The sequence below is a fragment of the Myxocyprinus asiaticus genome, chromosome 40 (genome assembly GCF_019703515.2).
Source record: "Myxocyprinus asiaticus isolate MX2 ecotype Aquarium Trade chromosome 40, UBuf_Myxa_2, whole genome shotgun sequence".
Lineage (NCBI taxonomy): Eukaryota > Metazoa > Chordata > Actinopteri > Cypriniformes > Catostomidae > Myxocyprinus > Myxocyprinus asiaticus.
Genome location: NC_059383.1, coordinates 3,813,167 through 3,931,054, shown reverse-complemented (window position 1 = coordinate 3,931,054; position 117,888 = coordinate 3,813,167). Strand labels below are relative to the sequence as shown.

The 117,888-nt window shown below is 37.4% G+C and overlaps 1 protein-coding gene across 6 annotated transcripts; it reads right to left on the bottom strand.

The window, feature by feature from the left end:
- Window positions 1-6,818: 6,818 nt before the first annotated feature.
- Window positions 6,819-97,214, bottom strand: tcf7 (transcription factor 7). Of its 6 annotated transcripts, none has more exons than XM_051680622.1 (12): window positions 96,874-97,214; window positions 96,711-96,777; window positions 95,585-95,688; window positions 44,541-44,655; window positions 35,617-35,695; window positions 30,031-30,117; window positions 27,017-27,133; window positions 26,464-26,626; window positions 25,808-25,915; window positions 20,492-20,557; window positions 19,430-19,478; window positions 6,819-8,234 (listed from the first exon to the last, which is right to left on the bottom strand). In XM_051680622.1, exons 1-12 carry the CDS (start codon window positions 97,054-97,056, stop codon window positions 8,212-8,214), a joined length of 1,161 nt encoding a protein of 386 aa, XP_051536582.1. In that variant the 5' UTR covers window positions 97,057-97,214; the 3' UTR covers window positions 6,819-8,211. The 6 variants fall into 6 exon arrangements, with proteins under 6 accessions (XP_051536582.1, XP_051536581.1, XP_051536585.1 ...); XM_051680621.1 differs by having other exon boundaries at window positions 6,819-8,211; XM_051680625.1 differs by lacking the exon at window positions 20,492-20,557.
- Between the last annotated feature and the right edge of the window lie 20,674 nt (window positions 97,215-117,888).

Genomic DNA, 117,888 nt, shown 5'->3' with positions numbered 1-117,888 from the left:
TCCATTCAAAAAGTGAAACTTGTATATTATATTCATTCATTACACACAGACTGATATATTTCAAATGTTTATTTCTTTTAATTTTGATGATTATAACTGACAACTAAGGAAAATCCCAAATTCAGTATCTCAGAAAATTAGAATATTGTGAAAAGGTTCAATATTGAAGACACCTGGTGCCACACTCTAATCAGCTAATTAACTCAAAACACCTGCAAAGGCCTTTAAATGGTCTCTCAGTCTAGTTCTGTACGCTACACAATCATGGGGAAGACTGCTGACTTGACAGTTGTCCAAAAGACGACCATTGACACGTTGCACAAGGAGGGCAAGACACAAAAGGTCATTGCAAAAGAGGCTGGCTGTTCACAGAGCTCTGTGTCCAAGCACATTAATAGAGAGGCGAAGGGAAGGAAAAGATGTGGTAGAAAAAAGTGTACAAGCAATAGGGATAACCGCACCCTGGAGAGGATTGTGAAACAAAACCCATTCAAAAATGTGGGGAGATTCACAAAGAGTGGACTGCAGCTGGAGTCAGTGCTTCAAGAACCACTACGCACAGACGTATGCAAGACATGGGTTTCAGCTGTCGCATTCCTTGTGTCAAGCCACTCTTGAACAACAGACAGCGTCTGAAGCGTCTCGCCTGGGCTAAAGACAAAAAGGACTGGACTGCTGCTGAGTGGTCCAAAGTTATGTTCTCTGATGAAAGTAAATTTTGCATTTCCTTTGGAAATCAGGGTCCCAGAGTCTGGAGGAAGAGAGGAGAGGCACACAATCCACATTGCTTGAGGTCCAGTGTAAAGTTTCCACAGTCAGTGATGGTTTGGGGTGCCATGTCATCTGCTGGTGTTGGTCCACTGTGTTTTCTGAGGTCAAAGGTCAACGCAGCCGTATACCAGGAAGTTTTAGAGCACTTCATGCTTCCTGCTGCTGACCAACTTTATGGAGATGCAGATTTCATTTTCCAACAGGACTTGGCACCTGCACACAGTGCCAAAGCAACCAGTATCTGGTTTAAGGACCATGGTATCCCTGTTCTTAATTGGCCAGCAAACTCGCCTGACCTTAACCCCATAGAAAATCTATGGGGTATTGTGAAGAGGAAGATGCGATATGCCAGACCCAACAATGCAGAAGAGCTGAAGGCCACTAGCAGAGCAACCTGGGCTCTCATAACGCCTGAGCAGTGCCACAGACTGATCGACTCCATGCCACGCCGCATTGCTGCAGTAATTCAGGCAAAAGGAGCCCCAACTAAGTATTGAGTGCTGTACATGCTCATACTTTTCATGTTCATACTTTTCAGTTGGCCAAGATTTCTAAAAATCCTTTCTTTGTATTGGTCTTAAGTAATATTCTAATTTTCTGAGATACTGAATTTGGGATTTTCCTTAGTTGTCAGTTATAATCATCAAAATTAAAAGAAATAAACATTTGAATTATATCAGTCTGTGTGTAATGAATGAATATAATATACAAGTTTCACTTTTTGAATGGAATTAGTGAAATAAATCAACTTTTTGATGATATTCTAATTATATGACCAGCACCTGTGTGTGTATATATATATAATTTGTGTCGGATTCCAAATTTAGAATTTTGTTCCCCCTGCTGGAACACAGTATTGTGTATCATGACGAATTTATATAGTGTGTGTGTGTGTGTGTGTGTAGGTGTGTCCAAAACCTCTTTAAAAAAAAAAACATTGAGAAAATAAAAATATTCATCGTACCTTTCACAATTACGAGGTTAACCTTGCTCTGATATCCTTGCAAGAAATTGTCTTGTGAACACGACTGGTTTGTTGCTCTAGTCCCCACTTGTGTTAGAAATTAGTGGATCAGCTGCTTTAAATTACTTCATGAGCATAAATCCCTTCCCTGTCTATAAGATCAAACTGTTTGGTTGAATTATCCTTTGAACAAACAAAAATGAAGACAAAAGAGCATTCAAAACAAGTGAGAGGTATAATTGTGGAGAAGCACAAATCTTGGGAAGGATACAACGGCGTTTCAAAAGCAGTGAACACCTCAGAGCTCAGTGCAGTTCATCATACAGAAGTGGAAGAAATATTGAACTAAAGCCACTCTGCCTAGGCCAAACTTAAGTCAGCAAACAAGAATGGCACTTGTCAGAGAAGCGACTGCAAAACCAACCATCACTCTGAACTACAGAAGTCAGTTGCTGCGGCTGAAAATATCCATCCATATGTCCATGGCTCAGCCATCTCAAAACTGTTGCACAAAAAGGGGCTGCACGGGAGAGCGGCTAGGAAGAAGCCTTTGATGAGCACATGCTTGCCGTAAAGACTTTGCAATACGTCACTTGGAAGATACTGCAAAGATCTGGCAGAGTGACTTATGGTCTGATGAGACTAAAGTGGAAGAAGTGTGTGTTTCAGCTGGACAATGAGCCAAAGCACGAAGGCAGAGCAACATTGGAGTGGCTTAAAATGTACAAAAAAAATTCCTGAGTCCTGAGCTCAACCTTACTGAACATCCGTGGAGAGACCTCGAAACTGCTATCCTTCACCGATCCCCAACTAACTTAGTACAGCTTGAGCAATTTTGCAAGGAGGAATATTGCTTCATCATGTTGTGCAAAGTTGATAGAGACTTATCCAAAAAGGCTGATTGCTGTAATGCAGATGTGCTCAAAAGTTTGCATACTCTTGGAGAATTGGTAATATATGTACCATTTTTAAAGAAAACATGAGTGAGCAGGCAAAACACATTTCTTTTATTTCTTATGGGATTCATATTCAACTGTAGGTTATAACAGAATGGCACAATCATAAAAAAAACATGGTAACAAAGAAAAAAATGAAATGACCCCTGTTCAAAAGTCTGCATACCCTTAGTTCTTAATACTGTGTATTGCCCCCTTTAGCATCAATCACAGCGTGCAGTCTTTTGTAATAGTTGTCTATGAGGCCCCAGATTCATACAGGTGGTATAGCTGCCCATTCATCTTGGCAAAATGCCTCCAGGTCATGCAAAGTCTTTGGTCGTCTTGCATGAACTGCATGTTTGAGATCTCCCCAGAATGGCTCGATGATATTAAGGTCAGGAGACTGTGATGGCCACTCCAGAACCTTCACCTTTTTCTGCTGTAACCACTGGAGGGTCAACTTGGCCTTGTGCTTAGGGTCATTGTCATGCTGGAAAGTCCAAGAGCGTTCCATGCGCAGCTTTCGTGCAGAAGAATGCAAATTGTCTGCCAGTATTTTCTGATAACATGCTGCATTCATCTTGCCATAAATTTTCACAAGATTCCCCAGGCCTCTCCAAACATAACACTTATGGTTGTGACCATAAAGCTCTATTTTGGTCTCGTCACTCCAAATTACAGTGTGCCAGAAGCTGTGAGGCATGTCAAGGTGTTGTCGGGCATATTGTAACTGGGCTTTTTTGCGGCATTGGCGCAGTAAAGGCTTCTTTCTGGCAACTCGACCATGCAGCTCATTTTTGTGCAAGTATCATCGTATTGTGCTCCTTGAAACAACCACACCGTCTTTTTCCAGAGCAGCCTGTATTTCTCCTGAGGTTACCTGTGGGTTTTTCTTTGTATCCCGAACAATTCTTCTGGCAGTTGTGGCTGAAATCTTTCTTGGTCTACCTGACCTTGGCTTGGTTTCAAGAGATCCCCGAATTTTCCACTTATTAATAAGTGATTGAACAGTACTGACTGGCATTTTCAAGGCTTTGGATATCTTTTTATATCTTTTTCCATCTTTATAAAGTTCCATTACCTTGTTATGTAGGTCTTTTGGCAGTTCTTTTCTGCTCCCCATGGCTCAGTATCTAGCCTGCTCAGTGCATCCATGTGAGAGCTAAAAAACTCATTGACTATTTATTCACAGACACTAATTGCAATTTACAAAGCCACAGGTGTGGGAAATTAACCTTTAATTGCTATTTAAACCTGTGTGTGTCACCTTGTGTGTCTGTAACAAGGCCAAACATTCAAGGGTATGTAAACTTTTGATCAGGGCCATTTGGGTGATTTCTGTTACCATTATGATTTAAAAAGGAGCCAAACAACTATGTGATAATAAATGGCTTCATATGATGACTATCCTTAAATAAAAGACAAGATCAGTCATATTTTCAAAATCAATGCCAAAATGTCACAGTTTCTGCCAGGGTATGCAAACTTTTGAGCACAACTGTAGCTGCAAAAGGTGGTTCAACCAAGTATTACAGTTTTTGACAAGTGCTTACACATGATTTCTGAAACTATGGCTCCTTTTCTCTAAACTCTACACTCAAAACCCCCAAAACACACACACAACATGCAAAACCTCACACATCTCTTGCAAAAGCAAACACTTCACTCAAAACTATTTTAACTCTTCTCAAAATGGTGTTTTTACATCAAAACCCTACACACAAACCATCAAATGATTAGCTCTTATACGCCAACTACACATATGTGACAAATGTAAAACAACTATCGTGTCTTTTATACGTTCAGTGGAGTGCACAGCAGTTTGTCATAGCACTCACATGCACATGTATGTGTGCAAATATATACAGGTGTAGGTAATTGGTAAATGAGTGTAATTGCTAAATTTTCCAAATGAAACACAAGAGCTGTTAGTTTTGAATAAAGTGTTTAATTAGTGTTTTGCAAAAAGTGTGTTTTATGATTGCAAACTGAATGTAAAGCAGATAATGTGCTTGCAGTTTTGCAGACTTGATCTGAAGATTAGGTGCATGAGTTAATGGTTTCACTGAGCGTGTGTAAGAGATTGTAAAAAACATTTTTTTACATATATTACCATTTAATGGTAAATATTAGGTTTTTTTTTTTGTTTTTTTTTTCTTTGGCTGCGCTGTTGCAGAGTTCAGTGATTAACAAAAAAAAAAAAAAAAAAAAAAAATCAGTTGAATTAATCTCAGGTTGTTCAAATCATTTGTGTGAAATAATAATAACTGAAGAAGTGTCCAGTGCACATGGGAACTTATTAAATATATATTTTTAGAAGCATCTCAGGCTGTGCACCTCATGAAGTTGGCTGAGAGAATGGTCAGAGTGTGCACAGCTGGAATCTAGACAAAGAGTGTCTTTCTTTGCAGAAATGTAAATATAAAATAAATAAATAAATAAAATAAAAAAAATAAAGTTGACTACATACAGTAATTCCTATACATCCATAGTTTTGATTACTTTAGTATTGGTAGAGTAATTATAAGGAACGAGTGTGACTTTTGATTGTCCTCTGATCTTCTATTCCATCTGATCACCAAACCACTTCCTAAGGAAAATATAGTAATATCAAAGTTCAGCAATGGATATGAAAGGTGTGTTCTGAGGATGTTTAGAATTGAATACTAGTTTTTAACTCACTGTACTGTAAAGTCTGTACTGTATACTATCCATTTTTAATAGTCTGTACAACACATCATGCAATGAAATTAGTTTTTCTTTTTTGCTGTCCAATCAACTAAGTCAAGAAGGAATTATTTTTATTATTATTTATTTTTTATTTTATCCCCTTTTCTCCCAATTTGGAATGCCCAATTCCCACTACTTAGTAGTTCCTCGTGGTGGCGTGGTTACTCACCTCAATCTGGGTGGTGAAAGACAAGTCTCAGTTGCCTCCGCTTCTGAGACAGTCAATCCGCACATCTTATCACGTGGCTCGTTGTGCATGACACCGCGGAGACTCACAGCATGTGGAGGCTCATGCTATTCTCCACGATCCACACACAACTTACCACACACCTCATTGAGAGCGAGAACCACTAATCACGACCACGAGGAGCTGGCTGGAGTCACTCAGCACACCCTGGATTTGAACTCGTGACTCCAGGGGTGGTAGTCAGCATCAATACTCACTGAGCTACCCAGACCCCCAAGAAGGAATTGTTAAAAAAATATGTCTGTAAGGATAGTGGTGGTTCAACCATCACACTGGAAATGGACGGTAAAGTGGTAAAGTGTGCACAGTGGGATGGAAATCGTAAAGAATGTAATGACTCCGGTTCCAATTCCTCTTAACGATTCTGGTTCCTTAAAGGTTCTATTAATGATTATTTTAGTACTTTTGAGGTAGAATTATTTGGAAATAAAAAATTTCCAAATAATTCCACAGAAGTCTGTTGCCAAATGATGAGATCGTTTCAGATTTTAACAGAACATTTGTAACAAATCAGAAATAAATGTAACACATTTCTTGTAAAAGGCGTATTTAGAATTCAATAATTGATACTAATACATCCTAATACATTAAACAGAAATTCTAAAACATTTATTCTTTTATAAAATTCCAGCGATTTAAAAAAAACAAACAAAAGATTTCATATGAATAACCAGTCCGTAACTGCACTGCCTGACTGAAGTCTCACAACATTTCATAGCACAGTTCTTATATCGAGTTGGACTTGACGAATGCCGTTCCTTGTGCATCAGTTTTGTGTGTGTTTTTGATTCACTAAGAAGAGCCAGCTCATGAGAGTAATTAGTTCAGGAACCGCACTACAATGGTAGTGATTCACTAAAAAGAACCGGCTCATTTTGATTCAGGAAACTGACCACACGAGTCAAAGCACTGGGCGTTTCATGCTGTAGATTCACAACATGACTGTGCAGTGTGCCCTGATATACACTGCACATCTAGTCAAATTTAGTAGGCCATGCTGGTATTTCAGCCATACAGAAAGTAAAGCAGTGTACGGTAGTTTGTTATTCCAAACCTACAGTAGCCTCAGACACTCAGTTGTGCTGTTCAAGAAAAGACTACAACACCCCTGAAAGAACTTTGTATACTTTAAACAGATTTTAAAAATACTTTAATAAATCTAAAGGAGTATTGTTACATCAAAAGCAAAAAGACATATGAAAAGGGCAGGAGATTGATATTTGTGAATACTGTTGATGAAACAGCTCCGTCTGCTGGAAGTTTGACTTCACAGGCTGTTTTCTGACGCAGAAATGATTGAAGCCTCAGAACAGACCTGAGTGAATACTGAATGGCTGCTAGATAACGAATAGAGCAGTTTCTGAAACAAACAAAATACATGCACATACTTCACTTTATACAGCTGTTTGGATGAATGACAGGCACAGCACCCTACATAAAATCTACACATGAAAAACAATAAAAATGGCATGTGAATGAACAAAAATGTTTTTTTTTTTTTCTTGTTTTTTTTTTTCTTTTACATAAAAACATATAAAAGTTGAGTTATTTATGGACTTTCATATCTATAAAAAACAAAGCTTTACAACACTTATTCATTTGATTGTAAAAGGGTGATTGTGAGAACTGGCACTGTTTTCAGTGATAAAAAAAAGACGTGGAATTTAATGATGAATGATCCTCATATTCCTAATGAGAACCTGGAAGTATGTAAGCTACACCTTACCAACAATCACCAACAGAATCTATTGGGTGAATCTCACAAAGAACATGTGCGGGTCATATTTTACAACAAAATCAATATATATACATATATATTACATTAAGAAAAATTCCATGAATATGTTTGCATTATGCCATTAATTGCATGTCAAACAATTATTATTATTATTATTATTATTATTATTATTATTATTATTATTTTGTAATTGCTATACACTATGGTGATTCTAATTACTGTAATATAGTGATTGTTTTAGTAAATCATCATAAATTAAAGGCAGAAATACAAGTACTACCATGATGTATAAATACAATTTAAATATTGCCAAAAAAATACAAATAAATACAAAATTCTTAGGGGTCTTTAAAATAGGCTTCATTTTCTTTATGCAAAACATACTGAAATATGACCTGCACATTTCTTCATGAAATTCCCCCTTTAGGAAATCTCTAGTGCCATTACTTTGTGAAAGGTGAGAAGAAGCCCCATCTGAGGATACTGAAGCGTGGAGAACTTTAGGAATTTATGTGGACTGTACGCAGGAAATGAGTCTTCAGATTGAAGGCTCCTGATGTGATCTGATCGGTTATTGTGACTGGTGTATCGTGTTCTCTGTTTTAACTCGGCTGAAGTCGAGTGACAGTCTGGGTGGGTGGGCGGGGCGATTGCTGCTGTGTGGGCGGGGGCTGCTGATGGGGGAGTCGGGGGAAGAGAAGGAGCAGCGTGTGGGAGAGGCGGGGTTTGGCAGGTGATAGGGGAGTCTATAGCACTTCCATCGGAAGAATGGGGGCTGGCGCAGTGTCCTCTTTGAAGGTAGCGAATGCACTTCTTTTTCCTCCTAGGAACAGTCAAGAGAGTTATCTGTGAATAAAGCGTGAATGTGAAACGTCACAAACATGAACTCTGCACTGTTCACAACAATGACACAAAAGGAAACGTGGATACTTTATGGGTGAATCTCACGAAAAAAATAGGAAGAAAAGCCTATTTATTATTTTCATGACAATTAAGCGTATTTACACCCTAAATTATCATTACCAGAATGTGTACAGAGCCGCTTTATTTTCTGAAATAGTTGGGTGTTCCTTCAAAATACCTTTATCAATATCTTCAGCAATATCTTACGGAAATTAACCATGGTTGTACTACAGTGACTATAGTTGAACTTTAGTACTTGTGGTAAAAAAAAAAACAACTGAATTTTGTAACCATATTTTAACCATGATATTCATAGTAAACAACAAGTATGGTTAACAAGAATGGTTTTCAAAAGCATAGTTTCCACCAAAAAACATGCCCTCGTGAATATGTACCATGGTTTCACGATAGTAAACCTGCAGTAACCATGCAACCATTTTTGTGGTAAGAATATGGTTTTAAAAATCATGATACATGTACTACAAATTAACTATCTTAAAACTAATCATGATTTTTATGACCATAGTTTTGGTTTTCCTGTATGATTACAACCACAAATATCATGGTTAATATATGTTTTCTGTAGTAAAACCATGGTACATTTTGTGGTTACTATGATTTTATTACAAATACCACAGTTCAACTATGGTTACTACAGTAAAACATGGTTATTTTTAAGGGATGTATAAATTCCCTACCTGTCCTCTGAGGCATTTTACTTATTTCTTTTTATTTTATTTCATTTATTTATTTATTTATTTTTGTAATTCCCATTTTTAGTGGTGATTTTAATTAGATTCTCAATTCTGAAACACACTTTTCTTTCTTTCTTTCTTTTACTTTATTGCAATAAAAAACAATAACTGTTCTATTGTAATTCTTTTTTAAATGAGCAAAAATTAAAGTCAGTACAACAAATACTACCATGATGTACAGTATAAATAGCACTTTATAATTTAAATACTATATAATTAATTATTTGCATTAAGGTGACTTAATTGTCATGAAAATAATGGTACAATAATAAAAATCATAATTGTCATAAAATAGACTTCATGAAGCAAAATATGATTTCTTATATTTTCAAAAGTTTCTTTTAGGGTGAAATATCACCCAGACATGTTTTTAACAGAATTTGTGCCGTTCACCCGTATGTCCCGATCAGTTATGATAGAATAACAACAATATGAAGTTAATGAAAGCAGGGTTGATTTGACTGTTTTTGGCAGCCATGCAGAAATACAGCAAATACTTTCTTTTCTAGAAAGTATTTGCAAAAAGTGAAAATCAAAAATGCAATATGAATTTGAATCTCATGTTTTCACTATGATTTTTTTTTCTAATATGCTTTATATATTTTCTGAGAAAATGTTGATTTTTTCTTTGTCCCTGAACTCTGTTCAGCCCTGTTATGCTGAAACATTTCCCCCTCGGTGACATTTAAAACAGAGATAAGTTCCTCTAACAATGTTTATCAGTATTTTATGAGGTGTCAAAGCACCAAAAGTGCTGGAACCCTATTGTATTTGTAATGACTTTCTTCTTCTTCAAGTCATTTTTATTCGTATAGCACTTTTCACAACACACATCGTGCCCATAGGGGACCTACAACTAAAACAACTCTGCAACCGTTCCATCTTTTTTGGTTCAAGTGCTAACATATACTTAAAATATAAACTCAACAAAAATGGCCACCAGTAGCCAATAAAATTTCAACAGCTAATAAGTTATGAATGGCCGATCATTATATAATTTGGCATCGACTTAGAGGTTGCCAAAATTAGGTTGTATACCAGATTTTGTGATAATCTGCCACAAGGTGGCCCTATAATAAGATAATTAATATTTTTGCTAATAACTTCAGTACTGTTAAATGCTCCTGCAAAAGTTTGGGTGTCCCATAATGACTAATTGACAACTGACTAATATCCTGTGAGCACAATATCCAAAATAAAACACATGGACAACAGGACGAGCCAAATTTCTTAAGCTAGGGGGCGCTATAACTTAAGAAAAAAAAATCCTAATTGTGCAACTGTGATCAAAACAGTTACAATTTGACACCAAATTGTTTTGGTCATCTTCTCGTCAATGTGCTTAGACCCCGATAGTTGCCACTTGTGGCTATATAAATATATTTTTGTGTGTAAAGATTTTACATTTTTACAGAAATGTTTTAAATGTTAAGGCACACCAAAACTGAGTTATACTACCAGAATATGATGTCATTGATTCCAATTATAAGTATATTAATAATTATGCTAAGGGGTTAATAATGATAAATGACTATTGTTAACTTTGCAAATCTGTAACCCCATATTATGGATAACCCTATGGTGGACCTCCAATGTCTATGGTGGTTACGGCCCAGGTACTTTGAGCCTGTGGTGGAAAATTATGATTTCTTGAAAGTTCAGCTTTAAACTTTTCATATGAAATAATATTAAAAAAATAAAAAAATAAAAAAATGTTTTATCCCTTTCTGATACCTATATATGGTGTGATCTTTAAATATGATCCAAGAACACCTTAATGTTGTTCCTTATTAACCTGTGGTTTAAGTGATGGTTATGTGTACCTATTTATGTGTTAAGTTCAAAAGTGTAAGTGCATGTAGGGCATATTGTCTTGAAACCGCACTGCTACCAAACCACAGTGGCACCCTAGTGCAAGTCAGGAGAGTATGGAAATGAAGACACAGCCTCTCTGATCCTCCACCGTCACGTCACACACACAAATCAAAGTAACACATACTCTCTCGCCCACATCAAAGTCAGAGAGGAACGACACCGCAGAATGGGTGGGCCTGGCAAACGGTGCTGCTTGAAAATGTCAGGGTTTGCGATCAAGCGCAGCTTGAGCTGACCGCAACGTGCGCGAGAGAGGCAGAGATAGACAGATGTGTGGGTGTGATTGGCATCAGTTAGCAGTGCTTTAGGTACACTTCAACTACAAGAGGGATTGCTAAAGCTCTTGAAACCACAGTCAGTTCACTTTGTTCTTCCTGCGTGTGAGTGATAGCAATGTGTTTGGGATGTTTCCATAACATGATGATGCACAAAGGTGTCCCATCTCTTACGTAACTGATGTTTAAGGAACAGTTCACCAAAAATGTAAAATTCTGTTGTTGTCTACCCGAATGTTCATGCTGCTCTTTTAATAAAAGTGAATGGGGATTGACACTGTCAAGCTCCAAAAAGGACAAAAAGGCACCATCAAGAGAACAATAAAAGTAGTCCATTTGACTCATGCGCTATGTTCCAAGCCTTCTGAAGTCATAGCTCATATGATAGTTTGGAGAACAGACCAAAATTGGAAGAAGTTGTTGTTCACAGAGAAATTGTACCCTCTGCTGTAGCTCTCCAATCTCAATTGCATATATTCAAATATGGCACATCGAGATATGCCATGCCAGCTTTGATGCCAATGATGATTACGAAACACATGAGAACCAATGAGATTTGACGTCATTGACAACTAAACTGTATCGTCATCTTGACAAGGCTTAAATTTTGGTCTGTTCCTCACAAAAAGCTATCAAATGACTTGGAATATACTGCACAAGTCTTATGGACTATTTTTCTGGGCAGGATTGCACCAGATGTGCGTAAGACCGTAAAGTTCAAACTAAGTGCTTGGTAACTACTAGTTACAGTGGCGTAACTTGGATCTTGTGGGCCCCAGTACAAAGAAACTGTCAGGGGCCTTGGTCATTTTTCCTCACCTCTCGAGCCTGCGGTAATTTTTATGTTTTTTTTGCTCGGCCGTAGCGGGCTTCCTCTCACCCCGGGCTCAAGGGTGGCTGCCTACCCTGCCCTCCCTCTAGTTATACCCCTGACTAGTTAGTTCGTAAATAAGCCAGTGCTTAATTTACACTGAAATTTTTAGTATTGCATAAATTGTAACAGTGCCTGTTTATGCTCTAACTAATTTAAGTTGTAACTTATGCATGGTGCAACGGGCCCCTGTTGCTGTTTTGTTTTTTTCTGGGCTTGGCTGCATCAGTCCCCATTCAATTTCATTGTATTGAAAAGATCAGCGTGAACTTTCTGCAACATTTCTTATTTGGGTTTGGAATGAAATGGGTGAACTGTTCCTGTAAAGGTCATCAGATCGGCAGGACTTAGATCAAGACGTCTGCAGCAAGACTTCAAAACAGTATGAACAGAGATTCTCCATTGAAAATCAAGTGAAATGTGGTAAAGGCATTTTAGAGTGCATATGTTTAAAGTGTAGTGGTTTTGTAAGCACTTGTGTTAGTGATAGATTCATGCAGAGCATGGGCGGCACGGACAGAGGAAGTACACACCTGCAGGGACCACACCAGTCCGTTTGTTGGTTGAGGCCAAAGCGAGCGCGGCATTTCTTTGGCGAGCCGAGGTCTGAGCGATAGGCAGCATGCGTGCATACAGGGAAAGAAAGAGACAGGACCGGAGATAGATGAGCAAGCCAAGAAAAGACAGCAAAAGCAGAGAGGTTAGCCATCGACAGACGAGGTGAAAAAGAAAAGCAATCAAATTCAAGACAATCAGAGGTAATAAACGATTGTATATTAGACAGTGATCGTATTTCCATGCACATCATCATCCGATTAAGGTCCAAATTATTCCAAAAAAGACTTGCTTCACAGCTATTGGAATATTCCAGTATAAATGTAATCAGAATATTCCAAATAAACTAAGACATACGCATTTTCATCCTGATGACAAGAATAATACAGTCATTTGCCTGCTCTTTCTCAGATTTCTAGAAACCAGAATATTGGCTTGATTCGGTTAAGGCAAACAGATTAAATAGTTTACATGATATTTGGAATATGACCAAATTCTGATTAATATCAGTATGTTCTTGTGCAGTCATCGAGTTCACGAGAAGTCTTACTTTTAGAAACATCCAGTTCAAAACACACCTCCATATCAACATATATACACAGAAGAGTTTTCATTGCAAATAGAACTACTTGCTGTGTTTGAAAATACATGATATGATATCATAATATGTAGTACCATGGCATTTTGTGAGGTAACGTGTTACTACATATTATGATAGTATGTATTTTCAAACACAGCAAGTAGTTCTATTTGCAATACCTCTTGGTACCTCGTGGTCCTGCCACAGTACTTTTTGTAGGGGATCTAAATGATTGAGGCTGTCAATGCCATATGACCTATATCTGCAATTGCCCTGTCAATCTGTAATGGAGGTTTATAGTTGGATTCATTCTTGTACAAGAAACAAGAATACAAGCTCTGTAGAGACAATACTAGTGATTCTGGGTATCAAATGAGTGCTGGAAATATGCCCTGAATGTATATTAAATTCAGAATTTCTTATGATCTCTTATGATTCTTTATGTTATGTCACTACTGAGTCAATAATCAATATCGTTATCTATAACAGGGGTTTTCAAACTGGGGTCAAACCCAGGGGGAAGTGAGGGGGTGCTAGGGGGTCTGTGGAACATTTCAGAGAAAGAAAAGGGTTCATAATTGAAATGTAAAAAGTAAATTATATATATATATATATATATATATATACAGGTGCATCTCAATAAATTAGAATGTCGTGGAAAAGTTCATTTATTTCAGTAATTCAACTCAAATTGTGAAACTCGTGTATTAAATAAATTCAGTGCACACAGACTGAAGTAGTTTAAGTCTTTGGTTCTTTTAATTGTGATGATTTTGGCTCACATTTAACAAAAACCCACCAATTCACTATCTCAAAAAATTAGAATACATCATAAAGACCAATAAAAAAACATTTTTAGTGAATTGTTGGCCTTCTGGAAAGTATGTTCATTTACTGTATATGTACTCAATACTTGGTAGGGGCTCCTTTTGCTTTAATTACTGCCTCAATTCGGCGTGGCATGGAGGTGATCAGTTTGTGGCACTGCTGTGGTGGTATGGAAGCCCAGGTTTCTTTGACAGTGGCCTTCAGCTCATCTGCATTTTTTGGTCTCTTGTTTCTCATCTTCCTCTTGACAATACCCCATAGATTCTCTATGGGGTTCAGGTCTGGTGAGTTTGCTGGCCAGTCAAGCACACCAACACCATGGTCATTTAACCAACTTTTGGTGCTTTTGGCAGTGTGGGCAGGTGCCAAATCCTGCTGGAAAATGAAATCAGCATCTTTAAAAAGCTGGTCAGCAGAAGGAAGCATGAAGTGCTCCAAAATGTCTTGGTAAACGGGTGCAGTGACTTTGGTTTTCAAAAAACACAATGGACCAACACCAGCAGATGACATTGCACCCCAAATCATCACAGACTGTAGAAACTTAACACTGGACTTCAAGCAACTTGGGCTATGAGCTTCTCCACCCTTCCTCCAGACTCTAGGACCTTGGTTTCCAAATGAAATACAAAACTTGCTCTCATCTGAAAAAAGGACTTTGGACCACTGGGCAACAGTCCAGTTCTTCTTCTCCTTAGCCCAGGTAAGACGCCTCTGACGTTGTCAGTGGTTCAGGAGTGGCTTAACAAGAGGAATACGACAACTGTAGCCAAATTCCTTGACATGTCTGTGTGTGGTGGCTCTTGATGCCTTGACCCCAGCCTCAGTCCATTCCTTGTGAAGTTCACCCAAATTCTCGAATCGATTTTGCTGGACAATCATAAGGCTGCGGTTCTCTCGGTTGGTTGTGCATCTTTTTCTTCCACACTTTTTCCTTCCACTCAACTTTCTGTTAACATGCTTGGATACAGCACTCTGTGAACAGCCAGCTTCTTTGGCAATGAATGTTTGTGGCTTACCCTCCTTGTGAAGGGTGTCAATGATTGTCTTCTGGACAACTGTCAGATCAGCAGTCTTCCCCATGATTGTGTAGCCTAGTGAACCAAACTGACAGACCATTTTGAAGGCTCAGGAAACCTTTGCAGGTGTTTTGAGTTGATTAGCTGAATGGCATGTCACCATATTCTAATTTTTTGAGATAGTGAATTGGTGGGTTTTTGTTAAATGTGAGCCAAAATCATCACAATTAAAAGAACCAAAGACTTAAACTACTTCAGTCTGTGTGCATTGAATTTATTTAATACACGAGTTTCACAATTTGAGTTGAATTACTGAAATAAATGAACTTTTCCACGACATTCTAATTTATTGAGATGCACCTGTATATATGTTAGTTGTTTGGCTCCTTTTTAAATCATAATGATAACAGAAATCACCCAAATAGCCCTGATCAAAAGTTTACACACCCTTGAATGTTTGGCCTTGTTACAGACACACAAGGTGACACACACAGGTTTAAAATGGCAGTTAAAGTTTAATTTCCCACACCTGTGGCTTTTTACCAAGCCAAGGTCAGGTAGACCAAGAAAGATTTCAGCCACAACTGCCAGAAGAATTGTTCGGGATACAAAGAAAATCCCACAGATAACCTCAGGAGAAATATAGGCTGCTCTGGAAAAAGATGGTGTGGTTGTTTCAAGGAGCACAATACTTGTTGACCCCTCTCCAAACATAACACTTATGGTTGTGACCATAAAGCTCTATTTTGGTCTCGTCACTCCAAATTACAGTGTGCCAGAAGCTGTGAGGCGTATCAAGGTGTTGTCGGGCATATCGTAATCAGGATTTTTTGTGGCATTGGCGCAGTAAAGGCTTCTTTCTGGCAACTTGAACATGCAGCTCATTTTTGTTCAAGTATCATCGTATTGTGCTCCTTGAAACAACCACACCGTCTTTTTCCAGAGCAGCCTGTATTTCTCCTGAGGTTACCTGTGGGTTTTTCTTTGTATCCCGAACAATTCTTCTGGCAGTTGTGGCTGAAATCTTTCTTGGTCTACCTGACCTTGGCTTGGTATCAAGAGATCCCCAAATTTTCCACTTCTTAATAAGTGATTGAACAGTACTGACTGGCATTTTCAAGGCTTTGGACATCTTTTTATATCCTTTTCCATCTTTATAAAGTTCCATTACCTTGTTACGCAGGTCTTTTTACAGTTCTTTTCTGCTCCTCATGGCTCAGTATCTAGCCTGCTCAGTGCATCCACATGAGAGCTAACAAACTCATTGACTATTTATACACAGACACTAATTGCAATTTAAAAAGACACAGGTGTGGGAAATTAACCTTTAATTGCCATTTAAACCTGTGTGTCACCTTTTGTGCAAAACACTTAGATTTGTGAACAAAAGGATGAAGATTGTTCAATGCTGCCATAGACGAGTCTAAATGTTTCTCTTCAAGTTTATATATTTAACATCACTCAGTTATTGGGTATGTACAAAACTGTAGGATAAATGTTTTTGAGATAACTAGGGATGCACCGAAATGAACATTTGTGGCCGATTTGATACCAATTTGAACAAATACCACTATTTTTCCACTTACCTTATTTTGTCAGGAGCTCACTGTTTTGCTCAGGAATTATGCTTTAAAAATTTAAAAAGTGGTAAAAAAAAAAAAAAAAAAAAAAGCAATTTTATTGTTCTAGCAATAAATAATTTCAATTGGTGGAAGAAATTGGATTGGATCTTTTGAACACATGACAGTCCAAAATTTAAGAGAGTCATAATAAAAGATAAATACAAACAACAACAAAAAAAAGATTTAAAAAAAAGAAAAATATATTTATTAATCTTTTTTTTATCTTGAATGTATATTTCATAGTTCCTTCATATATATATATATATATATATATATATATATATATATATATATATATATAAATAAACCATAGTGTTTTTCATATCAGCGGTTTCATGCTTATACGATCTTAAGCATGAAAAAGCAGATATGAATAAACGATGGTTGATATAAGCAGTTTACATCAATGGTTATGGCTGCTGGTTTTAATTTGGTTACTATTTGGCATACACATCAGTGCATCCCTACAGATATGGCACAATAACAATATAAAAGCAGATTATTTAAATTGTCTTTATAATTTCACACTTAAAATTTCACTGAATTTTTCTCTGGTCTTTACACACAAAAATATATAGTGTCCTTTATATATTTAAAGTGGGTCCCTCGCAAGGTGATTGTCACATTTGGAGGTTCTTGGCATCAAAAAGATTGAAAACCCCTGATCTAGAATAAAGTAACAAGCCGCTGGAGACCAGGGCTGTGCACCATTCAGAACTGTTCAGAATTTCAGTTCAACTCCTGAATATGGATTGAAATCGAATTGTGGTAGCAAAAAGGATTTAGAATTGCAATTCGATTTTGAATTTAAGTAAGTAGAATTAAAACTGAATGAAATTCAAAGAAATTCTTTTTTTTTATTTTTATAATACATTTGATTCGTCAATATAACATGAAACATGTTTTTTATATAATCATCTGCATAATAAATGGGGTATTTCCAGAAACATTACACTGTAAAAAAATGTTCTTAAATCAAGCAAACAATGCAGAAAACACACTGAAAGATTTACTTGATTATTGTAGTGTTTCGGCAACTCAATGTAGCTTTTTTATTACAACATACTTAGATTCTTTTTAAGTAGAACCAACAAGCGCAACAGGGATTTGGAATAACGCATTTATTTGAGTTCAAATTGGCCTAGACAAAACGTTTATGTGGTTCAGTCCCATTCAACCTCTTCCCAGCATGCACTTGGGCATGGATAATATGGTTGCATTGTTTTTCCATTTGCATAGTTTTATTAACATAGTTTCTATTTTTATAGAAATGTACATGAGATTCTCAGAATATTGAACAGTTTAATAATCCTGTAAATAAAGGAAACATTTGTCACAGGACTAAGTTGACAGAGTTTAAGAAATCTTTTTAAAGGTACTTAATTTAAATATGTCAAATTAATCTGTAACATGAACAGCTAACATGGTCATGGCAAGAGGACATTTTAAGTTAATTTCCTTAAAATTAAGTAGTTTAATTCAACTTTAAAAAGCAATGCAAATGTAATATCTTTATGTTCTACAAACACATCACTTTTCACAGTATTAATAATCATTACTAAATATAATAAAAATGTAATAATATTTACAGTGGCACATAGAGAAATATCTATTTAGTTTATTTCACTATATTAAAACATTTTCATTTTATGGCCCATGGTGGAAGAATGCTCTAATTTGCTCAATATATTAAACAATCATTGATTCTGGTACTATACAGCAAAAATAAAATCTTTTGATGGCTATGTTAATTTTAGTTTCTTTTTTAATTATTTGTTTGTTTGTTTTTGAAAGAGAAATGTTACATCTTTAAGTAAAAAAAAGACAAACAAAATTCTGCCTATTAGGAAATAAACAGGCATACATGGTCCAAAAAAACTGTGTAATTAATGGTCACAAAAATCACATCAAGATCAAATCACATCAAGTGTGACATTTATAAAATGGCTGCAACAGCAATATGATAAAAGACACCATGATTCAATAAATAGTTTCAATTATTATTAATAATTGTCAGAATAAACAATTCTTTTGCCAAGACGTTTGTTAGTCTTACTGTATCTATACTATCATTTTGATTATAGAGTATCTGTTCAGGTTAGCCTGCAAATATGGCTAAATTTCCAACAGCAGCTTGTTTCGGATGAGCAGCTTAATGTTTAAGAATAAAATGAAGAAGTCCCTCATTTCATGAGTGGTGCACCGAGTTGGGCAGAGTGGCGGCTTTTGAAAAGATGTGGTATAGACGGCTGGGCAGATTGGGTGCTAATGGCAAAAGTTGGGGCACTTATTTGGCCTTCCTAGAGGGTTGCCAAGGAGGAGCAGTGGAGAGGGACAGTTTAGATTAAATATATATATCATTAATTAATTAATATGTGGAACCTTTTTCTTTTTCTTTTTTGTTGGTAAATTTTTTATGTCATCAAGTATTTTCTTTGAACTCTCCGTTTATATGTGTCTGTTGCTATTCACTGTCTGACCACTGGGATGTATGTTGGGTGACGGGAGGGAGGGAGGGGCATATACTGATAAAAGTTGATTCCGTGTTTTCATGTGTTCAAAAGAACATTTTCATTCTGGTGTTGCCTACCAGAATGAAGACTGAATGAAGAAAGTTTGATGGGCAAATGTTTGATATGCCTGCCATTTGTACTGAATTCCAATATGTTCTGAAGTCCAATATGCTCTTTAGTGATTACGAAAGCATTTGAACTGTTAATACAGTGCATTTGTGCATTCGCATATAAAAACGTGTATGTACCTGTGCTGGAGTCTTGCTGCTTATCTCGTTTCCTTCTCTTCTTCTTGCCCTGCAGTTATGAGAGATCAGAGAGTGATGTTAACAACACTGACCACCACACACACTCTGCATACATATGAGTCAGATGCCCCACAAAAAAAACATTTTCATCACAATGATATCAAGGGGAATAATCATGTTTTTTTGTAACTATTGTACAGCCGAAAATAATCATGATGCTTGACTATGTAAACACCAATAATATTAATATTAATAATAATAATATATTTGATTTAATACACGCTCCTCAATGTTTGTGGTGGCATGCCTGATCTTTGCTGACGTTTTTGGTTTCTTCCACCCCCTGCTTTCCCAAATACAGGCTGTGTAAGTGTTTGTGTGTGTGTGAGAGAGTAGTGTGCGTATAGAGACATCCGCACAGTGTTGCAGTTAATATCTTTGCGTGGGTTGTGCCGTGTTTCCTGTTTGCATGTAGGTGATGATTCTAAATGTAGCTGATATTTCTGTTCACATGCTATTGCTGTCATTCTCTATAAAAGCAAAATGAGAGAATTATTTTCACACTTAAGCCACACCAATTTGTATAATATCACTTGCACTTCAACAGTGAAGTATTTGAACTACTTCTGTTGTTGTAAATAAACACATACTTTATTATTACACGGCTTTCTGGAATACTTTATTCTGATTGGTCAATGGCGGTATTTTGTTGTCAAATAAGTGCTAAATTGTATAGCTGACCATTGTCCCAGGCAACGGTCATAGGTCTGCTAGTTTCAAGTCTCTTGGATCACACACTCCCTTTCTCTCTTAATAAAATAATTTTTTCTCAAATCAATACTTTATGTCCGTTTATTTATTAATCTGGTAAGTAGCCGTGTAATAAGCGAGATAATGTACAATCAAATGGTCATTTTGCAAAAATACAAGACAAGATCCTATTGCAATAATGACCATCTGACTACATTATCCCATACATAAATTTGATTGCATTAGATAACAAAATATCAAAGCAAGTGCCATCTGCAAACAAATGCTGCTAGAATTTTTCTCAGAACTAACTTTTTCTGAGCCATCAACTGGTGTCAAGGAGGTGATTTCAGTTCCCCTCAAGTTCGCACGGGTGTCCTAGCAGAGTAACCACAGGTGAAGTTCAATTAACGTTTGACAACCACAAAGTGTCACAATACATTTTGTCTTTTTATTTTGAGCACTATATTCATTGTTTTATCATTCTAAATACTTTTGTGAAATGGTTTGCTTGAAAAGTGTGATTGTGCAATAAAAATAAAAAACACTTGATTTGATATTTTGTTATGTACAGTAATTGACTGTGGAGGCGGGGGTGTGATCGAGCACCGATTTGTGGAGAATGAGGTCCGGGAAAGCTGAGTGGCTAAGGATTTACACCTGTGCTAACACCTGTTTGTATTCCCAGTGAGCTGTGACACGGAAATATAAGGGGAGGAGACAGCAGCAGACGAGCTTCAAGCTGTGGGTGTGTGTGCTTAAGGAAGTGTTCTTCTGAAAAGTGAGACTTCTGTTAAATAAAGACAGTATTATTGAAACGAAGCACGTCGTCTCCCGTTTCCTCATTCCCTGGAACTAAGGGATTTGTTACAGTGGTGCTGAAACCCGGGAACGAGGAAGATCACGGTCATGGAGTCCTTGCCACTGGCCAAAATAGTCAAAACCCTTGCTGGCATCCACCAGATGAAAAATCAGGCCCTCCTGGAGCTGCAGTCGGAACAGGAACAATGGTTCCAGGCCCTGATGCAAGCCCAGGCGGAGGACCGACAGGTGATCTGGAGCTTGCTGCCACAGGGGGGTACTCCAGCAGCAACCCCAAACACGCCTGCTGTGCCTCAGATCACGCTGACGAAAATGGGACCACAGGACGACCCCGAAGCCTTCATAGAACTTTTCGAGCATGCCGCGGAGGGGAAGGGGTGGTCCCGTGCGCAGTGGGCAGTCCGTCTGTTGCCGCTATTGTTGGGGGAGGCTCAGCCTGTGGCAAACAGCTACCTGTCGCGAGTCTGCTGGAGTACGCGGACCTGAAATGAACCATCCTGCAATGGGTTGGCTGTAAACCCGAACAGCACCGTCAGCGCTTCCTGGCGCTGACATACGGTGAGTTTGGCCACCCGTTTGCCTTTGCCCAACAGCACTGTGATGCCTGTCGGAGGTGGTTGCTGGCTGAGGACCGTCAACCTGGTGGTGCTGGAGCAGTTCGTCGACCAGCTGCTGAAGGAAATGGCGGAGTGGGTCTAGTGCCACCGTCCGGTGTCACTGGAAGAGGCCATCCAGCTGGCAGAGGATCACTTGGCGTATCTGGGAGACGGCGAATCCTTTTCTCTCTCTCTCTTCCCCTTCCCCATCCCATACTGTTCCTGTCCCTACCCCCTGGCGATGGGGGGGTCATTTTCCTGAAGCCAGCTCCCCGGACCCAGGGGGTTTCTATTGCTCCGAACCCCTATGTTTCTGTTCCCCCTCTTCGCCAGGTTGGTAAATTCAGGGCTGCAGGTGTGGAGGTAAAGTCTGGGACGTTGTGCTGACACTGCGGTGAACCGGGACACATTCAGGATCAATGCCCAAATAGAGGCTGTGGTTAGTCCCCGCCTCACCCATCCACTGATTTTGGGTACGAATTGACCAGCATTTCAGACATTATTAAGGGGAATGTGTGCAGATGGGTCATGCTATAGATAATCTGGTGTGGGATTTGTCTTGCCTGGGCCGTCGACTTCAGCTCCACATCAGGGAAACCCAGAGGGAAGTGAGGGCTCCGCTGGAGTAGACAAGAGACGAGTCTCTCAGGCACGCCTTTCCAGTTTCAATTTTCAATTTTTAAAGATAGGTTGTATCGAGTGATGCTGGACACTCAATCAAAAGCAGATACAACCCAGTTGTTAATACCGAAAAGCCATTATAATCTGATGGTGGGACATTTAGGGCAAGATAAGACACTGAACAGTCTCATGGCCTGTTTTTATTGGCCAGGCATTCATGGGGATGTACGCAGGTGGTGTGCTGCATGTTGTGAATGTCAGTTGGTGAATCCACCGGCACACCAAAAGCGCCATTGTGCCCTCTTCCATTGATCGAGGTCCCCTTTGAAAGAACTGGCATGGACCTCGTCAGGCCATTAGAACGTACGGCATGGGGGCATCGCTTTGTATTAGTCTTGGTGGATTATGTAATGCGATACCCTGAAGCAGTGCTCCTGTGCAACATTTCAGCATGCAGTGTTGCAGAGGGACTCTTTAAAATGATCTCCCGAGTTGGTATCCCGAAAGGGATCCTAACTGATCAGGGCACCTCGTTTATGTCACATTCACTACGCAAACTTTATGAACTAGTGGGGATTAAGTTGATCCATACCAGTGTTTACCATCTTCAGATGGATGGCCTGGTCGAGCAATTTAATCAGACCCTTAAAAATATGGTTCGGAAGTTCGTACACCAAGACGCGTGAAAGGATAAGTGGCTAGAACCCCTGTTATTTGCTGTACGAGTGGTCCCATAAGCCTCCACAGGGTTTTCACCCTTTTAATTACTTTACGGCCACAAGCCTCGGGGCATCCTAGATGTTCTGATGGAAAATTGGGAGGAGGGATCTTCAGAGAGTAAGAAAAAAATTCAATACATTCTGGACCTGAGAATAAAATTCCACATACTGGGGCAACCAACACAGGAGGATTTTCTCCAGGCCCAGGAACGGCAGTCCTGGCTGTATAATGGGCACTCAGCTACGGGAATACTCATAGGGATATAAGGTCCTCCTGTTATTACCCACATCAAGCTCTAAATTGTTAGCCAAGTGGCAAGGGCCTTCTGAAGTCACACAGCGAGTTGGGGAAGTTGACTATGAGGTAAAACAAACAGATAGAGGCCACCTGAATCTCCTAAAACTGTGGAGAGAGGTGGTACCCGTGGCTTTGGGACGGTCGTCACAGAGAGGGCGGAGTTAGGTCAGGAGGTGGAATAAAAAACCGCCCATCAAACCACCCCAGTTCCCTGTGGTGAATACCTCTCACCGTCCCAAGTCAATGAGGTTGCCAGGTTGCAAAAAGAGTTTTCCGACGTGTTTTCACCTCTACCCGGTCATATGAACCTCATAGAACACCACAATGAGACGACTCCAGGAGTGGTGGTACATTCCCACCCCTATCGGTTACTGGAACACAAGAAAGAAGTGGTCCGGGAGGAACTCACGGCCATACTCGATATGGGTGTGATCGAAGAGTCCCACAGTGACTGGGCCAGCCTGGTGGTTTTGGTACCGAAGTTTGTGTGGACTATATAAAATTTAATGCGGTGTCTAAATTCGACGCATACCCAATGCCTCGCATTGACGAACTGCTCATTCGGTTAGATGCGGCTCGCTTTTATTTGACACTGGATTTAACAAAGGGATATTGGAAGATCCCCTTGACTCCCATGTCCCGAGAAAAAAACGCCTTTTCCACTCCGTTTGGCTTACACCAATTCGTTACCCTTCCGTTTGGTTTGTTTGGGGCCCCGGCGACAAAATTCTCCACCCACAAGCTGCATATGCTGCTGCCTACCTGGATGATATTATTATTTATAGCAATGATTGGCAGTGGTATATCCAGCATCTGAGGTCCGTCCTGAGATCGCTGAGACGGGCTAGACTCACAGCGAATCCGAGGAAGTGTGTAATTGGACGGGTGGAATTATGGTATCTGGATTTCCACTTGGGGCATGGACAAGTGTGTCCCCAAATTGATAAAACCACAGCTTGTCTGAGACCCAAGACCAAAAAGGAGGTGAGAGAGTTCCTGGGGCTGGCTGGCTATTATCGTAGGTTTGTAGCTAAATATTCTAATGTCACCAGCCTGCTGACTGATCTCACTAAAATGGGAACACCAGACCCGGGGTCCAGTGGATGGAGCCGTGCCAACAGGCCTTTACATAAGTGAAAGCTGCACTCTGTGGCAGACCACTCTTGCAATCCCCCGACTTCTCTCTCCCTTTTTTGGGACGCGTCGGACATTGGGTTGGGGGCTGTATTATCCCAAGTAGTGGAGGGGGAGGAGCGCCCCATGCTGTACATTAGTCGGAAGCTCTCTGTGCAAGAGATGAAGTACAGCACGATAGAGAAAGAGTGTCTGGCTACCAAATGGACAGTCCTCACCCTCCGGTACTACCTGCTTGGGAGGGCTTTCACCCTCTGTTCGGATCACAACCCGCTCCAAACGCGCAGATCACTCGTTGGTATCTGGCACTTCAGCCCTTTAAATTCGAGGTGGTCCACAGGCCGGGGACGCAGATGGCTTTGGCCGATTTTCTCTCTCAGAATTGGGGGGGGGGGGGGGTCGATAGCAGGCCGGACGGTTCCCCGGCCTGATCTGGGCGGTGAGGGTGTGATTGAGCGCCGATTTGTGGAGAATGAGGTCCGGGAAAGCTGAGTGGTTAAGGATTTACACCTGTGCTAACATCTGTTTGTATACCCAGTGAGCTATGACATGGAGATATAAGGGGAAGAGACGGCAGCAGACGAGAGAGAGAGCCGAGCTTCAAGCTGTGGGTGTGGTGTGCTTTAAGAAGTGTTCTTGTGAAAAGCGAGACTTTTGTTAAATAAAAACTATATTATTGAAATGAAGCACACCGTCACTTCTCCTCATTCCCTGGAACTAAAGGATTTGTTACAATGACATTTTAAAGTGTGACTTAAGTGTCTACTTTTTGGGGTCTCTGTATTCCTAATAGTGTCAAAGATTCCCCATGATGTGTAATGCTAAATTCAATAAGTAATAAGAGAAAATAAATCTTGAGGAGTCCTTATTTATCAAAGTATCATTCTCATCCCTGAACACATCTACTTATTTTAAATCTGTATCAATCAAAAGATAGATGTGACATTGCAATGAATGATTACAGTCAAATATAACCCATTTCTACAGCAATGATTAATTACCCCTTTTATTAGAAGTTTCATTAGCATAACTACACATAGTCACAACATTAATTTTGATTTCTCCGTAACGAGCTGAACTGAACACAAACATGAGCTAATGCTCAGGTACGATACCATTCAAAATTTTGGACACACTCTTTATTTATTTATCCTATTTTGCACATGTTAGAGCAATGCTTTTGAAATAAATTTTTTGTTTTGAAAATAAATTTATGCATAGGATCAATTTAAATTTGTCAACAAAACTCATATCCAGCATTTAAGCATAAACCAAAACCAAAAAAAAAATTGAGATCATGAAAAACAAATTCAGTCAAGCTTGTCCAAACGTTTTACTGGTGTAAGTGTAAGCATACAGCTCATTTTCCTCACTCGCCAGCAAAGAATCATAGAATGAGAGGTGAGACAGTACTGAGATGGTAACGAGAAGCACTCACGTAGTTGTCGCGGGCAGACCAGCTGGGGTAAAGCTGCATGTGAAGCTGCCGCTCTTTCCGCGCCAGTTCATAGTACTTAGCCTGTTCCTCACGTGTCAGAGCATGCCACTGTTACACATCACACACACACATCAAAAACCAGCTCATCTCAACCACAACAGGCCATAAAAACGGTATGGAAAATTTGCCAAAACAAAAAAACAAAAGAAAACCAAAACACAAAAAGAAAAGAATAAAAAAATAAAAAAAATAAAAAAAATGAAGTTTCTTGATTATCAACCATTATGTCCTTTGGCATACACTGTATTGTCCTACTGTATTGTCCAAAACAGAGCGATTTATATTTTGTATTTACATTATTCAATTTTTGTTAAATGTTTAATGATGGTTTTCGAAAGAATGGAATCAACCAAATACTATACAAGATGTTGATTCCTTTGATCATAATAATAAAAAAAAAGAAAAAAAAAGAAAAAAACACCAATCTTAGTAAAACATTTATTGAAAAATAAACTACTCTTTCAAACAAAAAGGGCAGGCGTACATATACTAATCGGTTAAATGAATCACGCTCTGAACCACTTGCAGCAGGATCGTGGCACAACACAGATAAGAAATGAAGTGTAAAATGAAATATTCAAGTGGTCTTGACTGACCCGTCGTCCCAGGATCTGGTTTATGGCGGCGCTCTCCTTCAGTGTACACTCAGCAATCACTTTAGCTCTCATCTCCTTCATATAGAGCATGAAGGCATTCAGAGGTTTCTTGATCACAGGCTTTTTGGGCTCTTTCTCTCTCTTCGCTTCTGGATGAGGTTTACTGATGAAAAAAATCTGTTTACTACATAATATAAATAACAACTGTTTGAAGATCATTTAAATAAAACGTACAAAAGAACTCATAATCATGTTTCAGAGTTCCTAATTCCGAGTACAGAGCTATACAATTAATGTGGAATCACTTTACATGATTTGGTCTTGGTAAAATCTGATGACAAATGTTTGAGTTAATATGGAGATTTCTCTGGCTTTTTGTTTCTTGGCAAATCTGAGAACAGTTTGAGACATTGTTGATCTCAGAAGAAAAATCTGTGAAGCAGGAGACTTAAGAATTTGCTCACCATTTAATCTCATTGCTGTCTAGGAGAAACAACTGATATGTTACGGCTATCACATTTGTGTTTTTTTCTCTCCTAGGGGAAGAACTTACGAATAAATGCTCCTGTCAAACTGGTCATGCTCCTGTTTGCCAGAAGGGGGCACTATAGCCGGGTGTGGGATGCCCGTAGGGTGCATGCCAGACTGAAGCATCAGAGAATGAGAGAACCTACACACACACAAGAACATCACAGTTATCTGACCCCAAATGACATTCTCTTGATATGATGGTATTAAACAGGGAACTCATACCAACTCATACAAGTTACATATTGTATGTTAGCTGCTGTATCCAAATTAATTATGGTTTGAGAGATGTGATCAAACCAGCTGTACATTTTTAAAAATATTTACAGTAATAATAAAAATGAAATAATTATGCTCTGGGCATCAGTTTGAGTTCCCCTTTAATACCAGTAAGCCTGTTACTGTGTCATGTGACCAGCAGGTGGCGTTCTGTCTGCACTGCTGAAGCACTGCACGCACATTGTACTGCGACTCAGGAGCTGAAAACACTTCACAACTCAACATGTTAAATAAACAAGTCCTGCATCACAGGAAACAAGCATATTTAAGCAGCATTACCCAGTAAACCATTCGAACATTATGTTCAACTGCAGCATCATTTTAAAAATACCCTTTTTGTTTGTTTTTTTAAATAAAGCACTACAGGTGATTTTAACTACAGGCACTTTAATCTGCCAGGGGTTATATTCTATAAAATTAAAGAAAAAATCTTTTATGAAGGTCTTGAAAGAACTTTTTATGTTGTTGTCATTTTATTTTTATTTTTTTACCTTGCCTTCATTTATTGTTTTATACTAAATCTATTGTATCTATTGATTTTATTGTTTTACCCTTTTCCTAGACTCTGACTTGTATCATAAAATCTGAAAATCCATCATAAAAATATGAATTAAAACATAAAAACTCTGATAATCTTAACAATAACAGTGAAAGATAATAAACTAATTGTTACACCATATACAACTCTCTCCCTCAGATGTGCCGTCATTTCCTCAAATGCATTTATGTATAGATTTGACTGTTTTAGCCTTGTCCCAGACCCGGACCTTTAATACTAAACTATGAAAAATACTTTTAATAATGATAATAAATCATTTTAAAATACAAATTATTACGTTTAAAACTACGACATTTTTCAAAAATGACCATTTCCCCACAATTGTGGTGTCATTTCCATCACACCAAACTATTTTGCTCCTAATAAAAAATTTTCAGCAGTTAGTGTACTTGTTAATGAAGTCAACAAAAGTGTCAGTAAAGAGCATGCTTTATTTCCAATCAAGCCGTAATTTTGCCAAATTATGCAAAACGTGTTAATGTTATTTAATTGTGTGTATTTAGGATCCATAATTGTACTGAATAAACTGAAATTAGCCTTGGCAAGATAAAGGAGTCAGACATTTTATATGAAAAATGTTAAAAATGTAATTTCCATCAGCGTCATTTCCAGCACAGAATTCTATTCAACACAATACAGAATTTGAGATGTGCCGGAAATGACATTGTGCTGGGAACAAATGACAAAAATGACATAAATCTCCTGTGATGCATGTACATACACTGTTGGACATTGTTAGCAGACAAATAAAGAAAAAAACATAAAGCAGTGAGACTGTGAAAAAAGTTTTAACCAAACTTTGCCTTCTAGAAGTCGACAGTGCTAAAAGTGCCCAAAGTTGAAGAAACTCCCATTTATTGTGTGTCACTCCCAATTAAGTTGCATTTTGTCCAAAGAAGTATAAAAAATATATAATTTGTGTGTTTTCGGTATATCTAAAATGCTAGCTATGCAATCAGACTAAACAAAAGTCTGCCAATTGATTCCAAAAAATAAATATTAAGAGTAAGATGTTGTTTCATCCTCTGTTAATTCCACCACAGAATCAATGATAATTTGAGATTGAAGAGGAACTTAAACTCACAATGTTCTCCTGTGAGATATCCACTGTTGGATGAGGTTAGTACTCAAATTAAACTAGTGAAAATGCTGTAAGTGTGTTTAAAGGGAGTTCATTTTCTAGAAGATTTCAGATCATGAAGTTGACTTCTGAGGGTTAAAAGCTACAGCAATCACAGGCAGAAGACAGAGCCAGAGGTGACCACACTGAAAGCATTGAGCTTGAACATGGAAAAACACATCAAAAATCATTATATTTGAAGCTGCTCTACATCTAAACATGTCTCTCTATCTGGACTCTATAAATGTGTTTGACAGTCTGACAGACATTAATAAGCAGCAATGAAGCAGCAGCTTCGAATTCCCTCGTCTTCAGTGGCTGCACGCAAAAACAAACATCCATTGCAACTATATTGTAATCCGATTTAGGAACTAATAACTTTTATGAGTTGCTTCTCTTAAAGAGCCTTTCAAAAAGACTCAAAAACTCACAAGTTATTTGTTTAAATCAGTCTAATGCAGTGTTTCCTGCAATGCCAATGTACAGTGCCACAGCACAGAGTTTTGAGCTCGCAATGGGAGTGTTTGTATGTTTTTTAAGTTGCTCATTTGTAAAACGATTACAATTCTGTAACAAATGGCAGTATCATATGTTTCAGTGTCTATGCAAACATAAGCAAATGTACCTGCACTAGAACCAAACTTTATGAAAGAAAACCAAGGAATACTCATGAGATCATGTTGCTTAGGACTAGTGAAAGACTGATATATTGGCCAGGCCGATAATCATCTGATAACGAAAACTTACCAACAGCGATGTCAATGGAAAGTGCATATTTGCAATTTTTTTTGTATCAGCACACCCATGTGCATCTTATTAACTCTCATTAAATTATATTAAATATATATTGCATGCTATTGTCCATCGGCCATCACCATGACATGCTACTGCTCTCTAGATATAGGCATCGTCCATTTAAAAACCCATGTTGATCGACCACTAGTTTGGACCAATAACGGGGATAATAAAGTAGGAAACACTGCCAGTAGGTTTCCAGGAAGAGCAGAACTGTGACACAAATATGGCCAAAGTGTTGCGGTGAGCGGGAAGCATAAGCAAAGGTGACGCTGTGATACTGTACCTGGGGTAAGAAGAGCTGCTCTGTAGACTGGAGGAGAAGGACTGTCTGAAGCCACAGGAGGGCAGAGGGTACACAGGCTGATTGGGCCTGAGGGTCATGAAGGGTGAGAATGGATGGAGGGGGAGACAGTTAACGGTTGGCTATGACTGAGCGTCTGATCGCTCTACGGATCTCAGACATCCTCACCAGACTAAAGCCTCCAGGGGTTTTGAATGAATGACCCAACAGGTCAAGAAAGGATGGCGAAAACTCGTGAAATCTCATAGAAAGTGGCTAAGGTGTTCTGAGTGGTTGTTAGCACATTGGTTGCTAGATGAATGCTTACTGGCTCAAGTCAAGAGTCCACCCCTAAGTCTCTATGATACTGTCTCTAAAAAGTCTCGTATCCAACACTTGAAAACGTTATAGCACAAACAGTGTGGGACAAGTTACACATCAAAATTTAATAAGTAGGGTTCAAATCAGAAACCTGACTATAGCAACAGTAATAGTGATGCTTGACTTAGCAAACACCATTAAAGACTTGAATACACATTGCTGGGAGGTTTTCATCACAGATTCATCACACTGTAGATACAGCGACACATCAGACCTGATGATCAGAGATGATCATCTGAGTGTGTCTAAAATAAGGCAGAGCCATGCAGAACGTCTTAGGGATGTCACCAGCAAACATGCAAGTTAAAGTATTTTATGACCAAAATGAGTGATGCGATCAAAAGCGACTGAATGAAACAGCATATGAGAGGGATGTGGAGGGGAAAATCTACAGTTCTCCAAGTTCAACAGAAGAAACAACTAAAGTAAATGAGAGCAAGGGATGTCTATGAGATACAACTAAAACAATTATTAAAATGAAAGCACAAAGGAGAAATATCGACAAGTTTATTTCAGTATTGTGCTCATTTATTCGAAAGTATGTTGTATCCAAAGTAAAACCACATTTGATTCATTATTAATACGGATACTAATTTTAATCATGTCTAATATCACTTGCACTTCACCAGCAAAGTACTTGAAATACTTAATTTGTTTTTAATAAACACTGGTATCCTCTGTAATTACATGGCACACTGGAATACTTGATTGGAATTTGTCAATTAGCACACTACTGTTAAAATGTATTTAACTGTCTACTGTTAATCTGTATAATTGTCCATTGTCCCAGGCTCTTATATTATTGGGAGTATATTAGTGTATATGTTGAAGTTGTGTTTGGTTGTGTATGCGGTGGGTACAAGCTCAAGTGTGTGAACAATGACAGCAGTCCTTCACTCAGAGCAATGCTTTCAATTTAACCTGCAAGGCTTTTCCAATTGATTCTTTACTTGACTGCAACACATTGAGCAGGGCTCCAGACTGCGATCAAAGGGTTGCATTTTGAGACCCTTTCTCATACCCAACGAAAAACAACAGCGCATCGGACAGAGTACGGCGACTTTGTATTCGCACCAGTGTAACCTCTTTCAAAGTTGACATACTCTGTCCGATGCGCTGTCGTTTTTCGTTAGGTATGAGAAATATCAAATGGATAACGCTCCAAACATGGAACAAAACAGCGCCACGTGCTACCCGGATCAACTGTCAGCATGGCTCATGGGACAGAGCAGTGTGAGCGCAGAGCAGGTGTGTTTTCTCGTGGACCCAAATAGGTATAACTGCAGGCTGGAGGGGGCCTGAGTAGCTCAGCAAGTAAAGACGCTGACTACCACACCTGGTGTCGCAAGTTCGAATCCAGGGCATGCTGAGTGACTCCAGTCAAGCTTCCTAAGCAACCAATTGGCCCGGTTGCTAGGGTGGGTAGAGTCACGTTGGGCTAACCTCCTTGTGGTCACTATAATGTGGTTCTCACTCTCAGTGGGGCACGTGGTGAGTTGTGCGTGGAGAATAACTTGGGCCTCCACACATGCTACGTCTCCGCTTTAACCCGCTAAACAAGCCACGTGATAAGATGCGCGAATTGACGGTCTCAGACACAGAGGCAACTGAGATTCGTCTTCCGCCACCCGGATTGAGGCAGGTCACTACGCCACCACGAGGACTTGGAGCGCATTGGGAATTGGGCATTCCAAATTGGGGAGAAAATAAAAAAATAAATAACTGCAGGCTGGAGATCTCCAAATGGGGCGGAATCTCCAAAAGAGGGTCAGGTTACCCAAGAAGGGTGTGTGGTTACACCAAAAGGGGGCAACACCTCCACACACGGTTAGGAAATGGGTTAGGTTAGGGACTTTACTTTTGCTGGCAGTTTTGAGCTCCGGCCCCTTTTTGGAGCTCTGCCTGCATCTATATCCTTCTCCGCAGACAGGTCTCAAGCTCTCAACCACATGGTGAAGATCATCATAAACTGTGCTGCGAGAAGCGCAGGTGGGTCACACTGAATTATTTGTTGAAAACCTCTAAGAAAACCCCAAATGTGTCTGTAATTAAACTAGTTTAATATCATATAAAACATCGCCACCATTCTAAACTGCACTGACGAGGAAAACAGGACAAAAAACTGCACCATGAACAGACATAAATTGTAAGGCTTTTTAATCCACACATCACAACCCTTACAAACATTTACCATGAATTTATTATAGTAACACTAACTGTATCAACTGGCCTATGGGCAGGAATTAGGTATATTCATACTAATATAATGGATACATACTAATAGATACCATGGAAGTACTATATGGTAAATGTTCATAAAGGTAAAGTAGAATAAAGGTCTTAAAAGCATGGACCTTTGTGAATTATGGACCAAGCTATCATTTATGGTAAATCCGTTCTAATGCGCTCTAAATTGAAGGAACAAGTAACTGGCTTTGTCTGTCTTTAGATGACTGCATTTTAATCAGTATGAGCCTGATGAAAGGAATCTGTTAAGGGGTCCTAACACATTCCCACTGTTAGAATTTTAATGTAGCCCACTATGACTTAGGTGTTAACATTTTACATATTATTGTTGTTAATATCAGTAAATTAACATCTGCATCCCAACTCAAAACCAATGCTTTACTGTTGAGTGTGCATTTCAGTGGGACAAAATATGCACTATTATTGGTAATTGTACTTACTTCTAATATCACAAATATTATTAGTTTTGTCCTTATATTGTTTTCCATTTTATAGCCCCCAGACACCCCCCTCTCTAATGTTAATCTGGAGCCCTGTTGATGTTTAGTTTTTATTCACCAGTGAAACAAGACATGGCATTTTTCACTGTAAATGGACTCTTTGTCACTGCCCTAGTTTCTGACACAAATGTTTCCAGGTGACATTTTGGGCAAAAAATCTGGAGGAGGTCTGAATATTAACAACTGAAAATGAACAATAAGTAGAGCTGAGTCATTAGTTTGGTTTGAAAATGGAGAAAGTTGCCAGAAATGTTACTACTTTTATAACTCTTACAACTTTAACTACTACGATAATAAAATAAAATAAAAGAATAGGAGAATGAGACAAGGATAAAAGAACAGATTATTTGAACTCAGAATGAAATGTGTCCCACCGCAGAACAAATGTCAAATTAATCAAACTCAAATAACGTCAAAGTGAATTCCTCTTCAGTAAATTCAGATACATGAAACAGTTAACTGTTTGACTGTGAATATTTGGCACTTTACCATCCATGAAACACTAAAGGATGTGTGCCCCATGTGTTTGCTTTGATTTCGATATTTGTGCCTCTGATCTAGTCATTATCTAGCCAGAATAAAGACATCACTATTTAAAGGGGCTCAAAAAGTATTTGCAAACCTGTAACACTTAAATCTCTGAATGTCACTGCATTAGATTTAAAGTATCAAAACAAGTGCCATCTTTTTAGCATTGTGACAATATTTTCATGACTATTGTAATGCAAAACAATCTCATTCTCATTTATGTAACACAAAACATTTAATGATATATTATTTGAATTGTGAAGTAATAATTACACATCATGGTGAGTTGTAATTTCTTTAATTTATACTTATTTAAATAAAAATAATCATTGTTATACAGTATTTTCTTTACTGCAATGCATTATTCCCAACAGTGAATCTAATCAGTAACCATTCAGAACACTGAAAAAATGGAACAATTATTTTTATATATTTTGTAGGGTGAATGTGAAACAATCGAGTATGTTCAACAACATGGGCAAGGGGATTTGGGCAGGGTATTTATAGCTCCCAGCATGCTTTGCATGGGACTTCATGCAGAGAGTAAAAATATTGAAATTTTGCGGTTTTTTACGCATTTTTGAGCAAGATAAGAAAAGGGGGAGACTTCAGAACTGATTCCATTATGATAAGTTACCATTGTGGTGAAGAGTGGAGCTTTTGCCTCGCTTGAGGATGGGTACACAAACAACTAGAGGTTGACCGATAGTTGATTTTGCTGATATCGATAACTAAGGTGGTGGGAAAGGCTGATAACAGATTAATCGGTGGAAAATTAAAAAAATTGAATAAAAAATTATTATTCTTTCCTTACTATGACACAGACAAAGAGGCCTAAACCAATAAATTTCCAGATGCAGTTTATTTTTCAAACAAAATCCCCAAAATAACCAGAAAAAAAAATTAAGATTTGGTGCATAACATGGGACTTTTATGTATAAACAAGCCCGAAGCACACCGGGGGCTCTTATTTTGAAATGACGAAATTATAAAAAAATTAAAAAAAACATTCGGTAACTACTGTCACAGATTTTTGCCGATAACGATAGTTAAAAAAAAAAAAAATGTAAAACCGATATCACTCTACATCTACACACAACATGCTATATATGTTGCTTTACTTGAGCAATAACTACTTCACATTTAGCATTTATGCTATTGCTAGCTAAAAAAAAAATAGCTAACTAGCATAACAGTACGATGTAAATCAGTAATATGACACAAAAATATTATGTAAAACTGAAGAAATGAATCAACTCCCTAACATCACTTTGTGAGTACTTAATTGGTCAAAATAACTTTAATCTATTATGTACAAATTATGTTTTCTGACAAAGAATTATTGAGCTAAACCAAGATTGGAAATAAATCAATGATGTAACTTTATTGATTCATGTGGAACTAGTGTACATGATTAAACCATGTAAATTCAAAGAATTTTTCTTCAGTGAAGAATGGCAATAAAAAAAAAAAATTTAAAAAAAAAATCAAGGTAAAACTTTGACGTTGATCAGCTGTTTGACTGTGAATTACAGAAACAAGAATTTGGGGAGAAAATGTGCTTTATTCATTATAAAAATAATAATCTTAATAGTCCCAAAAATAGGACTCGTTTTTTTATAAGCAAAACATAATTTCTTATTTCTCTCTTTTGATTTTGGGGTGAAACATGACCCAGAAACATTCTTGACAGGTTTCATGAGATTCACCCTTTTTTCTTTTGATTTTGGGGTTGAATGTAACTTTGACATGGTTTTGTGAGATTCACCCAACCATACCTGTAATTCATCACATTAACTGACAACATCCTGACACGATGACCAAAAGGGTAACAATACTTTCAATAGTACTCATTTTGAACAGTATATGAAAAAGAACAAGGTTGTGCGAATGATGAAGTTGGCCAATGGAGTGGTGTGTAGTTAAATCTTACCAGTTCATGGAGGGGGTGATCTGGCCTTGAGGCAGCGAATAGAAACTGGAGATGTCTTGAGACTGATGTCTGTGAACACCTGTAAGACACAGAGAGAGGAGGACGGTCACATGACTCAGGCCATCATTAACATGCTGGGAACCTGCCATTACTCCGGCCTCATCGCAAAGGTCAAACGCCTCTAAACCCAGATAAACAGCCAGAGAGAAAGAGGCGGAGTGGCTGTTCCTGCAATTATTGTACAGGATGTAACCAAATATGCAAGGTTTTGGGGAACCAAAGGTAAAAGTTTAAGAATTTGCTATTAAAAAGTCCATACTGATTGACCACCATTCTGATAATTGAGTGGGGAACGTGTCACCCTCAATGTCTATGGTGGTTATGGTCATGATTCTGTGCCATTTTTCTTTACAAGTTGTTTAAATATTTCCACAATGTTCTCAGTTTCACTTGTATTGAGTAATCTCTTCACATCACACTACATTTCACGTTAAATTTGCTGGTGTGGTCCAAAGTTCAATGCCTGCAAGCTGTTTGGATGCTGGAACCATGAAACAGCCCCAAACCCTGATACTTCCACCATGTTTCACATCTGGAATGGGAACATTTCTCAAGAATGCTGATACAGATTATGTTCAATTAATTCATTCTCTCTGGATTATTCATGTGTTCTTTGGCAAACTTCAGACGGGCTGTGGTGACGCATGCTCAGGTATACACTCATGTACCCCAGGTAATTTTCAGCATTTTCACTGTCGTTAGCACAAGTTTCTTCCTGCAATATTGTTGTTTTTGGAGTGATTTTAGTTATTAAATATGGAGTATTCATACCAAAGCTTTCAGAAAGAGCACTTTCATGAGCAGTCCACAGAAACCTCATGACAAGAGCATGAATGACTTCACTAGACAAGCTAGCAGCATATTTTCATTATTATACATTATATGTCTTAATATATTAAATAAAATATTCAGGGTTCCCACACTTTGACCAATTAATTTTCATTATATTTCCATGACTTTTCCATTATTTTTCCAGTCGTTTGGATTACTGGATAGGTATATTTTAAAAAATTATTTTTAGCCAATGAAAAATATAAGAGCATAACTAGAAAAAAATATATAAAAATTAACTATATACACTGGTGGCCAAAAGTTTGGAATAATGTACAGATTTTGCTGTTTTGGAAGGAAATTGGTACTTTTATTCACCAAAGTGGTATTCAACTGATCACAAAGTATAGTCAGGACATTACTGATGTAGAAAACAGCACCATCACTATTTGAAAAAAGTCATTTTTGTCATCATTTGGTACTAGAAAATCACTTGCCATTATATCAAACACAGTTAAAAGCTATTTGGTTCATTAAATGGAGCTTAACGTTGTCTTTGTGTTTGTTTTTGAGTTGCCACAGTATGCAATAGACTGGCATGTCTTAAGGTCAATATTAGGTCAAACATGGCAAAAAAAGAAAAAGATGTGGAAGGCCAGATGTACAACTAAACAAGAGGATAAGTACATCAGAGTCTCTAGTTTGAGAAATAGATGCCTCACATGTCCTCAGCTGACAGCTTCATTGAATTCTACCCGCTCAACACCAGTTTCATGTACAACAGTAAAGAGAAGACTCAGGGGTGCAGGTCTTATGGGAAGAACTGCAAAGAAACAGTCACTTTTGAAACAGAAAAATAAAAAGAAAAGGTTACAGTGGGCAAAGAAACACAGACATTGGACAACAGATAATTGGAAAAGAGTGTTATGGATCTTAACCCTGCTGGATTTTCTCCGCATAACAGTGGAAACAACTTAAAATACTCCGTCATTTTGGGCATACAGATAAGTGTAAGACATCATTAGAAACTATAAAGGGTCTACTTTTATTTGTGTATACTCACAATAACAACAAAACCTTGTGCTTTTGTAAAATAAAGAAAATAAACAGGGTTCGCTTTCAGCTGTCTCTGTCTCCGCGAGCATCTTTCTGAAACACGTCACAAAAATGAACTGATACTCTGCGAATACTTATCACACAAACATGAAACATATGTCTAAAGAAAGCTTAAAATGTCTACTTTTAAATAAAACAATTCAAATTTAAAACAAATATTCTCCTGCAATGTAATCTGTATGAAACAAAGCGATGTACAGTTTCTCCTGGCTCAGCTCATTATCTCTGATGAGATCACACCCACCAGCAGAGCGCGCTATTCATACGGTAATGTGCTGAGGCGATCAATGCAAATGGTAAACGCACCAACAACAATGCCTTAAAAAACATCAAGTTCATCATCAGATTCATTCACTTTTCTGCACGTTTGGAAGATGGCATGCTACACACGTGAGGAAGCTCTACAGATGTTCCTGGATAGTGACGAAGAGTTCACATATTCCTCAGAAGAAGAGCGGGAATCCGACGAGGAACTTTGCATTTTGAAGAGCGTCTTGATCCAGCCGAGGATACAGTTCCGGATGAGTAAGTCTTTACTTACATTAGTTGACATGCTATTTTATATAAACGTGGACATATTTTACTAGTTGGACTATTTCCAGACTTGCCGCCTTTTCATTTAAATGTTGTTTCGGCTAAAGCAGGTATTTAAATTGTATGCTGTATGATATAAATATGATATGTAATATGATATAAAATAATATGAATGTTTAGATTATATTTTAACTAGTGTTTATGCTGCCTCATTATCATCAACGAAGCTTGTGCTTGCAAATATCTGTTCAGGTGTAAATGTGTAAAATGTGCTGTAAATATGCCCATATTAGAAAATCAGCATATTAGAATGATTTCTGAAGGATCATGTGACACTGAAGACTGCAGTAATGATGCTGAAAATTCAGCTTTGATCACAGGAATAAATTGCATTTTACAATATATTCAAATAGAAAACAGTTATTTTAAATTGTAAAAATATTTCACAATATCACTGTTTCTGCTGTATTTTGGATCAAATAAATGCAGCTTTGGTGAGCAGAAGAGACTTCTTTTAAAAACATAAAAAAATCGTACTGATCTAAAACTTTTAAATGGTAGTGTAGGTCTAAAGTAAAGTCTTTATGTAAAGAAAATGTATAGTCAGATTACTTCTTTTAACTTAAACTTGATTTTGTGAATAAGCTTCAAACATTCATTCTCTCTCAGGGGATGGGTCTTTGTCTCCTCAGGTGTGAATCACATCAATATTCATGATCATCCACGCCTCCTCGCATATGGCCTTTCTAACACTAAAAGTGTCTTACAAAAGTTAAAGTACTATATTGTTTTGTATGAATGAGTGATCAGGATGGTTTTCACATCATTTTTGTAGCAAAAACTCTAGGCTACAAGACCCAGTTCTCAAAAGTCTTGTGAACAAATGTTTAGTATGTGTTATATGGCCTTATTTCAGTGACTTAAAATTTTTGTTTTTTCAAAAACCAAGCATAAACGTTATTTTCACAAAAATACAAACATGTACATACATGTTGCTCACATATTATTGTAGCCCAGTTTGTGCTGAATACAGTGTTATCAGACTTTAGACATTAATATGTTTTTAAGCAACTGAAAAAAGCACAAATGTCAAGGCATGTCAAAACTTCTCCAGGGCCCAAAACACCCTCAGACCCCAGAGGGTTAACCCCATTGAGCTTTTGTGGGATCAGCTAGACTGTAAGGTGCGTGAGAAGTGCCCGATAAGACAGCCACATCTATGACAAGTGTTACAGGAAGTGTGGGGTGAAATGTCACCTGAGTATCTGGAGAAACTGACAGCTAGAATGCCAAGGATCTGCAAAACTGTCATTGCTGCATATGGAGGATTTTTTGATGAGAACTCTTTGAAGTAGTTTAAGAAGTTCTGAATTTTTTTTTCAAATTGTAATAGTCATTTTTCATGTTATTAATGTCCTGACTATACATTGTGATCAACTGAATGCCACTTTGGTGATTAAAAGTACCAATTTCTGTCCATAAGAACAAAATCTATACATTATTTCAAACTTTTGGCCGCCAAAAGTTGTTTATATATATATATATATATATATATATATAAAACAACACAAAAAAAAAAGTGATCATGAATTATAAATAATTTCACTTCTTTGGTTTAAGTTTGCAAATTTGATCCATGTCTCTCTTTTCTATGCACTTCAAACATGGAAAAACTGGCAATTTATTAAGACATTTTCCAGGTGTTTCTTATTTCTATTTATTTTTTATTTTTTGACCAATTTACATTTAACCAATTTTTTAATTTTAATTAATTAATTTTGCTTATTTTATTGTTTATCTTGCTATTCTTTTGTAATATCCATTTACTAACAAAAGCCAGCCCCTTAATGAGATCATCCTCCAGGAAGTGACATGATTTTTGGTTGAAAAGCAACAGCAATAGCAATAGTAGTTCAATCCTTTTGATGAATTCTGACATGTTTTGTGGTATTTGGTGGTTTGTGTCTCTATAAAACATTTCAGCCTATTTGATAAAATTACAAAAATCAGCATGATAATATTACAATTTTAAAAGATGGTCAACAAAACATCAAAATGAACTTCAAAGTGACTCTCTCATGTAAGCTTATGGCTAACTTTAAAGATATTTATTTCCATCCTGTTCATTTCTTGCCTTTGTGTTAATAATCATGTTATAATTAATAAAGTTGAAGTGCCTGAGTTTGACCAGAGCATATTTCTGAAATTCTAGTATAACCTGTAACAGGAATACTTACTTTATTACCATACAATACAAGGATACTTACTTTTACAAGGTCTACAAAGTACTGCATAAAAAGAATAAACTTTATTTTTATTAGTATTATTATTATTATTATTATTATATCAGACATCCAGTGAATAAGTATAACAATGCAGCACAAGAATTAGTCCAAACGAGAATGTTTTTCAAAGTTACAAGATGATATTCACTGGAACATCAGACTGAACAAAAGCTTTTCCAAACAAAAATCCATGGCTTGTATCCTGACACAGGGATTCTGTTTGGAGATGTTCAAAAACCTCTTTGAGGAGGGTAAAAAACCCTCAATCTTATGTTGTGGAGAATGTAGTTTGAAGGTTGCCATGGTGACTTGTGATGGTACATGTGACAGATGAAACAAAAAACCCCAATAAAAACAGTCTCTGTGATATTCCAAAGGAAGTCATTTGTCAGCAGTGAGTACCCCACAGTTAAGAGAGACCTGAAGCAACCTGTGTTTGTGCAGAAGAATGCCACTTGATGACTATAATTTGCATTTGCTCTGGGCCAGTTTGTGAACAAACCCTCAATAAATCTGCACTGGAATGTGACTGAGTCAAACTGCTGGAGATATATCTACTCCCCCATCACAGAACTGCTCTACCACTGTGCTACTGTATATAATATAATATAATATAATTAATATTGTGTCTGGATCTCCATATTGCCTTGGATTGTTGTACTTCTTCAGTTTATTTTTTATTTTTATTATATATAATTCCCATCATTCTTAATGATGACTTTCATTACTGTGATAAAGATATGTTTTACTGTATTATTAAAATATTTTTGCCCCCCAATAATTTACGTCATTTAAAACGAAGGCAGTACAAAAAAATACTAACATGATGTATAAATACTTATATTATCTGTACATTACAGTAGGGAATGATTAATAAATAAATGTATTTTTTTAATTTGCATTATAGTAATGAGTGTTGGGGGACAATGCTTAAATGTCACACAAAAAAAAATATTACAATGCAAAAACTTTTAATGGTCCTAAAATAAATGTATATTTATTATTATTATTATTATTATTATATTTTGTTTTGAAATACGACCTGCACGTGTTCTTGACAGGTTTTGTGAGATTCACCCTAATACTAGGGATGGGACGATATGGTAATCTCATGATTAGGTTTGATATACGTTAAGAGGTTCATGATTCGATATAATCTCGATTCGATATAATAACATTTAAATAAAAATATTACAGAAATAATGTTTGAGCAAAATGTTCATTATAATTTCTCATCAAAATAAAGTTCTTTAATACACTATATAAATGCTCAAAGTTGAAATAAATCAGCCTGGCTACATTCAGGTGCAGAACAAGCAATAGAACTGAACAAAACCTGTCCTGGAAAATGTGAAAGTGTATATTTATTATTAAGAACAGTTTAAGTAAAACATTTTAGCTTACATTCATTTGTATAAGAAACTCTAAAGAGGTTACTGTCACTTTAAGAGTTTCACCATACATCTCACAGTCTTCCGGTTCAGCGAACATCAATGTAAATCTCTTGGTTTCTTTAGCACATCCATGCTGCGTGAGATTAAAATTAATATTTTGTTTTACTTTATCTGACTGTGAAGAACAGAAAGGATATTAAGACACATTATTCAATGAAAGTGGAGTCACCTCATCTTTGATGGACACACATTACACGGAGGAAATTATCCGCTTTAATCTCCAGCACTTTTCATCAAAACAAGGCAATTTTCCAGGTATTCCAGTACTTAAATGTCTAAAAGCTAAATTCAAGCACTTTAAGGACCTTGTGCGAACCCTGTAAACAAAATTTGCTATATTGTCCCATCCCTACCTAATACTAATGCCATGTTTAGAAGACTGAAGGTTTAAAATAAAAAATAAAAAAAATGCAAAAATAACCACAGCTTATCATGTGTAGCTATCATGTGTTTAAAATGCAAGTGAAAAGTCATATTATGCTCAAATCATTCACTATTAAAAAATTCATATCACTCATATCACATTAAACCTGGATGGAAATAGTCATTTTTAAAATAGTCATTCTTGATGGAAAAGCACTTGTTAAATGGCAAATGAGTAGCCTTTAAAGTAGTCTTTCAATATAAGACATGTTCCACTGTGTGTTTGCCAAACCCCATAAAAGTGAAAGCGCTCTGATGTTTGAGATGACTGGACCTCAAACTCACAGAAAACATTATCCAGATATCAAACATAGTACAGTAAAACACAAACCTTCACATACAGTAAGTGTCACAGGCTCAAACTCTCAATGTTTTTCATTCCGCCATGTACTTCACCTTGATGTACAGTCTGTACAGTAATGACACATTTCATTCCCATGTCAACATCATCATGTGAGTGTGTTGGGTCATGGTGGTTGAGTATGGTACAGCTCACTGATTTACTCTCTCTCTCTTTCTCTCTCTCTCTCTCTCTCTCTCTCTCTCTCTCTCTCTCTCTCTCTCTCACACACACACACACACACACACACACACACACACACACACACACACCAGAGTTGAGCAGAGGACAGGTGTGTGATACGGAAGTCTCTAGGCCCGATCACGGTGTTGCTCTAATCACATATGTGAGTGCCTTCACTAAGTAGGGCAGGGCGATATATCAAATATTAATATTATATTTGAAGTGATTTTGCTTGTGCAGTGAGACTGTCCCTCCCCCAATACCAATTGACTAGCAAGTAACAAATAATATCCTGCATTCCAGCGTTTTAAAAATAGCGTTTTAGCATGATCTGAGCTAAAGAAGCAGAATTAATGATACCAATGTTGTCAGATTTTACTGCTGATTTGAAATATGTTCTTTGATCATAATCTCAACAAACCATTTTGGAGCAAAATAGATGTGAACTTTGATTGATACACAAAACATTCTTCTTAATATCCTCTTGTATGTTGCATGTTCATACATTTCGTTCAGTGAAAATACTTCAAAGTTTGATTTCTTTTTCAGCCATCTTGGTTCGGAAGAGTTTTTCCCATGGGGACTTCTTAAAAGTTTTCATATAAGACTTCTAAGCCATGAACCAATCCAACCAGCTCCAAAGTGAATCACAACATTAGCAAAATGTAGCAAAAATGTATTTGAAAATCAGACAAAAAGACAAAAGGTACAAGACTGTACTTATCGCCTTTCATAGGGGAATGAACTGCAATCCCATGAAGCGTTGTGAATGACGTAATCAAATTAAAAACGACTGAAAAATATAAAATTACTGACAAAGTTGTCCATTACGAGTACAGAAAAAATATATTTACTGTGTACTGTAAAATATTCATTTATATATACAAATATATCAGTAGTTTGAGTCACGGGAGTGGGCAATCGCTGCAGAGCTCTTTTGCTGCAGTTAGTCAGCTGCTATTCTCTGATTGGTGAATATATATCTTTAGGATCATGGGTATCATAGTTCTTAAACAAAATAATAACAAAAAAAATGTATGTGAACTAACGGGGACTGATGGCTTCAACAGAAGCATATACAATCAATAGACAACCTTGGAGCTCATGGTCGTAAAGTTTTAAAAGTTATCATTAACAAGTAATTCCCATATGGAAAACAAATATGGGATTTTTACTTCCACAACCAGCCTGTTGAGCTCTATTGGTTATTTTTTTTTTTTTTTTAAGTGATGAGCCCTTTGATATGATCTGCCCAAAATTTCTGATTCAATAGAAACTGCGCTAGTCCAGCGAATTCATGATCATTCCTTGTCTTGCAACTCATACGTACGAGAGTACTAATACAGAGATCAATTAATAGTGTCTCTGATTTAAACTTCAGTAGCAAAAATGGTAACATTGGTAGGTTTAATTCATTTTTGTGAATTGGTTAAAAACAACTGAACTGAATTCAACAATTTATTCGCTTCATCACTCAAAAATGTTGATGGAAATCCCTGTGTAGCATTTTTTTTAATTAAAAACATTTTTTATGTATTAAAATGATGTAGCAAAAATGTATGTAAACTAAACATTGGCTCATCCAATCCAATGTTTTTTTAACAGTATTTAAGGTACCATACCTGAATGAGCTGAAAAAGTGATTAATGGAAAACAAACCATGTTTGCGGTTGAGTATGTTTTTGCAGGGAGGCGTTGAGGAGTTCAGGGTTCTATATGAGAGATGTTGGAACAGAGGTGTAGAGACTGTGATCATACCTGGTTTATGGCTGACTTCTGTGGGAATGTGTGTAGGGCCTGGGTTGAAGTGATCGTACGGCAGCAGCGGCGTTAATGGATGCATCCCCTGCTGGACCACCGACACTTTGTTGGACTGCAAGACACACACAATAAGATGAGCATCAATTGAAATTCGATGCTTGAAAAGGGTGGCGTGTGTGCACGTCAGATGTCGAATACATTTGCTGAAGGAATCAATGAGAGGAGGAGGACCCATTTGATCGATAGGCCTTTGATGATCAAGGCCAACAGCACAAGAGCTTGTTTGCTTTCATGTTTCTGTTTACAAATGGCCTTCAATAACTTATGTGAGATCCAGTTTTCTAATGCTAACAGTGTGTTGTTTGTCATGATATGCCATGATGGTTGCATACTTGGAAGCGGTCGCATTTCTTGGCCAAACTTCTGACTGTCAAGCCTTTCATATGGGCTTCTTTTCATCTGTGTTTGAGAGTCTACACATGTGTGAGAGAAACAGTGCGTGCGTTTACTGAATGATTTGACAGAGATTAATCTCCATGCGTCCACCCGTATCACACACAGATCAAGTGTTGGGGAATAACTAACAAACAATTGGTGATGTTGTGCGAGCAGCCTCAGAGACACGGGTTCTGGTCCCACTTTGGTCGCGTTCGTAAAAACAATGGTGAACACGATTCAGAGGTTGCATTTTCGTTCTAAAATGAAATTTTTATTCCACTGACGGTTAGGTTTAGGCAGGGCTCTACAGTGCGACCATTTCTGTGAAAATTACTATGTGCGACTGAAAAAAATATTTAGGTGCACCGGTGCGAGAAAAAAACGATTCTCCGATTAATCGATTCTGAGAACGCGGCAGCAGTAGTGCTTATGCGTGTGCCAGAGACAGATGTTAGAAACACGTGCATACCCTAAAGCCAAGTGCATCCTACAAAACTGAACGCAGACTAGATGTATCAATCACACACCATTAGTCTCCAAATGAAACTCCCAAAATTAATTCACAAACTCGCGCACATGGCAACGGGAGAGTTAATTTCGTGATTACATGTCAACAAAGAACATGAAATACGAGCTTGCACACGTTTTGCACTAATTTGCACAACAAGTGAAAAAAACCCACCTGAAAATAATAATGAGACAGCGGTTCGGGAGATATGGGTGATGTTTTTATTTTCCAATAATGTTTTGTCTGCTGCTTCCCAATGTCTTTCACTCCTCTTGCGCTCGAAAGAGTGTGCACACCTTACGGCTCGTTAGATAAATGTTAAGCAGGTGAGACTTCTACTCGCAAACAGATGGAACAGCGCATACAAGATGCTTTATTAATTTCTAAAATAATAATCCCGCTATTTGTGCCACTTTATCACCTGTGGTGAGGAAAGGAGAACCTGACATCTGCACTCACAGAAGCAGATATCTCGTGTAATCAACGTGGAGCACCAATCTGTAGTTAGAGATAAAACAAAAAATAAAAAAGGACTCGGATAGATTTATTCTAATTAAAAATGTAATACTATTAAATAAAAATTATTAACAATGCTTTAAATATATAAAAGTTATTTAAAATAATCAGTTGAATTTTTTAATTTAATAGTATTGTGTTTTGAAAACCAATATTTATTTTCTTTCATTTATTTTCTTGCGTAAAGAGGTCAGTGTTCATCACTTTGTATGATGACAATATAGCCATACAAAGGCTGTAAATACACTGTAAACCAACAAAACAGTCCCTTGATTTGAGTGTGGATTTTGTAGTTACTGCAATTTTCTCAAAACCTGATTATAGTTGAGCGAGACCTGTCTGTCACAGGGCAACTTACAGTCTTAGAACCCCAGTTTTGGTCAAAATGTGAAGTTACTGTGTTTGCCTTTCCACGGCAGAATAATCAATAAGAAAATCGAATCATGAGGTACCTAAAAATTCCCGACCCTAGACTGAAGCTCATGAAGTGTTGTTACAACTCCCAAATGCATCTACACTGCGCAATAGATACGTTTCACACTGCGATTGGCTGTTTTTTATCCCTTCAGTCAACCGAGCAAGTGCGAAAAACTTGTGCGAGACGTTTTAGTTTTAGCTTGAATGAAATGAGAAACATCAAATTTTACGTTAAAAGTTAAAGTCTGGCCAACTGAAATATGCAGCATCTGATTGTTGTTAATTGTGTGACAGCAGCATTCATTGTGTTCAGCAGTGCAGATGTCAATTTAGAGTTCTTAAATACATTTAAGAGGACCACACTTCAAAGACTGAATATTGTGTTTTTGTATATTTATTTTCATAAGGTGAAACAGGTTAACATGAGCACTACTGTATGTGTGTGTGTCTTGTTCACCGTGCTATGGACTGTGTTTGTGCGAATATCAGCGTGGACTGCTTGTGAACCAGTCATAATACGATTCAAGCTTTGCAAAGGAACTGTTATTGAAGAATGGGGCAGTTAAAAACACTTGGACTTGACTGCAAAATCGTGAGTAACAGTTTAATTCATGAATATTTTGAATGTCATGACTAATTGATAGTTATGGTGCTGATGTGCTTGAGGTTACATTTTAATTTATTTGGATGCAATGTGTTGGATGTGCGTTGTGTGTAAACCCTGAAGTTTAGTTTTAGAATGTTGTGGAGAGCTTGTTTATTCTCTTCCAACTGAGTTTCAAATATGACTGTATTGGAGGTGCTGCACGATGTTAGCCAATCAGAACAGTGGGCATTTACATTGAAGTCTTAAAGGAGCCGCTGAGGCCAAAACCGAACGTTTCAGTCAGAGGGCCAAAGACAGGGTGGAGAATTATAATTTATTACTAAACTATGACAGTTTTGGTGCAAAAAACTTTACTGACATTATCAGTGGACCTCAGGGAATATAATAAGAATATAAAAAAATAGCATTTTATGACTCTTTAAGGCTGATTCAGTGTTTCACTGTCCAACCGTGAAACATTTCAAAATGTTTCTGTGACGAGGAGGAGGGCGTGCCCGGGCCGTGAGGATGCACACCTGGCGTTGAGTTGCCTAATCAGCGGGAGGGAGATAAGGGAAGAGCCGGGGATATTAAGTTTTCAGTTCAGCGTTTGTGTTAATTAAAGTCTTGTTGTTTGTTACTCCGGTTGCCGCATCCAACTAAATACTTATCAGATCTTTAAAACTTCTGATTGCAGAATTAAATAGTATATGCATGTTATACTAAATTCAAAAATATTTTCTTTTTTAAATAGCTGGTTAGATACTTTTTTTGTAACTTGTAATGTAGCTAACTACTTTTTAAAAGAGTAGTTTGACTGTAGTTTAGCTACTTTAAGTTATGAATTTGAAAGTAGCTTCCCCAAAACTGCCCAGTTCGCATTACACCCACATCACACCCAGATCAGACCCAGATGATACCCATCACACACAAATTACACTCAAATGACACCTACATTGCACCCAGATCACACCAGAATTACAGCAACATACTGTAACACCTGAATCACTCCCAAATCGCATCCAGATCACACAAACATTCTCCATTGAAGGATATACACTGAGGAGAATCCTGAAATAAAACATCGTATTTATTAATACTGTAATACACAGCTCCACAGAGTTCTGTTTCTCTCTGTCACATATTTGTGTGTGCACTCGTCACTGATATCTTAATGTTCTGAAAAAATCAGTGTTTGGAGTTTAATGTCTGAATGTAGATCAGATCAGATATACTTGCTGAGAGATAATCATCAGGTTGTTATTGTTATGTAACTTCTTACTACGATATGATTGTCAGATGACAATTAGAAAGCACGTAACCTAAAGCCTTATTCAAGGACTGAGATTTAGGGATCAGGACTGAAATCATAATAAGGAGTGCAACAGAGCACCTATAATTCAATGCCTATAATATCTGTTTAAAATCGAACAAAATCTATTTGCATATGGTTGTTTCCTTTTATCCCACATTTGTTTGAACAAGAATGCAGGCGTCAACAAAAGACATGATAGTGTTTGAGGAAGCAGTCCTCTCATACGGGACCAGGGCGGGACTCGGCGACCCGTTGCCTCTTACGGTCATAAACACTTTACTGTCTAATGTATTCTTTGCTTTTAACCATGTAAGTGCTTTTTTGAAGCGGTAATTAGATGTCCTTTTGGAAACGGAGTGCGCTTTGAGTGTTATGTCTTTAATCTCCCGTTGTAGTACTGATGTGTGCACTACGCATTTGAATGGAGAGCAATCATTTTACACGCTTTATGTTGCCATTGATGTGGTCAAGATCACTGAATAAGAAGAACCTTTTGTTGATAGTGATAATCCTCAGAGGAAGTATGTTTATTAGTGCTGTTTGCTAAGGCAAGCATCACTTATATTAACAGTAAGGGATTCGAACGACCCCTAACTTTAAATATTAAACTTTATGCGTAACGTTTGCACTAAAGGCATGAATGATACCGCAAATCATGTGGCTTGTGAAAGAAAAGTATCATACTACTTTTATACACTAACAGCAAGCAACTACTTAGCAACCACCCAGAATTCCCTAGCAACCACACAGAACACCTTTCCAACCAATTAGCAACACCTTGGCAACCACTCAACACCCAAGAATCGTGGCAGCAAATTTTGTATGGCAAGTACCATTAACATGTGCATTACTGTTTTTCTTCCAAAGAATCCAGAAATTCATACAAAAAAGTTTATTTCCTGTACAGGAACTAAACTGACACCATTGGAGGATGCTGCTCTGATTAACATCTCCCACAGTTTGCATGAAGAGCTCATGAGATGCTTCAGTATTCATAGTATTCAGTATTCATTCTCCAGAAATCAGTCAGATTGCAGGTGATCACATTTATCCACTTTTCACCCCGACATCAAAAGACAAAAATTAGAAAGGATTTGTTGCTTAAAGAAAATCAAGCCTATTTTTAGGACCACTGGGATTTTTATTTTCATGAAAAATAAACACTGCTTATAAGCAATGCAAATAACCCCACCTCAAATGTGTACACAGAAGTGTTAAAAAGTCGTCAATTTGATCTTGTTACGGTTGATGTTCAAACCTTGTTTGCTCAAGTAATTGTCAGTTGTAATAAATGATATCCCCATTGAAATACGAAACGTAATAAAACAAGATTTCATTAATGGTATATTTAGCCCATGTAAATAGCAATATTCAATAACTGTATCAAAGGGTGCTTTCACACTGGCAGTTTAGTTCGAAACGGTTTGCATGAAAAATTGGTACCGAACCCGAGACTACCTGTAGGAGGTGGTCTGAGTTTGGTTGCAATGGAACTGTAGCGCGATTCGCGTGAATGTGAACTCGGACTCGGGTGAAGTAAAGTAACCTGCGCATGCGTTTTAGCTGATGATGACATCATTAGTTTCGACTAATAAATATAGGGTACAATAGAAGATGACAGTGGTGATAACTTCACCTTGGACACGAGCGTGAGTAAGCGTGCAGTGTAAACAAAGATGCAAATGAATTCCTTGCAATCAGCTGTCTCCTCAAAAAAACGCAGTTTGCGAGCAGCAGCAAGCCGCCTTCCCCTAGACATCTGATGAGTTACGCCATGAAGCACACATATACACAGTTGTCGTTCACTCTGATGTGCATAATGGCACCAAAATAACAAAAAAACAAAAAGTATGATGAGTCGCGTTGTGTTCTCCATGCGTGTTTGTGATGACATAAGATGAACGCAAATGGACCGGGGTTCCATAGAATCAAGTGAGTGTGAAACCAGACCAACGCTGTGGGGGGCAACAGGAACAATCACACTCGGAATCATACCGCAGCAAACATGCCCAGTGTGAAAGCCCCCTAAAATGAAAAAGGGGCAATAAATAAATAAATACTAATACAACAAGATGGAAAAATAGACATTTATTCATTTTAATATCTTAAATATTTCATACTGTATATGTTGAAACTTGACACAGGAAAGTGCACCGTTAGATCGGTTTCGTGCTGAAGAAGTACATTTTTTACATAAAGTTTTCTCCCGTAAATGTAAACGAATGTAATGCAACATCATCATATAGGCATCTGAAAGGACTGAAGTTGTCAACCAAAACATAAGCTCACTGATGTCATTAAATTAGTCTGCTTTTTTATTCTATTCGTTACTCCTGGTAGTAAGCTTCCATAAATATTTCGTTTATATGTAGGGTTACGTTCTACCCAAGTTTAATGGTGCATTGCTCACATATTTAGTAGTGTGTAAATTATGACTTAGTGCCCATTTACTCCACAACTAGCTAAGTTGAAACTTACGTGTAGCTGGTGCAACCGGCCCCAGGGCCATTTGCATGCATGACCAAAGGACTTGTAGGTGCGCGTGCCTGTCACATCTAGCTATAACACTCTCTTTGCAGTTATATTCTCCCTTCCCTCTCCGGCCACAAGGGGGTCCCCTATACCTGTCTACCTGAACCATAACAGCTGCCTGAGTCTTACTATATAATAATAAAAAAATTAATTAAAAAAGACCTTGTTTTGCGGGGCCTCCTGGTGGCTAGGGGGCCCTAAGCGGCAGCATACACTGCTTATAGCTAGAAACGGCCCTGCTCACCACGAGCTGCTGACAGTGCGACGCAGATCAGTTTGAGCAGTGCTGCAGTAGAGGGTCGCACAAGTAAACATGTCTTTTCTTTGCCTTGGTCACGCTGTGCGGTTGAGCAGATGACAGCCTACAGTTTATTAAAATATTAGTCGCTTTTTGCTTTCAGAACAGTAGACTTTGGTGTGAATAAATACATATCGCTGCAAACATTAAGCTGGCAACACGGCTACATGGTACTTAACGTACAAATCACACAATACAGTGACTCTCAACATTATTAAAGGTGCACTCATTACAAAGTTTGTACTCCTAAAGACACGACATTTTGAAACATATGCATAAAATGGACCTCTCACATGAGATGAAGTCATATCAGTCACCTTATAAAAGTTGTTTTATTTTGCATGGAGAGGGTCTGCCTGTCTGTCTATCTATCTTTTTGGAAGGGGTATGGCACAGTGATAAACAGAAAAAATAATGTAAAAAAAAAAAGAAAAAAAAAAGAGTTGTATATAATTGTAGTTTTACTTAAATGTATCTGCATTGTAAACATTATACCATATGTACACTACATACATTAATATGGTAATATACGGTTTTCTTTTAACTCATTATTATAGGCATAAAACGCAACACTCAATTTTATACAATATGTAACAGGGGGATTTTGCTCCATCTCTCTACACATCAAAGGATCCTTGGCAAAAAAAGGTTGAAGACCCCTGTTCTAAACTTATTAATAACAACTTAAAGTCATAGTTTAATATATTTCCATTGTTTTTTTTTTTTATTTTTTTATTCGCAATGCGTCATGGGATTGTCATTAATTCCCTCATGAAAGATGTTATGTACACAGTCTTGTGCTTTTGTCTTTTTGTCTGATTTTCAATAATTTTAGCTTCAAATGAAAGTCTGTAATGTTTTTATTCACATCTGAGCTGGTTGGTTTGGTTCATGGCTTTTCAACTCTTTTATGAAGGATCTTATGAAATCCGTAAGGAATAAAATGAATGTGAAAAATATTTCCAGAACCAAGACGACTGAAAAAGTGGACGGTCATTTTTGCACTTTAAATAAAAAAACAATGATCAATTATTTAACTTTGAAGTATTTATATATCACAGTAGTTTTTGTTGTATTACCTTTTATTTATGCTGGTTTAAAGAGAATTAGGGAGGGGGTTTAAATGTGCTTAACTGTCATGAAAATAATGTTAAAATGAAGAAGAAAAAACAACAAATCGGAACAATCCTAAAACAGGCTTAATTTTCTTTATGGGAAATTGTATTTCTTCTTTTTTTTTTTTTTCATTATTCTTTTGATTTTTCAGTGAAATATGACCCAGACATATTTCGTGAGATTCAACTATATGAGGTTAATATGGATATTGGACAAAATAAACTAGAAAAATGGGGCTACACAGGAACTCAAGATGTGTTTTGAAAATGTCAAGAAAGTTTCATGTTGGCTTTGATCCCAAAATTGGCGAGAGAGTCTGAACAACGCTTCCAGAGGTGTCAGAGGATCATTTGTTTGTGCTTGAGATTACTGTAACTGAGAAAAAAAAAAAAAAATCCATTTCCTGTGTGAGTAAAAGTGAGATAAGCTACATTTCCACAGTGGTCTTTAAAGGCTGTGTATCTATTCCTGTTGTCTTGAGGGTAAAGGTGTGTGGGTTTATTAGAATCTTTATTTCAAAATTTCATTTTGATTCCTCTTAAACAATCAATTAAGCCAACAATTATGTTTAAGTTGGCAAGGTAAAAAAAAAAAAAAAAAAAAAAAAAAAACATACAAATGACTAAATCTAGGGTTGCCTTCACCTGCTCCCAAACGATACGACTGACACCACGTCCCATTGGCACTCTGCCACAATCTGGAAATAATTTAGCATCTGTGAGATGGGGAAAATAAGTGGCACTTAGTTGGAGGTTTGAGGAACTTCAAAGGAAGCGCAGACATAACAACAGAGGCATGTTTAAACACACTCAGCCGCCACATGATACGCCGTTCTCTCCACCCGTGTACACCCCTCCAATCAACACTGCGAGAGAAGACTTTTTTATAGTGCACCTCACATGTCTAAGTATTAACAACCACTTCAGATTAAAAGTCGAGTCTATGGAAAACATATTTGACGGAGAGCTGAATTAAGCCAACCCAGTTATCACTGGTGGTTATCTTTTCACAGTGGTTTTTCTGGACCTGTGGATCTTAGTGCTCAACTCATCTTGTACTCGTGTCTCAGTAATAGCAGATATTATTACTTACTGATAACAGTATAAGTAATTATCTTAGACTGTGTTATGACATCTGCACTTGCTTGTAACTTTTGGTTTTGCTATGACAGGTTCTCCCAATTTAAATATAAAAGTCATAATCAGAAGAGTATTAGGTTAAAGCATCTTAATACTCCGACTTAGACCAATTAATCGATAACTGTGCCCAATGGGGTGATTATCAGTGGATAGTCATTCCATCTACCTAACTAACTTGAGTACATTGAGTAAATATTTGTGTAAAAAAAGTATTTACATTTATTTTTTACAGTTAGTTAAGCATTCTTTTTTCTTTTTTTTTTTTACATCATACTTGCTATTCTTAAATTGTACTACATGTATCAGCATTATTTTGACTGCTCTCTAACTACTGATATCAGACACTGAAAAACCCAAAGCGATCAATAACTGACTCATTCAATGTCTCTTAATATCTGTGACCACAAATTTAATTGCTTAACCATTATAAATCAGCAATTCTGTTTGCTTTAAGTCCTACAATAAAGCATTTCATAATAATCCATTATTATCCGTACAATAGAAATTAAGTCATAACATGTAGCTCAAATTTTAATTGTAACATCCAGACTGATCTCACACTGAAATCCTAAAGAGTAGGTTGAATTTTCTTTAGCTAAAATCGGTCTGTGCTTACAGAAATGCGAAACACTGCCCCCAGAGGCCAAAGCGGTAAGTGTCGTGGTCGTATGAGCACATGTGAGCACCATTTACCTGGTGGAATGTCCACGGAGGGGTGCCAAAAGCAAGTTGAGAAGTGAGTTTTCAATGTACAGCTGTAGAGGCTGTAATACAGTGAGGAGGAATGCATGTTTCATAAACTGTACTCCCAACCCAAACCCAAAACCTAAACCTAACCATCAGTGGAGTAAAAATGTTATGTTTGAGGGAAAAATGAAACCTCCGAATCACGCTCCTCACTGATTACGCAAACACGATAACTTCCTGGTTTCAACGTGGGCTCTGATCCCGGGTCTCACATGCTGCTGATGCAACACGCTTTTGGACTCGCCACAGGGGAAGATAAACACAATGGATCCGATGAAAAAATGTATGGTAGGAGATGACACTTGACGGTGAGTCAACATTATGTGGCTGATCCTAGAGTACCAGAGCTCTTGGAAACAAGGTACCGACTTCCCATCAAGTTTTTATCTCAGTGTCTATGCATACAATCGCTGGCTTTAATTATGGTCTTGTCTAAATAGTTTAATTAAACTTGGCTTACTAAATAGTAAGTCTAAAAAAAACAGAGGACTAATAAAGTAAATATTAAATATGCCAGAAGACAGACAATAGCATAGGCTATTTATTATTCAAAACATCACAAAGCTGTATTCTTAAATGATCCTTTGGGACAATAACATCATAAGCGTTGATAAATGTTCTTGTTTACAGTGTGCAAGACAATATGAAAAATAACTACAATACAGACCCACAAATGTCACAATCCAATCACAAACACACTCCCCTCCCTGTGGTTACAAACACAATCTGTGGGACATTTACTGTATAATAAAACCGCAAGAACGAATGTTTGTCCTGTGGTTTAGAGGAATCAAACACAAGCAAGCTTTGAATAGAGCATTATTATTGAAATGTGTTTTATACATGTCGTCATCACCAAAACACACTTCTCTGAGTGACGTTGAAAAAAAATCACTTTAAAAAACAGACAAAACAATTAATGGAGATCTGTGTCATAACACAAAATAAATAAATAAATAACTGAAAATCAAGAGGAAAAGTCTTTGAACCTGTTCACATCAAACACATCTGAACATAATTGATTTCAAACGGTGCTGGGTAGACAAAGCAAACAATGCAGTCGAGACTTGACCAGTCATAATGAAACTGATGTTTATGAGACGCTTTGAATTTGCCGGGTATTTCTGAAACCAGCCTCGGTGCCAAAGGGAAACACCATGCCAGAGCAAAAAAACCCATGTCTATGCTCAATATTACTTGGAAATGCAAAAAAAAAAAGAAAGAAAAGACAAAAAAATTTTTTTTGCTTACGCACAGATATGCGCTAAATGTTTTGTGACAAAAGTGATGATTAAAACTGTCAACAAGGGTATTTCTCAAGGTTTTTTCTTTTTGCAATAGATTAAAATTTTTTGGTTGAAAATAAAGCAAAATCTGTAGACCTAGGAGATGGGGAAGTTTGCATAAATTTGCATATCGCAATGGTTGTCAAACTGGGGGTAATTGCAAGGGGGGCGTGAACATAATTGTTAATATTTCTATATGCATAAAATATAAATGTATTACTTATTTTTGAATTTAACTTGTATGTTTAGGCTTTAAGATGGATGAAATCAATGTTTATGTACCAGTTTATTTGCACCAAATTTTAAACTTATTTAAAACCAAATCAGTGTTCAAAACGAATTTGAGTCTGGCTAATTTCACTTATTGATCGCATCTCCTCTGCCATATATCTCCATACTATAATCATTTTTTAGTGGTTTGTGAAATTTGAACTTCGAATGTGCTGCAGCGGTTTTTGCCTCCGCTTGTTTGGCTGGTCTCACTCTCAACAGAACGCAACACTGTCCGCCAACAGTCTTGGTTCTGGAGGTATTTTTTTAATTCATGTCATTCATGGGGATTTTACAAAATCCTTCATAAAAGAGTTAAAAGCCATGAACCAAACCAACCATATTATGGAATATTTTGGAATAAAACTGAAATATACAGTATTGTTTCTAACACCCTGTTCACACCGGGCGAGTCCGCTGACATGACCCAACGCAACGGCTTAAGGCTGTCTACAATGGACGTGTTGACACCAACGTTCTAAACTGTTTATTTGTGTTGTTGGCAGTAGTAAATGGAATGGGACACCCATTTACTGTCTGGACACCCATTTACTGACCGTGCACTGTGTCTTATCCAATTTTTGTGAGAGTGCTACTTCTAAGTGCAGATTTCGTGCCAGCGTAAAGCGCAAGTGGGAATGGGTGGGAGCGTTTGCGCTATTGTGGGTGTATGCGTGCAAACTGTGGGTATATTGTATGTCAATGAAGTGGCACAAAGCACAATTTGCTATTTTCCTGAGAAATTGATAATCTGCTGTCTTATCTCGGCGCAAAGTCTAAATTCAGTTCCTACATTTGCAGTTTGGAGATTACACCAGCAAGCGGTAATAAAGTTAATGTCCAAACTCTGAAAATATAGTGGAACATTACATTATGTCCCTTACGACCAGAATTATAGCCGTCTTATGAAACAAAACTTTATGAGATTTGTGTTCAACTTTCTAGAAGTTGTGGTTTATTTTTCAATCTTTATTATTATGTTTACATTAACAATTGTTTTTATGATCTAGTTTGTATTCGTATGTTTCTACTTGTTGTCATAGAGTGATTTTTATGTCACTGCAAAAGAGGTCGGTGGAGAAGTTGGAGAGGATAAAGTGTTTGGATTTGGTATATGATTTTTTTTGTTGTTGTCCATATTTCTATTATTCTAATTCATTGCATACAGTCCATTTACACTACCAACTTCTTATGAATGTGCTGTTTTTGTTTAAATCACTGGTACTTGAAGGAATCGACTATATAATAGGATGAAGATGGTGCAATAACCAGAGAAGAACCACCTAATTTAATTGCACCTGACTCAGCCCATTAGTGCATTGCTTGCACGAAAATACCAAAACTTCATGGCCATGCCCATTGACTTTGCGCTTATAACTTAAAGCATAGCACTAGCACTCTTAAAATAGGGCCAGTTAAGTACACAATCTTGTACCTTCATCTTTTTGTCTGAGTTTCAAATACTTTATTGCTTCAAATCAAAGATTGTAATGTTGTGATTCACCTTGGAGCTGGTTGGTTTGGTTCATAGCTTTCAAACTCTTTTATGAAGGATTTTATGAAATCCCTATTATAGAAATGAATGGGAAAAATCCTTCCAAAACCAAAATGGCTGAAAGCGTTACCAGTGAGAAACTCAGAATTTTTTACTTTTTTTTAACCCAGACTTTCTAAGCTGTGGAAGTGTGAATTAAAGAATTATGGCAGAAGTTGCATTGGTCATAAATAATTGTGCCCGTTTCTCTGTTTATTCGGTTTATGGGCCAACAGATTTGCAGGACCAAACTACACTTCCCATCATCTTCTGTGACAGCAAAAGAACGGTAATCATTTGCTCTTCATCTTGTCGTAGCACCAAAAAGCTTTCTTTTCTTTGTTGGTAAGTGAAAAAGAGAATTAAACATCAAATCACCCAACGTGTCCATGTTATTCCTACCAAAATCACCTGAATGCACATCACGTCATAATTACTACTTCAAAACTTCCAAAAGTTGGAACTTCCCAGGAGGACTTGAAGGCAGCATAAGGCCTGTTACTGTTTGGCACTTATCGTACACAACTTGCCTTCACAGCTCTGTAGCCGGCAGTTATGATGATGATAATTACAGCATGAGGACAGCGCAGTAGCCGCAGATGAAAGAGACGAGACCCTGTATAAGTTAAGGTGAGGCAGACGGGAACTGTTGGTGGTAATGCCCCTGGGGATGGAGTTAGTATAGATGTGCGTGTTTGTGTGTGCACTAGGTAGGGAAGCGTCTGCATCTCTGTCATTGGAGGGCTCTTTAATAATGGCTACAACATCAAAGGATTGAACCAGAACAAAGTGCTGTATGCTTACTTCTTTAAGTCTTTATGGGTAAGTGAACTAAAAATGAACTAGCACAAATAAAAATGTATTAGCACATAGAAGAGTGCGATCAAAATTGTTTTATAATAATTTTTTTTTGAATTTTCAAATGTGATTTGATATTCAAATGTTCTACTATTGCAATCTTGATACAATACTGTATATATTTTTTAAAGGTTTAATATAATTATGGTTTTTTTTTTTTTTACTATAAAAATTCATCACAAGATAAATCATGGTGCTGCAACACCCAAGTAATTTCTTTAACTGACCATTCGCCCCCAACACTACATTATAGGGGCTAAAGGCTCCGCAGGGAAAAAGGTTTCATTGATTTTATTTTCTCCCAAAACACTAAATAACAACAAAAACTACCACAGTACTTTCCTAAACACCTGTTAATCACTATGTACTGGAACATTTTCCAGTTCCATGAGATCATTGTAATGTCTGTAAGGTTGACTTTGAGGCACTTTGATCTAATTTTTATTTTATTTTTTTAAAACGTTGCAAATTTATGTAGCCAATTAAAATACTTGAAATTAACACATTTCTTTTGAGGCAAAATACTTATTTATCATTTTCCGTTTTGTTTAAGGCCATTAAGTAAAAATTAAACCAGAGAAAAGTGGCTTGAAGGCCATTAAGTAAAAACATTTTTCAATAACTGTCCAATAAGTGAAAGGATCGTATTTGGGGTAAAAAGCCCCCCTGTTGCAGAGGCTAAAGGCTCCTATTAAACATGTTTTTTTTGTGTTTTTTTTTAAGTGGGGCGAATAGATTTGATATGAAATTTTTTGAAAGTGAGCTCACAATGACTCATCCAATCATAATAGAGATTAGTTTGTTTATAGAATACTTGAGATGTAATAAAATGTCAAATGTGTTTGAAATTAACAGGAAATGGTTGACTTTTTCTGAAGTGGTTATTTTGAGTAAGCATCATCTTAATAGTTACTCAAAAAAATAGCATCTTGCTGTCTCAAAATTATTTGCATTAGTTGACAAATTGTTTCCTATAACTATTACCCCCATATCTACACAATATCACTTTAAACCACCAAGGGTCCTTTTACCCCAATCACCACCTTTTTCTTTTTTTTTTAAACTGAATTTTATCAACATTTTGGGATTCCCAGGTCTCAATTTATTAGGTATTTACAGCTACACCACCTTCTCTGTACTACTTTTGGGAGTAGCATACACCCCCCTAAAGCGGCAGACACTCTGGGAGTGGTCATGAGGCATCAGTGTATTACTCCCTGCTAATTCAGAGTCTGGGGGACGGAGCTTCAACTTCTCTCAAGAGATTATGGGAGAAAGATTTAAACTTGGTGTCGGAGGAGGGAGTGTGGGCTAGGATTCTAAAAACATCAAGTCTACATCTAGAGATGCAAGGGTTCACCTTATGCAATTCAAGATTTTACACTGATTCTATTGGACCCTCTCTATATTGTATAGGCTTGGTCTTAAAGACACACCCACCTGCTGGCGATGCCAATCAGAAGTTGGAGACACAACCCATGTTTTTTGGTGGTGTGTTAAGATCCAGGAATTTCGGTGAAGATTCAGTTTTGTGTGTGACGTATTGAGCACTCAAATTTCATTGTGCCTCAGACTCTGTATTTTAGGCGATGGGGCGGTCATCAATATAGGGAATAAACACATAAAAATGTGGGTCCTAACCAGTGTTATGATCACCAGACAAATTGTTTTAAGGGGATGGAAGTCGGCTGGAGTGCCCACATTTCAGGAGTGGTGCTCGGAGATGGGGAGGGTGGCGGCTTTTGAAGAAGGGTCATCTAGAAGACTGGGGAATTTGGATTTGTTTGTTGGGAAATGGGGCAAATATTTGGCGTTCTTGGAGGGCTCTCAGGGTGGGGCAGTGGAGAGAGAGGTGTAGTTATTAATGTGTGTGATTATTATATATTTTTTTTGTGTGTGTGTGTTTGTTGAGGGTTGGGGTGGGGTTGGGGATTGGAAGGGGGAGGGGTGGTAGTGGGGGTTAAATGTTGATTCTGTGTATATGTTTTGCTCTTCTTTGTTTGATGTGTGAATCACAAAAAAAAAAAAAAAACAACTGAATTTTAATCTAAACAAACAAAATATTTCTTAAAAAAATTATATCTCATTATTTTTCAAACTATTGACGATATTCGATATATATCTTGATAATTATGCATTTGCTCTAACATGACTCAAAAGTGTTTTTTATCTGAGGAATATAATTTTCTCATCATTTCATTCAAACAGCCATTGTAGCCAAGTAGATTCAATATTTTAAAGACATTAAATGGTAAAAGGGCTGGTAAAATCACTCTTGACCCCTTCACCCAGCACACTTCCTCTTCGAACTGTTGTCCTCTGACCGGCGCTACAGAGCATTGAGCAACAGAACAGCCAGGCACAGGAACAGTTTTTTCCCTCAGGTCATCCACCTCATGAACAGTTAAAACTGCTCCCAAATACTTTCATTTGGTCAATACAACCATGTGCAATATTCCATCCATTCCTACTTATATCCATATTTAATTTATATTCTTTAACATATCCTACCTCTTCTTCAATACATCACCTGCACATAACTGTATATAAAATATTCGAACATTATTGCGCTATTGTATATTTCTCATTTTTTTTATCTGTTATATCTTATTTTTTATATGTCACTATATGGATATATGTTTAAATGTATATGTTTGTATGTATATATATACATTGCATTCTCTTGCACTGGAGGCATCTGTCACCATGACAAATTCCTTGTGTGTGTGTGTAAGCATCCTTGGCAATAAAGCTCATTCTGATTCTGATTCTGAAATAAAAATCTAATAATTCGTTTTTCATTAAATAAACACAAGGGAGAATGAAATTCAGTCATTTACTTTGATATGCACTTTATATGTATATTTCATATACAATGATACATAGTATCTTAATAAAAAGCATTATTTACTTCAAATGTTTTTACTGTGCATAGCTACTTCACTGACAGTTGAACATTGCATTACACTAAATTATTACTATGGGACTCGTCATGTTTAATATTATAATATAATGCTGAATTATCATTATTATTCTGATTATTAGATTTGCGTTATACAACAGTAATATATTTCTGTCCTGTTTACTTCACCTCATCCTTGGGCTTTTATTTTGATACCGAAAGTGCCGCCGTATTTACTTCAACTTCACAAGGAGCTTTTATTTCGACACTGAAAAGGCAATGTGTATTTGACAGTTTACAGTGTTCCGTATTTCCTGAAACGCTGTAATCTCCTCCTTTTCTGTTATTCTGTGCTGAGTAATAAGGAGTTTGACCCTCTTGTCTTCCCATAGTCCGATGCTCATTTTACACTGACAGTTTCATGGCTCTGTTGGCTCAGGTTTACAGAACTGTTACTTAATTTTTGCAAAATTTTAACTTAATTTAGAGAACTGGAACTTTTAACCAGTGGGCCAGACACGATAAGCTGAAACGGGCCATGACAGGCTGAAGAGGGCCACAAAACGGCGCCGCAATATGCAGAAAAGGACAGCGACAACCCCTTTGATTGTCATGAAGGAGCAAAGTCATACTTTAAAGACTGTATGAGAAATGAGAACAGTGGTTTCAGTGTGAAAGAGATAGATGTGTTGAAATCAGTGACCCTCAAACATGCACGGAGGGGGAATGAGCCCCTTTCATGTAGTAATTTATTCCCTCTGATTAATTCACTTGGCCCTACTGGATCACGTGATTACAGCGCAGATACAGCGGTTCTGTAGCCCACCCGCTGGGCAGGGCCCTCACTGCCCCACAAAACAGCCCTGACATTCCCATGGTTACTGCAGCCTGTGGGGTCTGCCCTGAAATCTGTGCACAATGACATCAGAAGTGTTTTCCGAAGTTAACTGGCCCACACACCTCTCAGATCAGTGTTGAGCTCTCCCATTCAATTATCAGCTTGATAACATAAAGAGCACAAATAAAGAGACGTTTATGCCCTACAATGCCACGAATATGAAACTATGAGCAGTCGACGTGCCATCAAGGTTTGTTAAAGGGTAATTTGCCTGAAAGTGAAAATTCATTGATTTGATTTTAGTTTTCTGTTGAAAATCCAAGTTAAGGACAGAACCTTCTGTATTTCTCTAAAAATGTTGCACTTTTTCCAGACGCGATGTTTAGTCTGAGACAGTTGGTTAAGTCTCTCGATAAAACTTCAGGACTGATTAGTGTGAGATCATTGACCAGTTCCCCATAAATGGACCTCATAGATGCATCTATGATTTCAATTATCGTCACTGAGCTCAAATTTCATAGTGTTGCTGTTTCAGATGTGGCTACAGATATAAATCAAATTAAACCAGAGAAAAGTGGCTTGAAGCAGCTATGTCCTGAGGCTTTTCTATGAAGAAAATATTTTTGAATACTTCATATGATCCCTAACCAAATTCCCAATGGCAAAGCACCACATGTTTTTTATTTATTTATTTATTATTATTTATACAGCAAACTAAAAGAAGCCTGACATCACCTCATGAGAAGAATACAATGATGGAGATGTTATGACATTGTATATACAAGAATCACATGCAAGTGTCATACAGTTACTGTACACAACAATCAAGTCATAGCTATTACAGTGCAAATAAATAACTATGCCTTTGCGTGCCTTTTGAGAATACTATGTTTTTATCAGACTTAAACCACTAAACCCTCATCAGGTCATTGTGTTAACAGACCCTGGAAGAGGAAATGAAGTCATGGGAACTTATCACTTCCTGTTGCATCAAAGGACCCACTAATGAATGAGATAACCTGTTTTAGGATGTATTATCAAGGTCTTTATCATGGATATCAGATATGCGCACGTTTGCAGGGCTTTGGTGACGTCAAACACCCACGTGCTTGAATCTGTAATTAAAAACAGGTCAAATCCACGCTAAGGTGAACGTTTCAGTCAAATCAGCATGAAGAACAGGAAGGAAATGCGCTAAATGTGCTGATGACAGTGAAGACACGCAGATTATCTAGATTTTTTTCTTTTTTTGAGTGTCTAAGCCGTAGACTCTGCGTAGTAGCCAACCCGGTGGTTCTGTGTTGGTGTGTCTGCGTCGTTTAGTAAGTACTAGTTTATTAAACACTATTATAAAACCATATTTATTATACATGTTGCCTGCCATGCAGAGAGACAATAAATCAAGCATAGACTGTATGCTTGCCTTTTATTAGGTTAAATGATAATAATTAGCGATCGATAGTGTTCGCTGTGGGGCTCCCCCGGAGCGCGGGGCCTGGTGCGACCTCTTAGGTTGCACAGCCCTAAGGACGGCCCTGGTCGCAAGTGTATTACAAGGTGGTTACTAGGGTGTTCTGAATAAAATCTAGGGTGTTCTAGGTAGGGATGTGCAGAATGACTAATTTCACTGACGTTTCAACAAAAATATTGGAGTTGAGTAGTCTAAAAAGAAACCCTCAGAAAACAGTAAAAAAAACATTTTGTGTTTATGTGACCCATTTAAAATACTTAATCTATTCCAACAGACAAATCCGACACTAAATTCGGTTGAAAAGGGGCATTTATCTGCGACATGCTTGCATTGCATTATGATCATTGTACATTAAATACAGAACATGACAAGCACTCACTGAATCAACATTAGCAAATACATTTATTGAAAACAATTGAATGAATATTGAAGGACCAATTGAGCAACCCTAAAAGCCTCATAACGGAATTCACCAAGCAAAAGTTCCTTAACATATTATAAAAGTCTGGACACTGTCGAAAATAATTAACAGGTAAGCCAAATCTAAGAGAGAGAAAAATATGACAGCTGTTCGTTTAAGAACATTAACCAATAACAGTTATGATGTAAAAAAATAGCTATAGGATAGAAAAATAGGCCTGTGAGAAATGTATAATAACAGGGTTCCCTATCTGTCACTCACTCGACGTTGTGTCGATGTAGTGACACTAGGGGTCACTCTTGGAAGCCCTAAACACCTCTGCTTTTTTTAAAAAAGGCCAGTGGGAATTGGCGAGTGGAATTTGCATGCCACTGCCCCAGACATACGGGTATAAAAGGAGCTGGTATGCAACCAGCTCCTTTGTTTTCAGTGCACTGAATTCAATTCCCTTCAAAGACGCACCTCAAAACTGCCGGATTTACGGCGCATTTCAGCAGCTTCTCCCCCTCTGCGCCCGTGGAGTGCAGAGAACACCCCTGGGTGCTTCGGCAGAGCGAAAATAAGAGAGTATATTCTTAAAGAGTATATTTTCATTCACAAAAAGAGCGGCACACACGTTTGCATGTTATTCCTGGTTGCGGTCGTTATCTCTCCGCTTCTGACAGCCACGATCGCTGTCTTACGTGTCTGGGTGCTGCCCATGCGGAGACATCGTTCATGGATGAGTCATGTCCTCATTGCGAGAACATGACCATGGCAACGTTGCGGTTGCGGCTTGCTTTCGTAAGCCACCCCAGCGGCTCCCCGCAGCGGTCCTTCTACCTACAGGTTTGAGGCCATGTCAGTTAGCACTGGGGGCGATTTGGGGACATCAATGGGACCACCTCCGCCGGGTATCCCCCCATGGACCTCCCATTCCCCAGCACGCTCGCTTGCCCCGGTCGGGCTCTCGGATGAGACCGCCGGCTCTTCTCAGGGCGAGTTCGACCTCTCGTTCGGAGCTCGGGAAGACGATGAGCTATCGAGCGCAACATCAGAGAGCGGGCTCGTCCAGTCTGACGCAGAGGCTTCGCTGGGCTTCCTCTTTCGGGAATGGTCGCCCAGTCTCAGGCCGACACGGAAATGACGGACATGCTTTGAATAAGCTGAATATATTGTCTTAAAAATGACGTGCACACAGAATAAAAGATAGTTTAAGCAGTCGGCACATCGTTGAAAATAGCCTTCTTGATCAGCAGGGTAGAAAATATGGCATACCTAGCCTAAAATAGTCATTTTCTAGGCTACTTACTCAAAAGCATACATTTTTGATGAGCAAAATTAACACGTCGACATGGTCCGGTCAAAGACGGGACCTGACGCACCTGAGGCGATGATCCTGCACTTGAAAAAACCTGCTCGGCTGGAAAATAACTTGCAAGCACACACAGATTTAAAGAAGCCTCAAATGTGGAAACATCCATAGCGATTTGCAAGCCAACGTTTCGGAAATCCACTTCCCGGTTCCCACACCACCACCGAAGTGATTTCATAACTACTTTGCTGGTCTGGTTGTTGCCAGGGTGATGTTATTTGGTTGCTGAAGTGTTCTCAGTGGTTTTGAGCATCCTGCTATGCAGCTGCAAGTTCTATGTGGTTGCTTGAGTGTTCTGAAGAAAATATAGTTCAATCTGAGTGAGTTTTAATGCATTAACTTGCAATTACTATGCTGATCTGAGTGGTTGCTATGATGATGCTAGATGGTTGCTAGGGGCTTCTTGGTGGTTGCCAGGACGTGTTCTGAGTTGTTTTTAGCATGCTGTTGTGCACTTGTAAAGTATTTCTGGGTGGTTGCTAGAACATTGCTATGCAGTTGCTAGGCTATTCTGGGTGGTTGCCAGGGTGTTGCTATGTGTTTGCTAAAGCTGGCGTCACACTAGACAATTTATTCCAGCGATTTTCAAGTGTAACCTTCATTTACATAATACTTGGCCAGTAGGTTAAATGCGGAGAGCGCATTAGCGTCTGCCAGCGGGACTGTCGGGACTCCCTGCTGAGTTAATGGTTATAGCAACAGGAAAAAAGAATCCAACATGACAAAAAAAAAAAAAAAAAAGAAAACATTGTCACATGGGACAGTGACCAATGAGCTTCTTTTACAGATGAACTGACAATATGTCATGCTCTGATCTGAACATTTCATCAGCGATTGTAATCCAAAGTGATTCTGTCACCAATCGTTTTCTGGAGTTCTCCTACACTACAATGACTTATAAAATCAGAAAGCGGGGGCAGAGCTTTCTGTTTTTGTTGAATATAAATCCTTAACTCACTGAAAGCCGCATATGGACATACACATTCTCCCGCAAGCTCGAGGGGATAAATACACAATTACAGACAATCACAAGGTAAAGTTACTCCATGAATTGCACCTTAAATTACTATTGTTTATGTTGACGTGGTACTCCTGTTGTTATTCCGCCGGGCTCCTCATGACATGGAAGCAGAGAGAAAGAGTCAGGTGGAGCCGGTATGTCTGTCACCCCTCCACCTTTCTGATACAGCAAGTGTGTCATACCTCCGACTGAAGAGTGCAAGACCTCTGCAAAACAGTCGGAAAGCGTGACACCCCCAACCAAATTCAAGTTGTTTGGAGTCGCAAGTGTGACGCCAGCTTAAGGTGTTCTGAGTGGTTGTTAGCGTGTTGCTATGGGATTGCTTGGCTTTTCTAGGTGGTTGCAGTGGCATTGTTAAGTGGCTGGTTGCGTGTTCTGGGTGATTACTGGCCTAAGTCTTTTCTTTTATCCTGTTTTATCATTCACCAGGTGAAAATCGTAATTGTGATTGCTTTGATTAATGCCACAAACAGGATGAGTTACACACTTACTTTTAATCCTTGGGGATAGTGCTTTCTTCAAATCACTATTCAGATAGCACAAGTACATCTCCAAGATGTCTGTTTAAGAGTGTTTCATCTGGAAAGCATCACAAACTAATTAACATCTGATAAACATCTTAAAAAGATCAGATTTGCAAACATTCTCAATCATAAACATCTCAAAGACATCTGCTGAATGTCTTATTAGCATCTGAGAGGAAACATCTTACAGACGTATTGCAGATGAGTAAACAACCTTAAAAATACATTGTGATGGTGGGGGCGTGGTTGAGCGCCGGCTTCTGAATGGAGAGCGAGATCAGGAGATGAGAATGGTAAGGATCATCACCTGGCGATGATGGTTTCTAACAGCTGTTTGTCATTGCAGTGAGAGTTGGAGACGGATTTAAGAGCGAGCCAGACGCCAGTGAGGGAGAGAGAGAGCTACCATGCACCCACAGAGACTAGAGTGTTTAAAGAATAAAGTGAAGTTCTCTGTTAAAAATAAAATAACTTTTTGTGTTGGAACTCACCGACTCTTGTTTCCTCCTTGCCCCAATCAGGAACTTTGTTACATACATCTACCAGATGAAACACACACATCAAATAGACATCTGGGTGATGTCAGTTTGCTATTAGGGTAACCCTAAGAATGAGCAATAATAATAGTGATTTTCGCCTTAGCAAGTTACATTATAATAGATATTACAAATACGATTTTCCAACATGTTCAAAAGCCAAAACCATAAGCCCTGTTGGTGAAAGAACATTGTGATGTAAGAGCTAATGTATTTGAAGATTGAGACTGATGAAAGGAGTAGTGTGATCTCTCTGAAGATCAGCTCATGACCATTATAACACCTTCACTTCACATTCATGCATTATTCCCCCTTCCCCAGCGCCAGCTCACATCAATTAAAGCCTTGTCCGATTGGCTCTCGTGTCGTCTATTAGCACGCTGCGGTCTGATCTCTACTCTTTAATCTCTCTTCATGTTTTTATCGACTGGAGTATTGATTTGATGTTCAGAAGTATGCTTTCATCTTCCAGAGCTCAGAATGCAACAGCGGACAAGCATTGTGTGTGTTTTGGACTGTATTTTAACACTTTCAAGTTGACGATGAGATATGAGATACATGCAGGTACGTGATTCAAGTTGTACTGCCATGCAAAAGCAAAATGCAGTAACTACACATTTTGTCAAATTCGATTTATGACCGAAATTGGGTCTCTTAGGCCAGGGGTTTTCAAAGTGCAAGACAGAATTTATGAACCGTTCACACTGAACGTGTTTTTATTTTATTTCCATTTCGATGTGAACATAAGCTAGACGGACACCTTTGACCATTGTGCCGCATCTGTTTTTTTATTTTATTTTTTTATTCAGCCACTGTGCCCAGTTTAAAAGAACATAAACTTTTAAGAATACACCTCAAGACACATGCGTTCCGTTCTATTCGTTGTACTGCATCTCACTCTCTTAGCTTGTGCTTTTTTAGCCCCTTTCTCCACACAAGAGCAATATCTAGCTAATGAGATATTTTTAGAAATAGAGAGTAGAGAAAACCTCAAAAAAATTACAGTACATTCACTACAGAATTTCCCAGATTTTTCCATGACTTTTAAGATTTGATCAATTTCCATGACTTTTCCAGGCTTGGAAATTATAGTTTACCATAAGCGTAGGAACCCTGGCATAAGCATCTCTGCACAACATGCCAGATAAAGTGCACTATGCAGCAGGTCATGTCTCGGGATGAAGAGGAGTATTGACTGTTATTCTTAACTTTAATAAGAGAACTTTCAGAATCATAAACCTGCACCTGTAATTAATTTGTGAATTCCATTTTATATAAGAGATGGGGGTTTCATTAAGAATGAATTGTAAGTGCTGAGAGCTTTATTGATTTGCACGCACATCTGCGTTGCTTGAACAACAGAAAGCCGTTTACTGCGAGAAAGCTGCTTAAGACTCGAAATTGGTGTATGGGTTTACATGAGCTGTGATTGCGGCATAGTCTTTCTTCCCGTATACATGTGGCTCAGTCAGAATGCAGATTTCTCCGTAGCAACGTAATTTTATTCTACGTTGCTTTGTTTTATTTTCAGAAATTCCAGAGTTGTTGCTGTGTTTGTTTCCTTTACTTTCTATCGCGACTTGCGCTACACAATAGTGGGGTTTCCCTCTTATGTCAAACTCCGGGATTCCCCCAATGTACGAGCGCATACGCGAACGTGAGGGAAAGTTTATATTTTACATTGGTGTGTATAAATGGGTATAGTTTATAGTATATGTGATTTTCCCACTATACTCCCAGAAATGTTGAATTCTTTCCGCTGTGTTGACTTGTTGTTGGGCTCCATCCTATGACGTTTGTTATCTGGTCTGTTCACGCACATGCACTCTCCTCAAAAACCAGTTAGAACACTGCTTACGTGTTTACATGACCACATAAGCCGTGTTCTCCAGGAGAAACCCAAGTGTGTTAAACCGCTTTCTCTTAATTCCTTACATGGTGTAAGGATATCAATTCTTTTTTACATGACATTTAAGAACTCCGCTTTCTGCAAAATCCCTGGAATAAACCGTTTTCTTAAATGCATGAAAACGTGGTCACTGAAGGAACTAGGTGTCAACTAGGTAATGGTGCAAACATACTCACATAAATAGTGCTGATCGAAATTTGCACAGAGCAATTCCCCATCTTGCAGGTTGGTGCTGAGTGCTAGCTAGTGGAGGTTGCAGCTGATTACAACAATCTGTCGTATTTTACTGTCACAATACAGAATCACTCCACCACTGCGATCCAGAACAAAATGCAGGGCTTTGCCCTTAAATACAGCATGTTAAATTGGCACAACTGCTTTATGAATTCTCTCTTAAGAAATTATCCTCTGATGGTGAAACATCTCATCTGTAAGCATCAGGGTTTTATGGATGTGGTCAGCCTGTCTCAATGAGGGAGGTATCGAGCAAATTGATCATTTGGGCAAATAACACAGCGAGCCACCTCACTGTATAATTTCTACCCCCCTAAAAATTCCAGGGCCATTTTGCACACTTTGCCAAAACTTAAAATAGAGCACGTATGGACTGCAGTTCATCGAAGAGCTGCAGAGAGAATTGGATGTAACCCTCCCCTGCCATCTTTCCATCCCATTCTGAACATTGCATTCGATTTGTCCTGTGGTCAGGCTTATTGTTTGATGATGATTTGTAATGTAAATATGTGGTTTCCTATGTAAGCGCTGCCTCCTCCAAGGGGATGGGCCGGGCTCTGCCTGCCTCTGCATCCCATAATTGCCAGTGACTCCTCGACTTCCACGAGCGGCAACCCAGAGCCAAGACGCTAATGGAGAGCAGCTCCCTGCCAGTAAACATCTCTCTGTCACATGGAACCGCAGGCAGAGCCACTCATGCGCTAGATATGGCCACTGTGTTTCATCAATGGCCAATAGAAACATGGGCAAGAGCAGCGTGCACAACTGCGACCACGGCTTCTCCTGCAGTGAGTCACTGCCACTGCAAGCACTGCGCTCCTGAAAGAGTCTAAGTCATATGGATCCAGCATCTGCCGTGAGAATAAACACTTCCCGCAACGCATCACAATCTGGTGCAATGCTTCTAAAACACGCTAGCCAAGAGCGAAAAACCACTAGTTTAAATCAAAGCTACTTTGTGTTAAAAGTTTTTTCAGTTGGAATGTTTTCAGATTCAGAGATGATCATGTTTTAAAGGAATCATTAACTCACCCTCATGCCGACTTATACAAGTACATTTTGTTCTTATGCAGAACAAGATCCAAAACACTTTCAAGCTCCAAAAATTAAATAAAGATAATCCATATGACTTGAGAGTTTTAATCCATGTCTTCTAAAGTGACACAATCGTTTTCGGGTGAGAACAGACCAAATTTTCATATTTAACAGGTTTGTATTTATTTTATTATAAAATATAACTTTTTTTTAATTTAATTACATTTGATTAATAAACATATATATATATATATATATATATATATATATATATATATATATATATATATATATATATATACAGTTGAAGTCAGAAGTTTATATACACTTAGGTTGAAGTCATTAAAACAAATTTTTTGAGCCACTCCACAGATTTAATATTAGCAAACTATAGTTTTGATAAGTCGTTTAGGACATCTACTTTGTGCATGTAATTTTTCCAACAATTGTTTACAGACAGACTGTTTCACTTTTAATTGACTATATCACAATTTCAGTGGGTCAGAAGTTTACATATATTAAGTTAACTGTGCCTTTAAGCAGCTTGTAAAATTCCAGAAAATGATGTCAAGCCTTTAGACAATTAGACAATTAGCTTCTGATAGGAGTTGTACTGAATTGGAGGTGTACCTGTGGATGTATTTTAAGGCCTACCTTCAAACTCAGTGCCTCTTTGCTTGATATCATGGGAAAATCAAAAGAAATCAGCAAAGACCTCAGAAAAACAATTGTCGACCTCAACAATCCTGGCTCATCCTTGAGATCAATTTCCAAATGCCTGAAGTTACCACATTTATCTGTACAAACAATAGTACACAAGTATAAACACCATGGGACCACGCAGCCATCATACCACTCAGGAAGGAGACGCATTCTGTCTCCAAGAGATGAACGCAGTTTGGTACAAAAAGTGCAAATCAAACCCAGAACAACAGCAAAGGACCTTAAGAAGATGTTGGAGGAAACAGGTAGACAAGTATCTATATCCACAGAAAAACAAGTCCTATATCGACATAACCTGAAAGGCTGCTCAGCAAGGAAGAAGCCACCGCTCCAAAACCGCCATAAAAAAGCCAGACTACAGTTTGCAAGTGCACATAGGGACAAAGATCCTCTGGTCTGATGAAACAAAAATGTAACTGTTGAACTGATGGCCATAATGACCATCCTTATGTTTGGAGGATAAAGGATGAGGCTTGCAAGCCAAAGAACACCATCCCAACTGTGAAGCATGGGGGTTGACAGCATCATGTTGTGGGGGTGCTTTGCTGCAGGAGGGACTGGTGCAGTTCACAAAATAGATGGTATCATGAGGAAAGAAAATTATGTGGCTATATTGAAGCAACATCTCAAGATGTCAGCCAAGAAGTTAAAGCTCGGTCGCAAATGGGTCTTCCAAATGGACAATGACCCCAAGCATACCTCCGAAGTTGTGGCAAAATGGCTTAAGGACAACAAAGTCAAGATATTGGAGTGGCCATCACAAAGCCCTGACCTCAATCTGATAGAAAATTTGTGGGCAGAACTGAAAAAGCATGTGCGGGCAAAAAGGCCTACAAACCTGACTCAGTTACACCAGTTCTGTCTGGAGGAATGGGCCAAAATTCCAGCAACTTATTGTGAGAAGCTTGTGGAAGACTACCCAAAATGTTTGACCCAAGTTAAACAATTTAAAGGCAATGCTACCAAATACTAACAAAGTGTATATAAACTGCTGACCTATTGGGAATGTGATGAAAGAAATAAAAGCTGAAATAAATCATTCTCTCTACTATTATTCTGACATTTCACATTTTTAAAATAAAGTAGTGATCCTAACTGACCTAAGACAGGGAATGTTTTATATGATTAAATGTCAGGAACTGTGAAAAACTGAGTTTAAATGTATTTGTCTAAGGTGTATGTAAACTTCTGACTATATATAAGGGTTGCAAAGGGGCGGAACATTTCCAGAAACTTTCCATGGGAAGTTAAGCTGGGGAATTTTGGAAATATTGGAAAAAACTTTGGGCACTTGGCTATATGCTGCTGCATCTTTGTGGCATTCTTAACATAGGTCTTTGCACAGTATTTGCAAATGTACACAGCCTTTCCTTCTACATTGGCTGAGGTGAAATGTATCCACACATCAGATAGCGCACGTGGCACTGTTCTGTAGAATAAGATTAGAAAAAAGCTTGTAAAAACACTAAAGCAATGCCATGCGCAGATATATAAATAGTTAGCTAAACAATTGGAATATTCTGGAATGGTAAAAATATTTTACAATTGATGCTGGACAAATGAATAGAAATAGGCTAGATGAATAGATGAACCCTCCTCAGTCAGCATGCTAAATCAAACTATAACCTACGTTCTTGTATGATAACAAAAAACTGGCAAGCAGAAGGCAGAAGAAACAGCATCACAGTTGAGCTAGCTAGCACCATGATAGCTAGCCTCTTAAATAGTCAATGAAATGGTGTTAACTAGCTTACATTTAGCATATCCGATTTACTGGCTAGCTAGCTACTGTATAAACACATTTTGATTAAGTATTTGCTAGTTAAACTTTAATACCATAGAACAAATATATTTACCCTAATAATATCATCAAAACTTACTTGACTGGATGTAGTCCTTGGGCTCAAATGCAGTAGTGTGGCTTCAATAGTCCCGCTGTAGTAAGTAGCCTGCAGTAAGTACTGTGCTGTGTGCATGTGAATGAGGAATGCGCAGGGTAGAAATTCAACTGAATTTGCATTAAATCTGGTTGTTTTAACCAAGATTATGCTGCAAGATGTTTTTTTTTTTTTTTTACTACATTTAAGTTCCCTGTTAAAGGCTAACTTGCAATTTTCCAGTTTATTCCCATTAATTCCCGTTAATTCCCATGGAAAGTTTCCAACTTTGAAAATTCCCTGGCTTAAATTTTCCTGAGTATGTCTCCACTATTATTGTGTATTGTGCACTCTATACTAAGATTAAACATCTGGCTCCTGCTTCAGATTTTAGAGGTGCAGAGAACCAGCATACTCTCAAAAGTGATTTTAAAATTATTAACTTATTAAAAAAACAATAACTGCTGCACCTTAAGAGCACCAAACTACATGCAAGACTGCACAGAAGAGTCTTTGAAAGTTTCAATCTTGTTGTAGGACTGCTTTGTTTTTCAGCTGAGGAGAAAAAGCTCAGGCTGGTCTCATTTTCCATGGTAAACCACAAGACCTTACCACGCACAACTGTACTCAAACAACCAAACATACACAAAGCCTTGAGCAGCCAAAGAAGACCTACCAAAGCAAAGCCATCCACCCTTTACAACCCCACAATCTCTAGCAGAAGAACATGTAGGACCTTCTTAGCTGTCAAAATGCAGACAACAACTGGACCCTCGTTGTGGACACGGCTCCAACGTTCAGCAAACAAAAAGCAAACAACATTTTTCCAAACACATATTTGTCCAGAAACCAGTGTCACTGTCCAATTCTTCCAACAGAAAGACTGAGCAATCATATAACATTTGCTTGAAGAACATATAGGCTAATTAAAAGCATGAGTTGCCATAAATTAACAGTGAGTACATATCTGAAATGAACGAGGCTCTGGTTTAAATCTGACACATTTGGTCTTTAAACCTCAGAACACGTACGGACTGTAGGATGACATAGCAGCAATCACTTTGAGTTCCACTACAAAAAGCAGTGTGTCTGGAATGATCTCATCCTGCTTCATGGTGCAGCTGTAAATCTCACTCACATTCATAAGGAGATGAAGTGAATCGCCCATAAAACAACAGGGAGTCTCCACAGAGCCTCGATTCTTGAGGAAGACCATTCAAACTTGACATCTGTGGATCATCTCAGTGCTAAAGATTTCCCTCCTTTCATCTCTGTATCTCATGTCCTTTTCCTGTCTTAATGGAGCAACTCTTAAAAATAAAAGTTCTTTAGTGGTTCTCGTGTTCAGCAAAGAATCCTCTTTATATCGAGATGCATTTTTAGCTGTATGGGTTCTTGAGTTGGCCATATGGTTCTTCGGGGATTACAAAAGTTCTTGATGTTTCTTTACAGGTTCTTGGAGCATACTGGTTCTTTTATCATCCAATAACAAAGGAAAGTGAAGCCCCCTTGGGTTCTTTGAAGTACCAGTACATACTGTAGATGGTCTTCTAAAAACCAGTGAGGCACTTACAATGGAAATGAATGGGGCCACATTTTTGAGGATTTAAATGCAGAAATGTGAAGCATATTATTTTATAAAAGCACTTACATTTATTCTTCTGTTAAACTTGTGCATTATTTGTACTGTAAAGTTGTTTAAATTGTCATTTTTGCAGGTTAACAGGGTTTAATGCATTACATACGAATTTACGAATTGGCCCCATTAACTTCCATTTTAAGTGCCTCCCTGTAACCCACATTTGTGCATTTTTTAAAGAAAAGGAGGGAAAAGTCGAACTGAATTTTTGTGGAAATCAACATTATGCCACAAAAGCTGTCGATTGAGCTTAACTTGTATTGAACCCGGAATATTCTTTTAAAGAGGTTCTGCCACAGGAAATTAAAAAGATGTTTCTACGGCACCATAGGTACTTAAAAAGAGAAAGGTTTTCCTACAGCATCAGGCTGTAAAACCTTTTCTTTTCAGGAGTGTACAGTGTTTTGCACCTAATCTCAGGTTTGTTGGATGTGAAGAGTTTGCAGAAGGAGAGGTGCTCCAGTCTTTGGGTTATTGGTCAGCCGTATCAAACGTGCTTCACAGTTCCCCAGTTGTGAAAGAGTTAAAAAAACAGAGTGTCTTTGACTGTTTAAAGTCGTTCACAGCAAAGTGCACCAGGTGCGCCGCGTGGTTACCAGCCTCTGTGTTTACTGCTGACTCCCATCCGCAAGAACGCAGCTTCACACAGTGTTTACTCCACACCCCACCTCCTCCACCTTCATCAGATAAGACTCAGACAAAGAGAGACGGGGGGGGTCTCTTGCTTTCTCCTCCTTCGTCAACTTCTGCCAAAGCTTTTGCATAGTAGTAAAAGTGCAGTTGCATAAATACTCACAATGATAACCACAGCACACTTCACCTTCACTCTACTCTCACAGAGAGAGACAAACCTCGCTCTAGCCCTGATATCACTGAAGACAGGATGTAGGATGTCAGCGGTGCCACCACACACACACACACACACACACACACACACAGTTCTTAATGCACAGAACGCTTTCAACAAGTGTCAACCTTGTGCTAAAAAATGATAGGAGTCACAAACAACAAAAATGCACTCTCTGAATGCAGACACAGGGGGTTCCCTGGAAAATCACTGAAATGTACCCTGAAAGTATCAAACGGGGACTTCACACAAGAAAAGAGGGCTGAGACTCACTTTTATGTTCGTCATTAAAAAGTGATGCTTTTTAGCCTTTTCCTTTTTTCTTTTTTGAGATCCAAGAAGACCTTGTTCTCTGTCCCATAGCAGAGCACTATTTTTAGCAGTCAAATGCTTTCCAGTTGGCTGTAGACGTTCATAAGGGAGTAAAAACCACATTGAAACCACGTTCCATAACATCTGAAAGGAAACAGGCAGAAAATCTGGGATGTCCCTTCTTTTAAAGTGATCACTTTGTGGTAAAGCCCCAATGATTTGCCTCCAGCAGAAATGAACGACTATAGAGGCAGCAGGTAAAGTGCTCGGATACTGCAGCAGTCACCTACCAAACATTGTTCTTTTTTTTTGTTTTGTTTTATATCCCCTTTTCTCCCCAATTTGGCATGCCCAATTCCCACTACTTAGTAGTTCCTCGTGGTGGCGTGGTTACTCACCTCAGTCCGGGTGGTGAAGGACAAGTCTCAGTCACCTCCACTTCTGATATAGTCAGCCCACACATCTTGGGGCATGTGAAGGCTTATGCTATTCTCCACGATCCACGCCCAACTTACCACGCGCCCCACTGAGAGCTAGAACCACAAATCACGACCACGAGGAGGTTACCCCATGTGACTCTACCCTCCCTAGCAACCGGGCCAATTTGGTTGCTTAGGAGACCTGGCTGGAGTCACTCAGCACACCCTGGATTCGAACTCGCGACTCCAGGGGTGGTAGTCAACGTCAATACTCGCTGAGCTACCCAGGCCCACCCAAACATTGTTCCTTTGAGGTTACAAACTCCACAACATGTTCCACAACATTGTGAGCACCACATTGTTTTAAACTGACAAGATATCATCTAGTGATGTTGAAAAGATGTTACTCAAAATACATGCCTGTGCGAGATAGAATGCTATTATGGCTAGGAAAAAAATCTATTCTGTTACAAATCGCGATTATTGAGCCAAACGATTTTAAAATAGTCTCCCTGATGAAAAATCTATTTTTTTATTTAATAAAAAAAATTCATGTTTATCTTAATGCTACAATGATTAATAGATAAATATAGGAAGCTATATTTGTGCAGAGTTCCACATTAACAAGGTTTTCTCTCTGAGACCTTTTGTCTCTTTAATTCTTTACATTTAGTCTTTAATTTGCATTTTTATTCAGAAGTTCATTTGGTAGTTTTGCACATCCCTGCTTTTTATCTGTAAATTATACACTGTATTACAGAGTAAAAACAATTGTCATTTCAGACACAACTGTTCTTCAATAGATATTTCTTTCTGAGAAAAAGGACTTTTTTCATCTTTTATATTAAGTTTTTAGATCAAAACATCAAATCGCAATATATATAAAATCGGCTAGGAAATATCGTTGTAATATCAAATTGGGAGGTCTGTGGCAATTTCCAGCCCTAAACGCTATCATCCATGGTCATGAGAAATGCAAAACATAATGCAAAAATATATCGACGGATAAAAGTAATATGATGGGGGAATCACGTGACGCCATGCAAGGAGCAGACGTGTGAGCGACGAGCTCTGCGCATTTTGCTGAATTTTCGATTATTTTCATGTTAGAATCTGGTTAATTTTGATACACCCAGTTACACATTTGCCCTTTGTTGCAAAAAAATGGCAAAGAAGTCAAAATCCTCGGGCTCTGGAGACATTAAAAGACACTTACGTGTTCAGGATGAAAGCCCCGACAGGCCTACAGACCGGGGACTCGATTTGGATGGCGCAGCGGGAGAGGAGATCCAGCGTCAGTTGTCCAACATGTCGGTGATGTTGACGAAGATTCTTGCTGACTTGGAGGATCTCGCTGTAATACGTCGATCGATTACGGCGATGGAAATAAAATTCTCTGAGTTAGCTACAAGAGTGACTGATGTTGAGAGACGAATTGATTTTCTGGAATCTTCGGAGAGGGAATTAACTGCTAAACCGCCCGTGACCAAAGTTGATTTGGAACATCTCCTTGAAAAGCTTGAAGATCTTGAGAATAGAAGCCACAAGAATAACGTTCGAATTGTTGGAATTCCTGAGCATGAGGAGGGCAGAGATATGGTGAAATTCCTAGACGAGTTTTTCCTGAGTCTGCTCGACATAACAGGCCACAAACTGGAAATCGAGCGAGCTCACAGAGTACCAGCTCACAGATCTGCTGAGGGAGACAGGCCCAGATCGATTCTGGCCAGATTTCTGGGATCATCCGATAAAGATCTTGGGTTGCGCCAGGCGAGGAGCAAAGGGAAGCTTTCTTGGAAGAACTATAATATTTTCTTGTTCCCAGACTTTGCGAGTTCGACAAGAGAGAAACGCAATCGGTTCAAGGAATGTAAGAAACTCTTACATCAGAAAAATATCTCGTTCCCTTTGATGTTTCCAGCAAAACTGAGAATAGAAACGAAAAACGGTCGCAAAGTATTTACATGTCCAAATCTGGCAATGTCTTTTATAGAATCAATGTCTGAGTAAACCATTGGATGTTTCTCATGTGAGTGGGCCTGACTCGCTGTACCTAACTCTTGAGGAAGCTGGGCGACATTTTGGGTTTTTTGCGTTGGCTCCGCCTAGTGGCTGGAGTTTGTTTTGTGAATAACACTTTTCCTTAAAGAAACTTTTGCATTGATGAAAGATTGCATTTGCATTGAAGTTCCCGGACAGATTGAGAGTGGACACTACGGATGACCGCAAAATATCTACATGCTCACACAAAGGATGTCTTTTATAAAGTTGACGGATTGTGTAAGTCATAGTATATACTTTTATGCAGCCTCCAAGTGAATTGACTCGATCATCCGGGGAACAGGGATGCCGGTTTTGTTTCTTTTTGTATTGGTTCCGCCTAGCGGCTGGAGCTTGTTCTATTGAATAACACTCCTTTGGAACAGCTGTGGATTAATCTGTTCGTTCTTCGTGCTTATTCCTCCTGCTGGCTGTGGTTTGTTTTGTTGAGTTTTTTTACGGGACATTGGAATGATCATGTCATCCGTTGAACTCATAACAGCTGGCTCACTGAACATTCGTTTGTCTGTCTGAGTAATTTGAATGGTTTTATATCAGCTGGAATTTGTTTTGTGGAAGATCACACCTTTGAGACAGTTCTGTGAATGAATCTACACATTCTTTATGTTCATTCTTCCTACTGACTGGGTTTATTTCACAAAGTATTTTCTATGTAATTTTGCTTCACAAATTTGTGAGGCAAAATTGAGCAATCCGATGGTAAAGTTGCGTTCATGGACCTTTTGAGTTTAGAGGGATTGTCGCCGGTTGGCGCTTTCGTGCGTGGGGATAATGTGCACGTTTTTCTTTTTTCTGTTTGTTTTGTTCGGGGGGGATGTTCGGGGGTTGATTGTGTCACTAATGGGGAATGTGGTCTGCATAATTTTGTTTTTCACACACAATTTTTTTTTTTTATTATATCAATATGTCAGTTGTTAATATGAGTGTACTATCTCTCTCTACATGGAATGTAAATGGGTTGGGGCACCCCATAAAAAGGAAGGAAGGTTATTACCTTTCTTAAATGTAAGAAATATGATATAGTGTTTCTTCAAGAAACACATCTCTCCCCACAGGAGGCTGAAAAATTTGGGAAGATATGGGGTGGACATGCTTTCTTTAATGCTGGCACAAGTAAGAGCAAGGGAGTCATTATATTGATAAATAAACATTTACAATTCAAATGTCTCAAACAGATTAAAGATAAATTAGGAAGAGTAATTATTGTTTTAGCTGAAATTCAGGGGCAAATTCTGATTTTGGCTAATATTTACACACCTAACGCTGATGATCAGGCTTTTTTATAGATCTTGAAGGGATGCTGCAAACCGCTGGCAACCCTCATGATATAATATTGGGAGGAGATTTCAATCTTTTGATGGACTCAGTCCTTGATCATAGTGAAGCAAAAGTGTGTAAGCCCCCTAGAGCAACACTGACACTTCACAGGATGTGTAAAAATCTTGGTCTTGCAGATATTTGGAGACTTTTGAACCCATCTGGTAGAGACTATACATTTTTTTCATCAGTCCATAAGATTTATTCTAGAATAGATTTTTTTTTTTTTTGATATCCAAATCCCTAATTTCATCTGTTGTTGATTGCTCAGTTGGAAACATTTTAGTCTCAGATCACGCCCTGGTGAGTTTAGAGGTGATGCCACATATAAAGAAAAAGAAATCATATAGTTGGCGCTTTAATGTATCCCTTCTGTCCCTCGGGTGACAAAGCAGGGAAGCTTTTGGCTAGATATATAAAGCAGAGAGAGTCTCTTTCTATCATTCCCTAAGTGAAATCTGCTGGCAGTGAAATTTTTACTTCAGCCATTGATATTAATAATGCCTTTAAAGAATTCTATCTTGATCTTTATAGTTCCACGCCTTCGTCTACTGATGAAGATATTAGAAACTTTGTGGAATCATTAGATCTTCCTAAACTGACGATTGAGCAAAAAAACTCTCTTGATTCTGAGATAACCTTGGAGGAGCTTGACGAGGTAATTAAGTCCCTACCTACTGGCAAGGCTCCGGGGCCAGATGGTTTTGCCACAGAATTTTTTAGATCCTATGCTACAGAACTGACTCCACTTTTGTTAGAAGTTTATACTGAATCATTAAAAAAGGGGAAACTTCCTCCAACCATGACACAAGCCCGGATCAGTCTGATTCTTAAAAAGGACAAAGATCCAAGCAAGTGTAAAAGTTACCATCCAATCTCCCTGATCCAACTAGATGTAAAAATATTGTCAAAAATTTTGGCTAACCGATTAAGTAAAGTTATGACATCTCTTATACATATAGATCAGGTGGGGTTTATTCGGGGCCGCAGCTCTTCTGATAACACCAGGCATCTCATCAATATCATGTGGTCAGTGGCGAATGAACAATCTCCTGTCGCTGCCATCTCACTTGACGGCGAAAAGGCATTTGATATGGTAGAATGGGATTATCTTTTTAATATTTTGGAAATGTATGGGTTCAGGAGTACATTTATTGGTTGGATTAAGTTACTTTATAAAACACCCTGTAGCAGCGGTACAAACAAATGGATTCATTTCAGATTATTTTACTCTGAATAGGGGCACTCGGCAGGGATGCCCTCTTTCCCGATTACTGTTCTGTCTTGCCCTGGAACCATTAGCAGCCGCGATAAGAAAGAAGGGTGATTTTCCAGGGGTGACAGCGGGAAGTGTGGCGCATAAGCTTCTGCTTTACGCAGATGATATTTTATTATTTGTCTCTGACCCCACTAGATCTATGCCTTGCCTCCACAGAATTATTAATTCCTTTTCCAAATTCTCAGGATACAAAGTCAATTGGTCTAAATCCGAAGCTTTGGCGCTGACAGCGTACTGTCCAGTAACAGCTTTCCAGCTGGGTGCCTTCCAGTGGCCCAAACAGGGCATTAAGTATTTGGGGATTTTATTCCCAGCAAATTTGTCTGATTTATTTAGAGTTAATTTTGACCCTTTAATAAAAAGGTTTTCGAGCGATGTGGGCAGGTGGGCTTCATTACATTTATCGATGATTGGGAAGGTTAATGTTATTAAAATGAATTGTATTCCAAAATTCAACTACCTGCTTCAGTCTCTCCCTGCAGATGTCCCCCTCTCTTATGTCAAGCAATTTGATAGCATAGCAAAGTCCTTCATTTGGAATGGTAAGCGACCCAGGTTAAATTTCAATAAGTTACATAGGCCAATTGACAAAGGTGTGTTAGGCCTACCCAAGATTTTGTTTTATTATTATGCGTTCGGTCTTAGACATTTGGCTCATTGATCACTTCCACCTGAGAGAGCCCCTCCCTGGTTTTGTATTGAAAAGGAAGTTCTTGCCCCTATCTCGCCACTGCAAAGACTTTCGATCAAACTTGCCGGAGATGTTAAGTCGCACCCCGTTATTTTGCATTTGCACTCGTTATGGACAAAAGTGTCCAGAGTGTTTAATTCGGATATTTATTTAAATGCAGCCTCGAGCATATGGCTGAACACTAAACTATGTATTAATGAGTCCCCTTTTTGTTGGTCAGATTGGATTGTGAGGGGGGTTAATGCACTTGGTGACCTGTATGAGGGTGGAGTATTGAGACCTTTTGAAAATTTGGTTCAACATTTTGGCATTCCCAGATCTCAGTTTTATAAGTATTTACAGCTTCGCCACCTACTCTGCACTGTTTTTGGGAGTGGCACGCACCCCCCCCCCCAAAGCGGCAGGTGCTTTGGGAGAGGTGATTGCTGCTTTTGGAAAAGGCCATGGAAGCATCAGTGTATTACTCCCTATTAATTCAGAGTCTGGGGGATGGAGCCTTGACTTCTCTCAAGAGAGTATGGGAAAAAGATTTGAGTTTGGTATTGGAGGATGGAGTGTAGACTAAGATTCTTAAAAATGTAAAGTCTGTATCTAGAGATGCAAGGGTTCGCCTTATGCAATTTAAGATTTTACATAGATTTTATTGGACCTCCTCTAGATTATATATGCTTGATCTTAAAGACACACCCACTTGCGGGCGATGCCAGTCAGAAGTTGGAGACATTACCCATGTCTTTTGGGGGTGTGTTAGGATCCAGGAGTTGTGGTTGAGGTATTTGTGTGATGTTTTGAACACTCAGGTTTTGCTCTGTCCCAGACTCTGTATTTTGGGTGATGGGGCGGTCATGCATTTAGGGGATAATCACATAAAAAATTGGGTTATGACCAGTCTCATGATTGACAGGCAAGTAATTTTAAGGGGTTGGAAGTCATCCCCTCTTTTTCGGAGTGGTGTGTGGAAATGGGGATGGTAGCTGCATTTGAAGAGGCGGTAAGTAGAAGGCTGGGGTTTAGGGACTTATTTGCTAAAAAATGGGGCAAATATTTAATTTTTTGGGGGTCTCTCGGGGAGGGGATGTGGAGAGTGTAGTTTAGTTTAATCATGTATGTTTATTATTATTTTATTTATTTTATTTGTGTATGTATGTGTATATTTATATATATTATTTTATGTATGTGGATGTGTATGTATGTATATATATATATATATTTTTTTTTTTTTTTTTTTTTTTTTTTTTTTTTTTTGGATTGTGTGTGTGTTATGTGGGACCACAGGGGTGTTCGTTAGGGGTCAGGGTGGGATTGTATTAGTAGGGTTTAAATGTAAAATGTTGATTCTTTATATATATATGTTGAGTTTTTTTTCTACAGTCATATAAATATGAATCAATAAAAATGTTAATTACAAAAAAAAGTAATATGATGATTATAATACACTGATATGGTTGGTCTCATTATAAAGCGTGAACAATAACAATATTCCATTTTAACATGTTACAGAATTTCCATGAATTCTTAAGATCCAAGGAAAAGAAACCCACAAGCAATTTGCCACGCAACAGCCAGCACACCTCTGTCAGAAGCAGAATATGTTTGGTAATTTTTTGCGCTTCATCCTCACACAGTTGTGCAAAGAGGCTCTGTTTGGTAGAGTGACATTTTATGATTAGATTTAGCTTATATCATGTTGAGTTAGACAAATCGTTAATCGATTAATCATCGTTAATAATTTGATCGATCGTCGATTAATTAATTTCAGGATAAATGTGAACTGAAATCAAGCCAGCAGACTTTGATACGGCTGTCTATACAGTCATCTGCCACTAGAGGGTGCTTTCGTGCTGCTTGTCATGTCTTGTCCGCATCAGAGAAGAAGAACAGCACAGATGAAGATGAATAATAAATATTATGCTTTCTGCATACACCGTGATAGTGTTAAAATACAACATGAAAACAAGTACAGTTGATCTGCTGGTCTCCTTGCTTCACCCAAACCAACAAATGTGTCAGTGATCGCCAGGAACAGATTCAGCTGAAATCTCACCATCAACAGAGAAGTGGTGTGTTATGTAGGCTACGGTGTTTATGGAGCGTGTTATGATTTAATTGAAATAAAAGAATATGTCCAACGGTCCGAAATATCCCACGATCCACAATGTGAAGTTTTAATAAACTCAAATATGTAAACGAGTTATATATCTTGTTCACAAGTACAGTAATTACTCACTGTAATTCATCAACAGTAATTAAACAATTGACAAATTTGTACCAAACATAGCCTAATTGTATTGAAATACACTGAACTAAGAATAATTTAAGAGGACAATGCCAATACTTGCATTTCTTAAGTGTAATAATTTTAATTATATTTAAAGAGTAGGCTACATGCACATATTATTTGGAGTGCTCCATGTGCGTTTCACAGTATTATCGTTAACAATTAATTGATTATTGATCCTTAATATCCATGGCAATCGATTATGGAAATGTCTGAAAATTGACATCCCTTTTCTGTGTTACACAAAAGTGAAAACAATCTTTATACAGCTACAACCATGGGACCACGTCTATAAAGCTCCAAAAGAATAAAAGGACAAAAAGCATCACAAAAGGAGCCCAAACAACTTGTGCATTGCGTGCCATATTAAAATTCTGGACATGAACGTGGGCTAGATGCACGTTTTGGTAGGGGGCAGATAATAAGTCAAAATGAGTTAGCCTACATGTAAATATTTTCCATTCACAAAGCCATTGAGTGACTTCAGAGGATTTGGAATATAGTGCAGAATTGTGTAGACTACTATGATACTTTCATGGTGGTTTTTGTCCTTCTAGAAGCTTGAGAGACATTTTGATGTCACTTTGAAGTGTAGTTGCATTGAAGAAGCTGCTTAAAGATTCTTCAAAAACTTAACAGCAAATAAATAACAGCATACAGGTTTGCAAATGGTGAGGGTGAGTAAATAATGACACAATTTTTATTTTTGGGTGAAGTATCGCTTTAAGATGGAGTCTTCCTCTGTCTTGAGTATTCAGGGTTAACTCAATACAAGCGTCAGTGATTTGTTAGTGATCTCTGATGGCTTAGACACCACATGTTCCTTTATAATCCACAGATGATGATACAGAGATGCTTATTTCACCTCTGTCCCAAAAGAGATGAAATGAAACCAAACACACACAAACACAAATTAAAGAAAAAAAAAAAAAACAAGTGATTTAAGTACTTCAACTCACCTACCAGACTAACAACTTATTTTTTCCATCAAAGTATACAGTTTGATCTGTCTTTCATTATTAAATATTTCAGGCTTTTAGTTGTCAAGCAACATTTTTGCACCACTAATGTCACCCAATATCATGACTCCAATATCAATAAATGTCTTTTAAACAGGTTTCCCGAACACCTCGTCTTCCATTGGTTGGACTATGTTGCTGTGACATAGACTATAAACAGACAGATCAATGTTTTACTGGCACCACAGAGCCTACAAATGGCTTACTTATAATTGTTTCTGTACATTAAGCTGAGATAGAAATAAATTGTAACGAGCAGGAGGGCGTGGCCAGGCCGTAACGATGGTGCTGAATCAGCCCAATCAGCAGGGAGAGGGATAAAGAGGAGCCGGGGATGGCAGTTCGAGAGAGCGGGCGAGACGCACGCAGCCGTTGTGTGTGTGCGTCAGTGTTTATGAGTGTACTTTTGTTCTGCTGAAAAGCAATTTTATGTTGTGTTTTGTTTAATCAAAAGTCTTTTGGTTGTATAACCCAGTTCCTACTTTCTCCTTTCCCGATGAACAAGAGGCGTGTCTGCCACATAGTTATTTTAACATTAAAAATTTTTTTTTTTTTAAATCACACAATCACCATAATGGTCAATGCCAATAGGTCAATGCTTGAATCTTTACTGGCCTCAAAATTCAATTGGGATTCAAAGGGTAACGATTCAATTACAAAATGATTCTCAATGCATCGCAATATATCTTGTCCTCCAATTTTTTTTTTATCAATACACACATTAAATAGTATTAAATTCTTAATTTAGAATTAATCGATCCCTAGCCTATTACTATAACCACAACTATTGTTTGCTGGTCCAGCAGGATGGCTACATGAGATACAATTAAAGTCAGAAGTTTACATACACTTAGGTTGAAATCATTAAAACTCATTTTTTAACCACTCCACAGATTAGCAAACTATAGTTTTGACAAGTCATTACTTTGTGCATTACACAAGTAATTTTTCCAACAATTGTTTACAGACTGATTGTTTCACTTTTAATTGACTTCTGGCCCACTGGAATTGTGATATAGTTTACATACAGAAGTTAACTGTACCTTGTAGCTTGGAAAATTCCAGAAAATGATGTCAAGCCTTTAGACAATTAGCTTCTGATAGGAGGTGTACTGAATTGGAGGTGTACCTGTGAATGTATTTTAAGGCCTTCCTTCAAACTCAGTGAATCTTTGCTTGACATCATGGGAAGCTCAAAAGAAATCTGCCAAGATCTCAGAAAAAAAATTGTGGACCTCCACAAGTCTGGTTCATCCTTGGGAACAATTTCCAAACACCTGAAGGTATCACGGTCATCTGTACAAACAATAGCACGCAAGTATAAACACCATGGGACCACGCAGCCATCATACCACTCAGGAAGGAGATGCATTCGGTCTCCCAATTTATGAACGTAATTTGGTGCAAAAAGTGCAAATCATTCCAAGAACAACAAGTATCTATATCCACAGTAAAAACGAGTCCTATATCAAAATAACCTGAAAGACTGCTCAGCAAGGAAGAAGCCACTGCTCCAAAACCGCCATAAAAAAGCCAGACTACAGTTTGCAAGTGCACATAGGGACAAAGATCTTACTTTTTGGCCATAATGACCATCGTTATGTTTGGAGGAAAAAGGGTGAGGCTTGCAAGTTGAAGAACACCATCCCAACCGTGAAGCATGGGGGTGACAGCATCATGTTGTGGAGATGCTTTGCTGCAGGAGGGACTGGTGCACTTCACAAAATAGATGGCATCATGAGGAAGGAAATTTATGTGGATATATTGAAGCAACTTCTCAAGACATCAGCCAGGAAGTTAAAGCTCGGTTGTAAATGGGTCTTCCAAATGGACAATGACCCAAGCATACCTCCAAACTTCTGGCAAAATGGCTTAAGGACAACAAAGTCAAGGTATTGGAGTGGCCATTACAAAGCCCTGAACTCAATACGATAGAAAATTTGTTTGAGAACTGAAAAAGCATGTGTGAGCAAGGAGGCCTACAAACCTGACTCAGTTACACCAGTTCTGTCTGGAGGAATGGGCTAGAATTCCAGCAACTTATTGTGAGAAGCTTGTGGAAGGCTACCCAAAACGCTTGACCCTAGTTAAACAATTTAAAGGCAATGCTACCAAATACTAACAAAGTGTATGTAAACTTCTGACCCACTGGGTATGTGATGAAAGAAATAAAAACTGAAATAAATCATTCTCTCTACTATTATTCTGACATTTCACATTCTTAAAATAAAATAGTGATCCTAACTGACCTAAGACAGGGAATGTTTTCTACGATTAAATGTAAGGAATTGTGAAAAACTATGTTTAAATATATTTGGCTAAGGTGTATGTAAACTTCTGACTTCAACCGTATCTGTGTCTATGCAGAATCGATTCAGAATCGTTGAAGAAAGAATCACAATTCATTAGAGAATCGATTTTTTCTCCCACCCCTAGAGATCAGGGTGGCCACTGCCAATAAAATCTTATAACTTATATATGCATATAACTTAATTTTAAGACGAATAAGATGTATAGCCAACAACATTACTTTAATCAAACACTTATATTACTAAATATTTAGTCATACTTTGCTAAACAAAACTGATATTTCTCAAATTACTTGTAACAGTTTTAGAAATGTCAAAAATTGGATTCAGTTGGATGTGAAATTGGCCAAAAATTGGATGTGAAATTTTATTAATTGATCCAATTAATTTATCGGCCGTTCGCTACAACCTTTTCCCTTAACAGATGTTTCAACGCAACAGCTGCAGTGCAACCTGAAAATATTCTTTTGTAAAAGTCATATACATATATTATAATTGCTTTTCATGATTCACTATGTAAAAAGGTACCGTCCCAATTATAAAAAAATCCCAAAAATACAATATCCAAAACGATCCATATCACTTCAAGAGGGCTCATTTGAGAAGAATTGTTGACTTGGGTTAATTTAGGACAAAATTTAAAACAATATCACAATCAGTACCATTGCAATTCTCTAATTTAGCCTCAAAACACTTAACGTACAGACCCTTTTCAAACTTTCTTTTGTAGGTAATTTTAGCCGTAGGAGTTTCTATTTTTGTGTTTGTAAACTTTTTTTTAAATTTTTTTTTTAAGATTTTAAGATTACATTTAAGATTACAGTGCAACACAACAACACATGCACAAATGCCACATTGATTCTCATGTACAACTGACAGAAAACACGACATGCAAGTGCCACTCTAATGCAGCATTACATTTATACAGAACCAAAACCTAAAACCTAAACCTAAATTGTTGTTCTAACCCTGTTCAGCTTACTTTCTTCAGTGGAATTCAAATGGGGATGTTTGTCCGAATGTTGGCCTCAGTCACCTTTCACTTTCATTGTATGGCAAAAAAAATGCAATGAAAGTGAATGGTGACTGAAGCTGTCACTTTGCCTTCCAAGTCTAATGGGTTTGGAACAACATGATGGTGAGTAAATGAAGACAGAATCTTCATTTCTGAGTGCACTACTCCTTTAACACAATTTTTTTTCTTCCTTGCAAGCACCATTTCCTTTATGATCTGCAAATTGCTCTTTGTCTTATTGAGGCTTTGTCCACCTATAAACAGTCTGACACACAATCAGAGCAAAAGAACAGGAACTTGGAATTCTGGGACACATGGTGAGTTTATCCCACAAGAGTCTGTGCAGCACTTCCCACTGCCGGGTCAGCCAACGCCCCCCAGCACCCCGAATTAGTGCCGGGCCAGACCTACTGGAGCCTCAGCAGCCACATGGGGCGGCACACATGGGTGTGATCACAGCAGCCTAATCCTGCTAGCATCTGATACCCATCTACCATCAGCACAAACGCCACAGCTGGGTACAGCCCAACAACACACACACACACACACGGAAACATGCACACATGTAAAAGCATGTGTGAGATCCCATGTTATCACTGAACACCCTCTTTTGTATCCTTAAGACTGATTGTGCTAAAAATAAGTGTGACACATATAAGGAATACGTTAAAAGATGTTAGGCATAATGTTAGCCTCAGTCACCATTTACATTCAATGCATCTTTTTCTCCATTCAATGAAAGTGAAGAGTGACTAAAGCTGTCAGTCATTTCCTGCCTAACATCTCCTTTTATGTTACAACGAAAGAAAAAGTGTTTTATAGTGTAGCAACATGATGGAAAAAGAAAATACCAAATGGTTTAATTGCTCTGAATGATGCATGTTTCTACCATTAAAGTAGACTAGATTTTTACATTTTCTGAAGAAAACATCACTCCTCAACAAGCAGCAAGATCAAAGGTATCATTCATGTCTGTAGCACAAACAGTTACATGAAGTTGAATACTAGGACTGGGTAAAAATAAAGACTTTACAATTAATCACTTTTACTTTAAAATGTAATTCAATTTTGATTATTATATCTGTTAAATAAATAGCAATTGAACTGCATATTTTCAGCCCTGGTATTAATTTTTAAAATGAATATTTTCACAGTTTAACAAGTTAGAAGTTTCCCTGTATTATTTATATCATTAGAGAATTTCTTTTGTATGTAAGCAAAATGGGTCTTATAACTGATATATATCCAAATGAATCAGACTCGCATCAAACTGAATCGGAAACTAAAGCTTGCGAATCGGAATCAAATCAAATCAGAATATGGATATCGATAGTCAGCCCTTTTTAATACTAAAGCATACTTCGGTTTTCCGCGTGCCAGTCCATCTCGCGTACAGTTGCACCATCAGCACAGTACACGCTGACTATTCGCGTGTTGCCCAGTTAGCGCGGTCCGCACCTTTTGCGCATCATCTTCACATGCGCCTTGAGTTGACTGTAGAGTATCTAAAGAGTATCACCAAGCAGACATAGTGTGCAAGGGTTGAACATGTCTGTATGTAAGAGTATAGTTAAAATGGTTTAAGTGTGCGACTGTGCCTAAATGTACCAGTGCGTGGAAAAACAGTCTAGCCTAGCCTTTAGGGTTATGGGTTTGTTGAAATCTTTTTCAGGTGAATGGCACGTTTGCTTATGACATCACTGCCATGATTGCAACAGAATACAATAGCGACCCTCATCATTAAACACTACTTCCTCTCCCCCACCCGGAGTATTTCAATTGCCAGACTGGAGTCTCTTCCCACCCTGAAGCCTCACAAATGGGCCTAGGGGGAGGTACTCCTACACACCTGGGTGAGAACAAGCCATCAGTCACCCGAGACCCCCAGTCTCCTCAAAATCATGCACTGCTGTTTTTCAGGCATTTAATCTCTGTCCGGTAGACAAAATAGCATCTCAGATCATAAATGCATCATTGACTGTGTGTTGACTGACATCAATGACTGTCAGAAAGTGTTGGTTGCCTTGAGGTGGGGGATTTTCTTTCACTTTTACTCTGCTTTTGTGAAGATGAGAGGTGAGCTGATTCATTAAGAGAACGTTTTTTGATGACAAGAGGTACAGTAGCACAAACACAGATATGACACAGAAGCAGAATATATGCTGGGCATTGGTCTAGAGCTAAAACAAAACCCTCAAGGTCATGAAAATTCAAAAAGGTGAGAGGTCCTCAGACTATGAGTGATTTGTAGAAGATTTCAAAGAGTCAATGGTGGGAGTCTTCCAATAAATCTTGCAAGAAATTATGATTTTTGATTCATTTGGGGTCCTACGTCAAGCCTCCATATTTGGGTGATCAGCTTCCTGTGGTTAATGAACTGCTGGTTTAACTCTACCACACGTCCATATATAAGCCCAATCCAGACACTTTTTAGTGGCTCGACTACTGCTATGACTCACCTGGGTGACACATCCCAATCACCTACTTGTTAACACTTGACAGACAAACGGCACTGGTTGCTGAAAGTTGCTGGGAGTTGGGGGTTAACTATAGCTCCCTTTCCACCATCAGGATGCCAGTTCCAAATCTGGAACAGTTTCGTGCATTTCTACTGCAGAAAAGGTGGTTCTGTTCCAGAACTGGCTCTGCACCGGCTCCTCAAACCAGTGGATTTTAATTAATATCTATGTCAAAATGCACAGGGGCTCCAGACACTTTATTTATACCTTGTCCTTGTTAGGGTTGTGAGCTGAGAACCTTTTTTTTTCATTATTATTCCAGAATCCGTATGATTTTCGTGACTTTCTGTTTCGTTCATGTTTCCTGAATCTGCAATTTTCCACGGATGCAGACTGACCGACATACTAAAATACTCAGCGTTTCCTTTTGTGCTACAATGTATCTAGCGTCAAAGCTGCACCTCTGCTGAATATACAGTGAAAAATACACTGCATGACCAGTGTAGTCCGATTCCCCAATCTAATGAATCAGTTCTTTTGAATTCAAAATTCGAAACAATGCGTCCACCATAGTCCAAATCCCGAAGAATGAGTGTTAGAATCAATTATCAGACTGCATTTATGCCTCTAAAGTATCTGTGTAAACATATTTTTAACATGAATTGTAATAATAATAATAAGAAGAAGAAGTTTTATTTATTTAGCGCCTTTCCACAAGCTCAAGGACACTTTACACTCCATAAACAATTGTATAAAATGTATTTCTGATTTGTTATATCTGCTCTATCGAAATCTGAAATGATCTCATCATTTGGCAACATACTGCTGAAGGCAGTTAATGCAACAAGAACGACATTTCTTATGTCCAAATAATGCTTCCTCAAAAGTACTAAAAGAATCGTTAATGGAAATGTTAAGGAACCGGAATCGTTAAATTCCTTTTGATTTCCCATCCCTAGCCCTTGTTAAAAAAATTATTTCATTGGCAAAGCTGTTCAGACACTGAATCAAATTATCCTTGTTAAAAAAAATAAAATAAATAAATAAAAAAAAGAGTTCAAAACTTGTTACACTTGTTTGCGGGCATGTTCTGAAGTAATGTGACATCATTCAGCACAACAACAGCACCGGTGAAAAAGCGGTACATGACAGTAGGCTCATAACCTGATAATGTTTTCCTCTAATTTATGCCAGAAAAATCTGGTGAATGGCCCAGATTGAGTGACTTCAGCAGCTTGCTGTGACACGTCAAACGCCTTAAACACCTGTCTCTCTCTCTCTCGCAGCGGAACACAACTGCGCCAATAATTATAGCTATAAACACTTGGGGGATCAGACGCATTTTGATAATTTCACAAATATTTCCGGCTCCATAAATGCCTGTGTAGATTCGTCCACAGGGGCTCTCTATTAAATGGCCCCACTTCAAAGACTTGTGGAACATGTTCTGTCCATATTTGTATTTCAATATGAGGACCAACTCATTGCCTGATGTCATGTTGAATGTTTTAAAGAGATGCTCCAATGCCATCAGCGATCCATATATCACATGGCCCTCGTATGAATTATTTACTTTGGAGGATGTCAGAGGATGGTTAACTTGCAATAAGACAAATGTAAAAGTCTTTAAGACTCCAGTATTCCAGTGATACATTGTGTAGTGATTGAAGTCACAGAATGGGTTAAAGAGCTTTCTTCTTAAAGAGTGTGTAATCCTGTGTTTGTTACTTATCGTTGTCAGTCAGAGGAGCAAAGCGAGGGTCCTAGAGCTTCTTTGGATGGATTATGACACAAAGCCAGTGTTCATCTTTTGTTTGCCCGAAAACTAAAGGCTGGTTGAACAAGCCCGATCAACATGAGCTTACAGCTCAAGAGTTTTAGCTGAACTCAATCTCTCGGTCTTTGGGAAAGAAATTCCCTACACATTGAGTTTGGATATTTTACATGAAACATATAAAGGGATCAGCGATTATGTTGTAAAATCAGCAGGATTATATTTTCTGAGAATGTTTGATTGGTTAATCGGGCTTAGTTAGTGCATTGTGGTTAGAAAAGATGTCTTTTACAGGGCCTTCCAAATGAAATCTAGTACTATCTCCACACAAAACAACAAGCTAAGAAATGAACACTAATCCTTTACTGTCACTGAGACGGAGCACAATCCTTGGAATTTGGAATTCAACTAGTAGTCATCTCTTTAATGTTATGCTTTCTCTTGTCTGTGGAAAACTACTCAAAGAAAGAAAGATGTACGTAGAGGACATGAAACTTAACTAAACAAGCCAAGGTCAGAAATGAACCAATGCTTGGGGCAACAATGCCTCAGAAAGTGACAAGATTTTCCTAGAAATTTAAAAATGCGGGGCAAATTTAAATATTTTTAATATGTCAATTAATCAGTTCTATACTATGTGTATCGAGTGATGGGTTTAGTGCCTTTGCAGACACTGTAGTGACCTGCAGTTGTCAAACATCAGCTAAACAGTTGAATGTTTAGCTAATATGATGCAGTTAATTAAGGTTAATTGATTCAAGCCAACCACGGTTACGAGAATACATATGCAAATCAATTCCAGGTGACTGATATTGCCCCTTAATAAAAACAAAAAAGTTGATTTTGAAATCAAACAAACACTGAATGAAAGTGCCCTCTAACCTACTCTAATGTGACCACTGATGATCAAGCCATTTCCCGTGCGACGTCTTCATCCTGTACAGGAGCTCGTGAACATTCACTTTTATTGCTCAACAATTAAAACTGAGACAGACCTTGATGATTTTTTTAAATCCCCTTGTCATGACAATGAAACATAGAAGCCATATTGTCACTAACTGGTGTTCCAGATGAATTTTCATGGACCCATCAACAATATGCATTCAGATACATTAGATCTGCAATCTTTAGTGTCCGTTCTAACTTTTATAGAACAGTGGATTTTGCACATGAATATTCCCTAGTGGATCTGTTCATCATCTATCCAAAGAAAAAATAGCATCTTGGGAAAAGAAATAGGCTATTCTCCTGCAAGATATTAAACAGCCTGATTCCCATATCACAAAGTTTAAATCAAAGATTAACTACATTTACCAGCCAAAACACAAAACATACAACTCCCTAATTACTGTTGGAAAAAAGGGTATAAGATTTTAAGGTACAGCAGCTGTCACTGGGATGGTACCCTAGTTTTGGGTATACACTCACTGAGCACTTTATTAGGAACACCTGTACACCTACTTATTGATGCCATGATCTAATCAGCCAATCGTGTGGCAGCAGTGCAGTGCGTACAATCATGCAGATATGGGCCAGAAGCTTCAGTTAATGTTCACATCAACCATCAGAATGGGGGAAAAATGTGATCTCAGTGATTTCGACCGTGGCATGATTGTTGGTGCCAGATGGGCTGGTTGGAGTATTTCTGTAACTGCTGATCTCCTGAGATTTTCACGCACAACAGTCTCTAGAGTGTAAAGAGAATGGTGTGAAAAACAAAAAACATCCATCGAGCAGCAGTTCTGTGGACAGAAATGCCTTGTTGATGAGAGAGTTCAACAGAGAATGGCCAGAAAGTTTCGAGCTGAAAGGCTATGGTAACTCAGATAACCACTCTGTACAACTGTAGTGAGAAGAATAGCATCTCAGAATGCACGACATATCGAACCTTGAGGCGGATTGGCTCCAACAGCAGAAGACTGCGTCGGGCACCTTATTAGGACCATAGTGTTCCTAATGAAGTGCTCGTGAGTGTATATTTGTACCCTTAAGGATGCAAAAAGGTACAGGCCAGGTGCATTTTTTCAGAGAGGAACAAAACATACAAATGTACATTTAAAGGTACAGAATATCTACTTATAGGGTACAGTTATGCACCAAAGAGTTATCAATTTTAACTAGTGGTAAAGGTACCACCTTAGTGATGGTCCTTGTACCTTAAAAGGACCATTTTTTCTGAGAGTGTTCAATCAAAATGCAATAAAATACGGTAAGTTATAACTGTCACCTGTGTAATAATAACCTTATAACTGCATCTACTGAAACAATATTATTCGGCAAGTAAATATACAGTGTGCAAGTCTTCAAGGGATGATGATATAAAGATTTTACTTCTTGGTTTCGGCCAGCAAAACATTTTCATATTAAAACTTTTCAAGGACCCCTTCCTACGATCTACAATCAAGCTTCAGTTAAAGTAAACAATTTTTTTCTTAATAAAAACACCTTCGTGGTATCAATGCAATCACAACACCAAAATCACATGGTGACACTGATCGCTGATAAAAAAATTAATTGTCAAAAACAACATCAGATTCGGTCATTATCAAAACTGCCTAAAAAATGATGGTGTAAATAAAGTACAAAGTGGTTGAGAAAGTTTGTAGCTACATTGTACATATAACTATTGAGAAAATACTTGAATGTAATGCAAGCTGTTTTGCCACGTTTGCCATCATGCTATGCATAAAGTATGTACTGGAGTAAATGTCCATGCTACTAGACACTAGCCAACTTTAACACAAACTGCAAATGTAGTGTACCATTGATTTACATGGAAATACATCTGTAGAGAGTTACTAGGTTTGTGCATCTGCATGCATACTCATACACATGCACTTACAGCACACATGCAAATACACACACACGCACACCCGATTACATATTGTTAATTGTATTTTGTGACTATGATTACTTCAAGGTCTCATATGACATAAAATACCGCGTCAGTAAAGTAATCCCGGTGACAAATGATAAAGTGTATGCACTGTATAAAGTTTGACACATCTAAAGCAGTACATTGATGTCTTCTAAGTTTGGCATTAAAATCAAAGCAATGGACCTAGTGTGCATACATCTCTTGAGTGTAATTACAGTGTGGCCCAGCAAACTTAGCAGAAATTCATCAAGGTCTCCTGAGCTTAAAAACACACCTGGACTTCAAATGATAAAACAGCAAGAGAATAACAGCAATGAAGCATGAAGAGCCTGAACTTACAGATGGTGAGACAGGTCCATTTGGTAGATACGGTTCAGGCAACATCAGAAAAGGGTATCCAGAATACGGAGGTTTGTACATCCCTCCATCTTGATGTTTTGGCACTGGAGGCAATAGAGAGAGAGAGAGAGAGAGAGAGATACAGACCAACCATAAAACTTTGGAATGTCTGTGAAACAATTGAAAACTAGTGGTCAATGGAATTTCTTTGTGTGCAACTACCGAAAAACTTTGCAAGGTTGTTCGATCGCATTGTAAACCCTTAATACTAAATAAGTTTGCTTCTGTTTGTTGTATGTTTATTCATAAACTTTCTTGTAAATATATTATGATGAACAATCACAGATCCTCCACTAAGCAGTTTTGGTTCTGGAGCACAAATAACGGAAATAGATCTAGAACATACTTGATCAACAAATCAATAGAATATTAAATGACGCAGATTTCCGGTTTTCCCCGAGCTTGAACACTCAATTCACACACACACGTACACGAACATTTATTTAGCTATCTAAATGAGAACTTCCCACAGACTTCTATTGTTTTTTTATTTTTATAGAACGCTTATTATAATAACTATAGACTACCACCAGTTAGCCAAAATAACTTCATTTTTTAGCTTTGAGGTCATCCCCCAAATTTCCAAAAATGGAGTTTTTGTCAGATTTATTTAAATTACGAGACAAAGTTGTCCCCAAAGTATAGCCAAGAACACACACGCACACACATTGACTTATAAATGAGGACACACAACAGTGCTACTGTTTCTAATAAAGCCAAAACTTAACAAAATTGTATTGACTATTTATAATTTTGAGGAAGTCCACAAAGGGAGGTTTTGTCAGATTTAGCTAAAGTATATCGAAGTAAACAAGCACACTTAGCTTTTATCATGGCTCCAGGCAACAACAAACTCCACACCACACCTTTTTGCATTTTAACATTTAAAAAAATAAATGTAAAAAAATTATATATATATATATATATATATTATTTAGAAATGATTTTATGTTGAGCACGTCCCCAAATACAGGTTTTGTCATATTTAGCTAACTTCTGATGGAGTTTTGTCCGCAAACTGTTCCTGAGTACACACACACACACACACTTGTGTGTATGGTCTTACCGTCGTCCAGATGTTCTCGTTTATCAGTGTAAAGTCTCTGATCCTCCTGCTGACCTCTCCTGATCACCTGCTCATCACACACACACATTATTTCACTCATATAAACACACATAACTCACGTATAAACGTGTCGTGTAACACATTTATAAGCTGAAAGTCTTACGGCAGAGTGTGAGTTCTGGCTGATCTCCGACTCGTTGACCAGAGATGATTTGAGATCAGCCAGGTCGCTCTCCGTGAACGCGCTCTCGCGGATCTTCTCGTCGTGATCTCCTTCATCTTTAAACGCGATCATCTCATCATTCGCCCCGAGATCATCCCCCCCTCCACCGTTCAGCTGCGGCATATCAGACGCTGATCGACACGCCAACTTTATCAGTGGAGTTTGTGTCGTTGTCGTTGTTGTGGCCGTTTTTTTGCGCTCGGCGGATCCGTTCACACGCGAGAGAGGAAAAGTTCGTTGTGCTCTGAGGATCCGCGCGACTTGAAAGTAACAAACACTCGCTCTTTAGAACAGCGAAGATCAAAGGGACCGACGGGTGATTGACAGCTTCAATGAGCTCGGGGGAGGGGGGGGGGGGTCCGCTCTTAAAGGGACACGACACTATTATTTATCACCCTGTCAACACTGAAACATTTCAACTTTACATTAACACACCGCCTTTTTTACTAACCAACCTTCATTTGACACTGACAAGATCATTGTCCTTAAAGGAATAGTTCACCCAAAAATGAAAATTCTCTCATCATTTATTCACCCTTGTGCAATTCCCAGATGTGTTTTACCTTCTTTCTTCTGCAGAACGGCAAAAGAAGATTGTCAGAAGAATATCTCAGCTCTGTTGGTCCTCACAATACAAGAGAATGGTGGCCAGAACTTTGAAGCTCCAAATATCACACAAAGGCATCATAAAAGTAATCCATAAGACTCCAGTGGTTTAATCAATACCTTCTGAAGTGATCCAATCTGTTTTGGATGAGAACAGACCAAAATGTAAATCCTTTTTCTCTATAGATCTTGACAGTATTCTTGGCAATCGCTATTTCTAGCTTGATTACACTTCCTATAGTGCCATCTAGAGGTCTGCATATGTGTCAAGCACTAGGAAGTGTAATTGAGCTTGAAATCATGATGGTGCCTTGAGATTACAATGGCAAGATTTATAGTGAAAAAGGAGTTACATTTTGGACTGTTCTCGCCCAAAACCAATTAGATCACTTCAGAAGAAGTTGATTTAACCACTGACATTGTGTGGATTACCTTTATGACGCCTGTATGTGATATTTGGAGCTTCAGAGTTCTGGCCACCATTCACTTGCATTGTATGGACCTACAGAGATGAGATATTCTTCTAAAAATCTTCATTTGTGTTCTGCAGAAGAAAGAAAGTCATACACATCTGGGATGGAATGAGGATGAGTAAATGATAAGAACATTTTAATTTTTGGGTCAACTATCCCTTTAAAAGCAAAAGACTTACTTACATTATTTTACTATCATTAATTACTATAATATACACTGTACACCATAAGACATGGTGCTCCTATAATGCAGTATAATATAATACAATACATACAATAAAATACAGTGTACTACTTACTGTACTATTGTATAGTAGGCTATACACTATAATAATTCTATTCACATTTCAGCTCGACACTTTTACTGTGAACAACACAATTGTTTGACTGTGTTTGGGTAACACTTTACATTACACTGTCTATTACATGTTACTAAAATTAATTACTTTTTGAATATTACTAATTAAATTTGTTTATAAGCAGTTACACAAATTATTATCTATGAATTGCATGTATTTGATTATAACTCAGTACTTAAACAGCTATACTGTATGTGCACTGTAATATAGGCTCTTATTATCTCACCATCGTTTATAATTTTAAAGGAATATTCTGGATTCATTACAAGTGAGGCTCTATTAACAGCATTACTGGCATAATGTCAATTACCAATAAATAAATAAATAAATAAAAACATTTCAACTTGTCCTTTATTAAAAAAAAAAGAAGTATTGCTAACAAAAACAAGGAAATACACAAAATTTCAAAAGTATAGCTACAAAATGTAAACGTTATACATGTTAACATGATTTAAGTGTGAGTACAATCACTTACTAACCTTATGTGTAGTAAGTTATTTCCAATACCAGGATTACCCGGTTTCATTGTCATGGCAAAAGCGTTTGAATATAACTTTAGATACATAAGGTTAGTAAGCAATTTTATCACATTGAAATCATATTAACATGTATAATGTTTAAATCTTGAAATGGTGTGTATTTTAGCGTTTATGGACTACTTATGGAATATGTCCACTGTAACCACAATTTTTGCTTCCTTTTTATAAATAAATGAGGGATGGGTCAAAACAATTTTTTGTGGAAATGAACATTATGCCACAAATGCTGTTTATTGAGCCTAACTTATATTCAGCTCGGAATATTCGTTTAACACATGTGCTCTGAACACTATCCACATTTCAGCTTTAAAGGGTAACAATTTACACTGGCAGCCAAAAGTTTGGAATAATGTACAGATTTCGGAATTTTAATTCACCAAAGTGGAATTCAACTGATCACAAAGTATAGTCAGGACATTACTGATGTAAAAAAAAGTCAGGGCCCATTTCCAGCAGCCATCACTCCAACACCTTATCCTTGAGTAATCATGATAAATTGATCATTTGGTACTAGAAAATCATTTGCCATTATATAAAACACAGTCGAAAGCTATTTGGTTCGTTAAATGAAGTTTAACATTGTCTTTGTGTTTGTTTTTGAGTTGCCACAGTATGCAATAGACTGGCATGTCTTAAGGTCAATATTAGGTCAAAAATGGCAACAAAGAAACAGCTTTTTCTAGAAACAGTCAGTCAGTCATTGATTTGAGGAATGAAGTCTGGACAATGCTTGAAATTGCCAAAAAACTGAAGATTTCATACAAAGGTGTACACTACAGTCTTCAAAGACAAAGGACAACTGAATCTAACAAGGACAGAAAGAGATGTGGAAGGCCAGATGTACAACTAAACAAGAGGATAAGTACATCAGAGTCTCTAGTGTGAGAAATAGACACCTCACATGTCCTCAGCTGACAGCTTTATTGAATTCTACCCGCTCAACACCAGTTTCATGTACAACAGTAAAGAGAAGACTCAGGGGTGCAGGCCTTATGGGAAGAATTTAAAAGAAAAAGCCACTTTTGAAACAGAAAAACAAAAAGAAAAGGTTCGAGTGGGAAAAGAAACACAGATATTGGACAACAGATAATTGGAAAAGAGTGTTATGGATCTTAACCCCATTGAGTTTTTGTGGGATCAGCTAGACTGTAAGGTGCATGAGAAGTGCCCGACAAGACAGTCACATCTATGGCAAGTGCTACAGGAAGTGTGGGGTGAAATGTCACCTGAATATCTGGACAAACTGACAGCTAGAATGTCAAGGATCTGCAAAGCTGTCATTGCTGCACATGGAGGATTTTTTGATGAGAACTCTTTGAAGTAGTTTAAGAAGTTCTGAACATTTCTTTTCAAATTGTAATAATAATTTCTCATGTTATTAATGTCCTGCCTATACATTGTGATCAACTGAATGCCACTTTGGTGAATAAAAGTACCAATTTCTTTCCATAAGAGCAAAATCTGTACATTATTCCAAACTTTTGGCCACCAGTGTACATTATAGTGTCTGCAAAGTATATTATGTGTTACTTTAATTAAAACTAAAGTAATGATATTAAGTAAGGTATAGTGTACAGTCAGATGGTCATTAGTGCAATATAAACCCTGAAAGGTGATTCAGGACCCCGAACTAGAAGTTAAACAGAGCTAACTGTACATTATCCTACATACCAAATAGATTAATAAAGGCACATGCTATATTGATTTGAGTTGAAATTATTTTATCAAGTGAAAGAAAGAGAACGTTGAGTGATGGAAGAGACAAGAATGTTGCAGAGCTTTGTAGGAAATCAGTTGCCTGGGACAATGGTCAGTTAAACAGTTTAGTGCTCATTATACCAAAACATCTGACCACAGAATGCTGTGACTGACCTGTCAGAATCAAGTATTCCAAAGAGTGATGTGATAATGTATTCAAATGCAGCTACAAAATAATTACATATTAATTAATCAGCTATAGTGTAAATTATTTTAAAATATCCTTAAATGAGCAAACTTGTCAAAAGTAGGAAATTGTTTGTAAATTTAGATTATTGAGATGGATACAAGCTACAACCTTGTGCATTCCTTTTTTTTTTCTTTTTTTTTTTTTTTTTACAGTTTTAATTGCAAAATAATTATGCTTTCCCCTGCTGTGCCATAATATCTGAGTAAATGTACTGCCATGAACTACAGCTGGGATTAGAATTAAATACAAACAAAAATGTGTCTAGTATTGCATATTTATACAATATCACCCATGCATATTAATAAATTGATTAAAAATGAGCTGTTTAATGCATGCAAATCTAAATTATAAATGAGACCTTGTTTATTTTCCTTGATTAAATATTGACAGCCGCTTTTCACAGAACCAGTTTTTCTACATCATTTTCCTAATGATTCCTCAATGTTTTTCACTGTTTGCCTTACTGAGCTTATATTTGCATGCCCTCAGACTGATAGTGAGAATGCTCTAGTTTTTACCCTTTATTTTAGGAGCACATTGCTTTCGATTAAATTAGGTTTATGTTCTGATGTCAGCTTTATGCTAGATCAGTTTCCCCTTTATATTTTTTGCTTTTCTGTTGCATAGAAATGTTTATGACTTCAGGTGTCAGAGTGTATAATTGAACATTCTCTTAGCCACAGGGGAGAAAATGGCAAGGTAAAACACAAAAAAGAGCAACATATATACAGTATATTCTCTCAAAATGTTTAACTTTTATATATATATATATATAAAAATCTGGAAATATCTTATTATATTAGAGATACAATGATATTCACTCAAATAGCGCAGATTTTTCCAAGCCTTGAAATGAAATAGAAAGGACAAGAGGGATAAAAGTGGAAGAAAAAGAGAAGGGAGAGTAAGAGGAAATGCTTATAAGGAAATAAACTGGCCTGTCAAACTGCATTGTACAGACAGATCGTGAGGAAATAAAACAAGAACAGAATCAAGCTGTGTTTGTCTTGCATGCAGGACTCATACTGCATTTAAACAGGACCACTGTTCTTCCACATGAGCTTGGATGGTTTCAGGATAAATTGCAGTTCCTAAAAATGATATCCAAAGGGACACAGCTTACCTCAAGCCACTTGTGTGTTTCTTTATAGGCCACACCCTACAAGCAGAAGCATTTTATGTGCAGTGATATCAGGCATACTCTGGAGAATGCTCGGCTGTCACAAATATATGTCACCGATAGTTTCATTACACTCTGAATAAGTAATGACTTTTGTACTCCTCACAGTAAACAGGAAATGACAATGAAACAAACAATGTAACAAACTGGATACAGTTTCAACATTATATATATATGAAGTATGTGTGTGTGTTGTTTTTAATTTGGAATAAGAGCAAAGACTTGTTCTTAAAGGACAGTCTTGTAAATGAAGACTTCAAAAACAAACATTATAACTAAATGTTTGTTTAGAACTGCTTCAAAATGATAACCAGGCTTTTGTACACTTCTCCAAACGCTAGACAGACTGTTTGACATGAATTAATTACTGATATCTCAGCACACAATCTTTTGAAGACAAAACTTTACTGCACGTGCAGGTGTGGAGAATTTATCATTTGTTTACCCTTATCAAACACATTACACACTGTAAAATATTTCGTCAAATAACCTAAAAAATGTGGTAGCATCTAAATTAACTGGTTTTAGACTTGTAAAAAAATATGATTAAATATTACTGAATCAATCTGACTACATCAGGTCATTTTTAAGTGTCAAATCAAGTAGAACCAGCTGCTTAAAGTAACAACTGCATAGTATACTTTTTAGTGGCATTTTATTGCTAACAATCATTGAAAACAGGAAAAGCGTGTACAGTATATCAACTGTATGTTCACAAAATATATATATTTTTTGTATTTTTTTTTATTCCCTTTTCTCCCAATCTGGAATGCCCAGTTCCCACTACTTAGTATGTCCTCGTGGTGGCGTGGTCACTCACCTCAATCCGGGTGGTGGAGGACAAGACTCAGTTGCCTCCACTTCTGAGACAGTAAATCCACGCATCTTGCTCACTGTGCATGATACTGCGGAGACTCACAGCATGTGGAGGCTCATGCTACTCTCCGCGATCCACGCACAACTTACCACGCGCCCCATTGAGAGCGAGAACCACTAATCACGACCACGAGGAGGTTACCCCATGTGACTCTACCCTCCCTAGCAACCGGGCCAGTTTGGTTGCTTAGGAGACCTGGCTGGACACAAAATATTTCTTGATAATTCAGATCATCAATTTTTACACTGTATTTACTGACATGTTTGTGTTACACTTTACCAAAGTACATTCTATTTTCTATTAATGACATTAAGAAACATCATTACATTATACTCAACTAGTGTTTACCCTGTTTCTCATTTGTTTCTCATACCTTTACAGCCTTTGTCAAGCCCTAAACTGTTAAACTTTTTTTTGTTTTTGTTTTTTGTATCAAGGTGCTTTTTTGTCCAGTCAACTTAAAATATTAAGTTGTGATTCTATCAACTTTAGTTTACTTTTTGTAACTTATATTAAGCTAAATTAACTGAACTTTTTTTTTTACTACATTCAATCCGTTCAAATTACTTTTGAATTTGTGAGAAAAACATATTAAATTAAGTCCGTTAGACTAAAAGAAACCTATGTAAAAATGCACTAAATATGAGTTGAATCAACAAAACATTATTTACAGAGTAGAATCATGTTTAATTATTTTTACAACCTATAGAATCAACCAAAATTGATATAAGAGGTTCTTTCTTTTGTGTATATACATTTTAAATGAACCTATAGAACCAATTTCTGTATGTTTTAAATATTAGTCCACATTCTGCCCTGCAATGGACCCTTGGTTTTAATTTCTTTTTTTAAAGACCCTTGGTCTTGATTTAATCTAAAAAAAAGTTAACTGGTTTTATTCAAGACAAAAATGTCATCGAAATCAAACAGACTGCAAATAAAGTATGTTTTAAGAATTAGATCATGCAGAAATGACAGCAGATAAAACAGTCACTAAAATGTCAGTTGGCCTTCACATGTAAATCTGGGTTCATGATTTGTAAGTGTGAAGCGGTTCATTATGACCTGAATTTGTAACGTTAGTTTGTGTATAGCATTGTTTGTTTTTTCCAGTAGTAAGGGGGTCTGTACAGTACATGAGATTAGTGTGCCCTCCTTAGCTCAGAACTATCTACTGGCAGCGAGACCTGTTGCTGTAATCTAACCGGCAGGAAACAAAGAAACTTGTTAATGAAGAGTCTTGCCTGAGCCTTTGAAGTGAAGCACAACCATACAATCTCTCTTCTTTACACGTACACACACATTCAGAGACCCGCACTGACACACAAACCAATATGTGACACTCACATGCACAAGCTCTTCTGCACACATACACAAACACGCTCACTTTTACTCTCATGCATTACACACTAATGAAAAAGTGTAATCTCTCTGCGTTCTGCCTGTAAACCAATGTGGCTTCTATTTTAAGACATGCAAGATTCAATCACCTCGCTTGTGCAAAAATGTGCTGCACCAGTGCAGGTTGCCTCAATGGAAAGTTCAGTTTATAAATGTTGTATGTGTATGAGTTTGTATCATGAACCTTTAATTCATTTCATCATAATCATATAATTCTGTTGCTCCGACAGAAACACTTTTTTTTTTTTTTTTTATAAATCATCTAATCTAGACTTTTCACAATTTTAATGGTTGCTTATGAGGAGATATAAAATATAAAGTGGTCTCAAAAAGTAACTGGATACTTAATTCAAAGTTATTGCATGTGATGACAAACTATTAAACCAAGTGTCATATGTTATATGTCATATTAAACCAAACAATACTTTTTTCCCTTTTTTTTTAGATCTTACTTTGCTTTCCAGCGCCACTTTTGCAATGGCTTTTAACCAGTTGCCGCCAAATTAATTTTAGTAGATGTATGAAGTCGGTTCCCCTCCAGTTCGCACAGGTGGAGTTCAGCAGTACATTATGTATGGACATGTTCCACTAACATTTGATAAACAGAAAGTGTCCAAATACATTTTGCCTTCATTTTGAAAATTATATCTATTGTTTAATCGTTTAAAACCTAACAAATGTCTTTTTTTTAAATGTTTTGTTCGAGAAGTGTGCTAGTGCTATCTTTCTTTAAAATGAATGTCACTTGCTTTGACATTATGCATTAATTAAGCATTTAGACATTTTTGAAGCACCCAAACAACCTCCACTACATGAACTGTCTTAAAGATAATTCCACAGAGGTGGGAAACAGTGCTTGTGAAGTTCGAAATAAAAATATGATAGAAAATTTGCTCTTGATTCATTTTTAGTCCTGGGTTCTTTTTGAAATCACATTTATTTTGCAGCTTAAAAGTATTTGAAACAATACAAGGATTTGAATCAAGCAAAAATGTAAGTAGTAAGTAGTATTACATGACGTTATCTCTACAGCATATTTATTGTGCTTATTTAATGTCCCACAAACACCCTAAACCAAACCCTACGCCTAAACCTAACCCGAACCTTCCCTGCTTTGTTGAAATACTATATGCATTCTACATGTATTTCATACTTATAAGCCGCACATTCACACAGAGTACTGAGAACCTATAAAGGATGTATTTTGCATCATACTAGCTATAGATATGTTTTGTTTTTAGCTAATAAATTCATTTTTATGACAAAAGCATATATAAAGGGCTACAAAGCAAGAATAAGAAATCAGCCAATAAAGTCTTTATAAATACTTTATAATGCTAAACAAGTCCATAACTAGTCACTTACAAGTGTAATTATTAGTTATGAATTACTGTCTAATTATTGATCCCTAAAATAAAGTGTTACTGAAAAGTCTTATTGGTTTCTCCATTGTCTTTTTATGAAAAAAAAAAAAAAAAAGACAGAAGTGAATGAAATGCTTTATTGTTTTCAGAAAATACGTTCACTGTAAACAATTCATTTATTTATTTAACCCCCCCGTGCTAGTGACTGTACTTCACATACTGCTCTTCATGCATGCACTCCATTATGACATGAAGTGCTTCATGAAGTGAATGAAGTTTTGTTGTTGTCAGTTAAAGGCAGTCCTCTGTCTCACACTGGTGGTATGCTGTCTGTCTCTATAGACTCTCTCTTCTGCTGGATTGAAGGTCATGACAATTTATATTTGAGCTTGATAAAAGTAGAACAGTCTGCAAAATGCCATTCCTCTGACTGTGATAAAACACCTACATTTGCCTATACAACTTACAGTGTTATCTTTTGGGAAATGATCGGTATAGATTGTTTTCCCAGCAATATTCTAGTGAATGTCTCTGTTTTGAACACTGGTGTTTTCTCACCATGTTAGATAAAATGTTTAATGTTTTTGTGGTAATGAGCTCATAAGAAACACATATATACACACCTTTAATTATGCACTGTATACTTGATATAAATGTATTTTTTATTATTATTATTTCAGCTAGCTGTTTGGATGGTGACTTGCATTACAAGCTAAATCATATTCTAATCAGTGTTAAAACAGATGGATTTTCATTGATTATCATCAGTTGTTGACAACACTTAGTTGTTCAGAAACATTAATGATACAGAATATGCACAATAAAAAGACAACTTGTGTAGTCATGTAAATGCCTTAACTGGCTTTCAGAACTGGTTTAAGCATAATCCGATCGGTACACATACAGTTTGCCCATTACCCCGATTTCACGTTGCATGTAAACACTTTTCCGGCATTCTTACCGGTTTAACCAATGTGCGCATGTCTGTTTACGTCAAAAACGGAATAATCCGATGATTTCAAATGCCATGTAAATGCAGTTTTCTTGTGTTGTCGGATTGTTTGGATGAGATGATTTTTGGTGGTTATCAGCGCATTGGCATGCACGTAAACGCACTGCTCTGATTAATTGGACGTATAGGAATAGGAAGTATGTTCCCTATTCATTTCTTTCACAGGGATTTCAAAAAATAGTCGTAAGCCTTGAATCAAACCAACCAGCTCCATGGTGAATCATAACATTAGAAACATTGATTTGAAAAACAAAAACCAAATTGAAATCAGACAAAAAGACAAAGATACAAGACTATGTACTTAAATTCTTTCAAGAGGGCATGACCTTCAATCCCATAAAGCACTGGGAATGGCATAATCAAAAAGTAAACAATGGTTTAAATATAAAACTATTGATTTAAGGTTGTTGATTGTAAGTATAGAAACAATATATTTTAAGTTTCATGCAGAATATTCAGATATCTAAAAATAAACCAGACTGCTACGTTGTATGGAGCTCTTGCTCTACTCAATCCTTTAAAATGAACATTTGGTAAATCAGTAAGAACAACTTAACTCTTTACTGATTAAGATCTTTTTCAGTAAATAATCCTTCTTTCAGTTCTGTTGCTCTGAGAATCCATCACCACCCTGAAAAATGTAAGTTTTCTTTATAATATATATATTTATATTTATAATGTTGTTAGTACGTTTGTCATTTTTCATTTGTTTAAACTTTATCTAGCTTCAAACCTAACTTAATTGTTAACCTTATCCTAACATTATTAAGTTATTTCTGAATCTATAGTTAAAAAAACAAAAATGTTAAAGGAATATTCCGGGTTCAATACAAGTTAATCTCGATCGACAGCATTTGTGGCATAATGTTGATTTCCACAAAAATGTATTTTGTCTTGTCCCTCCTTTTCTTAAAAAACAGCAAGGCACTTATAATGGAAGTGAATGTGGCCAATTTTTAAATGTTAAAATACTCACAAAAAGTATCAAAAGTTTCAAAAGTATAGCAACAAGATGTAAACAATATGAGTGCTAACATGATTTTAACACGAGAAAATCACTTAATATAACTTCATTACCATGACGATGTCATGATGTCAACAAACCCAAAAACCCTAAAATGACTGTAAAAATGACAATTTAAACAACTTCAATAATACATGAGTTTTAACAGAAGAATTAATGTACAGTAAGTGCTTTTATAAAATTATACACTTCACATTTCTGCTTTTAAACCCTCCAAAACTTGGCCCCATTCACCTCCATTGTAAGTGCCTCACTGTAACCTCCATTTTTTATTTTCTTTTTTTTTTTTTAAGAAAAGGAGGGACAAGTCAAAATAAATGTTTGTGGTAATCAACATTATGCCAAAATGCTGTCGAATGAGCTTAACTTGTATTGAACCCGGAATATTCCTTTAATGTTACTATGATTATGTGTACGTTTTCCAGGGTTCTCAAATGCTTATTTAGAATTCAGATTATTAATGTACACATGGCTTGGATTCCCACAGGAAGGACATATCATTCTATGGTTTCATATTGTGGGATTATGAACAATGAGCAGCAGTGATTTGATTTGATTCACTGCATTAATTGCAAACTTCATTTTTCCCGTTTGGCTGGAGTAGATTTGAAGAGTTGTGTTGAGCTGGTGTGGTGTGTTTGTAGTGGTGAGCGGGCGAGCGGATCGTTGACTTGATGTTTAACAGTGGCTTTGGGGCCAGTGTTTCCATAGCATCAGGACACTGATGTGGCATTGCACAGGATGTAGATTCTTACGAAGGATAACTGTCTTTGAGTGAACTCATACAACCATGTGTGTGTGTGTGTGTGTATTAATACCGTGCAAATGTGCACTGTAAGAAATTGCTGTAAATTTATGGGAGAATTTAACAGCAAAAGTACTGTAATTATGTGAGGTGCAGATGCACTCTGCAGTATTTTACTGTTATATATATATATATATATATATATATATATTTAACAGTACTATAAGCAATTCACTGGGGGGTTTTGGTGGAGAAAGAGAGACATCTCTTTCTCATCATACATTCAATAATGCTAGAATATTTAGTTACCTTACAAATCATATTAGACACAATTTCGTTTTAACATTCCTGTAATGTAATACAGTCATTTAAATATGTCATTTGTAAATAATAATACAATGTATACTGTTAATAACAGCGTAAAATCAGTTTTCTTATTAATCAAGATACCTGAAATTAAAAAAATAAATAAAATAAAATATCAAAGGCACGCAAATCAAACATATCCTGCTGTATCAAGAAGGGTATGCCTGCGTCCTCAAGACTACGACAGGACACGCCCACTACAAGGCTAACTGGCTAACTTGTGATCTAACTGGAGAAAACTGAAAAACAAATTGTATAATAATAATTTGATATGTGACGGGAAGAGAGTTTTATTGTCAGCCCATCCATATACATGCATACAGTAAGAATCAAATAACAACCGTGGTAAAATTGGTCTGTATGAATCACAAGATTGGTGTGACTACTGTCTGCATTTTGCTTTCACAAATCAAGAAGCGAAAAAAGCATTTCAGGTAAAATTTCAGAGGACTTTTGACATTTTTGATCATTTCTTGAATTAACACCACGGACAATTTGTTTACGTTTGGCAACTTTATTTCTCAGTCTCTTTCTCCGTCTTTTTGAAACGTTTTGAAATGTGGAACAGGAAACCGTCCAATCTACACCCACCCACACCTCAACAGTTCAATTTCCCCCCTTACCTCGGTCTGTCACATAATGATGTGTAGGAGCCTATTTAGTGAAATCATCATAATTCAGTACTTAAATCTATATATTTCATAATTAATAATTGCACCGTTGAATATTTACATATTTACACATTTATTTTTACATTTGAGATTTTTTTTTTAGTTTGCATGCATAATCTGGACTGTACTTTTTACAAGTTTTACACTGATTATGCATTGAGTTTTTCAGCAGGCACTGAAAATGGTACTGGCCCTTTAAGAGGAGTGGCAGCTCCACCAGGGACAAACCAATGTTTTCAAAAGCTGCTCTCAATAGACATGGTCATCAGAAGGAAGAGCCTAAATGGAAAAGCAAGAATAAATCTTCTTTTTAGCAAACTGCAATACTCTGAAAACTGAGGGACATTGTGGGATTAATAAAGACACGTAGCACGCCGGATTGCACATGCTGCACACTGGGATGCTTGACATTTAATAAGAGAATCCAGTTATTAAACCATCAGACTGTGAGATGAGAAGCCCAAATCAGTGCCAAAAGCACAACTGCCATTGTGCCAGTGATAATGAACCTAAATCCACTTACAGCACATACCGCATCATAGTAGAACATTCATGCATGATTTATACATAAAGAATTTGGAATCTTTGGAAAACATGGGAGTTCATGGAGATAGCCAGGATCATTTCATGAAAACAACAGCATCCTGACCCAAACCCTAACAACAAACAAACAAACAATGAATGAAGTATGATATTATTTTATGACTTGCGTGCATATGTCAATTTAAAAAAAAATATTTGAATAATATTTATGTAGTTATATAAACGTACTGTTCGGGTAATGGTTAGGGTTAAAAATGTGTTTCCACTAAAAAAATACACTGGAATGGAACGTTAGGTTCAAGCGTTTGGAGAGGATGTTTTGAACTGACATCTCTAGCTTACATCTGCTATGTGAAACTATCTAGATCAGTGGTCACCAATTAGCGGACTGCAGTCCGAGTCGGGACACTGGCTTGGTTACATCCGGCAGCGAGATAATGACAACAGTTGTCCTATCTTAACGTTTCTACAGTTTTAGTGCGCAGTGCATAAAAACAACAGCGCTATACACACCACAAGCACTCACGGGCGACCAGCACTATATCATCTTTTTCTCAAGCGCCAAACACACTTCATTCCTACTCCGTGCGTGTTGCCACTCTCCCTTGTGATATACATGAGGCGTTGCATAAAGCCTGATTAGGCTACGCAGAGTTCCAGGCACGGTTATTTTAACAATGGTAGCAGAAACATGGTGAGCAGCAATGTAGGTGGAGACACAGAAATGAGAATAAAGCAAAGTGCAGGGGTGTAAAGTAGTTGAATAAAAATACTTAAAATAGCAATAAGTAACACTGATATCAAGCGTTTATAATGGGTACTGCAGTCCAAATTCTGAATATTGGAGAGAGTTGTCTCCCCCGCCCCCTCCTCTCCAGACTCAACTCACGTGGGTTGTCAGGTTGAGGACACGCAATAGGAATGAGCAAACTGACAATGGCAAGCGACGAGCCTTACGCTGTAAGTTAATCAGCTAATGTATACGTCTGCAATGTTTTTATTGTTTGCAAATTATAAAACAGCTCATGTGGATTTTTTTATAACACTGTCAATGTTAGCTAGATGTATTGCTGGCTTCCATGGCTGCAGTGCTTTGAGTACATCCAGTGTTTCAAATCTGGCAACCCGGGGTGTCGAAATACTATTGGGAAATGGGCAGTGGGCAGGATCACACAGGCCAAAACACAAACAGAATTTCCGGCCTGGAACGGACATTTCAAAGTAGAATATACTGGCTGTAGCATTGTTTTCGGAGAAGCCAGTATTTCAACTTAGCATGTTTCCTAAATCTCCGATAACATATTATGATAATTGTATGCTTTAGTACAGTAAATATATTACATATTGCACCTTTAAGTATTATACTTAAGTATGATTTTTGGGGATTTGTACTTTACTTGGGTGCAATTTAAACAGAATACTTGTACTTTTACTTAATTACATTTCCAAAGAAAAAATAGTACTTTTTACTCCTTAAAATGTTATTTAAACTTGAAAAGTACTCACTATATATTTGCAGATCATTTTCTTTCGTCTTACTGGACTGAAGCTGCCTTTTCACTGCATCCAACAAACGACAGATGACAGACCAGAGGTCAGTCATTTCAAATGCAGAGTCACGGAGCGGTTGTGTGGAGTTCTGACCATCTGTAGAGGTGGAATTTCGGATCTGATTTGAGCTTCAGATATGTCTAAATATTTGTGCGACTAGACTGTATGTGACCACCCGACTGATTGTGATGAATTAATTAAAAACTATGAGCACAAACTGAGAAATATTGACAGTTTTTGTCCTAAACTTTATTCTAAACGCCTGCTACTTCTACAGATTGGACAGTTATGAAATGATCATTCACATTGCAAAGATATACAGTATATATATATATATAAACAAAAGGCTTTTGTAATTAAATGTGTACATGTTATTTATTTCTACACTTGCTGTCATATTTAAATCATATCTATGAATTTCTACTCCTGATTGCTGAATTATTATTATTGTTGTTGTTGTTGTTGTTGTTAGGCAACTATTAATTATAATAATAACTATAAAACCAGCAATGATAATGATGGTAATAATGATAATAAATGGAAACTGAGTAAATATTAAATATGTATTTTATTGAATTCATCCATCTGCTCAACAGCAAGATTTGGTAGCAAACCTCAAAAAAACAATTCACAAAACCAACAACATTACTAACTTTATTCAAGGCTTATTTTGAATGTTTTTTTATCTTTCTCTATGTCTCAAGGGGCTGGGTGCTCCAATATCACAGTTCGTGAGTGTCTTCTCCCATGCAACGAACATTGCGTGACTGTGGCAACGTTTTTGCAAAATAAAATGATGTGGTTCATTACACATCTCAGGGCAGTTCTGAAGTGAAATGTCTACTGTGTGGCACTAAAAGCGAGTTAAATGTTCTCCTGAACAGATTAGGTTAAGGTTAATGTTCTATTGAGATTTAAACCAAGAAAACCGACCTCCCTAACCTAAACCTTAAACCTAACCGATAGCGTCATAAAAAGCAAATAAGAAAGTAAGATGAAAAACAATATTTCTGAAGTAACCACGTCATTTTGTGGTGCTTCTATGGCTCTGGGCTCACGTGTCAACTCACGTGCTCTTCAGGACTCATACCCCGGACCTTTGAATTGCATATGCAACACTTTTTCAGTTGAGCTACCACACAGTTTGATCACACTTAAACAAGCTTGGAAATGTAGTAGGTTATTCAGTGCAAACATTAAAATGAGTCATGTGCTATAGTAAAAGTGTTTTATATGTCATAAGATTGTATTATGTGATGAACAGAGTGAAAAGTAAGTGTTTATGAACTGATAATCTTTTGTTTTACTCATGATTTGTGTGAAAGGGGATAAAAGTCGCTGTTTTAGCGCCTCTAGTGTTTATTCCACCAGGAAATTGCTGTGTTACATACAACAGGCCACATTAAGTGTTTAATGTGTTATTGTAACATAATTGTATGACCAGGTTGGGAATGCCACTGGGGGAGAAATATGACAGTAGTCAGAGACAGTAAAAAGGCGACTTTCAAACCAATCGAATTTAACAACTTCCTCTCTCACACAATCTCCTCTCTTGACTTCTTTCTAGCTAGGAAAAAGCTACTTTTTACTTTTTTATGACTTAAGTACAATTTAATGAGAATACTTTTTTACTTTCACTCAAGTGTATTTTTGGCTAGATACTTGGACTTTTAAATGAGTAAAATGTTCACTCAGTATCCATACTTTCACTTAAGTATAATTTCTGAGTACTTTTTTTCACCTGGCAAAGTGAAACTATCTTCATCTGTCTGATTAATGTCTCGGACGGGTTTGTGACAGGACAAGTTCACGTGTCACCTTTTTAGACTAACGTCTTTTTCTGTCTAAATGTAGCTTTATTAATCAGCATGTTATGTGCCTTTCATGACAAACAGTTTTTTTATTTTTTTTATTTTGTGAAAATGAATCAGAGATGTCATCATCTCTGATTATTAGTTATAATTAATAGAAATTATTAGTTAGGCTGGCTAGTAGAGTTCTCTTCTGATGAGAATGTTCCCATTATTTCATAGTCAGCCCATTTATACTTAAGCTAACAGTATTTTTAAGATATAAATTGTTAGATTATTGTTATTAGATTCTCACTTTAGGAAAATATTAAAATGGTCCCTTCAGACTTTTACATTTTGTAAATTTTGTCTCAAGGGTTACCCCTAAACCCCCATGCAGTAACCTCTATTTTCTCAGTCAAAAGTACTCCTATGTACCATACAAAGTGATCTGAATGTAAAAGTAATTAAAAATAAATATTCAGAATGTAAATATACTCAAACACAAAAACTGTCACCCAGCTTGAAAATAAATTGATATTATTAAGTGCCCTTGACTAATGAACTCTGAAATATATTAGCCTAATTGTTTGATAGAAAAGATCCCTCACACTCCACTGCTTTGGCTTTGTCTCTGGGCCAGTGTCCTCATCTCTGATTTGAAGAGACTATTTTGACTGTTTTCATTTTTTTTTTTTTTACAAAGTACTATTGCTGCCAACGTGGAAAGATATAATAACTACTCCAGAAAAAAACAAAAAAACAATCCATAATTTTAAAGCCATACTGACTACTGACACCGCGCAACTTATTATTTTCTGGACCTTTGCTGGGAAGGAAATGTAGAGACCAGACCTCTTGAAACTTTAACTGAATACACCTGGTCTAGAGTCTATCTATAGAGATAAAAAAAAAAAAAAACTGAATATGACTGACCCCTTTAGGTACAGTGTAGGAAGTTCAGGTTGTCATTATTGCAGTTCATTTTTGGGGAAAGAACAGCAGCTAGCTATTTTTAAAAAACAATAGATTAATATATATATATATATATAATTGTTAAATCAAACAAATTATTATTATTATTATTTTGAAAATAATATAATGGAAATACAATGGAAATATACAGTGGAAACATCTAAAAATGATAATTAATTCCATGGGCAGAATAGCTGAAATTCATGAGTGCTGTTACATGAGCCATGTGTGTAGAGGAGTATTACAGTATTACTCACAAAGAAAAATCTGCAGCTCTTTGTGCAAACCTCCAATACACTAAGATTTCCACAACAGCTACATCTACTGCAGGATGTGGAAACACAATACTGCTGCTCCACACTGTGCATCACAATACCTCATTGTGCAAGTAAAAAATTGTATGTATGTGTATATAATATTTATAAGAATTACAGCAATGAGAGTCTTTTGGATGTTATGCTGTACAGACATGTCATCTGTAATCTTTAAAGTAACATGTGTTGACCTGACCATTAAGGAAAACTTCAGTGACTTCATTTTTGACATAAACTTACAAGTTGGCATGGACTGATGTATAGGAGTTACTACTATTGGATAATGCAGTCTCTTTCTATGTCAACACAATGCAAATAATGAAATTCTTAATGTTTTAATATAAATTCTTCAAATATGAATGAATATTATTTTTGGTGTACATTACCCTTTACAAGAATTTTAATTTGATAGCAATACAACATTTAGTTGTTTTTGCACAGCATGCCAAACCATCAGACTTAAAAACAAAACAGTTCATGCTAAGTTCCACTTTTCTGGGTACCAGTAATTTTTAAAGAATGACACATCGTGCTCAGTGATGGTGTGATGTCAAGTTCTTTGAATGAGTGTGTTTGTGAAGCACAGACTCAAATTCACACCAAACAACTGACTTTGACCCTCAAGAATTTTTCACAACTGGGTTGGTAAAAAAGTCCTCAGTCCTCAGATCATTGTGTGCATGCTTCGTCAAGTACAGTAAGTGTTTAGTCATTTGCTAAATGAAGATTGTATGCAAACTTAATGTCTCTATGCACATACGGTACATTCACTCTCCAACTTGTTCACAGCAACATCATGATAAGTTCAAAGAAATCCTCACACCCAAAGACCTTCAGACATGCTGTCAGGACACTCTCATAAGTGCTACTGTAGAACGAGTTTTTTGGACCTAATCCAAAAAAGCAGGGGATCCTTGTAGGAACTTATGTGATTGGGCTGCTAAGTTCTTTCAAATTTAGGTGTGGTGCACCCCATGCATTGCAAAAAATCTTTTGTCACCAGTGTTGGGTAGTATCGAATTAAATAATCAGATTACAAAAATTTGTATTTTTGTATTTGTAATTAGATAACATTACATTTACAGAATATAGTGACTTGCTATGGGTTACATGATTACATTTTTAATTACATTACCAATCAGCAACAACTAGTGCATAATTGACTGATTAGAGTTTGAGGGTCTGACCTGGAGCCTGATATATCTGAGATATGTGTGGTCTCGTTCCTCATTTGACCACATACAGAAATAACTTTACATTTTAAAGAGACACAGGGAAAAAATAATTGAGCAATGCAATTTTTAACATACAAAAATTTACATCTACTATCCATTGAAAAGACTAGGAATAGTTCACCCAAAAATACAAATTCTCTCATCATTTACTCACTCTCATGCCATTCTAGATGTGTATGACTTTCTTTTTCTGCTGAGCACAAATGAAGGTATTCAGACGAATATCTCAACTCTGCAGGTCCATAAAATGCAAGTGAACTCGCACTAAGCAAATGCATTATGCAGAAGATATTCAAGCATTATTCTTTTAAAGTCAGATAAATCCCTTTTTCTAAAATAACAAAAATGTTCATAAAATTAAGAAAACATGTTATCATCCATTTTGGGCAACATAGTATTCCTTTTTCCCTTTAGTTTTCCCTTTTCAAGTACCTTTTGTTTTAGTCAGCGACTGACAAATAGCGATTTACTGTTTGATTTTGTTTACTAATGTTTAATGAAAGAGTGTTAATTATACATTTAAAAGTGACAATTACATTTCCAAAAGTAATCAGATTAGATTACCTAAAAAAAATGTATCTAAAAGATTACATTACTGATTACAATTTTTGTTCTGTAATTTGTAATCAGCACCTGATTACATTTCATAAGTAATCTACCCACACCTAAAAATGTGCTTAATCAGGCAACATCTAAATAAACTGGTTTGATTTAAGTAAAATATTAATTAACATCACTGAATCAACCTAAATTCATCTGGTTGCGCCAACAAAAGTCATTTGTACGTTTCAGATCTTTATCGTATCAATTACACGATAGAGGTCTTAACAATATTTTTTCTGGATAGGATCACAACCTGAAAAACACCAGTCTGAAAATGTAAGATTACACAGTCCCAAAAAGTATTTGAACACTTAAGCCACTCTTACATGAAATAACAAAATATTAAAGCAAGTGTCATTTGCACATACTACATGCTGCCATCTTTTTTTTTATTATTATTATTTTGTATAAATCACACTTGCTTTTATATCGGATCTAATACAGTATGCAGTGACATTCGTTCACTTTCACATGTGTCCTACATGTCCAAATACATTTTGGCGTGACTCCTAGACAATCACTGAAGCTCTAAAATGTTTCTTCAATCTTCACTCATGGCGCTTCATTCATTCAAACCACTGATATATGCAACAACACTCCACCAACTTGTTTTCCCATGATAGCAAATCAAACTGAGTGTTCAGAAGAGTAAATGTACACATGAGTGTGGGAAAATACATAAACACACTCATTCCCACCATTCATCTTCATTTATCTCGAGCTGTGTATCGATGCTGGGAACAAATGTTCATCTCCAGTTCCACATCATTCACATCATCACAGCCACTGAATGCCCGTTACCAGTGAGTTTCCACCCTTCTCTCCCTGGCACTGATTATAGAGACGCCATAAAGATGGCGACACATGGCTCACCACAGACACATTCATTTCTAGCAATAATCTTTTGATTTGTATAACCTCTCATTTGGTAGTAATAACGCAGAGATGATGTGATTTCTGATGCCCGAGTCTCTCAAGAACCAAACAAGAACTTTATTACCTCTTGTTCCACATGGTGTTTGTTACGACAAGAATCACTGTTACTATTGCTCATATTATGCTGTAAATACTAATAGTTATCTAAAATAAAATACAAATAAATAGTTGACTCATTTTAAGATCATTTTTTTTTTCTTTTCTTACTAGTTTTATTTAAGTAACCGTAACTCTCTAAACCCTAAAGTTGTGGTCCTAATTAAACAGTACTTGAAATTTCACATTTTGGAATCGTAACTCAAACATATAGGTTCTTTAAACTTTGGCTTTGAGTACTACTAACTCAAAATGATCAAGTACAGTGTGAAATACCCATAAGCCCTTGTGCTTGAATAAATTAAGTATGTTTGGTCAAGACAAGGGAACTTATGAAAATATGTAAT

Excerpts from the sequence above, each read along its gene's own strand:
- tcf7 (XM_051680621.1), bottom strand. The coding sequence starts at position 97,056 with ATGCCGCAGCTGAACGGTGGAGGGGGGGATGATCTCGGGGCGAATGAT. Across the intron at positions 96,778-96,873 it reads GCCAGAACTCACACTCTGCC|GTGATCAGGAGAGGTCAGCA; the intron begins GTAAGACTTTCA and ends TGTGATGAGCAG. Across the intron at positions 20,558-25,807 it reads GGTCTGCCCGCGACAACTAC|GACACCCGTGCGAACTTGAG; the intron begins GTGAGTGCTTCT and ends TTACTCTGCTAG.